The sequence below is a fragment of the Chenopodium album genome, chromosome 10, assembly GCF_948465745.1.
Source record: "Chenopodium album chromosome 10, dcCheAlbu1.1, whole genome shotgun sequence".
Classification (NCBI taxonomy): Eukaryota; Viridiplantae; Streptophyta; class Magnoliopsida; order Caryophyllales; family Amaranthaceae; genus Chenopodium; species Chenopodium album.
This window is the reverse complement of record NC_137843.1, coordinates 10,991,344-11,110,091: the sequence shown is the minus strand read 5'-3', so window position 1 is coordinate 11,110,091 and position 118,748 is coordinate 10,991,344. Positions and strand designations below refer to the sequence as shown.

The window sequence follows — 118,748 nt, the reverse complement described above, 5'->3', positions numbered from 1 at the left end:
AAGTACACGTATTAAGCTAAAATAAAAAGGTTAATTACTTAAATAACTATTATATTTAATTAGCTCGTAAAACAGTCAACATTTAACCAATGACCTTTACAACTATTTAATACAGATAACTAAAATTACAACATCATTAAACAAATCTAGTAAACCAGACAACACCCCGGCCGATAACTAAATAGTGCGTGCAGTACTCTATACCAAGCAAGCAAGGCCATTTGTATAACTAAAAGAAGAATACATTATATTGTTTGGAATGTGATGTAATAGAAGTGGTCCGGGAGCTAGCTAGTAAGAAATCTAAGAAGCCTTGTATTGTATTTCAATGATAGTTAATTAACAAGTGGAAAATGATGCTATTAAAATGAGAAATATGTAAGCGCCAAATATGGAAAATATGTAATTTACGGAATACGAAATCTATGACTCCATACTTCAGTCTAATACTCCTACTTGTAGTAGTAGGTGAAGTAAGAAGCAAGGGATTCTAATTATTAATAATAATAATAATAATAATAATAATAATAATAATAGAGGCCTTGATGTATGTGTTGACTTGACGGGATCTTCACCTTTGACACAATCGGGGTTGTCTGACTTCGTTCCTGGTCGTGTTGTGTCTACGGCGGCTCAGCGGAAGCGGGACAAGTATGGGGCGCGTTGCAGGGCTATTGGCTACGGTTTTCTTCCTTTCTCCTTTTCTTCGTTGGGGGAATTAGATAAGGATGCTATTGCGTTGCTGAAGCGAGTTCAGGTGTTTGCTAAGACTCAGAATATTGGTGCTCGTGCGGCAGCTCACATCTTCAGCAGGATCGGGTTCGCTATAGCTAGAGGGGTGGGGGCCCAGATTGTATCTCGGCTCCCCACTAATTTCTTGTAAATTGATTGACTTTGTAGGTTTTTTCTGATATAATAATAATAATAATAATAATAATAATAATAATAATAATAATTAACAAGGAAAGAGATAATAATAATAATAATAGTAATAAAATAATAATAATAATAATAATAACATTTTTCTCTCGCTTTTGGGCGATTAGGGCTGGGTAGGGCAGGGTTCCACGTCCATTTTCCGGCAGATTTTCCGGCGGAATTAGGTTCTCGATGGTCGTGCATTAAGGTCCGGCGATTTAAAGGCATTATTGGTGTTTCTTTTGGGCAAAATTCTGGTGGAAACAGGCTACTCTTGTTCTATTTTCGGGCGATTTTTTCAGGCGGTTTCCAGGCTTACTCCGACGACTTTCCGGCTACGGTTTCTCAAACCAGTTTGTCTTCATTCCAGGTGTTTAGGGTGTGTGATTTAGGTGGATATCACGACCATAATCTGGCTGAATACCGGCGCTTATTTAACTAGCGAAGTGCTCTGTTTTTCTGTCGTTATTTCAGTTGCTGTTGGGGGCGTTTTTCCGGCGTTATATATCATCTTTTAGAGCGTTATTTGCCGCGGTTTATGGTGTGCTTTGGGTGCAGTTTTCAAGCGCTTTTTGAAGGTATTTTCTGGTGTGTTTTGGGTGCAGTTGTGGTGTGTTTGGTGCTGCGATTTTCTGGTTCGGTATTGGTGCTTTTGGCAGTTGTTTTGGATTGTGTCATATACGTATTTATTGGTGTATTAAGGTGGTTTCTGCTGTAGTTTTTATTGGTGGCTGTGGGTAGCTATGTCGGCTGCCCGGGTGAAGTTTCATTGCCCCTTTGTAGGTCTTAAAGGATGTCAAGATGGAAGTGGCAACGACCTTACTAAAACTTCTCTTATTAAGCATCTTGGTGATCGTCATTTTTGTACTGGTGAGCGGGATATCACACGGCATTCTCTTACTTCTAATTTGGTTGTTTATACTGAGGCTGAAGTTACTTTTTCGCGTATGGGGATTTGGTTGTGTGGAGTTTGCTACAAAACGCATATGCATCGTACTAAGTGTCGTCATAGTCGGAGTGAGTTTGTGTCACCCCCGGATGATGGAGATGGTATTGTTCATTTTGTGCTTCATGGTTTCTCTAAGCCACAAGCTCCTTCTTCTCCGGCTCAGCTTGGACGCATGGGTGGTTTGGTGTCAGATCAACAGTGTGGTTTTGATGAGGCTCTTCTTGATTGTTTATTCTCCAAGGGGTTTTGTACGGTGAAGTTTATCCCTCCCAAGTGTCGTTTGGGGTTTTCTCGGGTTCTGAAAGGTGCTCTTGATAAGGTAATCTCTAAGCCTGATGACATTTCTAGTTGGGTCTCTTTGTTGGTGTTACCTCTTTGCATCCTTAAAACCTTTCGCCCGCGGAGCAGTTCTGAGTCTAGGTCTTCGGTAAAACGCCAACGTCAAGAAGAGAGTATTTCCCGTGCTATTTGTTCCAAGAGTGCACCAGGCGGTAATTTGCAGCTTGTGAGGGATATTTTAGCAGAGGATTCTCCTACTTTATTAGTGGTTGATGATGAGGACCTTGATTTAGAGGAGCGAAATATCAAGAAGTGTCGCAGGAAGATTTGTGATGACCATTACAATGTTGCGGTCGGGGTTTATTCTTCTTCAGGCATTGCTCCTTATAATGATGCCACTATCGCGGATTTACAGTCTAAACACCCTACTTCTCCGGCTCCATCCTTGCCTGATATACCTATTGATGGTTTTCATCTCGTTACTACTTCCGCTGTTGTTTTGGATCGGATTAAGAGTTTTTCACGTGGCACATCATGTGGTAGGGACGGTTTACGTGCTCAACACCTTATGGATTGCTTGAGTGGTGTTGTTGTGGTTGTATCAGATGAGTTAGTTGACTCTATTTCCGGGTTGGTTAATCTTTTTCTAGCTGGAAGATGTCCAATGGAACTAGGAGAGTATATTGCTAGTGCTCCTCTTACACCACTTGTCAAACCCGGTGGTGGTATTCGTCTTATAGCTATGGGTACTATTTAACGGCGTCTGGTTTCGAAGGTGGGTGTTGTTATGGTTGGACAGTCTTTAGGAAGTTACTTTGATGGTCTTCAATTTGGCATTGGGGTTTCTTTAGGTGGTGAGGCAATTCTTCATGCTGTGAATCGGTTGATTGAGGACTGTGGTTCTAACGTTGGTCTTTCTATGTTGTTGGTGGATTTTCAAAATGCCTTCAATCTTGTTGATCGTACGGTCATGTTGCGTGAAGTTCGTCGTCATTTCCCGGGCATTCGCGATGGGTTAAGTTCTATTTTAATCCAGCCAAATTGTATTATGGGGACCAATCTTTATGGTCGTGTCAGGGAGTGCAGCAGGGTGATCCCCTTGGTCCTCTACTTTTTGCTTTGGTTTTACAGCCCCTGGTTTGTAAAATCAGAGATGCTTTTGACTTATGTCTTCAGGCGTGGTATTTGGATGACGACACTATTATTGGTGACACTTTGGTGGTGGGGAAGGTTCTAGAGTTGATCATGGAGGAAGGGCCTCGTTTTGGGTTACATCTCAATGTGGAAAAAACTGAAGTTTTCTGGCCTTCAGAGGACCCTCGAAGTATGCTTGTAGGTGTCTTTCCGCCTAATATTGCTCGACCTTCACATGGTGTTAAGTTGCTTGGTGGTCCAGCTAGTTCCGATCTCGGTTTTGGAGGTGACCTTGTGATGCAGAGGGTGACCAAGACCATTGCTCTAATGGATAGGGTTGCTAAGCTTGATGATCCCCAATGTGAGTTGTTGTTGCTTAGGGCATGTACCGGAGTTTCAAAACTCTACTTTGCTTTGCGTACTTGTCCTCCGAGTACTTTTGAGGTGGCTCAGCGCACTTTTGACGAGGCTGTTCGTTCTTCCTTGGAGCGTATCGTTACTGCTTCGGGGCTTGGGTTTGGCGATTGGCAATGGAGACTTGCCACCTTACCATTTGCGTTTAGCGGACTTGGTGTTTATTCCGCTGGTGATGTTCGTCATTATGCTTTTCTTGCCTTTCGGTTATAGTCTGCTGGGTTGCAGACAAAGCTACTACGACATGCTGGCGTTATTGGCCTTGATCGAGCCTTTGCAGATGCGTTGAGTCTGTTTGATGGAACGGTTGAGTCTGACATTTTGAGTAATCCTTTTGAGGTCGCTGCCCCTAAACTCATGAAGAAATTGGCAGATATATACTTCACAAAGGTTACCGCTTCTGCAGAATCTACCTTCTCTTTATCTCCTCGATAATCAGCATTGTGGAAATCGCAACAGGGAGATCACACCTCCGCTTGGCTTCGGGCGGTTTCTATTTCAGGGTTGGGTTAGACGATGAACGCAAAGACTTACCGATGTGTATTATGCTACCGATTGGGTGTTCCATTTTTCTCTGTCTCGACGTCGTGCTCTACTTGTTCAAGGGTTTTCACAGGAGATATTTTCGGTGATCACGCGGTATCGTGTGCTGGTATGGTGGGTATTAAATATCGGCACAATATTGTTCGGGATACCCTTGTTGATATTTGCTATCGGTCAGGGATTTCTGCTAGAAAGGAGGTGGACATTGGGTTATCTGGAGGGAACGATGGGGCTCTCAGACCTGCAGATTTGTTACTTTATTCATGGGATCGTGGTCGCGATGTCTGTGTTGACTTGACAGGGTCTTCTCCATTGACACAGTTTGGGCTTTCTGACTTTGTTCGTGGACAGGTAGTGACTGATGCGGCTAATCGGAAGCGGGTCAAGTACGAATCTAGTTGTCGAGCAATTGGATATGGCTTCCTTCCTTTCTCTTTCTCTTCTCTTGGGGAGTTAGAAAATGAGGTTGTTGCATTGTTGAAGCGGATGTAGAAGTTCTCGAAGACTCAAGACATTGGGGCGCATGCTGCAGCTCATATCTTTACTAGGATCGGCTTTTCTATAGCTAGAGGAGTGGGGCCCAAATTGTATCTCGGCTTCCCACTAATTTTCTATAGGTTGTATAACTTTGTATGTTTTTGAGATATAATAATAATAATAATAATAATAATAATTGAAAAAAAAATAACAATAATAATAATAATAATAATAATAATAATAATAATAATAATAATAATAATAATAATAAGTTAATAACCATAAATAAATGGTGTATTATTAGACGTTGGACCATTTGCTGGGAATCACTATCACATTCACAGTGTGTAAATGGTATACCACAAGTCACAACGGAAGAATTCTCGTGGGACCCATTTTCTTTTATTTCTTTTTTAACGTATTAATAGAATAGGGTATTTTAACAAATTACAATATACTTTTTTCAAGATCTTTGTGTTGCAAATGTGGGAAGTAAATTTCAATAATCTGCATGATACTTTATGATTTCATAATTGTACTTTATTATTATACATATTTAATTTTGATTAAAAAAAATTAGAATAGTAAAAAATTAAAAAAAATAAAAAATAAATAAATAAATTAGAATAGTATGTGAATTTGAGAACCATTAAACTGAAGGATTTATGTCTTCATCAAGTGCAATTACTAGATATATAATGGATCAAATTAGGGAGATAATTAAGTTCGTTCTTTTGGATCGTCATTATCTGTTGCTAGATGTGATCAATGATCTTTGGGCTAGTCAAATAGTCTAAAGCCCAATAGAATGGATCATATAATGTCACACAAAAGGGTGCTGGATTGAACAAAATAAAGAAGCCCATTATTGGGCCTCATGGAAGGTGGCCGACCATGTGGGATAAAAGGGAGAGTATTGTGGGCTTGGTTTGGACTTTAATTATACATATGATGAATAAATAGAGGTCTTGCCTAGGGTTTGAAATAACACACTTGAGCAGTCAATTGAGAATAGACTTGCTAGCAACCAAACCCTAACGCCTCACTCTCCCCTCATGACCGCACACAACGATGGTGCGTGTGGTGCACGGTGGTGGTCGTGGTTGTTCGTGGCTCGGTTTCCTCCTCCCCTCTCCGTAGTTCAAAGTGTTCGTGCCCAACTACCTAGCAGTAGTGGAGGTTCAATCCTATCCCGTGGACTAAGTAAAGGAGCAACGCTTGGGGTTCTATTATCTCCCTAATTGTCAGTCAATCGCTTGTGGAAATCACGCAACAAAGGTATGTATTATGTGATTCTTTATGTGTTATGCTTGTAGATCCTGTTTAGGTGCGAACGAATATGGTTCGTGAAATTTCGCATTATAGTACCTAAAACCCTACATAAACACCATTTGTATTTATTCAATGGTTTTATAAGTTTTCAAATACGGAGTATAATTACTATTCAAAAAAAAAATACGAAGTATAATTAAATCTCAATAATTTACGTTATATTTTTTTTTCTCGAAAATGTTAACACCTTTTGTTAATCTATAGTAGACATTATGCTTGGATTATCACTAATTGTGCTATGCTCATCAAGTCATCATAGCCATGGAAAATGGAACCACTCTTCCATGCACCATCCATTAATGAGGACTAGCTTGGTAGGCCAATCTTCAACAAGCTAGCCAAACTATTTTCTTGGATATGAATTCCCTTTTTATAAAGTTAAAAGCCAAAGCAATTTGTTAAAGTTTCTACATCAAAACCTTCCTATTAGGGAGAAATTTCAAACTTATTTAAAGCATACTTTGTCTTTTTAATTGGATCATTCTAATTTAAAGGAGAAATTTCAATTTAACTAGCATATCTTGTCTTATAATGTTGTACTTTATTTATTTTTGGTTAGTTGTTCACTTGTCCAATTTTCGAAGGCATTTTCAAGGTATTCTTAATTATTTACTTCCAAAGAAGCAGAAAAAGTTCTCAAGACGAATTCGAATTACATAATACTAGTAACTGATACATGAAGGTATGTCAAACAAGGGCTTAGACACTCGTACAAAGCATTTAAACAATACAAAGAAAATCCACACAACTAGACTTTGTTATATACACACAGAGTCATTTGCTCATTCAATCAACAAATGAGCAAGTAATATTTTTACTCATTTGTTGATTGAATGAGCAAATGACCTCGGGTGTACATAATAGGCTCTCCCACACAACCACACAATTGTGCACACATACGCTCAAGCTCGCGCATGCAAGAGTGAATGCAATTGTCATGTTAAAATATGATAGCAATTATAAGAACTACTGCAGTTTATGCCAACGCTATCTATTCAAAAAGGAGCGTAATTATAAAGAAGCGAGGCTTAAATCATTACTCCAACAAGAACATAAGTACAGCTTAAAATAGACAAAAAGGTAGAATCAGGATTGCGAAAGCTCAAAGATTCTTAATGTCACAGCCAAATTCGTGCTTATTCTGACCTGTTTTTATAACTGCAACCATGTGAATACTCTCGTTGGGGCTGTGTATTCCTGTAAAGCTGAGAAACATTGCCTACTACTGGAGTTTTTGTAACGTTAGGGAACAATATTACAGTACTTTTGTGGGAATAAATATGTTTCGTAGAGATAACAGAAATATGCTGAACAAAAATGTCGACTGAACAAAATAATGTAGCAATGTTACAACAGTGTACAATCGACTTTTACCAAAATTTGGCTTCTCCAGAGCACCAAGTAAACTGATCCATAACGAGTGCAGCAGATGAAGCTCTGGAATGTCTTCTGAAGGATCGTTTCCAATATATGTTTGTATACTAAGTTCCCAGTTCACGGTTTAAATAATCCACAAACATCCTCTTTGCACTTTCTGCATCAGCAGGAGGAGGCCGACCACTTAAGCTAGTTTGCCCCGTCAATTTTATAAAAGTTCTACGAAGTCTACGTAATTCAGGTAATCCAACTACATTTTGAATGTTAATGGTTGGTAATCCCTGGCCAATGGTAATTCCATTAAGGGGTCCTCCAAGTGCCTGAGATTGAGCTGCTACGATGGCATTCATTATCTCTAGTGTTGCCCGGTCCATCTCATACAGGGAATTTGCCTCTGAAGTTCGCCCACTTTGCGTAGCAATTGTAGGCTGCAAAATTTTGACATCCCTAGTTTTTGAGTCCACCTTTTTTGTTAAGTACAAGACAGCATCCACAATGGCAGGCGATGATTTTTCTATCTGATCTTTGGACGGCTGTAGCTCGAACAAAGGAGAATCCCATCTATTTTTACTTTCTGGTTTCTCAAACCTTCTCACTAGATCTTCAAAGACATTCTCATCATATGCTGCTTCACCCTTTTCTTTGCGATCTTCATTCCATTTTCGACAATCAGTTTCTTCTACATCAGAGTATAATACACAATATCTTACTCCTGCTGCACGTGCCAAACACCATAACTCATATCGGTAACCTTTTATGCTATTCAAGGAGTCTACTATAATAATATTGTCTTTAGACACAGATCTATCAACTTCAGACCTCAGCACCCCTCTTATGTTCTTTTCAGCAGTCATATTGGCATAGCCTTGGTTGCGATCTAAGTGAAAGAAAGTTTCATCGATAATCCTGACATTTAGTGTGGACTCTGAGTTTCTAAGAGCTTCAGCTAGGCATGTTGCAGCAGTTGATTTTCCACTGCATGGCTTCCCACAGATCACCACCAAAGCCATTTTTTCAGAAAATGTTCTGTTAACAGCCGCTGAAGATGGTCATCCAATCACAACTCTCAGCTGCAGTGTAAAGAGGAAATATCAGCAAGACAAGCAGACAATAAATGGAATTCTAATTAATACAATCGACCCTAGAGTCATGGTCACATTAATGAGCAAACTTTAAGAAAAATCTTTCAGTTTATTGTCATAAGGCAACAAATTAGTCCAAACCTACCAGATTGGGACCTAGATAATGAAAATTCTGGACTGAGTAAACTAGGAAAGGATCAAATTGAGCTGGTACCATTAAAGTTGGTATCTTGACCTTTCACATACAACTTATTAACTTTTATTAAAACAAAAGGTGTACGGATAAAAGGGCTATGTATTGATCAAACTACATGGTTCAGGTAGCTCAGCTAGTTGGAGCAAAGGATTAAAAATCCTTGTGTCCGTGGTTCGAGTGCACTAAGCGAGTGAAGGAGGTTTATTATGGATGAGCAATTTGGTTCGAGTATTGATCGATTGGGTATATCTAATTATCTATATGCCTTTCAAAGCAACTAGAATGATTCAAGAGAAAAAGAAAATTAAAATTGTAACCAACACAAAAAAGTTTGGTTACCTCACAACGGGCAACACTTGATTTTTAACAGGCTCAAGCTTAAACAATACTTACCCAACAACAACAATACATCAACAGTTCACAAGTTTCATCAAGGTAAAATAACAAATTAAAACATAGAAAAAGCCATGCCTGAGATGGACAATACGACAGATTAAAATATAACATAGCCTAAAAGATCTAAGCTGGCAGTCAACTATGTCTAATTGCTTAAGGTGATTAACAAATAAGGGAGAGAGAGAGGGGGGGGGGGGGGGGGAGGATTCCCAACAAACTTATGGCATCCATGAAACTATTAAAGCAACATATGCTTTCTTAAACTATACACCGTAATCAATACAGAAAGCACTTTTCAAAAAGTTAAATTCATTCATGATCATGCAGCTGCATGTTTTTGTAGAGCATGATTTTAACAGAACTAGTACCCGGCAGCAATAGCTTCAGCAACCACTAAAGATTGAACAGATAATTCTCCATATTTTCAAAACAGCTCTTGGTACCAAACCCTAATATCTGAACTATTGGAAATTGATCTGATTGAATAATTGATCCGATGATAATTTTACGTATAAGTTATAAACACAGATAGAAATCCAAACTCAGAAAGTTTACATGTATAAATGTAATTTCCTTCACTCCTTTATGGAAGCAATAATTAACACTAATAATTGCATTGTAATGTAACAAAAAGCACCAAAATGAAACAGAACATTATTAGTGAATTCAATCAATAGTTAGAGGTTAAACAAAAATTTCAAACGAAAAAATCAGCTTCGCAGAAAAATATAGAAAAAATTTCAACTATCAAATCAGTGACTCTTTCTACATTACCCCAAATTTAGGAATTTCATCAAATGTTCAAAACAAACAAATTGATTGACATCAAATCCCTAATCAATTACTGTTGATTACTTGAATTTTGCAGCTATCTCTCTTAGATATAGGCTCCTATGTTTTTCAACCAAAACTTGTGCAGCCAAAAAATTACACCCAATTTTAGCACTCAACACTACCGGCATCCGCTCTCAATTTCAGTTCCCTCGACATATTATCGGTTCTACGACTCTTTTAGGCCTTGTATTACTATCAATTTGTAGACCCAGAAGTATGTGAATGTTGGTGGCACTGAATCATCATAGGCAAGTTGTCAAACACACAAGTTTCATTCCTCACAAACTAACAGACACACAAGTTTCATTCCTCACAAACTAACAGACACACAAATTCAGTTCTAGCACTCAACACTGCCAGCACCCTTCTTCCAATTTCGGTTCCCTCAACATATTATCGGTTCCAAGAACTCCTTAGGCCTTATAAAGTTGTATGGTATTACCAATTTGTAGAGCCAGCAGAGTGTTAAATTGTTGATGGCACTGATTCGTCGTAGGTAAGTTGTCAAACACACAAGTTTCATCCCCCACAAACTATCAGACACACAAGTTCAATTTTAGCACTCAACACTGCCAGCACCCGGCTCCCAATTTCGGTTCCGTCAACATATTATCGGTTCTACGAACCCTTTTAGGCCTTGTATCATTACCAATTTGTAGTGCCAGCAGTGTTTTAAATTGTTGATGGCACTGATTCATCATAGGTGAGTTGTCAAACACACAAGTTTCATTTCCCACAAATTAACAGACACACAATTATAATTTGCAAATTTTAAAATTAGATTGAAGCTACTAAATGGGCATTTCGCATTGCAGATTCAAAGAACAAATACCAATTCCACTTTAAAAATAAAAGATAAACAAATAAAAAATCAGATTCAAACTAGATGATGAAATTCAGATTATAAAACTAAACCCAATTCAATAAAATTCAAAACCCAACTAAATTCAGAGTCAAAACCTCAATATAATCCAATGAGAAAGATTCAACCCCGAACGAGACAATTGTAGCATCAATGTCAAAATTATCTTTCCAATTGAGAGAATTTAAATGGAAATTGAAGAATTAATATAAACAATTTAAATGTTGTTGCTAACCTTTGGAGAAGAAACCAACTTCCAACGCAGCAGAATAATGAAGAATAGAGAAGACGCTGCTAAATTGATCCAAGTTTTGTGGATGTTCTGTTTAGTTGTGCCTGTAAATCTGTAATAGCCGTGAAGAAAATTAGGGTTTTGTAAATTAGGTTTTGGTCACTTGTGAATTTTTGAGCTGAGAGGCTGAGAGTATGGCGTTACAATGAAGCAGATACTGAGATACCAGTCATACCACGACCATCTCCTCTCGTGCGGTCGTGCCTCCTCGTAAGAATAATTTGGTCAAGTTGGGGCAAGTAAAACTTATATGGAAAATTTGTAAAGAATTAGCCAACTTTTACGTGGTTAGTTCAAAATAAGCCAATCTTTCAATTAATTCAAAATATAATCTCGAAACGAGTCAAAATCTGTTAAATAAAAAGGTAATCGGTTATTAAGGTTAAATATGACACATGTCATTATATTATGTGGTTGATTTTGTTTTTAAAAAAATTAATTAAGATTTATTTTTTTATTAATTATTAAAAAAAATTCAATTAACAATTAAATAATTAAAATAAATAAAAAAATCTCAGCCCCACCCACTGCCAGCGGCGACCAACACTATGTGCGACACCACCACCCTCCCTTTCCCCCGACCCACTCAAGTGGTCGAGCCCATTCCCATTTCAAAAATCCAGTGAATTTTCCGTCTGTGGGCCCTACCTAACGCTTATTTGACCCTTTTAACTGATTTTTCCCCGATTTTTCTCTTTAAAAACGCTCTCCTAACTTCAATTCACATTTCCTTCACCAAATTCTACCAAATTTCACTATAATTGGGGTAAGTAGGTAGATTTGGCAATTAGGGTTCATGGAATCAAATCGAATTGGGGTTGAAATTGGGGCTTTGAATTCAAATCGAATTGGGGCTAAAATTGAAAGTTGTGATGGCTGCGATTCACTCTTAACGACGCTTAGCTGCTATAATTAGCTCTTTTTGTGGGCTGATGTTACGGTTGGAGGGGGATGCGAGTTGTTGCGCGGCTGCAGATGAAGTGGGGTCGGAGGTGGGTATTGGCTGGATTGAGTGGTTCGATGTTGCAGAGTTGTTAATGTGTTGAGTTGCTGTTGTAATGGTGGAAGATGTGGTGAGAACAAGGGTGATAAGTGCTGTAAATTGTTTGTGAGTGGAGCAGGGGAGATGTGATGTAGGAAATGGTGTGGAGTGATGAAGGATAAGTAGGGTACACCAACATGAGAAAATTGGGTGTTGAAGGAGATTCAAGAGATGGGTGTTGAGAAAAAGGGAGAAGATTGATGATTTTTCAACAATTTATTGAAGGTATTCAATGAAGGAAATGATAATATATCAGTGAGCTGATTAAATCGAGAGAAAAAATAGGTGGGAAGTTAGTTAGGTGGGGCCCACAGACGGAAAATCCACCGAATTTTTAAAATAGATGGTAATCTGAGCATTTATTTAATTTAAGGGGTGGTAATTTAAAATAAAAAATTAAACGGGTGGTTAGTTCGAAAGTGGTTATATTTTTGGGAGGTAATTTTAAAAATTTCCTAATTTTTTTCATTACGAAATTAAAGATATTTAACGATAAAAAAAACTGCACATAAAACGATAATTTGATCTGAACTTATTTTTTCTGATCTGAACTTATTTTTTCTGAAATAAGTAAATATAAGGTGAACTAAAGAAGGCCTATTCTTGACAAATTTTCCAACTTATAAAACGTACGACGCCTAGGACTGAGAAAATACACAAATGAGGTTTTGAGTATCATCCCTTAAAAGTTAAAACTTTAATTAAGTTGTGATTATCCACAGAAATTAGTCTCCAATAAGTTAACAGATATATTTTTTTCCGTTTCAATTTAGTAGACCTATTTCATATAAGCATGTTTGTCCATTAAAAAAATTTAGAGGAAGTATGTTATTTGGGATCAATCTACATATTCTAATTATTTAATTAGGTTAGATATGACTCATAAGTCATAACAAGCAAACACGCGCACAAAGCTTCAGCACGTTCGTGTAAAGGCATTGAAGAAGTGAAAGTCAGTCGTGTGCAAGGTAAGATGCAGGTCACATCCTGTAATTAGGACTCCTTTTTATTATTCTTTTTGTTCTTTCTCTACTAAAGGGAAGTGAAGCTTTCAAATCTCCCAACGTAAATTAAACACAAGTACACAACATCACCTATTTCCTAACAAATTAGCTTATTTAAGAGCTCAATTCGTGATGGGTAGTGCTCAAGTGCTTTGGTGCTGGCTAAGCGATAGGGTATCCAACACGACTTGAATCATGTGCCAAATTTAGTTTTATTTGGTGTGCTTGTCATGTATGCTTTGTTGAGCTTTTAATTTATAACATATGCTCCAAACATAGCTAATACCATAAACACATTAAACTCTCTGAGATATGATCTAATATAGGAGAAAACTTAAACAGTACATCCTATTATTTGAAATTTAACAAAAAAAAAAATCTCACTTAGGTTTAAACACAAAGGATTATTTGACTAAAATATTAACCTAATAAAATTTAATATATCATATCACTAATATATAAAGCTGGTCTCGCAGCTAGGCCATGAGATATCGACACTTGGTATTTTAGTTTTTCACCAAGTGTCAAGTGTCGAATCACGTAGCTGACAAATAGGTATTACTAGGTGTTAAGCCCGTGCGATGCACGGGTTCATTTAAAAAATTTTGAGTCAATTTTTATTTATTTTTTTATTTTCATACTTTATACTTTATAAAGTTCTCCTTTAGCTACTACCCTTTAATTTTTTAAAACTTTATTATGAAACGATTGAAGAGAGTAAAATTAACGATCAAATACTACTTAATAGTCAAATCTATTTAATTATCTTAAGTATAAATCTTTTTAAAAAATATTAAAAAAAAAGGAAGAAAGAAAGTAAAACTCTTACTCGTGGCTGCCTGACATTCACAAATATTCCAATATAGAGATGAGTTAGGATTTTATGACATACTTATACTATTATAATTATTATATTTTTGAAAAGTGTATTTCACTATTAAAATTATAAAGATTATTAAAATTTATCATTTCAATTAATCTAATATATATAAATAAAGTAGGCATTTTTGGAGAACATTCGGCGTGCCACATAAGCAAAGGTATATTTTTGACCAATTAAAAATTAGAATTCTATTTTATTTTAGAATTAAAAAAATTCACTTTCCACCTAAATAAAAGCGACGAATGAGATTTAAGAAATTTGCCACTTAGATAAAAACAACGAATAATGATTTATGAGGATTTAATTTATTTAAAAAACTAAAATTTATCTCTTGCAAAAATCATCTTAAGATAATCTTTATAGTGTTTATGATAAGAAATAAAAATTATTATTTAATTGTAATTAAATTAAAATTTGTGATCCCTACCACTACAAATTGACGCATTCTACGATACACATAAAATCCCATATCAATACAAAACCAAATCAAGTGAATTTTGTGTCCGTTTTAGGTCATCAATGGTTGCGTAATTCTTAATTAGTTTAATTTTTTAAATTCCATGTGTTAAATGTATATATTTGTGATTATTGCTTACATTGTGTTTATTTGGAAAACTTAATGATTATATGTTTATGTTTTGTTTATTGAATTTTATTTTTACATGTAGATCTAATTAAATCAGAGAATTAAATTCAATCAAAAATGATTGGAAAATCAAAGTACGAAGAGGTATCATATCTTTATAAATCGTTTACATTTTTTAAATTTTTTTATAGGCCTTTTTAGTTTTTATTAATTAATTTTATGATTAAAACAATTTTTGTGATTTTGGTAGCATAATCAAGCCTTCAAATTAACTTAATTATTATTTTTAATTACATTGCGTTCATGCCTCAATTAAAGCCAACTTTATACAATTTCGTCCAAAATAAATTGAAAGAAAAGTTTAGGCCATTAGATATTTTTGTCAATCGTTACAAATAAGAAGCAATATCGCACACATTGTTAGTGACAACAAAATAATGATTTAATTTTTTAAAATATTATTGTTCGGGCGATTGAGAATGATGATAAAATTCAATGTATAGATCTAGATTTGATTTTGTACAATTAAAATTTTTAGATCAATTTCACATCAATTTTTCACTTCTCGGTAGATATATATATTGATTTATTTTATAAGACTATAAAGATTAATTTTATATGAATTTTATTTTTGCTAACATGTTTTATTTATCCATTTTGATTATATGGAAGCGATATGGGTGTATCATATTTACAATTATTCATATTTTTAAATTCAGTAGTCATATAATTAACAACCACAATAAAAAACAAAACAACAAAAAAAAAGTCGAATTATAAATTACATTAAAAAAAAAAACTTTTGTAATAGGCAATAACACTTTTATTAAAATATTATGTGTTTTTTGTCTGAAATTATTCGATAGTAAAATAAATCAAATAATTAAAAAAAAAAATTAGAATCTATTCGAAAATATATTTTCTTGAAATTTATATTTATAAAAACCGTGCATCGCACGAGCTTTAATCTAGTTAATAATATAAATTTAGGTAACTCATGAAAACTCTATACGGTGCTAAGATTGCTTACATAGGTTTTTTTTTTTTTTTTTTTTTTTTTTTTTTTTTTTTTTTTTTTTTTTTTGGTGAAGCATACATAGGTATTTAAAATAGTGTTGTATACAAATTACTATATGTTTTCTTTATCACCACTATAATTAAACGTGAATACAATTACAAAGTACAGTGTATTCATTTTATATTTCATAGCTATCATTTTTTATGTCACCTTTTTTTTAATTTTTTTATATTTGTGTCACTCTAATTTTAAAACAATTATTGAATATTGCTTCAAAATTATTTTATTACCTTTTCCTATAATTGTTAGGTCAACAATGTTGAAAGAGTTTATTGATAATAATTATTTATTTAATAGTAATAGATTAGGTAATAATAATTAAAGAAATAGCTAAATAAATAACAACATAGTTTAAAAAGCTACAAATATGATTCCATACAAAAAATATGAAAAAAAAATCTTTACGAATAAATTATTGGCATAAATCTAAAATTTCTAATAACTATCTAATGAATTTAATTACTAAACTATGGATGATACTTATGAAGTTTAAATATCCTTTCGCCCCATTAAACTTATTTGATCTTTATATAAGAAGTTTTGATCGTGGAAATTAAGCCTGCAATATATATACATATATAAATGGTTAGTAAATTCAATAGTATTTTATTTTAAAAGTTAAATATCTAGCAACAAATATCTGAAAGAGTATATACCTTCACTTTTTTAAATGGGTTGTTGGTGGAATCGTTGTCATCTTCCTTATAATTATCAGTTTCATCATGAGAACGTTTTCCATCTTCCTTAGCTATATGACTTGTATGATTTTCTTTCATTGTTGCATCTTCCTTGTCCTTTCTAAAGAATAATAAAATAATTATATTTTTAAGAATTTTTTTTCAAAACTTTAAATGAAAAACATATGTTAAGAACACTTGTTTCAATAATTTTCATCAAAACTTACCTTAAGTACACTTGGTTCAATAATTTTCGTCACAATGAATGTTTGTCGTGAAACAGCTGAGAAACTCGTACTTTGATTTTCCAATTATTTTTGCTCGAATTTAATTCTCTGATGAAATTAAATCTGTAGGAAAAAAATAGCACATAAAATCATAAGCGAATAATCATAAAGTATTTCAAATAAAAATACGATGTAAGTAACAATTATATAATGTAAGTAACAATTATATAATGTAAGTAACAATTATGAATTACCCAACCATGTATGATTTAAATTTGACACAAATTACTAACACGAAATTGTTTGATGTCGATTGATTTTGCATTATACGCCAATTTATAATAGTAGGGTATTACCATAAGATTATGAAATATTTTTAATTTTTTATTATTAAAATCTATCTTTTAAGCTTATACAATAAATTTGTCATTATCTATTATCCTTTATACTATTATATTTTGATGATATAATAATTAAGAAAAATTATTAGATTAAAAAAAACGAAAACTTCAATAATAATCCAACTTGGTGAACCCAAAAAATGGGTATTAAAAAGACTAAGCTAGGAAAATAAAAATTAAAGAAAATTAAAGAAAAAGAAAATAAAAGAACTAACTTACTAAAAAGGAAAATATAAAGAAAATCAGAAAAAGGAAAATAAAAGGAAAAAGAAATTGAAAAAGAAAAGAAAAGGCAAAAGAAATAAAAAGAAAATAAAAAGAAAATTAAAATTAAAGAAAAAGATATAAAGATCCTCAAAGTCAGACCCCCTTTCTTCTTCACAGTTTCGTTGCTCCTCAATTGGGAAATAATCCCACGCATCTTATCAACAACCAATGATCATAGCTATCTTTACTTAAAATTAACTTCCTTAATATTTTTTCATATACATGTATTTTTAATTTTTATATAAAAAACCACGTAGTAATGATAAAGTAATTTTATTTTAATGAAGCAAAATTATCATTATCATATATTTCTTATGTTTATCGTACATAAGGTAGTTTTTTTTTTTTTTTTTTTTTTTTTTTTTTTTTTTTTTTTTTTTTTTTTTTTTTAAAGTAAAGCAATTTCACGTTCATACTTATTATGTTTATCATAAATAAGGTAATTTAATTTTAATTTTTTAATTCTAATTTTTGATAATGTATAATATATAATTAATTTAAACTTTAAAATTTCATTTGTCAATTTTTCCTATGTGGCATTTGAATTATTTAATTCTAAAAGAAAATTATTTGATTGGCTACAACAAAAATTTATAATCCTACGTGGCGCTCTAAGAAAATTAAATCCTACGTGGCTCTCTAAAAACTCGGGAAAAAACTCCCCTTTATATATATATATATATATTAGATTGTGACATATAGGATGCTAACTAAGTGAATTTTGGATAGATTTTTTTAAGATAAAAATGTTGTATAGTGTTTTATTATCGATATACTTCTAATATTTCATACATACAAAATTAATTATAACTTTTAATAAAAATCTTATGCCTCAGTACTATATTAATAATAAAATTCGTTCTAAAGATCCATTTATAATATATTTTAATTAAAATAGAAAATTAGTACAAATAAGTTTTAATCAGAACAAATAATTTTAGTTTGGTAAAAATACTTTCAGTTCATTAGAAATAATTTAAGTGCAATAAAAAAATATCAAGTTAATAATAACTTAGATATCTATTTATAAATTAAACTACAAAAACTACACTATTATATAAATAAGCGATATAATATCGTGTGTCTAAATATTTTACATTATCAAAAGGGGTTATGTGATCATATTTAACATTCAAGCTAAAAAGTTTAGGACAATCCAGGTATTGCCCGGACACAAAACTAGTATATATATAAAGGAGAGTTTTTTCCCGAGTTTTTAGAAAGCCATGTAGGATAAAATTTTCTTAACGTGCCATGTAAGATTATAAATTTTAGTGATAGCCAATCAAAAAAGAATTTTGTGAATTATTTTAGAATTAAATAATTCAAATGTCATATAAGCAAAATTGGCAAATAAGATTTTAAAATTTAAATGAATTAAATATAATATATTATCTTTTGAGATTAGGAATTTGATCTAAATATATAACGAATTAGAGAAAATTCACAATTTATTATTTTCAATTAAAAATATTAAAATGATATACTACGTACAATGAATAAATTAACAAATTTTATCACATAGATGCAAAAAATATTCGTTTAAAAAAATAGAAATAAATCGTGCATTGCACGGGCTTCATCTAGTATTTGTATATATGTGTATATATGTGCAATATATGTATAATATATTATATATTATACTGTTTATGAAATTTAAGTCATTATGAAAGTTTATATAAATGTTTTTATTAATAATTTAGGATAATAAATTTATCTACTTTTGGTTAAGAATTAGCTTAAATTGATTTGAACCCATTTCTTGAAAAGGTTGCTCCGCCACTGGCTCATTACTGCTTGTTTCGTCATGGTAATGATAAACAACAACCATGATATAGGTAAATTTATTCATGCATTTACGTTTATTTTTTCGTCGGCCATTCCGATTCCAGTAGTCTTTGGATCAAAGGGTGAATTATATAACCTAAACATACCTAGAGACTTCCACGAAGTTCCTGGAATTGTATTAGTTAAAATGATATGTAGTTTGGTTGGTGGTGTACTTAAGGGGTTCATAGTATATTACTGTCCACTCAACCTTCGCAATTTTAGAAAACCTGATTGAAGAAGCAACATATTAACAACCTACATTCAATCCATATTAGCAACCTACAATTTATAAAATTTAATCCAAGAAGCAACCTATAACAAAATATCTCTTCCACTAAGAAATTTGTAAGAAAAGAAATTCAGTTTTTAAAGCGTAAGAAAATCTCTCTTCTACATTTTATAATAGAGCTCACCATGGTAATGATAAACAAAGGTAAATTTATTCATGCGTTCATTTTTTCCATTCTGATTCCGGTAGTATTTGGATCAGAGAGTGAATTTTACAACATAAACATACTCGGAAACTTCCACGAAGTTCCGGTAATTGTATTAGTTAAATTGATATGTAGTTTGGTGGGTGGTGTTCTTATGGTGTTCATAGTATATTATATATATTTATTGTATTTACGTTATTTTAAACTAATTCGAGTTCATTCCGAAATCGAGTTGGTTTAACAATTGACATAATATAGTATTCCAGAGTAGTATTACAATCAATCAATAACTATGTACTAAAAGACGCACCATTAATGACACGTGTCATCTCCTGATATGACTTGAGTGTTTTTTATTTTTTTTGCTGAATAAAATTATATTTAAGAAACAAATCTTTTACAAAAATCTAATATATATCATATCATATCACTAATATATAAAGTCGGTCTCGCAGCTAGGCCAAGAGACAATGACACTTGACATTCAAGTTATTTGTCATGTGTCACGCCACGTAGGCAAAAACTAGGTTTTATTGTGACACATATGATGCTCAGTAAGCGAATTTTGGATAGATTTTCAAGATAAAATTGCTATATAGAGTTTTATTGTTACCATACTTCTAATATTTCATATATACAAAATTAATCATGATATTTAATAAATATCCTATAACTCGGTGTTATTTCCATCATAAAATTCGTTTTAAAAACTTCTTTAAAATAAGATCCATTTATAATATATTGATTTATTTTAAAAAATAATAGTGAATATTGGTAAAAAAAAAAATACTTTCAATAAAAATAGAGAATATATAAAAATAAGTTCTAATCAGTAAAGATAATTTTTAGTTTGCTAAAAATACTTTCATTTCAGTAAAACTATTTTAAGTTCAAAAAAAATAATTTCAAATCACTAATTATATAGATTTCTATTTACATACAAAACTACAAAAAGTACACTATTATATAAATCATCAAAAAGGATTACATGACCGTATATTTTTTTTTACGGGATATATGACCGTATTTAACATTCAAGTCGAAAAGCTTATCATAAACTTTTATCGGGCATCGCCCAGGCACAAAACTAGTCATGTAAAACTAATATATAAAGCTAAACTTTTAGCCAGGACACGAGATAGCAACACTTGGCGTTTCAACTTCTCGCTTTCTGCCAAGTGTCGCGCCACATATGCAACAATTAAGTATTAGTATGATGCGTATGATTTATTTAGATATATTTTTTATGAATAAAAAAATATTTTTTTTAATTTGATAAAAACTACTTCGTAGGATAGATTTTGTAGGATAAAAAGTTAGTTTAGATTTATAGGATAAAATTGTTGGTTTAGAGTTTTATTTACGATAATATACCTATTTTTGGAGCGAAGGATGTGATTCAAAACGTATAATATTTATTTATAATATATCATAATTGATTGAAATAAAATACTTCACAATCTAAAATGATTTTATTACTTTATGAATTGTTGATCAGGTTGGGTCACGAGTCATTTCATATCGAGTCACTTCAGGTCACAGGTTAAGAAATGTTCACACTAGACCAAAGTTTTGGGTTCAGGTCAACTTAACAAGAATTACAATTTTTTTTGTTTACTTTATTTTTGGCTAATTTTTAGAAATTTCTAATATTTCAAACTTAGTTTTTTTTATTATTTTTTTTTCTATAAATAATTTTCTAAATCAAACATTTTCACCAATATTATTATTAGTCATTATATGTCTATTACGTAATTTAAATCGTCATAAAATTACATCAATTTCTAACTAATTTTGTATCAATGGTATAATTTAAAACTTGGTATATAGATAAAAAGTTTATATTAAAATTCTATAAATAACTTGTACATTGCACGAGGCACCAACGTCCAAACTAGTATATATATAAAAAAGATTTTTTTTTCTGAGTTTTAGAGAGGCACGTAGGATTTAATTTTCTTAGCGCGCCACGTAGGATTATAAATTTTAGTGGTAGCAAATTAAATAAGAGATTATTAATTTTTTTAGAATTAAATAATTTAAATGGCACGTAAGCAAAATTAGCAAATGAGATTTTTAAGTTTAAATTAATCAAATACTCCCTCCGTTAAATGTTTTCTGCAACTTTGGAGGAGTTCGCGGTTCACGAAGCAAAATTTGGATGGCAAAGATTAGAGAAAGTTAAGGGGATTGATTGATTTTTAAGGAGAGAGAATGTAGGACCCCCCCACTTGCATTTTAGTGGGGAAATTTGTCATGAAAAGAGGGAATGGGTTTTCCCTCTCTAATTTTCACCGAAATTTTAAAAACTTTGAAAATTTTGGAGTTTCAAATTTCCCACTTGATTTTTAAAAAAAGGATAGCCTTTTCACTTGTTTCAACAACTAATATTCTTCATTTATGAGGCATATAAAAGCAACCTCCATTAACTACAAGCATTCAATGTTTACCCAAAAGTACAAGCCATGAGAATGTTCAAATCATAACAAAGTTTTCCAAAATTTAGCACTAAACACATTTAATAACCCCCTAAGTACCCAAAAAATTAGCCTAACTACAGTCAGTGCTGCACATCTTCACAGATCAGACGCTTCATTGGCTTGATACCTCCATCATCCATAGAACCCAACAGGACAGAGTCTTCTTCACAAAAAAAAAAAAAAAAAAAAAAAAAAAAAAAATAGCAGCCAGCCCTGTTTCATCAACCCTAAGCTGAAAAAATTCAAGTTAAGCACAACCATGGCAGAATTCGAAGAAGGTGTGTTTTTGGATGTTGATCAATTGTTAAGTGAGGAAGAACTGGCAGAGCTATACTACGACTATGAAGAACACATGCAAGATTATGGCTTGTATAATTATGAGTCTGATGATGACGAAATGGAAGAGGATGTATTTGCAGAACAAGGGCAGTAAGGAACACAAGAACAAGCTACCAACATCCAACAAAATGAAGCACACAATGAAGCTACAAGCAGAAAACAACTCAGTTTGCACAAGAAGAGAGAGATTGTTGATGCAATCTTACTCAAAATGCAAAATGGTAACTTACCAAGGGGTTACATGCAAGAATTAACAATCAAATTCAGTGTACACAAGTCAACAATCACAAGGGTATTCAAGGACATCAAAAAACAGTTGGAACAAGGTGATGTGATTGATGTCAGGTCCAAAAAGTTTGGCAGAACTGGTCCTAAACCAAGGGAATTTTTTGATGAATTCCTACAGTCAGTGCCTCTGCACCTTAGGCAGACAGAGAGAAGTTATGCAGCTGCTTTGAAGATTTCTCATGTTACTCTTCACAATTAAAAAAAAAAGGCAGGCTCAGAACACATACAAGCAGCAACAAGCCAACACTCACATCAGACCACAAAGTTGCAAGACTGAAATGGATTTTGTCACACATTAATCCAATCACAGGAAATGAAGACCCTACATTTGAAGATATGAACCATGAAATCCACATAGATGAGAAATGGTTCTATCTCAACCCAGATAAAAGGAGATTTTATCTCCTTCCAAGTGAAGAAGATCCACATAGGGTTCAACAATCAAGAAGATTCAAACTCAAGGCAATGTTTATGGCAGTAATTGGGAAGCCATTGTATGACAGAAATGGGGCATTGCTACATGATGGGAAATATGGCATGTTCCCTTTTACAGTGAAGGAGCAGGCTAAGAAATCAAGCAAAAACAGGCCTGCAAGAACATGGGTAACCAAGGCAGTCCAAAATGTGAATAGGGAGGTCATTAGGGAGATGTTGCTCACAAAAGTCATACCATCAATTATCTCAAAATGGACAGAAAGTTTACCAAAAAATGTCACAATACAGTGGGACAATGCAAGACCACACCAAATCCCAAGAGATGAAGAATTCATTGCAGCAACAACAGCAAATGGATTCAACATTCAACTAGTGTTCCAACCACCACAGTCACCAGATTTGAATGTGCTAGACTTAGGATTATTCAGGTCTATTCAGTCACTACAATATCAATCATTTCCTAGAAACCTAGACGAGCTAGCACAGAAGGTCATTGAGTCTTTTCAAGCATTCAAACCTGAGGTGAATAAGTACATTTGGATTATTTTGCAAAAGTGCATGATCAAGATACTGCAGGCAAAGGGGGGGAACAAGTACAAAATTCCTCACATGAATAAGAAGAAGTTGGAAATTTTGGGTATTTTGCCAGACAAGGTAGAGGTACAGAAGGATATAGTGTTCGGCAGTGTAGAGTACCTAAACACAATGTTTAGGCCAGCAACTCAAGGGACTCAAGAAGCAGCAGAGGATATGGAGGTTGATGCAGATTAGGGGACCCCAGTGAAGACAGCAAATGCACAAGAACAACATGGACTGCCACACATAACCACTTAACTCTTTTTTTTTTTCTTTTTTTTATGATGTTTATCTTAATGAATAGGTGGTTAGGTGTATTTTGTTGATTTATATTGAGCTAACATGTTAGGCAGTCAAATGTAAAGTCTTTTGATGATGTGCATGAACTTTTGTAATCACCCTATGAATGTAATGATAAGGAAAACTTATTGTTGGGTGTGAAAAAACTAGTCCATCAGAAGGTGTTAAATGGTATTGAATACTACACTTCACAGCATTGTTACCTCAACAACAATCTCACAAAAGAGACTGTTGGAGCAAAACTACAATGTGAAATGAAATTCATTGGAGTCCCTTCATCATATGGACCATTAAAGTGAATTTGGGTGGTATTTCATACAGGAAGGGGGACTCCATACTTTCACTGTTGCACATAACACAAGGGAGGGACTCTTTAATGCATTGCAATGTACATAAAAACAAACCCAAAGGCACGGACAGTGTTCTCTACACCAGATCCCAACAGCATCCAGGGTAATAAACCAGCAACAGAGTACAGGGGACTCAAAATATCACCAACATCCAACATCCAACAACATATGCATAACAATCCAACACCACATGCAGTATAATTCAACCACAAGCATGATAATCCAACAAATCTAGCACAGAACAACAAAATCCAACAGCATATGCGCAAAAGGACTCATATAATTCATCAATCAACAACAACATCCAATAATACACAAACTAGCAAGCCCAGAACAGAAGCATCAATTCAAATTCAAACAGTCAACAAAAATCAGGGACTCAAAAATTAAATGTAAAGAGGTTAAGGTTAGAAATCGTTACGAATGCAGTCACTCAGAGGGTTGAACCGAAGGGTTCATCCGCCTCACATAGCATTTGACAATAGGGACAGAAGAGCATCCAGATTCGGGCTTCTTAGAAGGAGTAGGTGAATCCTCCTCCATTTCCTCATCCTCATCAGAAGAAAGGACGATGTACTCATGGTCTGGAAGCCCACGCATCCTCCTAAGAGCAACACGCGCCGCCTTCCTGGATGATCGAACCTTGGGGGGTGGCCTTGGCCTCTTAGATGTGGCCTTTTTGGGAGCCACAACACTCCCCTCAGCAGATTCAGCCACCAAATCTACAGCAACATCAGCAAAATCACCCGATTTCTTGCCTCAGGACTCAACTTGACCCTCCTCCCTCTTCACTCGTTCCTCCTCCTCAATACTCTTAAGAACTTGACCCAAAGCTCTGTAGGTATACAAAGTACAGTATGGACCTGTTTCATCAGAGTCGTAGAATCAACGAGGGAAATCTGAACCAGTCTGAAAGGAATGGATGAAGTGCTGGATCAAGTTCTCCTCACCCTTATCATTTGTCGCCATGTAAGCGTCCTTCAAAGGATCGAGGTTAACCATTGTCGTAGGGGACTCTTTTGGTGAGAAATTAGAGTGGTGAAGAGTAGATCTGGAGAAAGGAAGAGGAAGAATCGAAGAAGAAGAGGAGAGAGAAAGTGAAAGGGGATGAACTAGGGTTCATCTTCTGAAGAACACTCCAGAAAATAAAGGGACCCCAACCATTAGAATTTAATTTTTGGTGGTTGGGGAAGTGAGTAAATGACGACAGAATGAGGGAGATAGGAATATAAAGGGAGGGAATCATTAGATTAGATGAATCTAATTAGTTTTAGATTAATTAGATTAGGATATAATAAGGGTAATGATTAAGAAAAAAAAATTAAGGGTAAAATAGTAATTTCCAGCATTTTTTTTAATAAAAATAGAAATAAAATGGAAAGTTGCACATAACCTCGATCATCCCGAAGGCAAAAGTTGCAGAAAACATTTAACGGAGGTAGTATAAAATATTTTCTTTAGATATTAGGAATTTTATCTTAAAGCCCGTTCACTTCACCTTATTTTTGCTGAAGTGAAATTATTTTTACTGAAACAAAATTATATTTGCTGAAGTTAAATTATTTTTACTGAACTTAAATTAATTTTACTGAACTGAAATTATTTTTACTGATTTTCTATTATAATTCTTCTTTAATAAAACCGAATTTTACTGAACTGAACTTATTTTTACTGAACTGAAATTAATTTTATTGAACTGAAATTTTAATTACTTAATATTATTTTTTTAAGGTGAAGTGAACAGGGCCTTAATATATAACAAACTAGATGTAAGCCCGTGCGATGCACGGTTCTAGTAAATCATTTTATTTAATTTAAAATTTTGTAAATTTATGAAGATCATTCATTAAATATATGGATAAAATTCCTAATATCATAAGATAATTTTTAAATTTTAACCCTAAAGTTATCTTTTGTTGTTTTATTTATTTTACGTGATACTTGAATTTAAAATCTCAAACCTTATTCACTAATTTTGCTTATGTGACAATTTAAATTTTTAATTCAAAAACGAAATGACAAATCTTGTTTTTTTTATTGATCAAAATAAGTCGATCTTTTGCCTATACGTTTATTTAATATACTCGTTCTGTTTAAAATGTTAGTCTCATTTATAATCGTTTAACTATTAAAATATATGGGGAATTAGTCATATGAGATATAGTTTTATTCGTCTTGATGAGTACATTATTAAAATCAAACTTTTTAAATATTTGTTAGGAAGAGATTAAAGATATTTGCGATAAAAAATTTGCATCCATATATGTAAAAAAAGATAATTATTACTCTTTTTTTTTTGAGAAGATAATTATTGGTTTTTAAAAATAATAATTTTAATTATTCTCTAGTCGTTGTTTTCACCTATGTGTCAAAATTCTTAAATCTTATTCGTCATTTTTGCTTAGGTTGCGAGTAAATTTTTTAATTCTAAAATAAATTATTAATCTAATTTTTCATTGGGCAAAATAATACATTTTCTTATGTGGCGTGCCAAATGCTCTCGAAAAATACCTACTTTATTTATATATATTAGATTAGATTTTAGCACATAAATAAAAATTAAAAAAAAAAGTTTTAAAAAATTTAAACAAATCGTGCATTACACGAGTTTCACGGTATACTCTATATTAAATAATAAGATTCCTAATGAAGTACAAAGTAATAGAAATCGACTAATGATTAATGTAAAACCATGTAATTGGCTAATTGCTACTACGTCACCTGTTCACATTGGTTTACACAGGTGCCTCATCCTGTAAAGCAAAAATCATAGGATCATTCAAATTTCAGACTAACATATCTTCAAAGTGTAAATTACGTTGATCCAACCCTCATATTTTCTGGAGTCTGGACCAACATAAGTAACTCACTCCTATTTGAGACAGATGTACAATAACTCAATTCTTGGCTAACTCCTCTATGATCTCCAATACCTCACTTCGCATATTGATCTCCGCAGAATCATCAACATGCTTCTCTATTACTGATATCACGTCCCTCTTGTTGTTTCCATGTGAACACCGTTGACAGATTGCCCTAGCAATGGCCAACACATAGAGACCACAATCATATCCATTTGATTGCTGAGGGGTCTTACACTCTACGAAAACAGCAGTTGTGGTAACAGCAACTGATTCAGGTTTTGCGGCTCCAAGAGGCTTGGATACGACTGCACACTTTTCTTCTTATTCCTCTGCTTCTTTAGTGAAGAGGATGAGGTTTGTGGCCTTGAAACTTCACCGCCTGGCCCCATGAATTCTTTAACAGCATCATACAACTTCATGGCATGAAAATTATTCACTCCCTCCATACTGTCGTAATGCAGAAACGAGTTTTTTGTCCTGTCATACACTAGGATGCTCCAATGACTTCCACCATAATCATCATTGTCATTTATGGCGAAAAGGACTAGTCTCTTGCTTGATAGCTTGGAAGACTGCGCGAACTCTTCAACAAACTTATCATCCTCGCAATTTGCAAGAAAGACAGATATAGAAGGTTTAACAAGCAGGATATCATCAGATTTGGTGCTAGAGAACAGATAGCTGAAGTAGAATGCAATGATGTGGTCATTGAGGAAGCAAGGTCCTCGTAAAGTGTCCAGATCTGAATCCCGCAGAACAACATCCATGTACTTCAACACCTCTTTGTCTCCCATGTCTGTCAGTAAAAATTGCTGAACACAAGAAAAATACCAGATTAACTTTCAGACTTAAACAAATTAGATACAACAATGTCTGTAAGTAATATTTGCAGAACACAAAAAAAATACCAGATTAACTTTTATACTTGAAACAAATTACATACAACAATGTCTGTAAGTAAAATTTGCAGAACACAAAGAATAATACCGGATTAACTTTCAGACTAAAAACAAATTAGATACAACAATGTCTGTAAGTAAAATTTGCAGATACAGGATTAACTTTCAGACTTAAAACAAATTAAATACAACAATGTCTGTAAGTAAAATTAGCATAACACAAGAAAAATACCGGATTAACTTTCAGACTTTAAACAAATTTGATACAACAATGTCTGTAAGTAAAATTTGCAGAACACAAGAAAAATATCGGATTAACTTTCAGACTTTAAACAAATTTGATACAACAATGTCTGTAAGTAAAATTAGCAGAACACAAGAAAAATACCGGATTAACTTTCAGACTTTAAACAAATTTGATAGAACAATGTCTGTAAGTAAAAATTGCAGAACAGAAAAACTCAGACTTAAAACAAATTTGATACAACAAAAATGTAGGATAAACTCTGATACAAACAGCAATATAGGATGAACAGATAAAAGATAATCAGGGACAAGGAAATGAAAAAGATACGAATTTCATATGATCAAAATTTGACGAGGAAAAAAATAAAACGGGAGAAAAACAACAAATTTGTTTCCGACTTCAACAAAATATATAATTAAATTAAGAGGGTTAACATCCAAAAAAGAATCATAAAGAAACCTTGAACAATTGGGTAGAAATGTAAAATCAAATAACAAAGTCTCAATGGAAGGAATTGACAGAAAATAGCAATTAAAAAGCAACGAAGGAATACATGGACAGGAAAAAGAGCAAGAAAAAGACCTGAGATGGAAAAGAAAAGCAGAGAACTGGAGACGCTTTTTTTTAAAGCTTCCCAATGTAGAAAATTTGACTTGTATTCATCGTAAGAGCAGAAATATATAGAGCACACAAATAATAAGGAAATCCTAGCTAGGAAAAACTAATTACCATAACTCTAACTTTCCATAATTATATCAAATTTTATCAAAATCTTACTCCGTAACATATACGGAGGACTTACGGAATATTTCGTATTAACAAAAGGTGTTGCTATTTATTCAAAAAAAAAAAAAAAAATTAAAAAAAAAAAAAAAAAAAAAACCCCAAAGGTGTTGTTGGGCACTAAATGGCTAAATGCACTTTATTTTTTTATTTTTTTTTTTTAATTTTTTTTTTGGAGCAAAATGGTCTGTAGCCTTAAAACCAGGAGAAAAACTCTAACCACTTAAATTATCCCTTACTTTCTATTTCTAACTTTTATCAATAAATAAAATTGAATGAATTATGTAAAATTCTGAACATTGCAATTTACAAATAAAACAAGAGAAATACTTCCTTTATATGAAAAAAAATCTCCATGCTTTGCAATTTTTTTAATTTTTTTTGGTATTGATATACTTTAAATGAAGTTTCTAAAAATCTAAAATAGCACTCACTCCGTTTCTAAGAATAGTCTGGTTTGATTTAATTTTTCTAAATAACAAATATAATTTAATTAAGCTAAAACTAAACATGGCCCAAGTAATGGGAAGATTGCATCTACTAATTATTTTAAACATTGTTATTACTCACCGAGTAATCTTTATAATACTAACGAAAGTAACCCTTATTAATACGAATCGAGTAACACCTATAACACTAACGAAGTAATCCACATAATGACCAGTCATACGGTGTATCCAGCCATATATAAGAATTTGTGTTTTATTTTATTTTTTTTTTTTTTTAATGTTATATATGAAGTAATAAAAATAAAAAAATAAATAGTGGAATGATTCATGATCTCTACCCATGCATGACTGTGACTTAGGAAAGTGGCATGTATCTTGGAACCTTTCTTTACCACAGCAAGCACCATAATGTTGATAGCTTAACTATTGAATTATATATATATATGGGCATGTGTAACTGTGTTTATGGAGAGTGAAGAAACAAAAATGGCAATTGTAGTAGATGATTCAATCAAGAAACCAGCAATCCCATTCAACTGGGAAATCCGACCCGGAGTTTCCAAGTTCCAACCACACCAAAGCCCCGAACCACCATCATTGTTATTATCATCTTCATCATCTAGGCTCGTCTCCTCTTCTTCTTCAACATCGCAGGAACTCCAAACGGGAAGTGTTCAGTCCATGAGCCTTTCTTCCAATAGCAAGAAATTTCCTTTATCTTCTTTGACCCGATTTGAGTTGGTTTCGAGTCAGAATGGTTGCCTCCCCATGAAGTCATGGTTAAGGTGGAGATGGGAAAAGAAAACCAAGGTGGCTAAACCCAAGTTGAAGTTAAAGTTGGAGTTGGACCCTGAATGTGTCAAGGATTATGCATTCTGCTTAGAGAAGTTGGCTCGGTGGTCCACAATGCCATCTTCTCGAAGGCTATCTTCTTCCTCTTTCTCATCGCGCCTGCAGAGATCATCTTCTCAATCCACTTCTAGAGATGTTGATGAAGTGGCTCCATCTAGGCTCTTCCACAACTTGGTTGGGTTTTTAAGAAGGCAAAAAATGATAGGAATGGAGGGGAATGGAAAAGAAAACAAAGATGTTAACATTTCTATTTATGTGGTTAAAAGTTAAAACCTAGGAATGTAAGGGAAATCACCCTCTATCTTCTTGTTATATGGTTGACTAAAAGAAAGGAAAAAATAACTCTTGTGCAGTACAACATATACAAGCATTACAGAATTGTTCTTCATGATCAGAAGCTATGGTGTCATGATTTTATTTAACATTTTATGTCTCATCACATAAAACCGTCTTATATTTCAAGTGACGAAGACCAACAAAGCTAAAAAAAAATTAGTACCTGTAGCTTCCTTGATCAGCCATTCATGCTTTGCGACAGATTCAAACAATAATCATACAATAAAGAAATCAAATTGCATTCACTTGTTCACATTGATTTACACATTAGGTACCTCATCCAGCCAATCAAGAATCTTAAGAACATTCGGACTTCAGAGTTGAGGATTATATTGATCCTTATATACTCTATTTATGTTGCATAGCTGTACACATACCTCGGTAAGCAACAATGTCAAATACAGCTTTACCCAAAGACTCCCTCTCGAAGCAAGAAGGCAAACGAGAAAAGAAAAAACAAGGTTCACTATAGAATCAAAACCATGACCTTTGTACTTTTGCTTAACGTGAGATACCTTACACAGAGCAAGATTTATCGGCCAGCCTAAAGTTTTCTTTTATTTTCAAAACATTACTTACAAAGATAAAGGTGTTCACCACTACTTTTTAAATCTTTGAAGAAGTTGATTAATACTTTCTTCGTTCCACAATATTGCAACAATTACCATTTTAAAAAGTTTCACAAAACATTGCAACATTTCTCTATTAGCACATGTTTTCTCTCTTTTTCTTTCTTCATCACATGGATCCCTAATCACATGGATCCCTATCTTAATTCATCTGTATCTCTCTTTTTCTTAAAATCCGTGTCCCATCACTATGTTGCAATATTTGGGAAACGGAGGAAGTACAAGATTACAAGGCCACTGTAGATAAGGATACTAATGATTTTTTTTTATTTACAAGGATGCATCATATGCATGATCAAATGATCCATTTCCGAAATTTTGGTCCAAGAGTTCTTTAAAAGCAGACGTTGAAAAGGTCAAAAATTCGTCAACAACAATTATCTCCCATAGACAATTAATGTACAACTCTGTGTTTTCCATGGTATTCAAAGCTACAGTACAACTGTATTGCAAAGGTTCATAGCAATACTCAACTACTCAAGGCTACATCAACCAAAATGAAGGCAGAGAACTAGTCAAGCAAGTATGAGCTCATATTGTAAAAGTATTTCTAGTCAACCTATTTAATATCAAATCATCCTCAACTGAGTAACCCTTGAAAACACAAATCTTAGCTGGTTACCTTGCAGGATTTAAAAGATTCAGCCAGAATTTCCTCATCTAAGCATTGACCTGAACATAAAACAGAAAACGGTGAGAAGAGGTTTGAAATACTAGAGATGTCTTGTATGATATGACTCTCCGTTACCGATAAATACAATTTTGTTCATTCGAGTTTCTTCTTTTTTCCATGCACGGGAAGGAACGATATCATATATTTCTCTCACAGCCTGCACGGCATTCAGCAGCACACAATTCTTAATGATCACCATAAAAGAAATTAAATGAGTCATATCCAAAGAAAATAATATGGAGTTAGTCACAAAGGAGATCAAGATCCTGGAATAAGAAGCCATAAACATGCATAAATGATGAGAAACAATTACCTGTAGGGTATGGAGTTCATCAGAATCTGAAATGTTTAAAACTCCTTTGCAGCGGTAGACATCGATACCATCTTTCTTGTCCCAAAGAATCTCTTCAAGCCATATGCGAACCTTAAATGTATAGAAATGAAAAGTGAGACTGGACCTATATCTAATCCAACACTAAATCAAAGTATAAAAGAAACATGCAGAACAAAAAAAGAGAGCATTCATGATTTTTTGGAATCGGAAAATCACAAGTTTTACAGTACAGCTGTACAGACTAAATCAGGAATTTGGTTATCGATGATAATAGCCGCATTACCATCACTCCTGCAAGGCCATATAACGTAACATTTCACGAGTTGGCAATGAAGTAAATATATATCCGAGTACTAAAATAGATGCACAGGCCTGGAGGGAGGGAGGGAGGAAGGGAGAATAGAAAAATCTTGCTAATATTCTTATCCTTCTCCCTTTCACTCTCTCTCACTCATACATAGCTTAATTTTACCATCTTGACATCAATCAAACTTCTCTACCAAAATATCAGAAGAGTTTCCCTTTATGCAGAATTCCATTTCATAGGCTAGTAGGAAAGTAGCACATCTCCTTTAGTCCATTCTCCACTCAACCAGTCAAACCTCTCTCTCTATAAGCTAAATCAAGCATCACAAGGTACAATGAGAATTATTTCAAAAGTCCAATCCATATGAAGCACCCAAACTAGATCAAATAATATAATATATCTTAGAAATAAGAACAAAAGGATCCAATTGGCTATATTGCAAACCCCAATAACAATTACTCCCTCCATTTCATAATCACCGCAACACAATGGTGTGCACAAAGTTTTAGGAAAATTATAGGGTAGGGACCAATAGAGGATTTTTTTATAATATAAAGTATAGCTAGAAGAGGTGAGAAATAATATAAACTAAAAAAGTAGTGTAAGTGGGGTTCGTAGAAAAGAAAAATAATAAAATATTTGTGAAAGAGGGGTTTGTGGGAGAGAGAAACAATATTATAATTAGTGGGTCCTTTTCAATTAAGGAAGTGTTGCAATTATTATGAATCGAATGTAAAAGGAAAGTGCTGCAATTATTGCGTAACGGAGGGAGTGCAATATCATATTCCTGATAGCCAACATCTCAAGAAAGTTAAGTACTACTTGTCTACTTCCTTTCTTCATTAGCTGACTTGACAATTCATCATCTACTAGACTATAATCGAATAATATTCACAAATATTACAAGTAAATTTTGAATGCCAATAGGCCCAATACTAAGCAACAAGTCTTTACTATGGCAACAAACCATCAAGTGCAATTAAATAATTTTCATGGATATGGAGTGAATCCAGAGATTGAATGTGAGAATCAAGCTTTAAGAAGGTGATGTGATTGATTATAAACTGAAATTACAGCAAAGTATTGACTATTCAAGCATTCAAGAAGCTTGACAACTAACTACCTAAATTCTCCCTCCCCTTAATATTGATGCATAGCAGAGTATCACCTTTATGACTTTATCACAGCCCACAAATTCTTATGAGTTATTCTGCCACAGTTTGCTAGCTTCATACTATTTTGTTTAACACTTATAATATATAGGGAAACAATAATTTATATAATCTTCATGTAGATTCATTAAAAAATAAAAATTTGTTCAGATGTTTCACTATTAAGCTGCCAACCCCCCCTCCCAACCCTCGCCCAAAAAAAAAAAATAAATAAAATAAAATAAAATAAAAGAAAGAAAGAAGCACCCTTCTTATATTCTTTGCCAAGTGCCAGCAATACTCAACGAAGATCCCATCCATGATAGTTTTGAAGTTAATCTCCTCTATCTCAAATAAATAGCAGCAGTAGCAATTGTTGGAAGGAAGAAACAAGTATGTGGTTTTAAGGCCACTAAGCCAGTTTTTGACAAAGATGTTGAGAAAATACAACAATATTACAATAGAACAGCACAAGTAGCATAAATGTCCATTTTAACACTCCAGCGGACATTAAAAGGTTCAATTTTGCATTTTGGTTTTTCCTGCTGAATAGTTGGTCAGATTTTATTTACACAAAGCTCTTTGTTTTGTTTATTTCCTTTTCAAACAACTTTTCTAAGGCCTTGTATAAAGAAATTTGTATAAATACTGAGATGGAAGAATTTGTTCAAAAAGCCTTCTGTAAAAACTGCAATTACAGGTAAGAAAAGTACCTTATCAAGAGACACCGATTGTGGCTCAGATATGCATAGGGTCCTGACACTAGCATCATGAAGATCCCCAGTAGATAAAGATTTGTTTTCTTCCAACAAGGCTTCCAAATGAGAGGCATGCTGAAATGATAAGCTAGAAAACATCACAAACCTATGCCATCACTATGAAATAGCCTACCAAGGTATGGAAAATCAGACACATGTAACTAACTGTAGCATCATAAGCATGGCAATCCAACATCTTAGACAAGTCAACTTGACAACGAACTGAATGGATGACATTAGCAAGAGAATTAATCTTATGTATCTCCTTCTCCAAGTCTTCCAGGGTACCTTCAGGTTGTTCTCGAGCTAACAAATCAACCTTATTCAGTATAATAATATCCTGCAACCACATAAAATAAATCTTTATAAACTTCCATCACTTTGTAAGGTCCAGGTTACCAGAGATTAAGTGAGTATGTTTTGCTTCCCTACTAAGAAGCCAGAAAGCAGAGAGCATGACTGTTACGGAACACCCAACCAGGGCAACCACACTAGAAAAATCCAGGCATAAAGAAACCAATGTGGGAAGAACTAAAATTACCGCAAAGGCTATTTGATAATAAGCTTCAGGAAAAGAAGATGAATCATAACGTTGCTTGAGCTGGTAAGGAAGATTTTTGGCATCAACAACCTAACGGAGAAAAGAAAGCAGATTGCTTATATTGACCAGAACTCTGGACAGTAAAATCTTTTGTGATATCAAAACATTTTCAAAAAACACAAATTGGAACTTACAGTGATGATCGAATCAAGCCTAACAGAAGACTCCAGCTGATCATCCAACCAAAGGACAGATGCAAGAGGAGCTGGGTTTGCCAAGCCTGTTGTCTCGAGTAATATATGATCAAGCCTATGAAAATCAAAAGGAGGTAAAGAAATAATTACTCAATTCATACTACTGTATTCAAGTAATACAACACATATACTTTATAAATCGAAAAATGGAAAGAAGAGATATGACAGCAACTTCCTACCAAATAGATCATGGTTAAGCTCTTATCTAACAAGGAAACAACAAGAACGTAACTTGTGAAAGCTAAGGTAACTAACAAATGAATGATTGTCCATTCTAACCTAACATACAATTCCCTAGCTATGAGTGTTCATGTCCTTTGTCCTTTGTTGTGCATGATTCTAGACCTTGCTATTCTTCCTAGACTCCATCAACAAACACTTTCCTATACATACATAACAAATACAACCGCGTCCATCAAATTACTTACGTTCAAACGAGGAAACATTATATCAAAATGCAAAGCAGAACAACTTGAAAGAAACATAAACACAAATATTTACATATAACTAGACAAATCAACAATACATGATTTACCCTGGCAGTCTATCAAATAACACCCGGCTAATCGACCTAACCCTACAACACTTCAAATTATACCCAACATCAAAACAATTCAATACAACATTTCCTAACAAAACCCAACCGGGTATAGTAATTACATTACTAGTTTAAATTATACCCAATATCAAAACAATTCAATACAAAATTACCTAACAATATCCAACCGCGTATAGTAATCACATTACAAGTTCAAATTACACGATCAACGTGACTATTAATCCCGAACAAACCTCGGGACAAGTAAAGTATATAACAAGAAGAAATATAAGATACCTTTCCTTACGCTGAACAAGCTGCTCCAAAGCTTGAACAAGACTATGTTTAACAGTACAACAAATACAACCATTAGCAAGCTCAACCCATTCTTCAACAAGAGCACCACCATCACCTTCATTAATCATAGCTCTTTCAACCCCTAATTCTTCCCCAAATTCATTCAATATCACTGCTATCTTCTTCCCATGTTCCGAATTTATTATATAATTCACCAACTACATTAAATTCCATCATTTTTACAATTAGTATTCATATTAACTTTAAATTCTTACTAAAAATGAAAAAAATAAATACCAGTAATAATAATTAGTTTGTCACTTACAGTGGATTTTCCGGCACCCAGGTAACCGGTGATAACGGTGACACCGACGACTGAAACGTCGTCGTTTTGGGGGATTAGGGATGAGATAGTTTCATCGATTTCAATGGCTACCGGTGGTTCTTCGTCGTCTTCCATTTTTGTTTTCAGTTTTTCTCTCTCTTCTTTCTTCTGCTTCTTTTTCTAGTTTTGATTTTTCGGGTCGGGTCGGATCGGGTTTTCGGCCTGCTTTTATTAACTGTTGCAGTACAAAGTGTATTGTTGTAATTCTTAAATATATAGCTCTCGTAGCTCAGTTGGTTAGAGCACCCGTTTAGTAAGCGGGAGGTCTTGAGTTCGACTCTCAACGAGAGCAATTACATGTTTTAATTTTTGAATAAATCTTCAAAGAAACAATTTTTTTTTTTGTGTGTGTGCAAGATTCAAATAAACTAATTTCATTTATCAAAATATTTACTGATTCTCAAAATAAATATTCTAATTTTACACACTCTTAAGTTTTTACTTAATATCCGTATAAAAAGCCAAACATAACTATAAAAAAGTGACAGAGGAGAGTATGTAGTGATCGAGTAAAGGCAATTGGCGACATGTTGTATAAAAAAAGCAATGCATGGTTCCCTGCAGGCGGATGCACGATCCGCATGATGCATCCAATCCCTTCCAAAAAAAAAGCGAAAAGAACATTGTATAGAAATGTAAAGAACATTTAGTTAAAGTGAAAAGAACATGTTATATAATTGTAAAGAACATTGTATAAAAATGTAAAGAACATTCAGTTAAAGTGAAAAGAACATTCAGTTAAAGTGAAAAGAACATGTTATAAAAAGTTAAATAATGTTCTTTATCTTCATGTTCTTTGAAATGTTCATCACATTAAATTATCATTATAGGTGATCAAAAATTCAGCTTGGGCCGAGTCTTAACATAATATCTCGTGCCCAAACCCGGAAAATATAGCAGGTTTTTCGGGCTTTTTTCGGGTCGGGTTTGGATTTTTAACTAAAAATGCAATTTTAGGCTTGCCCAAACCCGTCTTATTTTCGGGCCGGATTGGACCGGGTTGAAGTTAATCACCTCTAATTATCCTGTTCTTTATTAATATTACGGATGTTCTTTAGATTTATATAAAGAACATAAAGTTTGATGTTTTTTTTACAAAATAGCTATATGTTCTTTACAAAACAACTATATGTTCATTATAATATAACTATATGTGATGTTCTTTATAAAATAGCTAGATGTTCTTCATAAAATAACTGTATGTTCTTTACTGAACAACTAAATGTTTGTTCCGCCGTTTTGAAAAGAAAACGGATGCACGGAGCATTGTGCATCCGCCTCCATGGAAAAAATATATATAAAAAAAAAAAAGCATAGTTATGTAGAAATAATTGAAAAATTATATGGAACTTTTATATCCCTAATTCATGTAGAAGCAATTTCAATGATATAATTTTCATAATCGTGAAACTAGTTTGTGGCCCGGACAATATCCCGAACCATGTGAAATTAAAATCGTAGTTAAGTTTTAAATTATAAATGGATTGGAGCATATGGGTAGATATAATGACAGATATTGTGTCGGTGCACATAATTAATTACTCCATATTACTTTTTTTTTTTATTATTATTATCGAAGTTAACTCTTAAGGATAATGGTATGAACACAAAAATAATATATCTTTATGTGGAGTAGAAGTGATCATGATGGGTTAGGCCTGATTTTAGGCGGACTTTGTAAATAAAAATTCGGAACAAAATTATTTTTATTAAACTTGCCATAGAGAAGAATTTTATTACTTTTTAGTTAAATTTTTTTTTACCCGATCCGAATGTATGGGTTTTAGGTCAACCATTTCTAGGAATGGTCAAAAACCTTTGCCCGGCCCGACTTAGGCCATGTTCTCTTCACCTTAAAAAAATAATATTAAGTAAAAGTAATTTCAATTCAGTAAAAATAAGTTCAGTTCAATAAAATTAATTTCAGTTCAGTAAAAATAATTTCAGTTTAGTAAAAATAAGTTCAGTTCAGTAAAATTTAGTTTTCTTAAAGAAGAATTATAACAGAAAATCAGTAAAAATAATTTTAGTTCAGCAAAAATAATTTCATTTCAGTAAAATTAATTTAAGTTCAGTAAAAATAATTTAAGTTCAGCAAATATAATTTTGTTTCAGTAAAAATAATTCCAGTTCAGCAAAAATAAGGTGAAGAGAACGGGGCCTTAGTGGACTATTTTTTATCATTCGTTTGGAAATCATCATCCTGACATTACTGAGGTGTATTAAATAAATTGTAAATAAGGAATAGTTCGTTCATTAAACATAAAGCATCAAATTTTGATGAATAAATCTTATGCAATAATACTCATGGAAAATATATCACGGAAAACGAGAGACGACAGTCGAATACACACAGAGGATACAATAACGAGGAATGACAATCAAGTATCTTATTTTATTAATATGTAATTATAAAAATTTTAATTATGATATTGAATATATTTAGCGATAAAAAATCACACATATATAAAATGATAAAGCTAAAGTATTTCATAACTTATTTTTTCTAATTTGATCCTAAGGTGAACTAAACCTGACCTTAGTTATTGAAATGCTTGATTTTTGCACCTACACCACCCTTCAATCCTATCATATAATAGGAACTAGGAACTAATCTAGACCGTCATATCTAACACAAAAGGCGCGTGATCTAACGGCCCAGATTCATCTCGCAACTTTCTCACTCCAAATTCTCTCCTCTGGTCAATCTCTCTCCTCCATTGAAGCAAGTGCACTAAATAATTCTCCATTGATGCGGCTTCCAAGCTTTCCGTACTCCATCGACGCAGGTTCCGAGCTTTCTCTACTCCATTGAAGCAACTTCTGAGGTAAGAAGTTTTATTTATGTCTGTTTTGTAATCATTGAATTTCAATTTCATTATTTAGGGTTTATCGTTAATTCTTAAATCGAACTCTTTGAATTTCTTCATACGTTCAATTTTGATATCAAATTTACATTTAGTATTACTAGTTCTTCAATTAGAGAATGATTTTAGAGATTGATTTTGTTGCTAGATTTTACCTAATCAACTAGATGTGATTACACTGGCATCCAAATTTATGTGAATTTTGGTGAGTTTTCGAACAAATTTATGTGAATTAAGTGAACTCTTGTTATAAATTTATATTGATTGAATATATATGAATTTTTGGATGTTTTAGCTTACATTTTTAACTTTTTGTAGCTTTGATTTTAAACACTTGTTAGTTATTCTGCACTGAAGCTGAACCTATAGCTTAAATTACTTGTTACATATCGTCTTAAAATTAAACTATTAATGTTTCCTATTTTATTTTTATCAATTTTAAAAGTTGATAGAAACCAAGTTAAAGTAGACCAATTACATTTTAAAGTGAATAAAAAAAACTAACCTGTAATTTGTATAGTATATGAGCAATCACAGAAATGAATTTGGAATATTGACTTTTTCTTGTTCGTATTACAGTATTACTATGAATGAAAGCAAGTAAATCCTACATAACTAGGTTGGAGGAAGTCCTAAGGTAGGTACAAAATACTTAAAAGTAAATCGAAATATTCCAATAGTAATTTGCCACTCTAAATAGATGATGCATCAGATTTTTATAACTGTAATTTAAGTGAACCTTAATCTGCAGAGAATAGAATACCATTGTACACAGGTACTCTGTAATTTTCAGCCTTTAAAGTAAACTAGATTTCTCTTAAAAGTAAACTAGATATCTTGAAAAGTAGGCTAAATCGCTCTTAAAGTAGATTAACCCTTTAGTTTACAGTTTTACACCTAAGCTGGTATGCTTCTTGTTCGATTGTTGCCTGACAAGTCTAACTACTGCAACATAATTCGAGTCGTTCATAGGACTTCTGGTAATTTCCCTTGTATTCCGCATCTGGCTAACAAAAGCTAGGAACTCTGCCTCCTGACTTGCATTCCCCTTGTATCAGAGGGAGTGCAAAATTAGAGGTGTGAAAGCTAGTGTGGGAATTGAAGGTCCCGTAAAACTATTATATTATGTTGATTTTACATAATTGTTTGCTGCTTTTTTTGTGCAATTTAGACTGGATTTTGTTGCAATACGTTTGGAATTTTTTGATATTTTGTGTATCGCATGTTTTATGCTCCTATAGCTGCTACAGATTGCCTGAAACCTCCTAAACTTAGGGTGTACAAGTTGAATACCAATGCAGCCTGCTTTGAGGATATTTTAGTTGGTCTAGGCCTCTAGGGGGTGTTATTCGTGACACTACAGGTTATGTTCTGCTGGCTACTTGTTGCAGGGCAGATTTGCAATTAATAAAAGGATCAATTCTAATAGCTTCTCTACACTCGAAAACTACCTCTAGGAGCCTGCCAAGGGCTATCAAGACAACACTTTTATTGCTTTGATAAGTGGCTAGTTGGCTACAGTAGAATCAATTGCTGCGGCCTGATCATACAACACCAAAACTTTCTCATATTTATCCTGCTTATACTTGTCATTTCCTAAGGATTTTCCTCAGGATCCAATTCACTCAGTCAACTCTGAAGGCGTATATGATCACCTAACGACTGTGTCATTCCTGAATTATGTTACCTGAAGAAGAGGAAGAAGACGTGGAAATTATTGCAACATCAGAAAGTCTTCTACTTGATTATGATTATGTGAATCGGACACCTTAGACTTGCCACATTAGACTTTAAAGTTAGAGTAACTGATTTTTCTGTCACAACTTTTTCAGGTTTGCATTTAGCTGCTGTTGTAGCCTCAACTGGCTTGCCCTGATCTCTTTTCTCAGTCACATTTACTGTTCGTATAGCAAAGACTACGGCGTTGAAATAAGCTGCCTATGAAGTCGCAGCCACTGTTAGAAGACTCAACCATGTAAGTACTGATGGTTTTTCGGATGTAGTGGTTCTTGACATTTCAAGTCTTAATAAAATTTGCTTGTTTACTTTGTAAAAAAAAAATAAACAAACCTATTAGCTCAAGTGGTAGAGCACTATGCGGATGCATAGAGGTGTAGGTTCGATTCCTACATAGGTTACCTCTAAAAGTAAATACAAAGCATTTAAAGTTATAAAAACACCTCAAAAGTAAATCAAAATAAGTAAAAAGTAAAACAAATTAGCTCTAAGTTATAAGAAAAAAGCATATGGAGCTTATAGTAAAGGTTTTCAAATATAAAATAAATAAAACAATACCAAAAGTGAATTATAAAGAAAATCAAAAAATTTCAATTGTATATGTATAACGAAATAATTGAAAGTGAGAAATGAGCATAAAAACCAAGTCATATATCCTTTTATATCTCTCTAAAAATGAATAGTAATAAACCACGAGAAAAACATATGAGTTGAGGTTGAAGTAAAGGTTTTCAAACTAAAAGTAAATAAATAAGTGTAAAAAGTAAACAATTTTATTTTTTTAATTGGTAGAAAACGAATAAAACATCTATAGATTAATTTCAACTAATTAATAAATAAACCTACATGGGAATCGAACCCACATCCTTTGCTCGTTTGCACAATGCTCTACCAATTGAGCTAGTGGGTTAGTGTTATCAATCACTGTTACTCAAAAGTAAACCAAACGATCTCAAAGTAAATCTATGCCCACATTAGTTAATAATTCAGCCCACATTAGTTAAACCAATACTATGCCTTCCATCTCACTTTTATCATGCTGCTGTTGTGGGCTACTCATGGAGCAAGCCATGGCAGGGCAGCAGCTGTAGGCCATGTTAGAGCAGCAGTTCCAGCAGCAACCTTAGCAGGTGCTTCAGTAACCTTGGCAGGGCCTACAGGGTAACGACAACACCTTGGTAAGGCCTGTACAGCAGCATCATCCTTGCATTGGCAGAGCAGCAGCTGCAAGCTTGGCAGGGCCTCGAGGGCAGCAGCTGCAAGCTTGGCAGGGCCTCGAGGGCAGCAGCTGCAAGCTTGGCACGGCCTCCAGGGCATCAGCAGCTTTGGCAGGGCCTCTAGGGCAGCAGTTGCAGCCTTGGCAGGGTCTGCATGGCAGGGCAACAATAGTAAACTCGATCATTTTACTACCCTAATCTGAAATGCCTAATAGTTGCACGAACACACACACACAAGTGCACACATACACATACATTGAGCTAGTAAGATGATTTTATACAACTAGCAGCAATACAGCATGAGTGCATGACATATTGCAGAACTAAAAGGTATAATCAATCCGATACATCAATAAATTTCAACCAAAGTTAACATCAATAGTGATGAATATATATAGAGTAATCTAACCACAAAAATCAACCAAGAAACTAAAAAAACAAACTTGTAACTCCGGGGGCAACGACCCATGGAGTAGATAAATCACAACATCCATTATAAAACTAACCTTCCTCTAAGCTCCTAACTTGATCCTCCAACTTTTGCACCAACTTCTCTATATCCTCCTGACCTGTCATAAAGATCAATATATATTAAACACTCGAAGTATAAAAATTACTCAAAAGTAAAACATAAATCTATAAGCAATTAAATGGCACATTATCTAAGGTATTTGATAATATTATTAAACATGATAAGAGAAAAATATGCCTCAGAACAACTATTTTATCTAAGGTATATGATAATATTATTAAACATTCAAATTAAATAAAAAAATCTCAAAAGTAAATAAAAAATTCTCAAAAGTAACTTAGAACCAGGATGAATTTGAAATCTTAATAAAGAGAATTATGTACATAGTAAAATCAAAATACAATAATTCTAATCAAAGAAAATCAGAAATAAATTGAAATAAAGTACGTTTTCTAAACTGTACAACAAATTGTGAGAATATACAACCAAATAACAAATTCACAATCAAAATCAAATCTAGACAACAATTCCTGACAACACTCAACAAAATCGCTACAAAATTACAATCAAAATAAGCAAAATCGCACACTTATCAAGCTAAATATATCGAAAACCCTAATTTCGAACTTGAAGTAATGAAAACTCGAAAACACAAGCCCTAATTAAACAAAAAGAACAAAGAAAAAAAAACTTACTTGATCAGAATTAACAAGGCATTGAAGATCCGTGAACAAATTGAATGAATTTGATATACGTATGCGAAGAGATTTCGCAAGAAAAAAATTCGCATGAGAGAAATTTCTAAGGAAGAGAGAGAAAGTGTGAAGAAGAGAGAGAAAGAGAAAAAAGAAACAGCCAAAATTCTAGGTAGTCATTCAACATGCCGAAATGACTATTTCACCCTTAATGAAGCGGGTAAGATTACGACCGTCTGATGATGAGCGAAAAACGGTTGTGATGAGTTCCTAGTTCTCATTATTGAGCTTGGTTCTCACATGATCTCAATTATATATATATATATTTATATATATATATATATATTAAAAAAATTTAAGTTAATGCAAAATTAAAGATATTAATGGTTAAAGTACTTGAAGATTATGCTTCTTAAAAATTTCGTAAAATGAAGTATATTCAATATTATAGAATTGAGGGAATATAAATATATATAGAAAAAAAAACATGATAATGAAAACAAATGACATTAAACAAATACGAAAATTAAAAAAATCTAACAATAAAACAGAAACAAAAGAAATTTAGATACAACGTATAAAATATAATTTCGTCATTCTATTTTAGTTGAAACATTTTCTTCATTATATCGCGTTTGTCAATGCACAACTTTGACAATTAATATCACTAATTAGCTATAATTAAAAATTATAAAAAGTTTATATTAATAAAATATAATTCCTTTAATCAAATTATATGACACATTTGCCACTGCAAAATTTAATCGAAAATATTTAGAATTATACTATTGTAAAAAAAAAAAATATTAGTAATTGAATTTTAATTAAGTACCGATTGAAACAAATTTAACATGATCGACATGATCACTATGTGTAGACACCCAAAAGTGTCTCCCCAAAACCAAACCCAGTGATGAGTACCTTTCACGTCGAATCATAATCAAATGAAGTGAAAGTGTGGAAAGTCTAGTGTTGCGGTTAGTTTTTTATTCCTTTTCTCTCTCTCTGTTTTCGAAAACCTATTTTATGAAAAAAGCCAATCCTGTTTAGTTTGGTCCATGGAAAGGGTCCAATAATAGTATAGTTGGATTGGGCTCGAGAAGAGTTTTCCAACGATATATTATAAGCCCAATTCCGATGAATAATGAGGAAGTTATGGCCAAAATACTAAACTGGGCCCGGTTTGACCTTTATATGCGGCCCAATGATCTAGAGGAGGGCCCATTATAATTTATCATTCCTAATGCAATTAGGATTGATTACAGTCTTCTAGAATTTTCTAGGAGGTTCTTTTTGAATCCTAATGTGATTAGCATTGACAAATGAGTTTTATGAGTTTTATTTAGGATAAAAGAAGTGTTTTTAATGAAATCACAGTTTTACCCCTCGTACACTTAATTTTATCAAAATATGAAAACGTGTGGAAAAACTGTTTGCAGCGCCGCACCACAGGCTGTCGCCTGGCGACAGGGGCTATTGCGCAACAGCGTCGTGTTTTATTCCTTTCCGAACTCTGATTCCTTTTTTATCATATCCGGACTGTTTTCATTATAAATAGTGTCTTTAAACCTCCCTTTTTCAATCAACATCTCTCATCAAGAATTTCTTGATACTCTCTCTCTCTCTTTCTAAACCAACTTTTCACAAACAAAATTCCGCATTCACAAGATCTAGACACACCTAGCCAAGTTCGAAGTTGCCTTCGCCCTAGACGTGACAGGTTATAATTTCTGAGGTTTGGTCCCAAATCTCTATTTCAATTATTTAATTTAATTGTTTTATATTTTCCTTGAAGTTACTAACGCGTGTATTTTGTTATTAGAAAGAGGTACGAGGCATCCAAGTAAGTACTTTAATTGTTTAATTGATCTTTTGATATAGAAATCATGCTTAGGATGTTATTATTGCTTTCTAGTATCATGTTTAGGGTGCTTCCTATGCTTTCTAATATTATATCAATAGCATGTTAGTATCATGTTAGGGCTAAAACTTTGATTTTTATTACTTAGTGACATGCTAGGATTTGTTATTAATCTTGTTAGTATCATGCTTAGGATCTTGCTAATATTATTATGCTTTAGCATTGATATGATTATGGTTATGATTATGATTATTATTATGATAATTATTATCATGTTGCTTGATGCTTATTTATTTGTTGTTGCTTGATCACGCCTTTTATGCCTGTTTAAAGGGAATTGGTGCTTGTAATCACGCTTAATAAGATAATTAATAATCTTGTTTAGGGCTAATATGATTATAATTCAAGTGATCGCCAATAATAGTTTTGTTTGTGCATTAAATTCAACCAACATAGATAAACAGGTTTAGGGTTAACCTATTGATTGCATGTTAGTCAGAAAGCGCACATGAATACGAGTAGAATAAAGTAGAGGCCTATTTAGGGCAGGTTCTTTCTCTTTTAGATTGGATTTGTACCTTCATCCCCGAACACCAGTCATGGTTCCAGACCTATTGGAGTTGACGATCTCATGGATCGTTAAGGGGTGTAACCTTCACCCCGTGAACGGTTTACAAGTTCCTAAAACTTGTTGGCGAACTCTAGCTTCCTTCCCTTTGGACGCCACCATACTTAAGTGTATGATTACAGTGGGGTTCAAGTGTGGGATGGCTTGAAATATTCCCTACAGTTTTTGGCAACTCCGCTGGGGAGGATTTCTATTTTAATTCCTGAAATTTATTTTGGCAATGATTTAGAATGAGTGGATGAGACTCGAAAAGTTCTAAGTATTTCATGTGCGTAATTTTGATTAACATTATTGTCATATGCATAAAAAAAGGTTCTCATTGGAAAGACCATTCGTAATGAGTCAAAAACCTAGGATTTTTTACACGTAGGAAATTTGAGGAATATCTTTCACAATTAGAACCGAAATAATGCTGCGAAAAACTGGAAAATTTTACGAACACAGAAAGTTGCTGAGGCATATAGGAATTGGCGTCTAGAAAACAGAGTCTGTCGCCGAGCGACAATTCTGTCGCCGAGCGACAATTCTGTCGCCGAGCGACAATTCTGTCGCCAGGCGACAGGGCTATATCGCGGCGACAGCCTCTGTTGGCTGGCGCTGCGTTCTTCCAATACCGAGCCAGAAATATGAGTTCTAATTTCGACCAGTTCTAGCACTGTTGGCTCGATTCTACTTCCTGATTGAGTTTTTCTCACTTTTCTGAAACCCATATGTGTTCTACATATGGACATAACCCTCTGGGAATTCATGCTCCATCTACCCGATTGAACGCTCTGAGCAACAAAGGGTACATCCGAGAATGTTGAATTCACCAAACCATGGAAGCGAGTTTAACTCGCGGGGTCCCATCTACACGCGCCAACCCTTCCAAAGGTAAGGCTTCCGCGCGGTGCATCCGGACTCATAACCATGGACCCTCTTTGACTAACCCATATCCTGAACTTTAGAGAACTAGAGCCATGGTTAGGTTGCAAACTCATTGCATCATGTTGTGACTACTTGTGCATTATTTGCTTGTGCATACTTACGTGTGATTAAACTAACCGTTTGGTTTGACTTGTAATTATGAATATGCTTAAATAAACTAACCAAGGACTAAAAGAATTTTCTTAATTAATTAGTTAATTAATTTGGCTAATAAATATGGCTAAAATCGAGTCATAGTTCCTTTGAGTCAACCCGGATTTTTATTCCCGTATATTGCACAAACGTCAACTTGTTTTGGTCATAGCCGGAGTTCTAGGAAGAACTACGAGTTGTACAAACTATGGATCTGTAGCCCCGAGTTTTATATTTAATTTGGAGTTAGTTTCATTCCAATCAGAGTCACAGATCAAAAGTTATGACTAAAATACCACAACCTGTCCAGTTTAATGCATATATGTGAGGTCTTAACTTAGTCTTTGCTTGAGTCTAGTCACATCATCTAGCCACATGGTCATGACACAAGTCTTAACATGTCACCTACACTCACTAGTCTTAGCACACACTTTGTGAATATGTCACCATGACCATGTCTTAGGTTCATGCATGAGTCGTTTTCCGTCATTTGAGTGGGGGGGTCCAATCTATTCCCATTATCTTCCACATTCTCTTCCATGTTGAATAAAGATTGAGTCAAAATAAATAATAAAAAAAACTTATCCCTAATTTCCCTTTCCACAGTACTTGGTCAAGGAGAGAAGGGCGATTAATGAAGGACAACACCTTCGTTCAAGTTCAACTTTTTGATAAACCAGTCGGTCGAAAAAGAAAAGCTAAGAAGATAATGGCAAGTCAAGAAGAAGTCAATGAACTTAAGAAGCAAATGACTAATGTGATTGAGGTGTTGAAGGCTTTAACCCTTCAAATCAATGACCCTGTGAAACAACAACAAATGGAGCTCATGCAAGAAAGCTTGAGCAAAATACCCAATGACTATAGATTCCAGGGCATTAGCTCACAAGGGGTCTCAGTGGACAAAGAGCTTCTTCCGCAGAAGTTCAATGCCAATGACATCCCTAAGTTCCAGCCAAGGACAATCCTTACTTTCACTTAAGGGCCTTTGAAACTATAATGAACATTAAGGGGATTGATAAGAATATTTTTCACTCTTTATTCTCAATGTCTTTAGAAACCGTTTGTCAACATTGGTTCTTTTCTCTTGATAAAGAGAAAACCTCTACTTGGGATGGAATAAAAAATGCTTTCATTGACAGATATACACTACTAGAATACGGCCAAATTGCGACCGTCTCTGACGGTCGCAGATTATAGTAAAAACAGTCGCAATTAATAATTGCGACCGTCAACGGTCGTAAGGTGGTGGTCGTTATTCACGTGGTCGCAGAAAATCATTATTACGACCGTTTGACGGTCGCAGATTTTTTGCAACCGTTTGTATTATTTTGAACGACTGTTTAGAAAACGGTCGCAAAAATTGAAAATTGCGACTGGTTAAATCAGCGGTCGCAATTTTTGGAATTAGCGACCGCCATAAGCCGTCGCTAAAATTTTTAAAAAAAACAAAAAAAAAAGAAAAATCGCACTACTGTACTTCACATCTAGCCTCACCAACCACCGAAACCACCTTTACCCACCACCACTGCCAACCCAAACCACCTTTACCCACCACTTCTGCCCACCCTAACCACGTAAACCCATCGCCGCTCACCCGAAACCACCTAACCCACCACCACCGCCAACCTAAACCACCTTTACCCATAACTTCCCACCCAAACCCTCTTTACCCACCACCACTGGCCACCCTAAAACACCACTAGCCACCGCTCAGCCTTAACCACCTTTACCCACCACCACCACCACCCATATTCAACCCAAAAATTGTATAAATTTATCAAAAAAAATTAAACCCAAAAAATTAAACCCAAAAAAAAAAATACCCACAAAATTTCGAACAAAATTACACAAATCAAACCAAAAATTGAACAAAAATTAAATCAAAATTCGAACAAAATATAACCCACAAAAACTAATTAAAATTTGAACAAAAATCAAACAAAATCAAACCCACAAAAACTAACAAAAATCGAACAAAATCAAACCCACAAACTTAACAAAAAAAAAATTAAACCCGGCAAAATTGAAACCCACAACGAACAAAAATCACAAAAAATTTCGAACAAAATTCGAACCAATATTCGAAAAACAAATCAACAAAATTAAAAAAAACTTCGAACCAAAATTCAAACAGAAATTCGAACAAAAACTAAAATGAAATAACAAAAATCGAAAATAAAACAAATTTTTTAAAAAAAAAAATCAGAAAATCAACATACCTTTCCTAATATTTCTTCCTCATGGGGTTTATATGGTCAAATTCGACCATGAAAACTCCAGATCTGAAGTTTTCATGGTCGAATTTGACCATGAAAACCGAAATTCTTGAAAAGGATGGTGGCGGCGCGGCTCGTTCATTCATTGCTTGCTTGTGACGGTGGGGCTTGACGTGATGGCTTAATGAAGAAAGGAGATGAAGAGAAAGAAAGAGGAGATGAGAAAGAAAGAAAGAGGAGAAGAGAAAGAGGAGATGAAGAGAAAAGAGGTCGTGAGAAGGGAGAAGGAAGGAGGGCGTGAGAAGTGAGAAGGGAGAAGGAAGGAGAAGATGAGAAAATGAGGAGAGAGAAAATAATGAGAAGAAACGGCTGCTCCAACAAAAATAGGGTTAGGGTGGGTTGCGCAGCACTTTTATACTCCATTTTATTAAAAAAAATCATTACTTTATTACGACCGCTCTTAGCGGTCGCAAATGGTCGCAAATTGCGACCGTTTCTATAACGGTTGTAATGGTCGCAATTTGCGACCGGTTGTGGCGGTCGCAAATGGTCGAAATTGCGACCGTTTCTATAACGGTTGTAAATGTCGCAATTTGCGACCGTTTTTTACGGTCGCAATAGAATTGTTTTAATTTAGAATTATTTTTAACATGTATATTATTTTTAAGACATTTTTAAATACTTTTGCGACCGTTAAATAGCCTAAAACCGGTCGCAAATCTGCGACCGCCTTGAAAACAGTCGCAAATATTATATTTTGTGACCGTTTAAATGACGGTCGTAAAAAAACGGTCGTAATTTGACCGAATTTTAGTAGTGATAAGTGTAATATTCAAGTCGAAACCGACTATAGACAACTTGAGATGCAAAGACAAAAAGAGAATGAAGGCTTTACTTTTTTCTTTAATAAGTGGAGGGAAACTTTCGCTAAGATGATTGCGGTGCCCACCGAAAAAGAATTTGTAAAGATGTTTATCAAGAATCTCCAAGAGAAGTATTCGAAGCATTTAAAATATTAACATAATTTGAATACTTTCAAGGCCGTCTATGACATCGGTATCGAAATCGAAGATAACCTCGCAAAGCAAAAAGCTACTAACAATAGTAACCACAGTGGCTGGAAAGGAAAGAAGAACGATAATCCTTCTTCTTCCGAAAACGCCCACTCTAGTAACAACGTTAGTACCTTTGACCTCAGTGAAGTCTTAGCCATGGATAACCAAGGATCTAAGAAACAACTAAGGAAAGACTTCACTCTCATTGGGATGAACTACGATACTGCCTTCGATCGACTCCATACTAAGGGACTCATTACTCCCATTGGACCTATTCAAGATCCCGCACCTGAGAAAAGATTGCCTAGTTGGAATCCAGATGCACATTGCAAATACCATCAAGGCAAGGGTCATACCACTGAGAGCTGTTGGAAGCTAAAAGAGGCTATCCAACATTTGATTGATAAAAACAAGCTTCCCATACCTCCAGCTAGCAAGAAGAGCGAGTGGTGACACAAGGCGAGCTTCAACACAAGATTTCATGACCTCTTTTTCTGTTTCTTTTTCATTCTTCCCTTCCCCAATAATTCTAGCATAGACACTTTCTATTTTCCTTAGATTTACTTTGTAAGACTTTTCTTTTTTCCTTTTAATAAAATGAGCATTTATTCTTTTGCATATGATCATTGCATTAAAAAAAAAAAAAATCCATGTCAAACTAAGCACTAGGTATACCAATGATTTGAGGCACCTCTTGTAGCCATATCACATCATCTTTTACCCTTCAAATATGCAATCCTTTCTTGATAAACCACTTTGAGCCTCATCAAACGATTGACCTTTCTTTCTTCAATCCACATCTACCTAACCTTGGGATGGGATGGTGTGTAACTTATGCAATTTTCAAAGAACAAAAGCTTGAGTGATTCAAAAGATTAAAATAGAAAAATAAAAGTAATAAAAGTGTACAAAAGGGCAAGTGTTCCAATGTCATTGACATGAACATGTCTTTGATATGAACACATCTCAGATTGCGTCTCTTATCGAGTGCTCGGTACCGTGCCTGAGAAACATGAATGCCAAGTGAGTGATAGACCGCATGATCGGGATTGCCCACACTTATCAAAAAGGGTTCAAAATAAAAAATGCAAAAGCAAAAAAAAAAAAAAGGAGAGAGCAAAAATATAAAAGTGAATTCAAAAATGAGAAAACTCAAGCATAAAAATACAAGGATCCAAATGCAAGGTTGCACACCTTGGGGGCTTATCTAGGGTCTTGAGCCTTTATCCCTTTCTTCTATAACCTTTAGCCTAACCACATTACAACCCTCAAAAGACCTCTTTGAGGTATACATATACTTGTGCGAGGTTCGGCTAGAGCTACGTTTGGCCTGATTCCTAACGGATACGTAAGCAACCTCACATTGGGGTGCGGCCGTAGTAAAAATGCATTCATATTTACATTCATAATTGATCATATCAAGGAATTTCCAATGCTCATCCTTTTCCATTTAGAGCTAGACTTGGGGGCTTGATCCTTACATTATTAGCCTACCCAGTCTAAGAGTCACCACCATTTGACTCTTTTCAATATATTTTCCCACACACTTAGCCCTTGCGGCCTAACTTTAGTGTCACTATCACACACATCACAGATACATGACCAAATATACTTCCCTTAGGAACCCTTTGTCATGAAATCTTAACACAACGTTGAAGCATGCCCTGTCATATCAACATCACTCATTATCATAATCATCATTATATCGCGAAGTATGAAGTGCTTAGCCTCCGTGCCTAAGTTACCTAAATACTTTCATTATCGAGTCAAGTAGGATAGTCTAAGATGTTACAATCCTTGTACTATGAGATACAACGTGGACGCATACACTTGACTAAGCTCATTCAACATGCACCATCAAACACTTGCTTCTTCCTTTTTTGTGTCTTTCTTTTTCAAGAGAAAGTCGGTACCCTCCACAAAAAATGACGGAAACTTTTTGCTTTTTTGCATTTTTCGAGTCGCACAATCACATAAGAGTCACACACGTGTCAAAACACATTGAGTCAACCTCAAGTCAGTCAATCACCTTAGGTCTGAAGGAGTTATGTCTTCGATAAGTGCAATTACTGGATATATCAAGGATCACTATTATGGAGATAATAAGTTCGTTCTTTTGGGGCGTCATCCTCTATTGCTAGACTATGAGAGATGATCTTTGGACTAGTCAAATAGTCCAAAGCCCTTTAGAATGGATTCTATATTGGTCACACAACAAGGGTATTGGGTTAAGCAAGTAAGAGGCCCATTAATGGGCCTCATGAGCAATTAACTAATCATGAATTGGATTGGGCTAGCATAGTTAGATTGGAACTAGGTTTTGGGCTTTTGACATGGGCTCTTATTTAGAGATGAGATCTATAAATAAGATCCATGCCTAGGGTTTGCAGTAAGCAGTCATAATTCACACACAGTGAATTTTGACATCAAGGCAACCAATCCCAAAACCCTAATTCTCTCTCTAAATCACGGCTCTCCCTCTCCCCTCACGTATGTACGGCCACCCCATAGGTGGTGGTTCGTGGTGGTTATCGTGGTGGTTATTGGTTAGTTTGTCGCTCTTCTCCGTAGAAGGTCAATTGAAGGTTTCAATTGCAACTAACTAGCATTAGTAGAGGTCTTAACTTGTGCCCGTGGACCAAGTAGAGGAATCACGCTTGGGGTTCTTTATCTCCCTTTGTTCTTGCTCGATCACACGTGGAATCACGCTTCAAAGGTACAATTATTTGTTCTTTATGTGTTATGCATTAGATCCTTGGATTAGGTACTGTATGAATATGATTCATGTTTATTTCCGCTGCGTAGTACCTATAAACTCCTACAGTGGTATCAGTTAGCCTATTGCATTTACGCATATTGCCAATAATTCTTTGATAATCCACAATTTTAATTCAATTAGGAGGGAGAATAATTTAATTAGGGGTCAATTATTATATTAAATGTGATTTAACTCTTGGAATTGATTAAATGTGATTTAATTATGCTCAAATAGCCATGAAGAGGACCGAATTAAGCCCTAATATGTTCGAAAATTTCGAGCCCTAGAACCCTTATTTCGAATATTTTCGAAAATCCTAGCCCTAAAATATGATTTTTGTGCTCGATTTTGATTTAATTCGATTTGTTTTATGTTTCATAATTTTAATTGGGTTGATTTATGCATAAAAATGTTTTATGTATGATCATAGATTTAATTTTAAATGTTAGAATTAAATTGAAATTAATTTTATGATGAACCCTAATTTTTAAAATTGAATGTGATTTAATTTTAATCTTATGGACTAATTTAATTTAATTATGATAAATGTTGTTTTAATTAAATTAAAAAACACAAAAAAAAATTATTTAAGGTCGGCAACCGCGGCTGGGTGGCGCAGCCACGGTGGCTGCCGACCAGGCGGTGGTCCAAGAGGGAGGGGAAGGGAGGGCGGCGGTCTTGGTGGCTGGGGCAGCAGCTGTGCAAGCGTTGCACGCTGCTGCCGTGGCTGCCTCTGCTGCTGGTTGCTGCTGCCTTGCGGCAGTGGCTGCTGTGAAGCGGCCAGCCACCGTGGCTAACTCCGGCTAGCCAACCACGGTGGCCAGCAACCGTGCAGTCACGGTTTTTCAAAAAAAAAAAAAAACAGTTTTTGAAAATTTATTTCAAGATAATTATGAATTATTTTGGGATAAAATCAGTTTTATTTTGGATAAGTTAAAATATTTTGAAAATATGATCTTTTATTTTAAAAGATAAAATTGGTTTTATTTGGATAAAATCTTTTATTTTAGGATAAAATCAAATATTCAAAAGTTTTTATATTTGATATTATCTATATTTAAGTTGTTAAATTGGTAATTATCCTAAATTAAAGTGGTTAATTTTGGATAATATTTGTTAGGATATTCTGAGCATATTCCAAAAGGATAATAATTGATTTAAATAATGTGATTATCCCATTATTATTTTTGGATATAATTGATTTAAAATATTGTGATTGGCTAGTAATTAGGATAGAATTTTCTAACTTTGTTAGGATATCTTTGAGGATAAATATGATTTATCTTTTAAGATTAAAATAAGATTTGATTCTATCTCATGACTAATTTAGAATATATGATATTTTATTGATGATCATGAATAATATATGATATTATCTAATTACATTAATTAAAATATGAGATATTTAGGTGCCATGTTTCCTTAATTGTGAACATTCGATGTTGTAGTTTAGGAAAGCATGATGAGTGATTTATTATGTGGCAATTTTATAATATATGATGTTGTTTATTGCTATATAATGACTAGTATGGCCCAGTAGATTGCTAAATACGATCTGCGCATCGTGATGTATTTTTGTAATCTTAGTACGGTCTACGAACCGATAAAGTATTTTGTAATTTTATTTTATTTTATTTAAGTCGTAGATAGAATATAGTAGAATTACAGGTTGCAGTTAATCCAAGAAGCCCATGAAGTGAAGGCCCAAAGGAGCAAGGTGGATGAGATCCATGAAGATTCAAGTGGGAGCATTTACTTTATTAGTTTTCTTAGGATTAGGGGCCATGCTATGTCTTATTTGTGCATTCAGTATTTTATGCATGTTAGATTTTATTGATGTTTTGTGATGATGCGCTAGAGTTCACTATTTAATCACAGCATAATAAATCTAGATCCCAGTAATATTGATGCAGCTTTTCCAATTAAAAACCCGACGAAAACCTTGATCGTTTTGTGATGGGTCGGCCTCAGCAGAGCGTCATAATATATCTTGGGGAAGTGGGGGTAGATCACGTTCTACACTTTTAATTGGTTATATTCAACAAGGTTACCTAAACCGTTTAGAACCTTGAAGCTAAGAGTAATAATTAAACATGCGATGGTTAATTATTCAACCAAGAATTACAAGAGTTGTAATCAGTAAAGAGTTTACTCACCTTGAAAATGTAATGGTTGATTGCAGAGCCTCACTCTGGTTAATTATTGCACAAATAAAGGATCTTGGAATCACTTAATTCAAGATGGGATCACTTTAATTGAATAGAGTGTTTTAAAGTTACCAATTTAATTCGCTTATGGTACTTTAAATTTTAATAAACATAATTGAATTTTGCGTTTACTTGTAAGTAACATATCGTTCTAATTTTATTTTTATATATATAATCTCCTCGATTGAAAATAAAGTTGAGAAACGTTCTCAAAAAGTTTAAAAGATAATCCATAAACCTATATTCCAATTTTGCTAAGATTGTTTTAAAAGGCAAGTTTTAGAAATTCATGTCACATGTCTAAGGTTGGTTTTATTCAAAATGTTTGAGTAAAATACCAACACATCTTCATTTTGAAAAATGTTTCAAGGGATATAATGAGATGAGAGGTACAAACCCTCCAAAAGACAAGTGTAAAAGTCCAATAAAATCTCTTATCTTCAATATGATTGAATATAAGAAAGTGATTGGAAATCTCTATGATCAAAAGTTGATCAAATAACAGTATTCTTCATCTACTTTATATAGAGTTTAATACTTGATTAAACTCAAATATAAATAATGATATAATAGACTTAGCAGAATCATGAAAAGTGCTTAAAGTAGTTGAGCAAGGTATCATTTTGAACCTAAGAGAAATGTTCTAAGTGGCTCAAATGGAAAGGTTTAGGAATATATGAGGATTGCATTAAGATGTTATAGGCCTAGAAATGCAAACAAGTTGCTACTTCTCAAACCTAAAACTACTTACATGCTAAAAGTTGTTATGAACAACAAATGTTTCAAATTAAATGGACCAATTCCAATTGATTAGAAATTAACTCATATAGTTGGAAGGTAAAAGAATGGAAATGTTCCAATTTAAGAAGTATACTATAGAAATTGATTTAGCATATTGCTACTTCTTGGACATATGATGTCTTGTTTAGATCACTCATTGCACAATTTGGTTGAACTAAAGGAAGAAATTAGCTAAAGGAGGAATAATCTACAAGTTTAGAAGCAAATGTTGCTACTTCACAAGTAGAATCTACAAGTTTGGAAGCAAAAGTTGCAACTTTACAAATAGAACCAGTATTTCACCACTAATAATTGGCTAGAATTAAATAAATGTTATTCATTCTTGCCATTATCAAAACACCATTCAATGTTAGTAATGACTAAACATCGAAGATTCAAAAACGTAGAATAAATGTTATTCTATGCTTCTTTGAGTCATAATGTGTTTTGAATTGCTAAATAGGTTTAAAGTTCTATATGATAGAAATAGTTAAACCATTTCTATATATATATATATAAGTTGTCTCTAAAATGTCAATTAATTCGAATAAAAATGAAAATTGCATGCGGAAGATCCAAAGGGATGGACTTTCAATATCATTGAATTATGAATCCATTGATATATGTAAATATCATTCTAATTTGAAACTTTGACAAAGTCACCATTTAGAAAAATGATGATGCGAACTCAAGGTCGAATACATATCGATGTAAGAAAACCAAAGGTTCAAAGGCTAGAGACAGACAATGAAACTTCATTTGTGATACGATCACTATTTATGCATAGTTGAAGCATGGAAGTGAAAATTTTGAAAAGTTCAAAATGTTCAGTATGAAGTTCAGTATCAACTTGACAAGATAATGATTACGACACTACAATATGATTGTAATTGTGAAAATTTAAGTCGAGACATGTACTTGGCAACACATTCAAAGTATTGCGATATGATCGTAATAATGAGAATTTAAGCCAAGACCTTGATAAACATCCAAGAGTTGTGAAAACGTTTTACAACAAATTCCAAAAGCAAACCTTGTGAAGTGTTTATGGAGGAAGCTATCAATCTATATGAGATATATTTTGATAATGGATGTAAATTACCTATCTTCCAACCATTGTTCAAGGGATATACTTTTAAGAAAAGCTACAAAACTAAACAAACTACATACGTCAAATCAAATGTAGCAAAGGCTTCATATGTGATATGGATAAGAAAAGTTCTTATAAAGTCTTTCTACAAAATAAGGAATAAAAGTTGTATTAAAACGTTTAATGCACGTTCTATTCCTATATAGAGCACGGGGTACTACTACACAACCATACTTAGCAGAAACTGTTTGTTGCTCAAGTAGGTGCCCTTATGGAAAGTGTTCCAAAAGGTCAAGTGGGAGTAGTGTAAATCTCGAAAGAGTTCGAGAAAAGCAACAAACAAACATGGTTCAAAACCATGGTTGGTTCACCCTATGCTAAATATGCCTCCTCAAAAGGCAAGTGGGAGTATAAGAATCTCGAAAAGTTCGAGAGCCTTGAAAGAGTTCAAGAAAAGTGATTTCGAAAATCTCGAAGAAATTTGAGAAGTTATCGAATAACAGCAACAATATGAGCATGATTCACCTCATGTTACAAATGACAACGCGTGGTCTCATTAAGTGTAATGGGATTAATAACCATGTGTCGAAGGTAGTACATTCCAAGTGCACATCCTCTATTGCCGTTTCTCATTGAAAACTAAACAAAGTTGTTGTATGAGTTTCAATTGTTGCGTAAAACCCACAAGGATGACTAACATATGTAAAACTTAGTCAAAGAAATACGATTTCATATTGACTAAGAGTTCTAAAATATTTATTTTGGAACATGATGATTATGCAAGTAATAAAGATGATTTGACAAGTTATGACTCCAAGTGGTTTAAAAACCATGAATCTGAAATAGATCCTAAGTCTGTAAGCAAGTGTATGACACTTGAATAATTTGCCTAAATTGGGTGAAACCCATTGTAAGAAAAGCAGACAAGAAAGAAAAATGTTTTCTAACTAAAGCAAAGACTTGTTAAAGGATTCAACTAATTCATAGTATGACTATGATTACGATGAAACCTTTACATGTTTCAAAGATCTATTAAAGATATTTAGTGATTTCTACCTTATAAGATTTGGTAGATGGATTTCAAAACACTTTCTTGAAATTGTTCATGAAATAAGATTTGTATATGATACAATCAAAAGTTTGGAGATACAATAATCCTAGGGATGCATAAAAGATCCATAATGGATTGAAGTTAGCATCAGGGAGTTAATGTTCTTAATTTTGTGAGATAATCAAATCGTTTGATGTTCTCGTAAAATGAAGAAAAGGTCTTGTATGTACAAGATGTTTAGTGGGAGCTATGAAGTCTTCTTAGTCTAGTACAGAATGCAATTATTGAAGGATCAAGTAATGGTTAATGCATTTTGTATGAAAATCTTGAAGAAGAAGATGAGTACATTTGGGATTCAAGATCTATATACATAGGTCTCGAAGGATGTTTGAGTTTTGGTTAAGAAACTTATATTGATAAGATTCTTAAAAGGTTCAACATTATATTGAAAAGAGTCTCAATCCCATGTGACATGGCACGTTGCTTAATGATTCAATACCTTGAGAAAGGTTGATGAAATTAAGACTTTGAGTGATGACCCTTATGCAATTCGCAAAGGATGCATCATGCATGCCATGGACTTTACTCGTCTATTTGATTCACGTGCTCTAAGAACAAGTGATGATAGATTTCAATCGAAATCCAATGTGACGTTGGAATACAAATTAGAAATTCCTAAGTTCCTTGCGAAAGGGCGAAGGAAAATTCTTAGTGTATGGAGATGAAAATGATTATAAAGTTTAAAAATTGCAAAGTTCATGTTTATGAGAATGCCTCATGAACTCTACTTCTGAACCCCTTCCATGACCAAGGTATGAGAGTCATACTAAGGTTCTTGGATTGAAGCAAGTTATGTAATTTTAGTTGTGTATGTTTTGAAAAAGCATATTACAAAAGTAAATACATTAGCTTGAAGAATTATGTTTATCAATTGAAACAAAGTTTCAATCTTATTTAATCGTGGTTTCAAGATTAAATAAAATGTCCAAAATAATTATGAATTGATGGGCTCACTAGGTTGATGACCTTTAGAATGAAACCCCACAGGTGAACTAAATTCATATATTATTTAAGTTCCTAGTTCAGAATCATTAAACTGGACATAAATGATTTCCAATAATGGACTAGCATGTTAAGATTGATTGGATAGCGCAGTTTCATGGGCTATAGGAGCGTAGTGATGCTCGGTCAATCACATGGATATGCATGAATGATGCATGATCGAACTATAGACCTACTTTGAAGTTCAAGTATAGAGCTTCCGGATATATTAGTGGATTCCTTTGACATGAGTGGAACATTGATCTCATTCAATGATTGTTTTAACTGTGGTACATTCAAACGTCTGGCCGTAACTGGAGATTATAAAGGATGTTTCCCGGTTACTTCATGAGTTGAGTGGGAGCTTTGGTTGCCATAAGATTGGATTGAGTCTACCTATTTAATTAGGAATGTGTCTTGGCCCCTTGAAGAGGGAGAATTCAGAAAATGCATGGCCGTGCTCAAATGGATTACATTGTAACCATTTGTTTTGTAATTCTAACTCAGATTTCAAGAAAAGATTTGTAGATTAATATGATCACGACATAAGATGCAATCATATTATCAAATCGACACACATTGACTTAAGGAATTTGAATATTGCGCACTTGTCTCAGACAAGTGGGAGATTGAAGGAGTTATGTCTTCGATAAGTGCAATTACTAGATATATCAAGGATCACTATTATAGAGATAATAAGTTCGTTCTTTTGGGGCGTCATCCTCTATTGCTAGACTATGAGAGATGATCTTTGGACTAGTCAAATAGTTCAAAGCCCTTTAGAATGGATCCTATATTGGTCACACAACAAGGGTATTGGGTTAAGCAAGTAAGAGGCCCATTAATGGGCCTCATGAGCAATTAACTAATCATGAATTGGATTGGGCTAGCATAGTTAGATTGGAACTAGGTTTTGGGCTTTTGACATGGGCTCTTATTTAGAGATGAGATCTATAAATAAGATCCATGCCTAGGGTTTGCAGTAAGCAGTCATAATTCACACACAGTGAATTTTGACATCAAGGCAACCAATCCCAAAACCCTAATTCTCTCTCTAAATCACGGCTCTCCCTCTCCCCTCACGTATGTACGGCCGCCCCATAGGTGGTGGTTCGTGGTGGTTATCGTGGTGGTTATTGGTTAGTTTGTCGCTCTTCTCCGTAGAAGGTCAATTGAAGGTTTCAATTGCAACTAACTAGCATTAGTGGAGGTCTTAACTTGTGCCCGTGGACCAAGTAGAGGAATCACGCTTGGGGTTCTTTATCTCCCTTTGTTCTTGCTCGATCACACGTGGAATCACGCTTCAAAGGTACAATTATTTGTTCTTTATGTGTTATGCATTAGATCCTTGGATTAGGTACTGTATGAATATGATTCATGTTTATTTCCGCTGCGTAGTACCTATAAACTCCTACAGTGGTATCAGTTAGCCTATTGCATTTACGCATATTGCCAATAATTCTTTGATAATCCACAATTTTAATTCAATTAGGAGGGAGAATAATTTAATTAGGGGTCAATTATTATATTAAATGTGATTTAACTCTTGGAATTGATTAAATGTGATTTTAATATCAATGACGTGAAAGGTACTCATCACTGTGATTTAACCCAGTGATGAGTACCTTTCACGTCATTGATATTGAGTAAGGTGAAATGTTGAAGAGTCTCGTGATGCATCTGTTTTCTAAAATGTTTTAAGAAAAATAATTCTTTCTGTTTTCGAAAATATTTCTTTTCGTACTCTATTTATGGAAAATGTCCAGTCCAGTTTAGTTTGGTCCATGATAAGGGTCCAATAATAGTGTAGTTGGATTGGGCTAGAAAATAGCTTTCCAACGATATATTATAAGCCTAATTCCGATGAATAATGAGGAAGTTATGGCCAAAATACTAAATTGGGCCTGAAACGAGTTTTATATACGGCCCAATGATCAAGTGGAGGGCCCATTAATTATCATTCCTAAGGTCATTAGGATTGATTTTAATTTTCTAGAATAATCTAGAAGGTTATTTTAAGTTGTAGTGGGATTAGGATTAATAATTATATCTTTTGGAAAATAGAGAATTTTATTTGGAATAAAGCAAGTGCTAAATCTGATTTTAAAAGATAATTACGGACTTTGATTATTCTAATTAGATTGAGGATTTCGCACGGATTTTAGATAACGCGTTCTCCATCGCGAAACGACAGGACCCATCGCGTCACGATGGAGCATGTCGCGCCGCGATGGAAGCAGTTTTACTCCGAATCGAATTCGATTTTTTCTGATCGTTTCGAGACTTTTTTCCTTATAAATAGGGTCATATTTCTCCGTTTTCAATCATCAACAATCATCTAATTATCTTCTCTCTCTTAAGCAATAGCTTATTCTTTATCCCTCTTTCTAGCCTTCCCTCTTTCTAGCCTTCCCTTTTTACAAACACAATACCTCATTCACGAGTTCTAGACACACCTAGCCAAGTTCAAAGTTTTCTTCGCCCTAGACGTGAAAAGTTGATAATTTATGAGGGTTTGCTCCCAAATCTCTATTTCAATTATTTAAATTAATCATTTGATTTAATACTTTCCTTTAAGTTACTAACGTGTGTATTGTTTTGATAAAAAGGGATACTAGGCAACAAAGTAAGTTGTTTTATTGCTCTATATCTTTAGGAAGTATGTTTAGATTATTTTAATTCCTATCATGTTAGGATATTATTAGGTTGCTTAATCACGCCCTCTCTTGCAGGATTAAAGGGAATTTGTACTTGAAATCACACTTAATAAGATAATTAATAATTTTGCTTAGGCTAATGTGATTTTAATTCAAATGATCGCCAATAATAGATTTGTTTGTGCATTAATATTCAACCAACATAGATTAAATAGGTTTAAGGTTAACCTATTGATTGTATGTTAGTCAGAAAGCGCACATGAATATGAGAAGAATAAAGTAGAGGCCTATTTTTAGGGCAGATTCAATCTCTTTTAGGTTAGATTTGTACCTTCATCCCCAAATATCCAGTCATGGTTCAGGACTACTATGGAGTTAGCGATCTCTAGGATCGTAAAGGGGTGTAATAACCTTCACCCTGTGAACGGTTTACAAGTTCCTAAAACTTGTTGGCGACTCTTTTGCTCTAACTTCCTTCTCTTTGGACGCCACCATGCTTAAGTGTATGATCACAGTGGGGCTAAAGTGTGGGATGCTTGAAATATTCCCTACAATAATACAGGTTGTGTTTGGTAACTAGCTTATTTGAGCAAAATTAACATGTTTGACCAACATTATCTTATTGACTATTAAATAAGCTAATTCAAGGTGTTTGGTAGGAAGCTTATTTAAAGAGCTTATTCCACTAAATAAGCTCTTTTTCAAAAAGCTCCTTTTAGGAGGTTTTTCAATTAGCCTATTCAATTCTTATGGTGAAATTACACTTATACCCCCATTCAATTATAAATCTTATATGGACTACCTACCCTATAATTATCTTATTGGTCATTTCACATAATCAATCAGCTATTTACCAAACACTTTTTGACAATAAGCTAATAAAATAAGTTAGTCAAGTCAGTTAATACAATCAGGTACTTAAAATCAGCTAACACAATCGGTTTCAGCTTTCAGCTTTTCCCCAAACACGACCACAATCTATCAACTTCTCTAAAGTAATGTTTTTCCTTTTTCTTACCTTAAAAAAATAAAAAATAAATTCAACTTCTCTAAAGCAAGGAGAATTCTTAATCTCTTTATTTTTATTCTAGTAAATCTCACGATACTGGTCATCATCAAGTCGCTTTGGCCGAGTGGTTAAGGCGTGTGCCTGCTAAGTACATGGGGTTTCCCCGCGAGAGTTCGAATCTCTCAGGCGACGTTTTTAAATTTGACGAAGCAGATTTTCCACAATACCCTCCATGCATTGACAGTTTTTAGTTTTTACCGCAGCATTAGCTCAAAAAGATCTACGTCTAAAATGCAATGATCATTAAAAATACAGTGTAAGCAAAATTATTGCCTTTTCTAATAGACTAATAGCTAGTTATAGTTTTACCCTCTATATCACGGAGTATTATTATTATTGACAATAACGTTTTACGATTTTATCTTCTTTATCTAAATAATGAATCACGATAAGATGGAGAAAGTACATTTTGTAAACCTTTTTTTCTTCTTTTTTTTGTTTGTAATAGCAAGTTATGACAGATCTTGCATTCGCGGAGTTATCAACAAGACATCAACAACAAACTCGTAAGTAATCCTACACTCAACGAGTTGGTTACAATTACAAACCCATGTATGCTTTGCCTTGCATGGGTTGCCATAACTCTCAACAAAGCCGACACAACAAGAACATACACGTTGTTAGAGAATCTAACATTAAATTGAATTTCCCTCATTTATATGTGTATATAGTACATATACATTTATATTATTGATGCACAGATTACACAAGCAATCGAGTTGAACAATTTCCTTTCTTCCATACATCTCTTCAATATCTATCAAATTAATTGCTCAACTCTACATGTTTTTGCTTTTGTACAATGGTGATGTTTTTAACAACTTTAATTTAATTTACAAAAATAAAACATTACACGATGGAAGAAGGATGTACTTGTACTATAAATGAAACGTTATGTATATGATATACCCTTTATGACCCCATGCAATTATTTATTTGCTACTTTAAGGATGGAACTATCATTTTGACAAATCTTTTGGTTAGCTAATACGGAGTCAAAATACTAGTATGACATTTATATATATCAAAGGTTGAGACTTGCACGTACGATTTGTTCTTTTGCACATCTTAAAATAATGAAGTTCCTTTGTCAAAAAAAAAAAAAAAAAAAAAAAAAAAAAAAAAAAATTAAATGAAGTGTTTTTTTTTAACTTTGTCAACTTTGTTTCCCTATATCCCTCATTGAGATAATTTTTGTAAGCCAAAAGAAAAACTTATACTTTCTCTGTTTTTTTACACTTAACCCACTTTGACTTTATACTATTTACATCCTTTTCTTTGACCATTTAGTGAATATATATAAGAAAAAACATATTCATTTGGAATTTTATTAAAAACGTTTTAATAAATACTGTACTATCTTACTAAGTAATGTTTATAATTTTTACTTATTGAGAATAAAAGTAATTGATGACTTAATATGATATATATATATATATATATATATATACAACTAGAATGTTTGTAACCGCAACAAGATGCTTCAATTTTCATAATAAATAACCAGTGAGGTTGGGAATATGAAATGAATAGCAAGTAGCCTCCAAATTAAGGTAGACTACCTTTCATATAGCGCCATTAATTAGGGATTACAAGAAGTTTAAACAACTCATGCATAACAACAAAGAAAGAATCACAAGAGAAACCTAAACAAGGATTTTGAAACCATTAAGGCATTAATACAACAATCAGTTCCGCCTCAAGCTCAAAAACAATCTACTCCATATCAAATGCTTTTACTTAACCTCTACTGTAGAAAACAACTAACCATATATCATTCAATGTGCCTTAGGACCTTAGGTTAGCTATTTATTTTTAACTACTACTCGTATGTATCAATTTGTTGTTTATATATACACTGATATACGTATCAATTTTAATGCAATCTGCAATGATTATGTTGTAAGAAACTAAACTTATACTCCGAATAACATATAATCATTGTTACTTATTTTGTAAGCAGGTTTATAACGTGTTTAGCAATTAGTTTTCGGCCACCATTTTTTTGACCCAAATAACGATTGAGTGGTGCATAAGATGATCAAGGCAGATTAGTACTATTTATGACATATTTAATTATAGCCTAATTAAGTTGACAAAAGTCTACTTCCACTTGGATAGTTGGATATTTGCTATTGGATGATTTGGATCTCTAATTCTCCCTCAATGAGTCAAATTATGTATGATCAATAATTATACTACCTCTTTTAATTTTTATGTGCAACTTTGGAATATATATTATTAGTGAGATATAAAATATTCTAAAGTTGCACATAAAAATTAACAGAGGTAGTATTAATTAAAGACTAATAATGGTCCGACACCACAAATGAAACCAAGAGATGTATAAATTGAAGAAATTATCTCAATATATATAACAATAAACTCTATTGTTGTTATGAGATGAATCAGATAATCAGTATTGTCGAAAAATATACGCATGATGTTACATATTCGAAATCCCTTTCCCCGTTTCATTTATAATTTATAATGTTCTTGTGATTAAAAAGGAATTGGATATGTCTCCCGAAGACGCGAAGTATGTATAAGAGTAGCTAGAATGACAAAGCTAACAGCCATCATAATCTTTGTTTCCGTTATTCTTCGTTTCACACTGTAGAGGTAGCGGCTACTATGAAGTCCATGGACAATTGGACAGGCCAATTCCCACCTATAAGTGTAATTTGTCGTCCTACTTTATTCATATATTAATCTTTATTTTCTCAATTGTAAAGAAATAATATTCCCAAACAATACATGTAAGTGTCCCATATTAATATAATACGAAGTATATAAGAAGATAAAGTAGTTTAATACTTTATAGGAAAAATTAGAAATAATAATCCCAACTTTCATCAATTTTGATAGAATAATCCCAACTTTGGATTATACTGGAATAATCCGAATTTTAGGGGGTGTTCTTTTCTTCAATCCCAAATACCGATTACCGGTTGAATGGGTATTTTTTTTTTTGTTAAAGTGACACGTGTCACAAATTAATTGGTTAAAAAAAACAACAACAAAAAAAAAAACAGAAAATCCTTGAATCCGACCACCAACCATGGACGCCGGCCACCAACCATGAAATCCGGCCAGCCAAGAAACACAACCACCATCCACGAAATTCAGCCATCAACCACGAAATCCGGCCACCTCTCACGAAATCCGGCCAAACGTTAACCCCTTTTCATTTTCTCTTTCCTCTCTTTTTCCTAGCCACGAAAGCCGGTCGGCATACCGATCACGAAACTCACTTGACACCACTCCCTTAATCCCGAAATCACCTAAATCACCCTTGAATTTGCGAAACACCCTTGAATTTGCGATTTGGGGTATCGGTGGCTGCGATATAGGGGTTTCGGTGGCTGCGTTTTGGGGTTTCGATGGCTGCGAACTTGGGGTTTTGGTGGTTGCGTGGGGGAATAGGAAGGGGTTTCGGGAAGGGGGGAAACGACGACGCAAGGGTGGGGGATAGGCGGCGGTCCAGAGAGGGGAGAGGTGGCGGTCTGGCTTTGGTGGTGGGGGAAGGGGAAGGGGACGATGGGGGAGGGGGGTTGGCTGGGTTTTCTGATTTTTTGGTTTTTTTTTTGTTTTTTTGTTTTTTTTTTTAATTTTTGAACCAATCAGAGTTTGCCACATGTCAAGTGATCTAATATAGTAGGTTATTGACTTTTGTTGACCGATTTGAGATTGAAAAAAAAGAACACCCCCTAAAGTTCGGATTATTCTAGTATAATCCAAAGTTGGGATTATTCTACAAAAATTGATGAAAGTTTGGATTATTATTTCTAATTTTTCCTACTTTATAAGACTAAGACCCCGTTCACTTCACCTTATTTTTGCTGAATTGAAATTATTTTTACTAAAATAAAATTATATTTGCTGAACTTAAATTATTTTTATTGAACTTAAATTAATTTTACTGAAGTGAAATTAGTTTTACTGATTTTCTATTATAATTCTTCTTTAAGAAAACTAAATTTTACTGAACTAAACTTATTTTTACTGAACTGAAATTAATTTTACTGAACTTAAATTATTTTAACTTAATATTATTTTTTTAAGGTGATGTAAATAGGACCTAAGGGACTACTAAGAGATGAACAAAATTGAAAATTAGAGGTTATAATAAGTACTTTAGTAAAAATAAAATAAAATTAAATCGTTACAATGGCTACCACTTTTGAGTTGAATGCCGTAGGAAAACTTTCCCGTAATTGATCCCAACTAACTTGTCTTATGTATCAAGGATATTACTAAGCATGAAGATTTTGATAATCAAGAATAGATATCAAGGATATTACTAAGCATGAAGATTTTGATAATCAAGAATAGATATTTACCAATACTAGAAGGGGAAAATACCATTATCTTTGACTTGATACAATTGCAATATTAGCAGTAATAACTTTTTTTATTATCAAAATCTTCATGCTCAATAATATCCCTATTAATTTGAGAGTCTGTTTTACTCATTAATTTTTGCTTATTCAATAAATGAGCAGGATATTTTTGCTTATTTATTAAATGAGCAAAAATTAATGAGCAAATTACTTGGGTGTACCGTACATCCGGTCATCCGGGTGTATATAACAAATTCTATAATAATTTTAGTCCATGCAATGTACAAGTCCGTTGTACTCCGTATCATTAAACGGAAGATAGATGGTAGAATTAGATAGAGCCAATAGAGGGTAAAGAGAAGGAGAATTAAAAAAAAAAAAAAAAAAAAAAAAAAAAAAAAAAAAAGAGGCAACTCTATAAAAGGAGAAAAAAAAACAAATGGAAAGCTATATTGGTTTTCATTATTTTTATTCTTTATCTTGAAAAAAAGGAAAAATTAATAGAGTTGACATATAAATTAACCAAATGCAAACATGTTAATTAATACGGATCGGAGTACCATGTTATTTGGATGGTACATGGATTAAACAAAGCCAATGCAAAGTTGCAAATATGCCATATTATTTGGTTAGCACATGAATCAAACAAACCTTCACATTAAAAAAATCATACCCCTTTTGTTTCTAACTAAATTTACTCCGTATCAGTTTGTCTGACATACATGTCAATGTATAATTTTTACCTTTATTAATATCTTTAATTATTTAATAGTAAATTAAAATTTTAAAAAAGTTGATTTATAAGAATATACATCATGAGGCTTGACTAATTAATCTAGAAAAATGTTACACTATACAATTAGTCATCTGTATTATTAAAACTCCTTAGAATAAGTTCAATCATTAATTTAACCCATGATATTTGAAAGGGTTTTTAATTGGTAAATTTGCCGGTCAATTTAAGATAATAGTATTTATTTGACCTACAACGCCTTACAAGTTTAATAAGAAAATCAAACATCATTACTTAAACAGAAAAACTCAACATGACACGATGTTCAAATAATTGAATCACAAATTCTGAAATTCACAATCATATATTCATTTCGATACATTGAGTATACATTTGAACTAAAAACGAAAGTAGTAAAAGCTAAACTTGTAAAAACAAAAACACAGAAAACCCTTAAAACACAAAGTTGATATGCTTGTATAACATGTCTAACAAAATAAAATAGATAACGTGTAAACGTGATCATAGTATTCACACGCATAATCACCTTCATTCCTCAACCCTTTAATTTCTCTCACACTTATAAATTCTCCCACCACTCTTCTTTTCCGTTCCAACTTTTCTCATTTTCTCTCTCCTCTTACAAAATTAAACTCCATTTTAAACGGTTAGTTAAGCACTCACTAATATCATATCATAATCATAATCATAATCATTTCGTTTTTCAATTTTATTTCAACTTTCCAACCACAACTTCATTTACCTTTTATAATTAAATTAGTCAAATTATTCAATCATTTCTCCTTATCCTAGCCTTAATTAATTCCCAAAACCATATTATTAGTGTTACTATATAAGTATATAATATCCCATTATTATTCCATTCTCTTGTTTTATTTCCTCTCAATTTCAAGACTACATACATTCTTTGAATTTCATACAGAAATCATGGTTATGAATCATAAAAACAAGCTAATTATAAGCTTGATTTTTGCATTAATCGTGATTATTAAACCGATAAATTGTGATTGTTCTACAAATGTTAGTAGAAAGAGTTTTCCAAAGGGCTTTGTTTTTGGCACTGCATCTTCTGCCTATCAGGTAAGCTCTCTTTTTTTCCCTTTTTTTTTTTTTTTTTGTTTTTTTTTTCCCTCAAGAATATCGTCACAAGAAATGAAGGAAATTGCTGAATATAGCTAGTTTAGTCATGTGATACGTCTTTGTATGTTTGTAATCTTTTTTTAATACTTTCTTCAAATCTATTATCAACCTTTGTCCATGCAAAATTTCAACTGTTAATATGTTTGAATTTTGCATTGATAACTAAATATCGTAAAACATGATGGATTTGACGTGTCTAATAAAATCCCATGACCACTGAAAAAGTCACTAATATTCAGTGGCGGATCTTGACCAAAAACAATAAAAGGGCCGAAATTTAAATATTTAACGTCTTCCTCAAAAATTAATCACCATGTCCCAATATTTTATAAGTAAATATAGATTATTTTAGTTTATTAACTAATTAATTACAATAATGTACGAGGGTCAGGTCCCGAATGTCCCCGGTAGAAGGTCCCCTCTGCTAATATTACAACAAATTAAAAAAATAAAATAAAATAGGTCGTAGAAAGAAAATTTTTTTTTTTTTTTAAAAAAAAAAAGAAATATGTGGTAGAGAGAATGTAAGATGACAAAGAATAATTAGAGGAGGAAATTAGAAACAAAGGATAGAGGATAGAGGTGCGTGTTTCTTAATGAGACAAAAGCTTTAAAATATTAAAGGAGGAAGTCTTGCGAGTTTTATACCTTGCTTCTAGCTTATTCTAGTTGATGATATAACGGAGAATGCCAATTAAAAGAAACTAAAGCATAAAGCCAAAGGCAAAAAAGCGAATTTTTTAAAACAAATGACATTGATTATTAATTGATAATTATGGTATAATTAGTACGAATTAGTTTAGACTTTTTGTTAAAATATACTTGTATAAGCAGTGTGGAATCCAGAAATATATATATATATATATATATATATATATATATATATATTTTTTATGTATCAATTTTAAGTACTTTGTATGTAAGTGATTTTAATGAAACTTTAAAAAATATAAATTTGACTTAGGGCCTGTTCACTTCAGCTTAATTTCAATTCAGTTCAGATCCAATCAATTCAGTTCAGCTCCTAATTTCTTTCTCATAAAATATTCATTTCAACTCTATTCAGTTCAGTTCAATTCACTTCATTTCTGTTCAGCTCCAATCAGTTCAGTTTAGTTTAGTTCAGTTCCAATTAGTTCAGTTCAGCTCACCTCAGTAAACATGCCCTCATTTTTAAACAATGGAGATGTGGATGTGGATGTGGATGTTCACTTAGAGGGCAAAAAAGCAAAATGGGTCCGACCAAATAATGATAATTAAGTCTAAAATTGTGGTGTAATCTTAGCTTTGTTTAGAAGGAATTCCTTATATAGTCATAAATAGTTCCTTCAAGGCACAATAGCTAAGTTGGTGTATAAGACGTAACGCAGAAATTAGGGTAGTAAGTATTGCCTGAAATAGGTGGTGGAGTACTTGGGGATTATTCATACTACATATGACATATCATACTCTATACAAAATAACGAAGTTGAGTATGGTTTTAGTGTTTGAATGTCTATTACGAGTAATTATTACTCGTATGTTTTTTTAACGAGTATATAGAACGAACCTTGAATAATATATGAAGATTAAAGTCCTATACTTTATACATTTATGTTTAGTACTCCTGTACATTTCAGAATATAAATATTTTATGTTTTATTTCTATAAATATTTTTCAAGGAAAAAAAAAGTGAAGAATATTGCTTTAATCTATTGCACTAGTATAGTGGGGTTGGTAATGAGTTTGGATGGGAAAAAAAGAGGTGAAGAGATGTGAGAAGAAGTCGATGTGGAAGTATGGGCTTTAGCTAGGCCCGTTGTCCACTAACTAATCTCTGTTTCAATCAAAAGTGATAGAGTATAAAACATATTTCCGGATCTCAACCATCAACTTAAGCTTTTAGTTGAGTTGGTCTCCTAACATAGTATTAGAGTAAGTCATAGATTCAAACCTTTAATTTATTTTTTCCATATAACTCATTCGAATAAATAAATACAGTCTATATTGACTATTCTAATTTCTAAGATGCTGCTTTTAGCCATACTGTATTTGGCATTTGACACAAAGTGGATGATTTTAATGAAGTTTGAAATATTGGGTGCATATTAATTTTGCAGTACGAAGGAGCTGTAAAAGAGGACGGCAGGGGACCCTCTGTCTGGGATACATTTGCACACCAATTTGGTAATTTTTTTCGTTTTTTCATACTATATTCGTTACATATTAGTTGCAACTAATAATCTAATATTGGGTGCATATTTGTGAGATAAAAAATATTTCAAAGTTGTAACTAATAATCTAATATATAACAGAGGTAGGGCCTGTTCACATTTACTTAATTTCATTTCAGTTCAGTTCAGTTCAGCTCCAATCTGTTTAGTTTAGTTCAGTTCAGTTCAGCTTCAATCAGTTCAGTTCAGTTCAGCTCCAATCAGTTTAGTTCAGTTCAGCTCCTAATTTCCCTCTCTCATAATATATTCATTTCAGCTCAGCTCAGTTCAGTTCAGCTTTAATCAGTTCAGTTTAGTTCAGCTCCAATCAATTCAGTCAGCTCAATTCAGTAAATGTGAACAGGCCCGTAGTAGTAAAATACATACATATCACAGTATTTAGGCCATTTATTCATTTTTACATTGGCCTATAAAGTCATAATATATAATAATATTCTCTCTTTTAGTTACCTTTTACTAAAAAAAAAAAAAAAAATAAATAAATAAATAAAATGTGGCACTCACATTTTATAGGAGGAGTCGGTGATTTATTTAAGTCTCAAATTTCAAGAATCATGAAATATAAATGATGACTAATCTTAATTTGGGACGTTATTCTCGTATTAGTACCAACGTGACTTTCGTCTAACACACAAAGTCATAACTACATTTTGCAACACTTCTTAGGTTGTTAAGAACTTTGCATGTTCAAAGTTTTCATATCTCCGGGATTTGCTAAACAAGCCAACATGGTTACAAGAATATTGATGTTGTATGGTTGTGTCATTGGAGATACGTGTGGCCGCGTCTCAAATAATTATAGATACGTTTGTGGGGATATTTTGAATAGTTATGGTGATACTTTTTTCTCGTGTACTCAAGATAAATTGTGATAGTATATATATAATGGAGTAAATATATTTTCAGTACAATGCCAAGCTAAGTATCATATAGTCCCATTGAATGAGAGCCATTAGGCAGGCTAGTATTGAGCAATCGAGTCAAAAGACAAGTACAATGCCGTCTATTGAAGTTGTCTCGTACATAATTTAGTCTTTGAACAAGGATAGGCTATTCATAAGATAAGGGGTTTGAACATATAAGATTCAAATTCAATAGTCAATAATCAGGTTAATTAAATTTGTAACTTTTTGTGCAGGAAAAGTCATTGATTTTAGTAACGCTGATGTTGCAAATGATCATTATCATAAATACCTTGTAAGAACTACTCTCACTTTGATGTTCATTGCGTAAATTCAAAATTGTTGTTCTATGTTTTTATATGTAATTAAATTTTATGGACATAAACAGGAAGATGTAAAACTTATGAAGGACATGGGAGTCGATGCATACAGGTTTTCGATATCTTGGACTCGGATATTTCCAAGTAATTCATTGCTCTACTAATGAAACTTCCTTTTGATTAGCAAATATTAGTCCTGGAACCTTAGTGCTAAATCATGCAAAATGTGTTTTGATTAACAGATGGAACTGGCCAGATAAATCAAGCCGGAGTTGATCACTACAATAATCTAATCAATGCATTACTAGCTAATGGTACATTATTATTAATGGATTTTGATAGGATTATCATAGATATCGAATGCTATATATACTGAAAATGTGGTTTAATTATGTGTTATAGGAATTCAACCATATGTGACAATGTACCATTGGGACACTCCTCAAGCCTTGGAGGATGCCTACAAAAGTTGGCTTAGCCCTCAAATCATGTAATTTTCGATCATATATCAACTTGAAGTTCATACATGTTTATGTAAATTTTACAGTAGTCATTTAAAGTATGGTGAGTTTATGTTGATTCAGATCTTTATATGGTGATTTTCTTGGTACGTATATTTTGTTTTCAGAAATGATTTTGGAGTCTACGCGGAGACTCTATATCAGAAGTTTGGGGACAGGGTTAAGCGCTGGATAACACTAAATGAGCCCCATACAGTTGCATCTCAAGGCTATGACATAGGCATTTTCGCTCCAGGGCGATGCTCCATCCTCCTCCATTTGTTTTGCAGGGCAGGGAACTCTGCTACTGAGCCTTATATTGTTGCTCATCACCTGCTACTTGCTCATGCAAATGCAGTCGACATTTATAGGAGAAAGTACCAGGTAAATGTGTACTTCTATTGTGAATTATCTACTGTGTTCTGATGTAAAGATCAGCTTTTAGCAATTTCATGTCCATGTAAATGATGAGTTAACTTGATTCAAGTACTAATGATATGTTTACTACGTGACATTGGCAGCGAAAACAACGCGGATCAATTGGAGCAGCGTTAGATGTGATGTGGTATGAGCCTGAAACCAACACAACAGAAAATATTGAAGCAGCTCAAAGAGCACAGGATTTTCAGCTTGGCTGGTATGATTGATAATCTTTTGGAGTATTATATTTATTCTACCTATAAGTTTTGCTACATTTTCGAATAAAATGAGATAACTAAGTGGAATAAAACATTGTTAGGTTTCTTGATCCATTGATGTTTGGAGACTATCCGGCTTCAATGAGGCAGCGAGTAGGGGACCGTCTGCCAAAATTCACTGCAGCAGAGTCAGCTCTTCTCAAAGGGTCTCTAGATTTTGTTGGCATAAATCATTACACTACTTATTATGCAAGGAACAACAAGACTAGTATTATTGGGATTCTGCTCAATGATGCTCTTGCTGATTCTGGCACTGTGACTTCGCGTAAATCTTTCTTGAACTCTACTTAACCAATTTATGCTGCTACTTGATCTGACTATATTAGAATTTCAACCTTTTGTGTTTTTTTGTTCATTTTCAGCATTTGGTCATGACGGGAAACCTATTGGAGAGAGGGCTAATTCGATATGGCTGTACATTGTACCTCGAGGAATGAGAGAATTGATGAATTATATCAAGAACAAATATGGAAATCCCATGGTCATCATAACTGAAAATGGTATGTACATACTAAAACTAGCATTTTAAATCTGCTATTGTACTGTAACAAAATAGTTGGCCTCAATGTAAGCATACATACAATAATCTACTATATATGTGTTACAGTCCTCTGTAACATCGATCATACTATAACATGATGTAACTCTTATAAGATAGAGTGTGCGGGCTGCTCAAGTGGTTGGAGCTACCCTCGGACCCCTGAGATTGGCCAGGGAGTCAAGTACTCGCCGTTGTCAAATAACCAATATTTATCTCAGTGTATCAGAACATACTGCTACACCACTTAGAATTCTGAAATATAGTGCACTTAAAATCTGAATTGTTGCAGGGATGGATGATGGTAACAATATATTCAGATCCTTGAATGACTCGCTTAAAGACGAGAAAAGAATTCGATACTACACCGGCTATCTTGAAAATTTGGCTGCAGCTATCAAGTAAGTGACAATGATCCAAGGAAGTAGTACATACATGATGTTATTTATTAGCTAGTTCTTATATATACAATTCGGATCGAATCACTTACAAGGTTGATTGTTTGTCAAAAATGCAGGGAAGATGGGTGTAATGTGAAAGGATACTTTGCATGGTCATTTCTGGATAACTGGGAATGGGCAGCAGGATATACTTCTAGATTTGGTCTTTATTATGTGGATTACCAGAACAATCAAAAGAGATATGCTAAGAATTCTGTTCAATGGTTTAAGAACTTCTTAGCTTGTTGAACCATTCTTTGTACATATTAATTTGGACTGAAAAGTGAATTTGAAACTGTGAAATAATGAAATGAAATATTGAAAAGAAACAACAAAGGGTGTTTATGTGTAATGTATGATCTGTGCACCAGGGTGCACCATGCACATGGTGCACCCGTTTAATTAAAAAAAAAAAAAAAAAAAAAGGCAGAAAGAACATTCAATTGTTTGAAAAAGAATATTAAGGAGTTTGAAAAAGAACATGCTTATGTTTGACAAAGAACATGCATTACAAAATAACAGAAAGACATTACAAAAAGAACGTGATAAAAATTTCATTAAAATTTCATGCAAAATTACAAATTAACGGAAAAAACTTTACCAAAGATAATATTTCTCCAAAAATGGTTTTTTTTTTTCTCCAAAAATTCAACTTTCCATAATATTTTAGTTTTCTCTCTCTAAAATTATTTTCAACTAAAAATAATTCAAGATTTCATTTTTAAATTAAATTTCAAAATTCAAAATTCATATAAAATATGTCAAAAGAACATAAGTTATAATGTAAAGAACATATAATTCATGCACAAAGAATACACTGATCAAATTCAAAGAACATACAATAATAGAAAAACATAATTAAATATGATATATGATAACAAAAAAAAAAAAGGATTTGTCATGTGCATCACTCATTACCTCAAAGAATATACGAGCCAAATTGAAAGAACATACTTTATATCATTGAAACCCAAAAAATATGTTTAATCAACATATGTTAAAGTACATAAGAATAAAAAAACATATTATCAAACATATATATATATATATATATATATATATATATATATATATATATATATATATATATATATATATATATATATATATATATATATATATATATAGGTATGTTTTTTGTCAAACAATAGTATGTTCTTTCTGTCTTTCGGGTGCACCATGTGCATGGTTCACCTTGGTGTACTATCCTATTTTCAGTTTATGTGACTATATATTCTTCCAATTGTATTTGTACTGATAAAATCTGAATCTTACGGATTATTTGCACTCTATATTTACTTTCCAATCATGGTTTTTTTTTTTTTTTTTTTTTTTTTGGTGTAAAGAGAAGTGAAATGGATAAATGATGTAAATCGAATTTGATCAAAGGTTTTGGACACCACTTTTAAGACTTTAACTAACTAAGTTAGTTGACATATAGAACGACCCCATGTCCACACTCCATAGCACAACATACATCGGTAAAAGAGGGTTAAATATACATAACTAATTTTTACATACATCACATCAGCAGATCAAGCCTTAAAAGCCTTAAAAGTTTTTTGTTGCAATCAATACCATTTCATTAAGTTTTGCTTTCCATCACACATAATTACTGACTAACAAATACATACGGAGTAGTAAGAAACTTTGATTGCTAAATCAAAGACGTGAAAACTTGTCATACAATCCATTGTCTACATACTACAAATTAAAGATTCCAGCAGAATGTTTGAGGGGATTCACTAATCAATCCGTCATTTCAAAAGTGATTGACCATATTGTTTATTTATTATTTTTATTTAATTAAGAGTCAAGATTCATTGAAGTGATTCTAGATCCATACCTCATGAAATACATAAACCCAGTAACATAATTAAACTTTCTCATAACGCGGTTAATTTTGATTTATCTAGAGCTCGATCATACATATTAACTTCAAATTATACATCATCTAGAGCCCTCATACCTATTGCACATAATACATGTTAACCAAATTACAAGATGGTAATATAAATTACCTAATTAAATTGTCTTTTACAAACATAAGTTTGATTAAATTTCCATGTAGCAGGAGCCACATCATCAGCTTGCACCATTTCACCATCACTAGTAGTCACTTGAAACGACAAACTTTGTCCAACAAGTGTAGCATTAGTGTCCCAATTTTGTCCCCAATTCCTTCTCATTTGTAACCAACTAGTAGTGTTGGAACCCTTAACCTTAACATCCTTAACATCCCCTACACCACCCACATTATAAACGAGTACGACGATCCAATTCGGGTTTCCCTTAAACTCGAAATTAAGGCCTCCTTGTTTAACACAATTTACACGGCGATAAGCCACAGGGACAATGCCTGCCTCATACACCGCGATTTTTCTAAACATTGGTTGTGAAAGATCAAAGTGCTTCAAGGGAGGGTTGCACCAATTTTCGTTAGGCTTGGTGTAGTTAGGAGGGTAAAAGTTAGTGGCTGTTACATGGATTGATTGAGTACCATTAAGACACCATTTTGAGTCTTTACACATGATTTGGTAGCAAGCACCACATGTTAGACCGTCATTGAAGAGGGCCGTGCTTAATGCTGTCGTTTCGAGTCCATAGCCTTGTTGGGTGAGATTTCCATACCCACAAGCTCCTTCTGCAAGTGCACATAATATGATCACCAGGCCAATTTGTGTGAAAAAATACGGAGTAGCAAGTTTAATTTTTCTATGGTTTTTTAACATATTAGAACTTAGATTAGGGCAAATCTAAGCTATTACTTGAATCATATATAATCAAACAAACATTTAAAAAAAAAAGTATTAACTTTTTATTATCTAGAATGATGCATGCATGCATATAACGAACGTATGTAACAATAACATTGTTCTCTACAATCAATTTGTTGTTGTTTTCTTTTCTTTTTTTTTTTTAAAGAAATTTGCTGTTGTTTTATAATTAGAAACAATTCATGCATGTGTTAAAGCTTTAAGAAATTACATTTCTATATCTTTAAATTTTTTTTATTACATTAATGAATAATGGTTTAATCTAATCCTTGCTATAAATAGACAAAAAAAAAAAACTTGCCTCTCCATTCTTTTTGTTAAATCTGTTGGAATCTTTTTTTTGGGATCATAAAACTCAAAAAGTCATGCAATTGGAAAAAGTAATGAAAAGAATATAGGGATCGGATTATAATTAATGGAAAATGATATATATAGCCCTTAAGGCTACATATAAGTATTAAATTTACACTTGAAAATCGTAAAAAGTTAAGAAATTATAAAATATAAACACTAATTACACTGATTTATGCGTGTTTTGTCATAAATTCCTAATTTTATACAATTTCCAAGAGTGTATTTAATGCTTGTATATAGCCCTTAACGCTACATATAACATTACCCATAATTAATTAAGTGATGTATGTGATAAATATTTAAGAAAATAATTACTCCTACATTCAAATCTATTCTGCTCCATTAATTAGGTGTAAAAATAATATTAAAAAAATTAATATAAAAAAAAATAGGTGTAAAGATGACAAGGCCCGCCAATCTAATTATCTTTAGCTATATCTTTTGAGTGTTTTTTTTCCTTTTTTTTTTTTTTTTTTTTTTTTTTTTTTTTTTTTTTTTTTTTTTTGAGAACATATCTTTTGAGTGTTAATTCTACCATGCATCATATGTTTCCCCAAAGGTCCCGATCTAAAACTTTAAATGTAATTCAATTTTGAGACATAAGGAAATCTTGTTTATAAATGGTGATGTCTCCCTAATGCACCTAATAATTTGTATGGAACTTTTACACGCAGTCATAACATGTCAACATTACATTACTTATGAATGTTAAGTCAAATAAAATAAGGCTAGCAGGAACTTATTAAATAAAAAAAAATAAGGAATTGAGAAACTCACGCATGGTTTCACGTCCATCCATGCCACCGTAGTTGGTTGCATGGGCATCTTCCCAGTCATTTTCAATTTTAGCATCAATAGCAAATATGGCTGTAAGTAGCATAAGGACTAAAGTGATGTTTAACTTAGCACCCATTTTTTTTTTTTTTTTTACTTTATTTCTCTCCCTCTCTCTTTAGTTTTTATTTTTTTATTTGAAGTTTTCTATGTGTCATGTGTAGAAATGTCTCTAAGTAAACAAAGTATTTATAGACACATTGCTTTACAAGTTTGCTTACCTAGGTGGAAAATCAAAATTTTCTTGATACTCCAATTAATGTAAGGGAGAAAAAAAAATGAAATACATGTAGAAGTGTAGTTAGTTGATATGTTTCCTTTTTTTGTCACAATTTTAATTAACAAGTAACTGTACATGTTAAATTTTTGCTTTCAAAAGTTGAAGTCAACTAATAAATTGAATTATGTCTACATCATTTTTTGTGTGACTCTTTTGGGGGGAGGGGGGAGGATGGGAAAGTCCTATTTTAAAAAGTAAAAAATATGATTTGTATTCAGTTCAACGATCATTTTGTTTTTTTTTTTTTTTTAATTTGCTTTTGTTAATCGTTAAAAAATCTTTATTTTCGTGGCATAAAAATTATGAAAACTTCATATAAGGAAAGTACATATTACTATGATTCTAATACGAAGTATCTAATTAATTTAACAGATTTTTTTTATCTTGCTGATCAATGTATATGGTTATGAGTTTGGTGATGTGATAACCTGGATTCCTGATGGAGAATGATGAATGAAACACGAAAAATGTTAAAAAGATAAGTTAAAATTTAAACATAATTTAATTTTTAACTTCGTATAAGTTAGCACAATTACGTAGAAATAGATTATTTTTCGTAAAATATTTCTCTCGTGATTCTCAATTGCATTACAAGCTCTGATAATTTGATATTAGAATTATATTCAAGCTCAACACAAAACTAAAATATAGATTCATAAATTTCGAATTTCTATCAAATTCAAGTAGGTACAAATAAATTAGTTCAAACAAGGAAAGATTAAGGCAAAGCGAATAGAGTCTAGCATATAATATCACAAATCGAAGAAAAATAAAACAAGTTGATTGTCCTACGTTAAATACACATTACTTAATGGACTTTTTGTAAGAAACTACCTTTTAAAAGCAATTTTTTGTGGAAAACTACCTAATAAAAAAAAATATTGTGAAAAACTACCTATTAAAATAAAAATGTTGTAAGAAACTACCTATTAAAGCAAATAATATTGTAAAAAGCTATCATTCGTCGGATTTTCATCTTTGACTAATTTCTCTGGCGTTGACCATGCTCGGCCGGTCACATGATAGGTAGCATTGTTGGTGGGGCATGGAAAAATAAAGGTTTTAAGAGTTCACGTAATTGGCAAGTGGGTGGTCCAACGTCGGAAAAAACTAGTCAACGGTGAAAATCCGGTGAAAGGGTGACCTTTTACAACATTTTCATTTTAATAGGTAGTTTCTTACAATATTTTTTTTATTAGGTAGTTTCTCACAAAAATTGGCTTTTAATAGGTAGTTTCTAACAAAAAGCCCATACTTAATTAATGTGTTCTCAAGAAAAAAAAAAAATATATATATATATATATATATATATATATATGTAGGAGAAATAGCAACAAAGTTGTGACTTCACAGAATTCACTCATGAAATTGGTGGTTACTGGAACAGAAAGTCTTCTAATCAGTTAAAGCTTTAACTCATAACTATGTAACTTCATTTGGCTTCTTTTAAAATGAAGAAAAAAAAGGGGGTAAAAGTTGAAGATCAGTTGTAACAAATTATGAGTTTTTTTTTTTTTTTTTTTTTTTTTTTTTTTTTTTAAGGTTTGACTTTGCTGGCATAAGTTGTATACATAAAAGACAAGTTGATTTTTTATGTTAGTCATTTGTCTGTTCTACAATTAATTGAGTTCTTAGGGATATGTTTGCATCACTAATAACTAATAATCCTTATTTTTTGGCTTTTTTTAATGTATATTTATTGTAGAGTAAACTTATAGGTTAATACTTCCAAGATTACCAACTCTATACATCTAGCATACATTTTTGCAAGTTTGTAAGCCATCAATAATGTATTAATGTAATAACGAGGTTTTGATCTAATGGTTAGACTACGGTCTGGTTTACGATAGATCACATGTTTAAAAAGAATGAAGCATAGTGAAAGATAAGACATAAAATTAGATATGTTATGGAATGCAATTTTTTTTTTTTTATTAAATAGAAAAAATGTAAAGATAGAAATAATATAATATCACAAAAAGTGTTGAACAAGTAATTTAAGCAGAGAATAAAAATGATGAAGCTATTTTATGTTTTTTTTTTTAATTTGTAAGGCGCAATGCCAATTCCTCTCTACTGTAAATCTTATTCCTGGGTTGAGAAGATACTGTTTTAAAATATGCATGTAATTTACTAATGTTTATATATTACATTTTAGATGCTAAATTTAGCATCAAAGGTTCTATGGTGTAGTGGTTAGCACTCTGGACTTTGAATCCAGCGACCTGGGTTCGACTCCCGGTAGGACCTTTTTTTAATATTGCCCTTCAAAATTTATTTAGCCGTTTTGTAGTTGGCATATATAGTCGCATAAACAGCGTTTGCTTAAACATCGAAGATACAATTTCTTTTTTTCTTTTAGCTATTAACAATTTTTCCGGCCATCACCTTCAAGTAATACGGTGAATTGAAATCATCTTCAAGTATTACGCGTTTATGATTAGTGAAAAATGTATAGGCAAGCTTGAGATTGAAGTATTTACATGTACTCCGTACTTGGTAATTTATTATAGCTGATTCTGTCCTAACCGGCAGTAATGGTTAATAAACAGCATGAGTCTAGGGGTGCTAATTGAGTTGAGCAGCTCGCGAGCAACTCTTACTCGACTCGGTCAACGCTCGGTCAAAACTCGACTTGAGTTAGCTCGAATCGAATTCGACTCGACTCGAGATGTTAACGAGCACGAGTTGAGCAAGCTCTAACTCGACTCGATAAGCTCGTGAGCAACTCGATAAAATATTATTAATATAAAATTTGCAAACAAAGTTACTATCTTTAAACAAATTTGACACTAATTAAGCCTTAATTTATATCATCAAAAAAGAAAAAGTAAATTTTTATTAATATTTATATATAATAAGGATTACAATATAAATTGAACAAAAAATAAATAAAGACATATAATAATAGAAGTACCAAAATTTTAACGAGCAGATTGTGAGCTACTCGACTCGACTCGAAACTTTAACGAGCACGAGTCGAGCATGTTTTATTTGCTCGAAACTTTAGCGAGCACGAGTTGAGCACATGTAAAAAGTTTTCGAGTTGAGACGAGCACCCCTCAGCTCGTGATCGACTCGCTCGATAAGCACCCCTAAGCATGACTATGACTATCAGTTATCAGAGTAATAACATTATCACGTTTTTTTTTTTTTTTTGCTTTGGGGATCTCTGAGATTGATCACTTATTCTGTCACTCAGTGATGAGAGGAAGCTTCCTACCTATTTCCTTTATTCTGTTATTTCACTTTTGTCTTGTTGTGCGTGTTGTTCCAGCCTGCCATTTAGAATGGTGGGCTGTCCTTTTTGATTATTCCTTTTTTGTTTTCTAGCACTCTGTTACCGTTGAGCACCTCTGTATATATAATGTAAGCTGCTTTGCTGCACTCGGGGAATTAATGAGAATCAGTGCTTCCTCCTCTCCTCTCTACACCTCTCTGTGACCTTTGTCATCATGGTATCAGAGCCAAGTTGCCTGTAACTCGACTCTGAGAGCTGTAGACTGTAGGAAGCCGCACTGTATTCGAAGAAGAGTTGTTTGCAAATTTTTCGATTAAAATCCCCAAATTGATTTTGATTTGACCTAGATTTGCAGAACCTTCTTCCCTAATATCCAAAATGGCCGGAGAAGCAAGTTCTAATGTTTCTTTGGACTTCACAAATCCACTCTATCTTCATCCCTCTGATGGTACTCATACCATTGCTGTATCCAAGCTCACTGGATCTGGCAATTATCGGACCTGGAAAAGATCGATGGAAATTGCCCTATCCTCGAAGCGCAAACTCGGTTTTGTGACAGGAAGTGTAAGTCGCCCAACAGATGACTCTGTTAAGGCGGAATTGTGGGATACCTGCAATTCCACCGTCATAGGGTGGATTCATGCTTCGGTGTCTGACTCCATCAAAAGCTCGATACTTTTCTTAAGTACAGCAAGGATGATCTGGTCACACCTTGAGAAGCAATTTTCGCTTACAGATGGGTCGCGTAAATACAAGATCAGCAGAGATCTGTATGGATTGAAGCAGGGTGGAGCCCCTGTACATGAGTATTACACCAATATGCGTAGTCTCTGGCAAGAACTGGAAGTGATGAGTGCTCTGCCAACTATAACCACGACGGGTACAGATATTACAGCCTTCTTGCGTGCTATGGAGAGGCAACAGGAGGAGAGTCGCCTGTTCCAGTTCCTGAACGGGCTTGATGAAGACTATGGACCTCAGAGAAGCCAACTTCTGCTCATGGTACCTCTTCCGACTGTTGAAACGGCCTGCTCGGCCATACAACAAGAGGAATCACAGAGAGAAGTGCTTAAATCTGTCAAACCAGAGGTAGAAACTGCAGCAATGTTTAGCAAAACCTCTGAGTTAATCTGTAATGTGTGTGGTGGGAAAGGTCACTACGCAAAAAAATGCTTCGAGGTGGTAGGATACCCAAGGTGGCATCCAAAATCCAGAAGACAACAACAAACGAAGGGCAAACCTAGAACAGAAAACAAGGTTGCTGCTATGGGACAAGTGGACTCCGAAAGCTCCTCAGATGCTGGCTCTGTAACTTTCTCAGCTGCTCAATTCGATCAATTTCTAAAGAAATTTTCTGGTATGACTGCTAACTCATCTTCTGCTGTGATTGATAATGATGATGAGTTGGAACATATATTTGGTGGTATGGTGACTTGTTGTAATGCTTCTATTGATAAAAATGTCTGGATTATTGACTCGGGAGCATCCGACCATATGACCTATAGGATTGATACTATGAAAAATTCTGTTTTGGTTGATAATATTCCTAGTATCAATTTGCCAAATGGTGCTGTGTCCAAAATATCCCATATTGGTGATATAAATCTTGCTGATGGTTTGTTGCTAAAAGGTGTCTTGGGAGTTCCCACATTCAGACACAATCTTCTCTCTGTGAATAAGCTAAGTAGAGATAATGATTGTAATGTGACATTCCATTCTGGTTTTTGTGTGATAAGGAGTAATGGTGATCAAAAGATAGTGGGTCTGGGTAAACTTCATAATGGGTTGTATTACCTCATAGACCAATCTGCTGAAACTGTGAACCTGAATGCTTTGTGTACAGCCTTTGGGGGTAAAGCTACTACTGGTAAAAATCAAACCAGTGTAGAATCATTTACTCTTTGGCACAATAGGCTTGGCCATGCTCCTACACCTAAGCTGAGACTGATTCCAGCCTTGGCTAATCAAGTTGGATCATATGATTGCACTTGTATTACATGTCCCATGGCTAGATTTGTTAAGCAACCCTTCCAGTTGAGCAAGTCTGTAGCAAAATTCCCATTTGAGGTTATTCACATTGACATATGGGGTCCCTATAAAGTGAGCTTTAAGGGAAAATTCAGGTTTTTTCTGACTGTAGTAGATGATTACAATAGATACACATGGATATATTTGCTGCAAGAAAAATCTCAGGCTTTGAACATTCTGGAAACTTTTGTGAATTATGCAAAAACTCAGTTTGGAAGGAAGGTGAAGACAGTTAGGTCAGACAATGCTCTTGAGTTGGATGATACTAAGGCAAAACCTTTGTTTGCAACATATGGGATTGTGCATCAAACCTCATGTGTCGAGAGACCTCAACAAAATGGAAGAGCAGAAAGAAAGCATAAACATTTGCTTGAAATTACCAGGGCAATTAGATTCCAATCTGGACTACCCTTGGCTTTCTGGGGTGACTGTGTTCTTGTAGCTGCCTACATAATAAACAGACTTCCTACACCTATATTAGCCAACCAAACTCCTTTCCAAAAACTCCACAAAAAACCCCCAGCCTATGATGAAATGAGAGTGTTTGGATGCTTAGTGTTTGCATACAATCCCACACTGAAAACTGATAAACTCAATCCTAGGGGTGTGCCATGTATCTTCCTAGGATATCCACCTAATACCAAAGGGTTTGTTCTCATGAACCTTCTCAATCAAAAGAGATTTGTCTCAAGGGATGTAAAATTTCATGAGCATATCTTTCCCTACAACAATGCCACTCTCAAAAGCATTCTTCAACCTGTTCCTACAGATACACCACAAACACCCTCACCTTTGCAATATGATGATCTGTCACCTATCCACCTATCTGATGATGTCACTCAAGAAACTAATGCTGCACGTGGTACACCAGTGGCTGACTTGCCTGAATTATCTTCAGAACACAGGACAGAACATGAAGAGCAGCACACTCAGCAGCCTGAGATCAGAAAATCCACCAGACCAAGACAGGAACCTTTTTGGATGAAGGATTACAAGAAAATAGCATTTAATGCTGAACTTGAACCAGTGTGTGTGGCTAAGGAGAATAATGTTGGTGTAACCTCAGAGTTCTGGTGCTTTCTGGCAAGTGTAACCAAGGAAGTTGATCCTATCTCATTCAATGAAGCAAAAAATGACTCAACTTGGATATCTGCTATGAATGAGGAACTGATGGCTCTAGAAGCAAATGAAACTTGGGAACACACCACATTGCCCATGGGTAAGAAAGCCATAGGAAGCAAGTGGATTTTCAAGACCAAACTAAATCCAGATGGAACTGTGGAAAGAAAGAAAGCTAGATTGGTGATTTTGGGATGCAGACAAAGACCAGGGATTGATTTTAATCAAACCTTTGCTCCAGTTGCAAAGATGACTACTGTAAGGTCATTACTTGCTGTAGCAGCCATGAAAGGTTGGATTACAACCCAGATGGATGTGAAGAATGCATTTCTTCATGGAGAGTTGAGTGAGAATGTGTACATGAAGATTCCAAAAGGATATGTGAGACCAGGACTGCCTATTAATCCAAATCAAGAAGAGTTTCCAGCAAATCAAGTCTTGAAACTGAAGAAGTCCTTGTATGGACTCAAACAAGCACCTAGGCAATGGTTTGCCAAATTGACTGAAGCTCTGAAATCTTTTGGTTATACTCAGTCCAGGGCTGATTATTCTCTCTTCACCAGACAATCAGGCAGTAAATTTGTTGTTGTGCTCGTTTATGTGGATGATCTACTGATTGCAGGAAACAATCAGCAGGAAATAGACAATCTGAAAGTTCTTCTTTCCAAGAAATTTAAAATGAAAGATCTTGGAAATTTGAGATATTTCTTGGGTCTGGAAATTGAACACTCTCACTCAGGGATATTCATATCACAAAAGAAATATGCCTTGGATGTAATCAGAGAATTTGGAATGGAAAAGGCAAGACCAGTGAAGGTTCCCATGGACACTCACATCAAGCTCACACCTGACTTGGGAGATCTTTTACCTGATGCTGAAATCTATCAAAGATTGGTGGGTAAGTTGCTGTATCTTACAATCACAAGACCTGACATAAGCTTCTCTGTTCAAGTCTTAGCTCAGTTCCTGCAAGCTCCAACTACAGTGCACTTACAAGCAGCAAAGAGAGTTCTGAGATATCTCTTGAATTCTCCTGATAAAGGGATTTTGTTGGCAAGTGAGACAGCAGCAATTCTCACAGCATATTGTGACAGTGACTGGGCAGGCTGTCCTGTCACCAGAAAATCTACTACAGGGTATTGTATACTCTTGGGAAGTTCACCAGTGTCTTGGAAGGCTAAGAAGCAATCTTTGGTAGCTAGATCCTCAGCTGAAGCAGAGTATAGGGCAATGGCTCTTACAATTTGTGAAGTGACCTGGTTGAATTCTCTGCTCAAGGACTTAGGGATCAAAAACATTGGGCCAACTGTCTTGAGATGTGATAACAAAGCTGCTATATCTATAGCTGCAAATCCAGTACTGCATGAGAAGACCAAGCATGTTGAAATTGATCAGCACTTTGTGAGAGAAAGAGTTCAAGATGGGTCTGTGAAACCAGCATATGTTTGCAGCTCAGAACAAATTGCTGACATTTTGACAAAAATCCTGCCAGTGCAACAACACCAGTATTTGCTGAACAAACTTGGTGTTATTGATCAACCACACCAAGCTTGAGGGGGAGTGATGAGAGGAAGCTTCCTACCTATTTCCTTTATTCTGTTATTTCACTTTTGTCTTGTTGTGCGTGTTGTTCCAGCCTGCCATTTAGAATGGTGGGCTGTCCTTTTTGATTATTCCTTTTTTGTTTTCCAGCACTCTGTTACCGTTGAGCACCTCTGTATATATAATGTAAGCTGCTTTGCTGCACTCGGGGAATTAATGAGAATCAGTGCTTCCTCCTCTCCTCTCTACACCTCTCTGTGACCTTTGTCATCACTCAGGGTATCTAACTACTAGTATATATTCCGTACTATCTACTTTGTATAAGGTGCAAACAAAGCTATTTTAATTTTCTCATTTGATATATACTTTCGCTCATTCCAAAATTCTTTAATGACACAAAATTATCAAATACTCCGTACTATGAAGATGTACTAATCAAGGTTCAAAAATTCGTCTTTTTAGCAAGTATATGATGTGGTTAATACTTCTCAGTTACACATCCTGATTGGCAACAAAGTACTATCAGAAAGAGCTGGACTGCTATATGAAGGCTGCAGGAATTGAGAGATCAAAATGCTTTCTTAATTCGTACTAAAGACAATCCAATCAGTGTATGTATGCATTAATATAGGGTGTAAGATCAAAATAGACAGAACAAAATCGCGCCTTCTTTTTCGCATTTATTGAGGAGAAGCAAAAAAAAGAGAAATAAGGCAGTATCATTCCTCTTGACAGAAGTTTTAGTGAGATGTACAGAAATTTTAGAGCACAGAGCTCATAATCTACCAAAAAATAGTGTGTACTCATATCAGACAGTGTCAAAACACTGCAGTACATAAAAATGTTTCTCAAGCTTATTTATCTTGAAGCGGCTGTCAGTGATGACCAATTTTTCTCACCCAACCACGACGGTGTAACATATCTGATAAAATAATCACATACCATTAGACAGGAACAAATATTATATTTTGAACTTGACAAATATTGGATTCCTTACACTTTCAAATAACCAAAATGCACAATAAATCTAGTAACGTAGCCAGTATGTCCTGCGCCTGAACCAGTTGTAGTCGGGTAGTTTCTTGATTGGTCCCATAGCAGCAATTGCAATATCCTAAAGGGTAGTAAAAAATAATAATAATAATAATAATAAGTATACAAATATGGAAGACCTAACGATATTGAGAGCAAAACATTATGTGAAAATAATCTAGTATACTGCACATTTGCTCAAATCACTAGCAAGCTACAGAAGTCTGGCTTAAAGGCATATTAAGCATATCTACTCCCTCCATTACTTACACTTTGTTTGGATAGAAGGAAATAGAAGGAAAAGAAGAGAAGAGAAAATGGAGCTCACCTTCCCCTCCCTATCTCTTCCCTCCCCTTCCTCCTCTTTCCCTCCCCTTCCTTTCCTTCCTTCTTTACTATTCCAACAAAACGTTGATGTTTGCTCCATTTTTCCTTTCTAGTTTGTCCCTTGAAGAGTTGAAGCTTGCCCCCATACCACTTTTGGTTGTAGGGGACCAAACCTTTACTCTCACAACCACTACATGTATTCCTAGTTTCCTACCACTTTTCTCTCTCATCAATTCCTTTTAACCAAAAACTAAAAAATTTGCCCTTATGAAGCAGAAAAAAGGTGACGGAGGGAGTATAAACAACTAGGGATTCCAATAATTAATTTTACGGAATACAAGTTATTTATCACATAAAAAAGGCCATCATAGCATACAAGGGAAATTATCCATTCAGAAACCAATTCTGATGGATAGGATGAGGTGGCAAAGATACATTTGGGCCCCTAAAGCTCAATGAAGAAAATGCAGCTTAAAAACACTAGACTTACCTTATCAAATAAGAAACGATCAGCTGCACGTTTCACAGCACTGGCGTCCACTGCATCAATTCTTGCAAATAATTCAGCGAAGGGTATTCTTCTTCCATAGGTCAACAACTGCAATTAAAATAAGAAAAATTAAGATTGATCATGGGAGCCATACCTGCAAATTGCTATCAAGTACTAGCAGATTTCAGATATAGGATACTAAACTTAGAAATCCAGTTGGCAAATTTTAGTTCATATATATTCATACAAACCTCGTAAGAAATTCAGTGCAATATGGTCATACATCTCACAAATACAGTATTTTCAGAAGTTTAATTCTTTAAAAGGATTTATCAAGATTATTTCTCTAATTTTACCTTCATGACAAAAACTACTTTGAGGAATTAATAATTCAGATTGTCACAAATACAGTTCCCATAAGATGAATCAGGAAGCATAAAATTGAACCAAGTCATTTAACTGTTATTCCAATAGACATTAGTTGCACTTGCACACTAACTCGATCAAAGAAAGGAGTCATTCCTGGCACCTAACCATTTCATTGTAAATTAGTCAGAATCATAGCAAGAGGCCAAGATGCAAAATAGGGAGGAGGTAATCAGAGAGAAACAAAGTCCTTTCCCAAGTAGTGATTGTTTTTCATCAAAACTAAACAAAAGACCCCATTGGAGAGGGCAAAACCAAAGCAATTGACCCAATTCATGGAAATGTCCAGCAGGAGTGGCAGACCCTACATGTCAATTGAGTCGCACCTGCGGTCTGAGCTTTAATCCTCTACAGCTTTCCCATAAAGATGAACACGGAACAATGAAGAAAAGAAAACCAGTCTCATCAGAGAAAGCTGCCAAAAGACAGCAGCCACCAACCTCATGGCTATTGAGTAGCACCAACTTATTGAATCTCCACTTGATATATATATATCCCACAAGATTTAAGTTTCAATTCTTAACTTTGATCTCAAATTGAGAAAGTGCAAAGAATTTCTATTTATAAATTTTTGTTGAGGAATTTTCACTAAAAGATCATACCACTTTTTTATTTTAGAATCACCCAAAATAAGGGTGACATTTATCTGGGTCAGTAAGTTGGGAAAAAAAAAATTAAGTATGGCCACCTGTCTAAATTTTTTAAGAAAATAAAATCCAAATATCTGACCCATGGACACTCTACAGGCCTACAGAGTTCTTCAAATCATTGTCGTATGTTATAAACATGAAGAAAAAAAAAGTACAATTTGCATGCCAAATAACCCATCAAAAGGAGCATTCGGAAAGTTGGCAACTCTAATTTAGTTCATGAGATTATAGTAATTGAGGAGCAAGAAAAAACCATATAAGCTTAAACTCTTAAATCAAGAAAAGTCTTGCAGACTTAGAAACGGTAGCTTTTCTATGGTCTTGTTTAGTTAAGCATTTATCATATACAGCTTGCCAAACAGTCAATACAGCATTATGATGTAAATATGCACCAACATCCCATTCCCTACAAACATGTGAAAAAGGAGAAAAAGATGAGAAATATTACCTGCTGCCCAACATCTTCAGCAGCCCTGCTGATTCCATTACTTTTAGCAAGAAGAGAAGACTTCAGCTGCATATAAGCACATATGTTAGTTCACAATGGTATCTTGACAATGAATACAAGGTAGGGGGTTATAAACCTTCTTTGATTATCAAGAGCAATGACTTATCTCTTCAATAAAACAGTATAATTCAAATGAACGAGAAAAAGATGTCATATAGAAACAAGCATTGATAAAAAGTTTGATGACATGCATGAAAGTCACAAACTAAAAGGTAGGAGGAAACTGACTCCAAAAATTAAGAGTCCAATGATATATTAACAAATTTCTATCGCTGAAAAATATAAATAAAAGGAAGCTCAATCAGGCTTTTGCCACATTAACACACATATTAATGACAGGAAATTCATGTTTATGGACCACTAAAGAAAATTCCCTAATATTTAACTTTTTAATAGCATCCCGAATTCGCGACTTATGGAATTACTTTATGTATACATATATAATAAAAAGGAACATTCAGAGACCCTACTCAAGAGGAACAAATGGAGCTAAATAGAAAATCAAATAAATATTGCATGGCAACAGCAAGCAACAGCTGCAGAACTCTTTAGGCCCTAGGAGGGAGGGTGGGGATGGAAAATCTAAGAATATAATATAATTCAAGTACCTGATTACGTGCACGGATAACATCCTCCTCTGAAACTCGATAAGACAACTTGCTTATTACATGCATAATTGCATATGACAGATCATCCAAGCAGTCAGGCTGTCAGTGTAAGATAATGAAAACATGTAAATCTCATTTATAAAACATCAGCAAACACTTCAAAATCTCTACAATGATGGCAATAAGCTGTCTTTAAGGGGCTGTAAATACCGAATTCCCAAAGATAACACCAGAAGCTATAAGAAAAGGTATCACCTCATAAATTATCTTTGATTGTAAGCTACTAAGTGTATACACACCTGAGCTAGAGCATAGACACCAAAGAGACCCGTATCTTTGTAGTTGATATTGAATGTTTTGATGCTCTCAGCAATTTCATTAATGGAGGTCCTTTGAACAAGCTCTGACCTGTTCACACATTACCAAGCTAGTAAATAAGAAACTAAGTATCCAATTTCTTCATATTGAACTGCAATCACAATGTCATGGAAAATGGATAAACAGAAAATTTCACTCAGAGCTAATAACATGCTAAAGAGCTTTTGTATCATGATGGATATGCATACCCCACATGCTTTCCACCTTCTTCCATTTTGCTCCATGAACCCAGCATAGTCTGCACAACCATTAAAGCAATGGCATCTGGATCTTTGCAAGAAGCTCCTTCAAATGCAACCGCAAATCGTGCAAGGGGAAGATCATCATTAATCATGCGAACCTAAATTCATTGCTGGAAAGATTAAGAGAGAAGGCAGATGATAGGTCATCATGTGCTAAAAAAGCACATCGTAGGGAAAATAACTACATGCACAAACCTCTGATCCAGTGAAATTAACTGGGTCACTTGCAACTAGCTGAGAAGTTGTGATAGGATTAGCCGACAATTTAGTGAAGACCTTTTTCACTTGTTCCACAACCTCTTCATGCTTAACACCTCCTGAAGCAGAAATCACCTAACAAGAATATCAAATTGGAACCGTTTATAATTAATCTAGCATCCATCATACAGAATTTTTCACTTGTGGATCAACATTTATGACTGATTCCTCTAAAATAGACGAAATGAAATCAAAAAAGCAAAACATATCCAATAGACAAAACAAATTACCATTCTGTGGGCAGCACAGTGAGAGGACATATAGTCTTGAATATCGGCTTTAGTAATGGATTTTATAGTATCTACAGATCCCGAAACGGTTTTACCAAGTGGAGTATACTGGAATGCAGTAGCATGTAACTGGTCCATGATAACTTGGTCACCTTCTACACCCATCTGGAAGAAATGTGGAAACAGCAACTACATTAGACATCAAAGCGCCAACAACTGTAGAAGAACTAATTTTAATTACAATTAGAAAAAAACAGAAGAAAAAAAAATACATACTCCCACTAATCTATAGAATTCTCTAAAAATAGCACTTACAGATCAAGTATTTGTTGAATATTACATTGGTATTCAAAATGGACAAGCAATTACTTACTTCGATATTTTACAAATTTAAATACGAAGAACATACTCCGTGGATCAAGGTGGGAATTGGTGAACATTCAAAAGGGAGATGAGAAGCCACAGCACAAACATGGAAACAGAACATCAGGGGTTCCGAATTGACAACATAAAGCTGGCAACTACAAAGTACTTTTTATTGGTCCATATTATTTTTCATATTTTTTTTTTTTTTAAGGATATAATCAAGCAAATTATAAACAATTTTATGGCAAAATACAGTTATGGGACTCAGTTTATTTACCATTTCTTACAATTCAACCAATTGGAGACACAACAGTTATAGCTAAGCCGTGTCTTCTCACCAGTATCACCAGTTACCAAAAGGCATAGCTATTACATTAAAAATATGCTTAGAGTGGGGTAACAATACATTCATTCATATTAGTATATAATCAAACAAAGGTTTGGTATTGAAAGAGCTCCTACCTGATTGCTACACAAGCCATAGCTCTACACTAAACGGAGTAGAGCTACAGTTAAGGAAAGAGGGAGAAGAAGTAATATGTTTCGAAATGAAAGCAATTTTTCAATCTCTCCAAGGTTAATAGACTGCCTCCAAATGAGGGTAATAACTACCCCACGGCAATGTCTTCCTTCAAGCATCACCAATTTCATCTAACTAGCAAATCTAAGAATTACTTAAACAAAAGGAGGTAGCATAAACATACACCACATACATCAAAATCACAGGATGATAGCTAACACAAAACATTTGCAAACATAATGGAAATGTTGCTGAAAGTAAAACAATCAAAATATGTATAACAAATCCATCAAGTCAACTGCAATTCCTCTTCACGAGAATATTTGCAAACATAAGACATGTAAAAGACCATTTACCGCCAAAACCTCTTCCCCAACTCACAATTATCGTGTAAAAGTATTATGGTGATCACCTAACTGTCAGGGACATCTCCTCCTCCTCTTCCTTCCCAATCCTCACCATTCCAATCAAAATCGACTACAAACAGTTCGGACAATCACACCCTCAAAGAGTCAAAGCCCCATTTCTAACCAAGAGAACGATTTACAACATATGTGACACTTTTGCAGTTGCCTCACTTCCTGCCCCTATACTACAGCCACAGCTACAGAAACAAATTTTCCATAAATAAGACGAAATAGCTTCTCTTTCTATCCCAAAACAACAATCACATCATCTAAAAATTGCAATATATATCTAAAAAATCCAATCCTAATATACTAAAACACTTCCACAATAGCATAATGAACAATTCCAGAATCCATAACTTTGTTCAATCAAGATGAAAAATTTTAAAATAAAAATTAATAAAATAATAATGAATTTGAAAAATTACCAGCTCTTTTTCTCTGAGAATAGAATTCCGAACTTTCTCGATCTTCTCATCACTAAAATCCGAATTCTGCAACAACGACCCAAAAACCTCAACCAATTTCCCAGAATTCTGCCCCGCAACCTTCCCCAAAAACCCAGAAATCTCTCTCCCTGTAAACCCCTCCAATTCAGCCCCAATATTCGCCGCATCCTCATTCTCCGACGTCAAAACGACGCGTTCCAAAAAACTCCCAACCCCATTCTTTTCATCAGACTCAAATCGACTCCCAGAATCCAAATACATTCCAACAGAACCCGAGCCAGAAGCGAGTCTTGACTCAGTAACAACTCGAAGCCCATTAGGAAGAGTAGTGATCTGAGTAGCAGGAAACTGAAGGATCTGGGAATGATCGGCGGAAATTGGGTGTGGAGAGGTGTAGCGTAAGAATCGTGGGTCGGGATTTTGGAGAGTTTTGAGCTTAGATTTGACGGATTCTGCTAATCGATCGTAGATCATGGCGGTGGGAGGAGGAGGAGAGGGGGTTGATGGAGGTGGGGTCGCAGGGGTTGGAGAGAGAGTGGCATGGTGGCGGACGGTGGAGGGGCGGTGGTGGGTGCGGCGGAGAGAGTGGTGTATGAGTTTTCGAGTTGACATTTTTGGTCAGAGGAGAGAGAAAGTGGAAGAAATGGAAATGGAGTTTGTGATTGTTTGTGTGGGAAAAGGAGGAAGAAGAAGATGGTGAATTTTTTTGGGGAGGGTGTGGAAAGTTTCCACTATGTTCAATGATTTGTTGCCACGTGAAACTATGCTATTTGGCTGCTTTCATTTAGTTAAAGACTTATTTGTAATTTAAAACTCCAAAAACTCGTTTGATATTATTGTGGTTTTTCATTTTTTTCGTTTTTGTTTTTCAAATTCATATGATATATGTCGTGTAATAAATTAAATATAATCAAATTTATTAAAATTATGATAATTTTGAAAACTGATAATAAACAAGTGGAAACATTTTTTTCTTTTCTTATATACAGAAAACTGAAAACTAAACAAGCCCAAGTTTAGTTTCAGGAGTACTAACTTAGCTATTTGGAGAAAAAAAAATGGAAATTTGCTTTTGCCTGTCCAAGCTAATTAGCCCAACAAAATGATGAAAAATGCTACCCAGTTATTTTATTGACATGTGTGACACAATTAAATACGAAGTAATAAATTATTGCAATAGCTAACTAGGTGCAAATTAGCTAGAAAGTAAATTAGGTTAAAGTATCATGTAGCAATACAGGTTAATTTGACAATTAGCTTGTCAATAAAGATACTCTATACGGATTACATAAGTATTGAAGATACATAGTACTCACTCGTGCATTTGTAAATCAACTTGACATTTTGTAATGGATAGCTAAATAGGTACAAATCCCCCACGTATATGATATACTATCCATTAACACTCATGTTGGGTTGGGTCTTGAAAACCTGGTTTACCTCAAGTCTCAGATTGGTTTAATTAGTTGGGGACATATTTGTTTGGGTCACCATTTACTCGAGTTCAAATAAAGATGGGCAACGGGTCGTGCCGTGCCGCCGCGGGCCATGCCGCGGTGGTGGGCGTGCCGTGTCGGGTCGCGGGCCAGACCGTGCCACTTTTTTTTCTTTTTTTTTTTATTGATAAAAAATGTAAATAAAAAACGATATATATATATATATATATATATATATATATATATATATATATATATATATATATATATATATATATATATTAGTACAACTTAATTTTATATAAATAATGTTATTAATTTATGTTTATGTTTATGTTTATGTTTATGTTAATGTTAATATATTTTCTTTTGAACAACTTTATTTTAATTAAGGTTATATAAATTATTTATCTAATTATGTTAAGTTTATATAAATAATTCTATTAATTTAGCAACAAAACAACAATACATATAATAAAAAAAAAATTATGAGTGCCGTGCCGGCGTGCCGACCCACGGGCCGGCCACCGTGCCGCTCGTCGTGCCTCGTGCCGTGCCCGTGCCGATTCCCAGATTTTTGTTCACGGCACGGCCCACAGGTGGGCCACCGTGCCGTGTCGGAATCGTGCCGGCACGGCCCGTGCCCATCTTTAGGTTCAAACACGTTGGGTCATGATCGGATTAAGATAGATACAATCTAACACTTAGAAATGAGCAAATAGCTATAATTAGTCTAAGTAAGGAGTAGTATGTATGGTCTATTGAACTTCTCATAGTAACAAGTCGAGTTGAATTCGGGTCGGATTAGTTATAGTTCGGGTTGAATTCGATCGAGTTAGTATTAGGTCGGGTTAAACTCGAGTTTTGAGGGGTTAAAACAAGTTTGGGTCAATCTCGTTCAGGTCAATAATTTACGGGTTATATTCAGGTCGGGTCATCTCCATGTCGGGTCATGTTTGGGTTCGGGTCTCAAATTCTCAGGTTAACTCGTGTCTAGGGTTGGTTTGAGGTCAGGTCATATCGGTTTTTGGTCACCATTTTATCGGGTTTAAATAGGTAGTCATAATCGGGTTCAGGTAAATTTTTCAGTTCACGTCAGCGTTTGACAGCTCCAGTCATACATATGAAATTAATTTTACACACTCATAACGTACATATAACACTGGTTTTATACTCCTCTATTCTTGTATAATCACAATTAACATTGGAAATCTACAATATCGCGTTTTGTGATTTATACCTTAGGAAAAACATATAGTAATGTAAAATCTTCTGATTCATTTTGATATATACTTTTCAAATATAAATTTTACAATTTTCATTTAATCATAATAAAGATATGTATAATGGTGTAAATGTGCATTGAGAATCAAGCGTGAAACTAAAACTCCAACAATAGATTAAATAATCGAAAAAATTACTTCCTTCGTTCCCTATTAATTACTTACAAATAATAGCACTATAAGTCTAGTAGTCTATAACACGCATTTTAATCCTTCTCACAAGGAATAATAACGACCCTCACAAATCAAGCCTAACCTAGATTAATATTCTTGTATGTTATGGCTTATTTGAAATGTAATGAACTAACTTAAATGGCGATGGAGTATGAATGATGAATCTACTTAATGACCGTTGACCCACCAAATTATGTTACTTAGTCCTAAACATTTAATTATATTTGGTGCCTTGACTTAGCTCCTACTCAATTTCTGCCTCTTTGCATATGCCACAACCGCCATTTTACTTCGATCTTGATGCATGCTAACGTTATATTCCTGAATTCTCAAGTTTTCTTCTATTTCATTATATTTCTCAATTAAGTTTCATGAATAAATTTAGTATGTATGTATTATATATAATAAAGTAATAATGCAACGATATGAGAGGGTGCAACTATATATATAGTCTAAATTTGATGTAATATTTTGAAGTTTAAAATTAGTTTTTTTTTTTTTTTTCTTTCTTTATTTTATAGTGAATTCATACACTAAAACTAGAGGTGGAAGCCAAATATAGGAGATCAACCATCTTAGAGTTTGAGAAGTTTACTTGAACACCAAATAGTTTGGGAATGGCAAGCAAATCTTATTTCATATATAACCAAGATAACCAATAACTTAATACTAAAACAGACATCAAGAGTGACACGTGTTATATTATGGTGCTGTTTTTTCCCTCCAAAACTCCCCTTCCCTTTTTAGCTTTTTTTTTTTTTTTATTATTATATAATAATATCATTTCAAATCTTTTATATTATCTTTATGACAAATATATATTCTTTTTTGTTTTGTTCATAATTATTCTATATACATTTACCTAAATAATTATTTCAACTCCTTTTTAATTATCTTTTAAATGAAGTATTATTAGATTTTGCCAAAAAAGTAATAATAAATTGATTCATATAATAGATGTTATAGAAATTACTTTAAAACATCACTTAATTTATTTATTTTCAAATACCTCAGCAAGCTAATATTTTATTTCAATTTCAATTTAATATAATTATATATTTAAGCTAATTACAATTTTGTTTCTGAAATTTTACTACTATACATACATATTATCACAAATTAAGGATTTATATAGTATAGGTTAGGCGTATAGCTATAAAATAAAAGTTGTGTTTGACAAATGATTTTTAGATATAAAAAAGGGATATAGTATTTGTAATTTTGTGTATGTTTTGCACTTTTGCTAATAATTTTAGTGGAGATTTTAGTTTGATATTTGATTGATTTTTAATGTTTATTAAAAATGCATTTATTAATAAGTATTTACTAATATGGCCACTAGTCCTAATCAAACCAAGTCCTGCATGAAAAATTCTCGGGTTTAGGCAGCCTAAAAAAATCCATTTTAGATAATTTTTTGCTTTGCCTATTAATATAGATTATGACATTATAATTTCTATATATTTGATTGATATGTTTTATCAAATTTTATTTGTTGGATATAATTAATTTTCTTACAAAAATTAAACTTACCGTGCATGTCACGGGCCTTAAGCTAGTTGTAATTAAAGAAGAGGAGAACCTTTATTTTGGTATTGTAAAATTTTGACATAGTTTCACATAATAGGTAACTCTGTATTAAAGGAGAACCTTTATTTTAGTACTACGTAGTATGATGAATTTCACTCTATTGCCGGTTGACTAGTGTTAAATTCAGCAATTAAGAAAAATTAAATGGAGCAACTTATTCCAAATGAAAACTTACTTTGGTCATTTTACATATTAATTGCACCAATAACTCCCAACAACAAGTTTACCAAACAAATTTACAATGAATATGTTACGGAGTATCATTTATCAAATTGACTAGCTATATGCATGGTTAATAAAAACAACAATTGGCAAAGTTGGCAAAATGGTTCAAATTGTTGTATATAAGTTTCATAATAAGCTAATTGGCGTACTAAACATCTGGAATTAGTCCAAGTTGATATGACCAAATTATTATTCACAATAATACTTGTATGACATAACTAGGACCGTTATTAAATGCTCTAATTGTCACCAACTTATTATAATCATAAATTACAAAATTGCTACGGATATGAATTGTGTACACATTATTAACCACATACATGTGTAAACTTGTGCATTGGTGTATTGTTCGACACATGTTGGAGAATAAACTAACTTTATTAGTCAAAGGAGTTACTTATCTTTATTACTCCCTCCGTCTCTAAAAGTTCGATCCTTTTGGCCTAATTTTAGTCCCAAAATAATCGACCTATTTGCATTAAAATACCCACCAATTTACAACATATTTGTGCAAAGCTTTCCCATATAAAATTTTATTTTTTAATTACTTTTATTATTTTCTCTCTCTACTTTTTCACAAACCCCATGTAAATTTATCTTTCCAATACACTTTTACTTCTTTTTATTTAATTTTCTTAATACCCACGAAATCAGCCAAAAAAAATCGTTCTTTTGGGAACAGAGGAAGTGATAGTTATGTATTGAAGCTCAATTAACTTTGTGACTAATCATAAATTTCTTCATCCTTTAACCTTTATCCCCCAATTACATAATTAGTGCATTATATAGAGTTTTATGTAGAGTAGACTACAAAGGGAGCAGAGCGACGTGCCCAACTTCTTTAGATAAATTTTTTTTTTTAAAAAAGAGAAATTAATTTGAATTTTAAAAAATATGAAATATATATATATATATATATATATATATATATATATATATATATATATATATATATATATATATATATATATATATGGTTTTTCCTATTTATTCTTTCTAATTATACCTGGGTCTTGTTTGGCATCATTTTTTATTTTCAGTTTCCTGTTTTTTTGAAAACCAAAAACAAGAAAAAGGTATTTTCACTTTTCTGTTGTCAATTTTCAAAATTATCATGATTTTAATAAGTTTATATAATTTTTGATTCATTTTGAGACATATATCATATACTTTTAAAAAATAAAAAACCAAAAAAAGAAAATCACAGCAATGCCAAACGAACTCTAGCCCACTTTGCTTTCTCACATCTCAAAATAATTTGAATTAATAATCCAAAAATATATAAAGTAAAAAATATTTTATCAGTGAAATATGTATGAAATATGTCTTTGTTGTTTAGAGGCCCTTTGTTTAGTTTACAAGGCAACACTAGTTTTACACTTCTCCACGCGCGCGCGTATGTATGTATATATATATATATATATATATATATATATATATATATATATATATATATATATATATATATATATATATATATATATATATATATATATATACACACACGAGAACGCGTATGTATAAAATAGCTACAAATTAAGAGAGCTTAGCTCATTAATTGGGGTACATATTCGGTATTCCACCTTTTTTAGGGGAGGACTTGATTTTGAATCTAGGCAAGAACGGGTTGTGCTCTGTGGAGTTTCAAGATAAATTTTATCAACTTAAAAAATGAATAAATCAAATTTTGCTACGACTCTACTAGTAGTGATTAACTTATTTGTTAATGCAATTCTCAATAGTGGATGAACTTCTAAATCATAGTATTAGTCATCCTCGTGGCTTATTTTATTTGTTAATAGATCCACGCAACGAACCCATTCTTCACAAAAAAAATTAACTTAAAAATAAAAAAAATAAAAAAATAAAAAAAATCACGCGACACACGAGGACAAGCATAACTTCTCAACAAGTCATAACAAATCTCAAGTGCGTTATAGAGAAACGGCAAAGCATGGCTAATTTTCTTAATTGGCGGTCAATTAATTTAAGGGAAAATTACATACTTTTGAATCCTATGTCACCATCCAAAACCCATGTACCAAAAAACCAATGTAACCCCGTGAACGCAACAAAAGGGTGCCTTAAATAGTTAAATGATCGATGAGTGCACATTTGTTCCTGTGTTTGAAAATCCCTATTATAATTTGATCCTGTGTTATTTATCTGAAATCTATACTTTTATATTAAAAGGCATTTTTAAGAACGTTTATGTGCCACGTAAACCCCTTCATTTTGCTATGTTACTTACTCAACTCCTCAATATGCCACGTCATCCACCCAACCAACAATACTCCATGTTGTCTCAACTATATTGAGAAAAATATATGGATGAGAAGGTTTGAACACTTCACCTCTTAGAAGAAAAGTTATTGTATAACTATTTAGGCTAACTGTTAATTATGTTTTAACATTGCACAATAAATAATTTTATAATACAAAGTATTAAAGACACATACTACATACAAACTATTAGATGCTCTTATAAATTAGCAGTTGTACAACTGTAAAAGTAGTAACCCGGGCAACGCCCGAGCTAATCACTAGTTGTCTTAATTAAACACGCAATATTAATGTACAATTCATGTTATATAGACTTATCTAAACCTATTAGTTGTTTATCAATCTCAACTTTAAATCCAATGATTTTTTAATATAAGGAACTTTTTTTTAAATGTTTTTTAACTATATTAAAATTAACTTTGGCCACATTGTAAATTAACTTTGACTATAACTTTTGGAATATTTGACAATTACCATCTATAATTGTCGATATTTTAGGAATTACCACCTACATTTTTTTTTATTGAAATTTACCACCTACATTTAATGAAAACACTAAAACTTCCATCACTTTGACCAACCCCTTAAAGATGACATCATCCTTGCTATTTTTCTTCGTTTTCTTTCTTGTTCACTCGATTCTCAATTCACTTTTCTTCCACTTCCACCTAAATTGAGGCATAGCTTGAAATCGAATTGCTAGAAACCGTAATTTTGTAAGATTTGAAACAAGAACAATGATTTTTAATACCCTAATTTTTTATTTTAGCAATTTGATTTTAGTATTTGTGCAAAATTAAAAAGGAGATGAAGAAGAAAGACTGAGTATTGAAAGAGAAAGGAAGATAAATGAGGGAAAATGGGGGGAAGACTGTTTATAGGCCCACCATGACGTCATCTTTCAAAATGGTGGGAAGTTTTATCATTTTCATGAAATGTAGGTGGTAATTTCTAAAACAACAACAATTGTAGGTGACAATGTCAAAAAAAATTTATACTTTTTACTAGTAAATACAACAAATCAAAATATGCTATTTTATTGGATAAATCGATCTTGTTTTGTTTTTAAAATATCAACTTGTTATGATTTTGTTTATACATGGATTAACAATATTAAGATAGTCACATTGAAAGTATGAAATCGAAAAAAGATAATATCAAGAATTGCATGAAGTATGCATGGAATTATTGGTTATAATGAATACTTAATGTGTGTAAGAGCTGTTTCTTTTTTAATATGATGGTAAAAGAAAGGGTTACCAAGGGAAAAACAAAGGTGATGAAAACCTGGGAATTTCTAATGATGTTTATTTGAGTGAATATGTGAATATAACAAGAAAGAGATCAAAAGTAAACCACCACCACCATTACCAATCCACCATGTTCTCGTTGTACCACCACCACTAGCAACAAGCTAAGGATGTCAAAGAACTAAATACTCACCCTCTTTCGTGTGACAATGAGGAAATCATCTCCACCAACTTAGTTGATGACCAACATCTTTAATTCTACTATTTTTGTCTTACTCTAACCTAATTTGTGTGGGTGACTTATTAGGTAGATTTTTCTAAGAGGGTGGATGGTTTTTAAGGTAACGAGGTGGTTTTCATGATTGGTGGGTTGATTTTATTTGGAATGGGTGAGCGTGGAAGGGGGGGGGGGGGGGAGAGGATGGTGGTTTTAGGGGCGGTGTTCGAGTGGTTTTGAGGGGTTGAGTGGAATTTTAGTGGTGGATGGTGGCTTGTGGGTTAGGTGGGGCAACTCCAGTAATCGGAGAGGGATGGTGCTAGTGATGTGGGGGGGGGGGGGGTGAGGGTGCTAGTGGTTAGGATGTTGATGTGTGGTGTTAGCGTGAAAAAATGATTAAAGTGGTGGTTAAGGTTGATTGGTTGGATGTAGAGGAGTTTGGGGGTTAAGGGCGTGTTCGGCGCTAGCGTTTGAGTAGCTTTTAGTGGTTTGATTTGGTCAAACCACTACTTAACAAAAAATGCAAGTGTTTGGCAAAGTAGTGGTTAGGATAGCTTTTAGTGGTGAAGGTAGCTTTTATGAAAAGTTAGAAATATTAGCTTTTGAAATTAGAGGTATCTGTTGAAAATTTAATCTACAGTATTAAATATAAAATATTGATTTTTAAATGTAACAGCTTGTCAACCGCTACTGTACCGAACACTCATACCTAAATTATCTATCTTCACGGCTAACAACTTGTTGACAACTAAAAACTACCTTCACAGCTGACAGCTTCCTTCACAGCTATATTTTGCCGAACATGCCCTAAAATGATCTCTTGGGGGTGGGTAACCAAGGTAGAGGAAAGTGAGGGAAATAATGGGAGAAGTAAATAATTTAAATAAACGGCGTAATTAATAAACAATTAAAATAAAGATAGAGGGAATTCAGGAATTTGATTGCTTCTCCCTTTTTTGAACCCCCTAAACTCTCCCCTCTATGAACCTATTCTTCTTTTATTTTTTACGAGCACTAGCCCTATTAACTTAGGTCTGTTCTGATTTACTGAACTGAGTTGAATTGAGCTGGACTAAATAGAGCTGAAATAAATTGTTTATAAAAGAAGGAAATTATTAGGAACTAAACTAAACTGATTGGAGCTGAGCTGAACTAAACTGAAATTAAACTGAAGAGAACATTTCCTTATATGCGATGAGCTCATTTGAAATTAATACCCACAAACTTTACCTTTTTAAAATCGTTGTAGCTCATCATTTATTTTAAAAAAGATAAAATAAGAGTCTGTTCTCTTCAGCTTAATTTTAGTTTAGTTTAGTTTAGTTCACTTCAATTCAGTTCAGTTTCTAATTTCCATTTCTCATAAACAATTCAGTTCAGTAAATTAGAACATGTCTTATGTATAATGTATGTTATCCATTGTATACAATTCTTTAAAAAAAAAAATTAAATTAAAGGATTTATTTACTTTTACCACTAAAAAAAATCAAAAAAATTGTTTTTTACCACCAAAACTTCTAAAACTTTTATTTTACCACCAAAAAGATATCTAAAAATTATTTTTTACCACCTACTGTCAACAAAACCAATAAATCTAACGGTTTAAAAAAAAAATTCGATTTTCGTGTGCAAAACAAGTTCTTCATAGGTTTAGGGGGGCAATTTGACCTATGGGTGCAATTAGAGGTCAGAATTGACAAAAAATGGTCAGAGATGCATTGTTTTACGTGTTTAACGCAAATCAAGGTATTTTTAAGTACGTAAAACGAGATTTTTTCAATCATTTTTTGTCAATTCTGACCTCAAAGTGGACCCAAAGAATCAAAATGCCCCCCAAAACCCCTAAAGACCATGTGTTTGGCACAAGCGAAAAATTTAAGAAATTCCGTTAGGTTTTGACGGGAGGTGGTAAAAAAACAATTTTTAATTTTTTATTTGGTGGTAAAAAACAATTTTTTGATTTTTTTTTTTTTTTTTTTTTTGTGGTAAAAGTCAAAAAATCTTAAATTAAATTTAGAAATTTATGACAAAAACACACATCAATTGCTAATTAACTTTTTATTTCACTTATAATTTTTACTTTCAACTCCTAATACAACTATTAGGACTTTATACATCATTGTCCTAAAAGGAGAACAAAACCTAAATCTTACCAGTTAAATACAAGTATATAAGAGCAACTCTAATGGCAAGCTAATTGTCAAATTAGCTTGCCATGCCACATAAGCATTTAAGCTAATTGTCATTTTAACTTCAATGGCTAGCTTATAACTTACTATTTAAATGGACCACATCTCCTTAATTTATGTTGATAAATTTCATTTTATTTATTCTATTTGTTTTATTTTAGCAAGTTTTTTTCCAAGCAAATTTGACCAATCTAATTGCATTTTCTACCTCCAATGGTTAAACTAGTAGCTAGGGGTTATTTAATATTACAAGCAAGTCCCTACCTACAACCATTGGAGTTGCTCTAACATGCCATGCACTATGAATTGCTTTAGTAGAAGAATCTCATTTTAGTAGAACAATCTATTTTTGGACATAAACCATATAAGATATTTCTATAAAGGCTATTTCTTTTGTATGAAGGATGAATAAATACTAGTGAACAATCCTAATTATTTTGTTAATAGAAATAATTATTTATCTCCCATAGGACCATACCCCACCCATTTTATTATTCACGGTTCGTAACAAAATATTTATCATCTATAATAATACTAGGGAGTAATATTTATTTGAGGGACACATACATTAAGTAAAAATTTCACTACCAACACAATTTCATATAAACTAAAACCAACAACATATAACATTTTCTAAGCCAATTTTTTTCTAGGTGAGATATGATTAATTTTATTTTACAAATGAAGAAACAACAATTAATTATTGTTTAGACATGAAATCATTATATTAACATAAGGTGACGGTGGTTAACAAATAAAATAAAAACCCAATATTTTATGCAAAAAGAGTACTCTAGAGTCATAAAATGAAGCACCAAAACGTGTTAAATAAATAAGGGCCTTTGCTTATAATAGCAAAAAACTAAAACAAAACTTAAATTTTACGGACAATTATATATAAATACACCTCGCACTTGGCTTACTTCTCCTCATTCGTCGGCACAACTTCTAACTCTTCTCTCTCCCTTTTCTCTCCGTTTCTTCTCTGCTTCTTCTTCTCCTACCTCAGATCTAATTCTTTCTCTTCTTTTACCTTTGTTTTCCTCTTTGATTTCATCAGATTGTTACTCGGAATTCAAGGTAATCTTTTGTATCCACATTTTATACAGTTTTTTTTGATCTGTTTCATTTTTTTTTTGTGCTCATTTTGTTGAATTTTTTGTTTCAATTTCGTCGATTTACGTGATCAATTTTTGTGGGTGTTGCTTATTTTTGTTGATTGTTGTGTAAATTTTTCTGGGTGTCGGTTGTTTTTTCTGGCATTGTTGGAATTTTGGTGATTGATCTGTGTTCTTACAGTGAAAATGGCTGGTTATGCCGTGTTGTAATTTGTTTGGGATACCCAGATCTGGTATTTGTGTAATGTTTTGTTGATTGTTGTTGGTCAATTGTGTTTATGATTTCTTGATTTTTGTGATTATGTCTTTCTTGATTTTTGCTAGATCATGGTAAAAATTGCACCATGTTGTGAAAAAATTGATAATTTTTTTATTCTTGTCGTTTCACATTTAGATCGTTGGATCTGGAGTTATGATGAATCCATGACAATTCTATTGTTAGATCTGATTGATTTTGGTTATCCCATTTCACTTTACTTCAATAGTAAGAATTTACCCTTGTTGATCTCACATTGGGTGTAGAAAAAGTTTAGGGATTATGAACTTTTGTAGTTAAAAGCAAAAGAAATAAAGATTAATGTTGGCCATGTTGGGAGTTTACACGTGCCCTTTGATGTTGTAAATTCTAGGCAAATTCTATTAGTTCTTTTGATAATCTTTAGGCATATTCTGTACTAATTAGTGTACCACTTTGTTTTTCATATCAAACTTTGCATTTTTGCATTATTTTATGATAAAATGAATGTTATAATGAAAGATTTATAGTGTGATATGTAACTACAAAAGGTGCTTTCATATGAACAGTATTGGGTAAATTAATTAAAGTTAAACTTTTGACATGAACAAGGGTGTTCACTCCTATTGGAGAATGTTGTTTTGTTTACAATTATATTATTTTGGTTGTTGTGCATCTTAACTTGTGTTGTCTATAAAATGTGATCCTTGTTTCTTGAGTTTTTTTGCATCCGTTGTTGTTTTGGTTGTCTTTCGATATTTTGATTTTGCGAAGGACTTGTCCTGTAAACCTGTAATGGGTATGAAATGACATACAATGTGCTTATGTCTAAGAAAATCTGATATGCCTATGATTAAGAAAATATGTGATATGTCTATATGGATGTTGCTCCATTCATTCTTCCCAGCCCCACTTTCTTTCCCTGCTGATGAAGATATTTGTTTTCCCTTGGTAGTTTATATGTTGTATTTCACTTCCTCTGGCTATTATCAGTATTATATGATAAGCAGACTTTCATCTAACTAGTATTAGTATTATATGATAAGCAGGCTTACTTAAGCGATATATAAGATGGTGAAGATTTGCTGCATTGGTGCTGGCTATGTTGGTGGCCCAACAATGGCTGTCATTGCACTTAAGTGCCCTGAAATCGAAGTTGCTGTTGTGGACATCTCTGTCCCTCGTATCAATGCTTGGAACAGTGAACAGCTTCCCATCTACGAACCTGGTTTGGATGATGTAGTCAAGCAGTGCAGAGGGAGAAACCTCTTCTTTTCTACTGATGTGGAGAGGCATGTTTGCGAGGCTGATATCGTCTTTGTGTCAGTGAACACCCCTACCAAAACTCGGGGTCTTGGAGCTGGCAAAGCAGCAGACTTGACATACTGGGAGAGTGCTGCACGAATGATTGCTGATGTGTCCAAGTCAAGCAAGATTGTTGTTGAAAAGTCAACCGTGCCCGTTAAAACAGCTGAGGCCATCGAGAAGATCCTCTCACACAACAGCAAAGGCATCAATTTTCAGATCCTATCCAACCCAGAATTTCTTGCTGAGGGAACTGCCATTGAGGATCTTTTCAAGCCCGACAGGGTTCTTATTGGAGGACGGGAAACCCCTGAGGGTGCTAAGGCAGTCAAAACACTGAAAGATGTCTATGCTCATTGGGTTCCTGATGACCGAATCATCTGCACCAACCTCTGGTCAGCTGAGCTCTCTAAGCTTGCTGCTAATGCTTTCTTGGCTCAGAGGATTTCTTCTGTGAATGCCATGTCAGCACTTTGTGAGGCAACTGGAGCTGATGTGACTGAAGTTTCTCATGCTGTTGGTAAGGACACAAGAATTGGATCCAAGTTTCTGAATGCTAGTGTAGGTTTTGGCGGGTCTTGCTTCCAGAAAGATATTTTGAACTTGGTTTACATCTGTGAGTGCAATGGACTCCCTGATGTGGCTCACTACTGGAAGCAAGTTATCTTGATGAATGACTACCAGAAGACTCGTTTTGTTAACCGGGTTGTTGCTTCAATGTTTAACACTGTGGCCAATAAGAAGGTGGCTATCCTCGGCTTTGCATTCAAGAAAGACACCGGAGACACTAGGGAAACCCCAGCTATTGATGTTTGCAAGGGGCTATTGGGAGACAAAGCCCAGTTGAGCATATATGATCCTCAGGTCTCTGAAGATCAGATCAGGAAGGATCTTTCAATGAACAAGTTTGATTGGGACCACCCCGCTCATCTTCAGCCTTCAAGCCCTACTGCTATCAAGCAGCTTAGTGTTGTCTGGGATGCATATGAAGCCACCAAGGATGCTCATGCTGTTTGCATTCTCACAGAGTGGGATGAATTCAGAAATCTAGACTACCAGAAGATGTTTGACAACATGCAGAAGCCTGCTTTTGTCTTCGATGGGAGGAATGTTGTGGATGCAGAGAAGCTGAGGAACATTGGTTTTATTGTTTACTCCATCGGTAAGCCACTTGATGCTTGGCTTAAGGACATGCCTGCCGTAGCTTAAAACAATTCGAGCGAAGAACAATTCTTTATTGGCTTTCTCTGGTAGAGTCTTGCTATTGGGTCGTAGAGCAGAAAGATTTTGACGTTCTATATGTTTGGATTTTTGCCTGTTATAATTAGCTTCTCTGTCATGTTGGTGGGTTATTGTTAAATTTTAAAATGTACTCAGGATCACAGGATTGTATGTAGGTCAGAATCTTAAATTTGTTATTTAGTTATGCTAATGAAGTTTTAATAAATTTAAGCTTTACTTGAATTTATTATAATCAGGGTTTGACCTGGTTTTATTTTTAATTGTACTGCTTGATTCTATAAACTAGTTTTAAAATACAACTTGATAATCATTTGGTGTTAAATATGCGTATCAGGCGCTATCTGACCGATACAGGAATGTGCAGGATTCATTCTGTGTTTATAAAATTTCCCAATTGCTTGCTTGCGCTGCTGAATGCTGCTGCTTTGGTTTTCTTTTGTTATCAAAGTCTAGTCTTAAGATGAAAGTTGAATTGGTCAAAGATTTGGTAATTTACTTGTAATTGTTGCTTCACTTCCTTTGACTAGTTAGAAGCTTCTCTAGTCAATTTTTCCATTTAGGTTGAAAAGTAAGGTAGTGTCAAAAATCCAGTCACAAGTTTTCTACAATGTCAATTGCCGAACAAGGCTTAAGGCATGTTTAGCAAAATTAGATGTCGGAAACTTGTAGAAAGAAACTGTCATTGGGTATGCCGTATATGGTGTTCATGGCTTCATGCTCATTGATTAGTGCTAATCCCTCCGTCCCTTTATTAGAAGCCTATTTCTAATATTTATTGCTCACATAATAAAGAAAATAGGTTTCTAATAAAGGGACGGAGGGAGTGTCAAAGCCTAGGTTATATAGGGGGTATCTGAGAAGGGAAGTTCAGTCTTTGATTTTTTGAGGTACGTCAAAAGTTGAAAGTTTCATAAACGTGTAATTCTACTATTCTAGTCTAAATGGGCAGTCGAAAAGATGTTGATTTCTAAGAAGCAAGGAAGTAGGAATATACCACAAAAATACAAGTATTCTACTCGCAAACAAGTAAGATTTGTCTCCACCTTCCCACCTCCCAAGTTCCAAACCCAATTCAACTAAAATAAGAGAGGCAAAATATTATGATTGTAGCTTTTCATGGACTAATCAAACATTATGGCTCCTATAATTGTTTGCATCTTAGGGTAAATTACTTGTTTTTTTATTTATCTAAACTTAGTAAAACTTATGAATTGAACCTATTTTAGTTGTAAAATGATCTTAGTAACCGTTATTAACTGAACTTGTTTGAACTTATCTAGGCTTAATATCTTATAAGAAATATGAACTTGTTAACTCGAATATATATATATATATCGATATTAAGTCCTATTAATTTCAACTGAAATATTTAATACTATTCACCAACATAACCAAATTACTAAAGGAGTCAATTTTTTATTCTTCATCTATGGTGATGCGTCGGCCATAGTTAACAATTATTGGACTTCAATTATGGTAGCATTTTTAAGTAAACAGGGGAGAAATGACCACTAAGGAAGAACTAAAATCATGGTTGAGGGCCGACCGCAAAATTTGGCAAAAGGAGTTGGTTATTCCTTAATGTGGTGGTTGGAAATTGAATGACCAAGAAAAAAGATGCTAGTGTTCCTTCATGGGCTCCATTGAGCTCCTAACCTGCTTGCAATATATGTGAAAGGTGTAGCTACAAGCTTACCATTGGAGAGGACGGAAAAAAATGACCTCATTTGTATAGAAGAATGAAATAAAATAACACACGTAAGCTACACTTGCTGCACGCTCATAGTTAACCATCAGAAACATTTGTTGCTTAACAGTGTAAAGCAAGCTCATCATTGGAGATGATTTAATGTTGATTTCTCAAAAATTTCCATACACCCTAAATAGGCCACGGTAGTCATTCATTGTACACTTTAAATTTTAGTTATATTTCAATACTGTAATAAATATAATAATCCATACATTCGATGGTCAAGATTAAACATCTAATTTAAGGGTTCAAATTAAAATAATTACTATTTATTGTAGCTATAGTACCTTCAAAACGGTATGTATTAATTATGGAGTAATTCATTTCATGGACTAAGATAAACATATGTTTCATATTTTGATATTCAAGGTCTTAGACTCCTTAATGTCATACACTTACAAGTTCTGTTTTACTATAGAGACTCCACTTGTGAACATTCTCATTTTTTTTTTTTTTTTTTTGAACCTGTGAACATTCTCTTTTGTTTAGAAAATATTGTATTAATTCAATATTTACTCTATTTTTTTTTAAAATGCAACACACCGATTTTAATTTCAAGTTTATATAAAACAAGTGGAAACGTTTGAACTTTTCAAGTATGAAAACAACCCTTTAGCTAATTCATGCCTTTAGACTCGCTAGGATGAAATAAAGAGATGGTTGAGAAAAGTTCCGAGGTTACAAAATCCAGGAAACATGTGAAGATTATTCATAGGATAGCTAGTTACTACAAACTAACGATCCGTTAAAAATGAATTATTAAGAGAGGTCAGATTTGGATGGAACATACGTTGATTACGTAATTATTCAGTTACAAAGAGAAAATAAAGTTACATTAATTGGTTTATATTTTATTGGAATTTGAAAGTAATCTTCATAACAATTTGACATTGTCTTCATACGTCTTTGATACGATCCTTTGGGAAATTGAACTTTTGACAAAATTAAGTTAAGTTAGATGGATTGTAAAGTATATGCATGTTGAGTGTTAGTGTAGCATAGGAGTACTCTTTAATCATGAAAAAGAAAGCTATAAGCAAAGCTAACCTAAACTTTTGCCATATTTTTGGTAAATTATATTTCGCCTTATGATGAAATAGAACACATTAGTCCATTTTTTTAAAATGAGAAACTATTGTATGAGTTCGAAAAAACTAGGTGAGGTGGGTATGAGATATATTCTTATATATTAGACATTATATATACGGTAGTTTTTTAACATCTCGACTTTTAAAAATTAGATATAAATGTTGGACATATTAGCTACACAAAATATTGGGTGAGTTTAACTTGTTAAAAGATGATTGAATGAGGGAAGGAAAGATGAAAAAAGATGCTTAATTGCTCGTAGCAAAGTTACCAATTGTATGCAAATTGTCGTACATAATTAACCTTTAATAGAGTCCCTTTATAAAACACAAGGTATATGAGCTTTATTAAGAAACTAGTGTACCGTACTACCAAAGAATGCAACTCCATGCACCAAAAAAAGTAAACATAAATTTGCCGTACAACATATGCTATGGTATATTATAGAGTATTGGTATTAGCTTAAATGTGGAGTGCTTAAATTCTTAATCTTTAGGATACTTATACGATTATATTGTTACTAAGATATGGTCACATTCAATATATACCCGAAATTCTTGCATTTATCATAGGTAAAAATAAGTAATTACTACTGGGAACAGTTACAATTTTGTAGTAATTGCAACAATATCATTTCACAAAATAAGGCAAAACCAAGAAAATTTCCCCTCCATCAAGTGGGTCTAATTTCGGAAACAAATTAACGGATGGAGATTTGGCCCATTAAAAAAAATACTCCGTAAATAAAAAGTTGGGGCAAAGAAGAATATTACACTCATTTTTACGAAGAATATGGAGTGTTAATGTTTTATACTTCAAGTTTTCAAAGTCCTTATACAAGTAAATTATTTAGAAATATTATGAAGTTATGATAATATTATGAAGTAATGATAAAAAGTTTAAAACATAGCTCACTAGCTCATTCAGTCATTCGATGGTATAAATTGTTATAGTAATTTAATTTTGTATATTTTCTTGTAGGGTAGCTACTTTTACTAGTATACTATTCTTATTCACGTGTAACAATCTTTAGGACTACTGACTGCGTTTAACATCTGTAAGTAACTATTTTCTCATAGGCACATAATTATTTGTACAGTTGTTCCATTTTATTCACGTGTCACGACCTTCAGGATTACTGACTGCGTTTAACATCTGTGAGCAGTTATTTCCTCATAGACATGTAGTTACTTTTACGGTTGTACCATTTTATTCACATATCACAAACCTTCAAAAAGACTACTGACTGCATTTAACATGTGTAAGCAGTTATTTCCTCGTAGGCATGTAACTACTTTTACGGTTGTACCATTTTATTCAAGTGTCACAATCTTCATCAAGACTACTGATTGCACTTAGCATTTGTAAGCTGTTATTTCCTCGTAGGCATGTAGCTGCTTTAACAGTTGTACTGTATTATTCACGTGTCACAACCTTCAGGACTACTGATCGTGTTTAACATATGTAAGCAGTTATCAGCTTAAAATAATTGCTTCACTAACACAAAAAAAACATGAATTATCATTATAATTGTTGTTGTAATTGTTTTTGCTTGAGCTGAAAGTAAACAAGCAAAAGATGCAAACATAATTTATAAAAATCTTCTTGTTGTTTGCTTTTGGTAGAAAAAGCTAAGGTTGGTAGAAGATAGAGCTGAAATTGCAAGTGACATTTCAAATTTGTGCCTTTGTGGCTTCACCTAGTACAGCAGTATATTTTTCACTTAAAATTCTCATACTTTTTTGTTTTTTTTTTCTATGAATATAAATTTAAAAATTTTCAAAAAAATAATTAAATGTGACTGTTTTTGTAGTACAATTTCTCACAATCCTTGTGATCCCCTAAATATGGAAAAAAAAAATAATAAAAAAAAAGACTAAGAACTTAAAAAAAAAAAAAAAAAAAAAAAGCCCTTCAACTATAAATCGAAAGTCACTCACAATTTGCCACGTGGATATTTGTTTTTAAACTTTTCTGTTTGGTTTCTCTCTCCAATCTTTGCTTTCCTGCATGAAATTCTACTCTTGAGATTAATAGTGCTGCTTCTAGTTCCAATGGACCAATTCATCATACCATAATTTTAGCTCTTTACCCAAATATCACCCTTATCTCCAAATACCTTCCAATTTTCTCCTCCCCATTATTTCATTCATATGACATTCCTCTTTACTTTTGGAAATACCCATGTATAAAGATTGTGTAATTAAAACCATATAATTTCATATTGCGTAACAAATAAAATCACGCATCCATAAATGTTAATGCAATGCATAGTTCGTCAAATCAGTAAGGTCAAATTGGATTTAGAACAGATGATACTAATACTGATACTGAAACCATTTCTATTCGTATTGAATAATTAAATCGGATACAAATCATAACAAATAATATACCAGGATACAGATCACTTTGGATATTTTCAACATGATTCGAATATTTTAAATACCTACATACCTCTAGGGATACTATATAATGTTGTTTATAATATTAATGTATACTTGGTATATTTCAAGATTGTAATTGTAATTGTAATTCTCTAATAATAATACTCCCTCCGTTTCATAATATTAGCCCATGAACTATTTTAGGTGTTTTAAAAAAATCTACCCTATTGAATATGTTCCATTTTTAACTTAGTTTTTTTTTTTAAATTAATTGGTTGTGGATAAATGACAAGACTTTAAAGTAAGGAAATCTATACCTTGAATTATGCAATTATGATTTATACTTTTCCAAAAAAAATTAAAAAACTTAAATAAGGTAAATTAATTATGAATTATTTTATAGTTTAATATTAGATTCCAATATATATTTTTTTTTCTTATTTTATGTTATTGATTTTATATAATACTAACATTATAAAAAGGAGGTAGTAATAAAAAGCCTCTAAAGGAAGAGGAAATACTAGTGGTGACATTTTGAAGGGTCGGATGTTGTACTTTATGTATAAAACTGTCAACATCTCTGAAGTTTGATTCTCTCTTCCTCCTTTTTCTCACTCTTTCTCTCTCCTAATTCTCTCTCCTGGATCACCTGTCAATAAGCATGAAACTTCGTGATCCGTTCCACCCAGTTTTACCAGATTTGAGCTCCCTACAACTCTTTCTTTCATCTTTTTTTTTACTCTCTCTCCTCTGTTTTCACCAACCAAATAAAATGCACCATAAAAATCTCATCTTTATTATTCTAACAATAATAATAATAATTCCTTCCTTTTAAACTTCACTCATTTTTCATTTTTTTCTGCTTAATTTTCTGTTAAACCCCAGAAACAAGAACCAAAAATGGAGGAAAAGAGAGATCAAGAAGAAGAATTGAAGCATGTTTGCAAGCTCTGCAACAAAAGGTACCCAAGTGGTAAGTCTTTAGGTGGTCATATGAGGTCTCATGTAATTGCTAACAGAAACAATAACATTAATAATCATAATCATAAACCCATTTCAATCCCTTTCACCATTCCCAAGAAATCTGCAAACTTTGATTATGTTTCTGATGAAAATGATGATGATGAAAATGGTGGGAAGAATTCTGGTTATGGGTTGAGAGAAAATCCCAAGAAAAGTTGGAGATTGGTTGATTCAACTCTTGTTAACAAACACCTTCATCAGTTTCAGCAACCCCAGGAAAGGAAAAGGGAAAGGGAAAGGGAAAGGGAAAGGGTTTGCAGGCAATGTGGGAAAGGGTTTCATTCTCTGAAAGCATTATGTGGTCATATGAGCAGTCATTCTGAAAAAGACAGGAACTTTAAGGAAGATGATGAAGAAGAAGATGAAGAAGATGATAATTCATGGTCAAGTCATAGCAAAAATCACTTGATTTCAACAATGGAGTCTGACAATTCTGATAACAGCAACAAATTGTGTGATAAGCGTCGAACTCGATCTTCTTTGACAAGGTATAGCTCTCTTACTCCTTCTCCTCCTACTACTGATGGTTGTTATGGTGGCGGCTCGTCCTCAAATCATTCTGAGATTGATCAACATGAACAAGAGGAAGTTGCAATGTGTTTGATGATGCTTTCTAGGGACTCATCTGGTCATAAGAGTTGCTTCAATTTTACTGCTGAGTCTTCTGACAATAATTCTGTGATTTTGGAAGGAGGGTCTTCTACTAATCATGTTGGGATTTTGAGGATTAAGGATACTAGTAAGATGATTAAGCAAGTTGTTGTTGTTGCTAAGGAAGAAGAAGAGGAGGAGGGGATTAATGTGATTAATGATGATAATAATAATCATCATGATAGTATGGATAATTCAGATTCAGGGTATTTTGAGAATGGTGCTAAGGAGCTTGAATCAGATGATTCTGTTGATGGGTTTGTAAGGAATTATGGATTTAAGAAGCCTAAAGTTGAGTTTGGATCTTGCTTTTATGATGATGATAATGATGATTCTGGAAAAAGGAGGAGGATTAGAGGAGGATTAGTGGGTGATTACAGCAGATTTGATAATCCTGAATCAGACGAAAATTCGAGTAAGAAGATGAAGATTAAGAAGAAGAAGATGTTGATTAAGCAGGATTATTATGGTTGTATTAAGAAAGGGAGCAAATATGAGTGTTGGGTGTGTAACAAAACATTCAAAACACATCAAGCTTTAGGTGGTCATGTTATAAGTCATAGGAAAAATGGTGACAATAGTTTTGATACTAGTGTTACAAATAATACTAGGATTAATGACAATAATAATAATTTAGGTAAGCAGAATTTGGTTGGTGTTTCAAGTGGTAAGATTATGGGTACTAGTGCTACAACAAGCAGCAAATCAAAGAAAGTTAAGGGTCACAAATGTCCATATTGTACTAGAGTGTTCAAGTCAGGCCAAGCATTAGGGGGTCACAAGAGGTCCCATATGTTGGGAGCCGGCCGAGGGGTGGTGAAGTTGGAGGAGAAGCCGAGGATTGCTAGGCCGGTGGTGGTACCGCCAATGCCGGAACCCGAACACCAGCAGCATCAGCAGCAGCAGCCTTTGATTGATCTTAACCTTCCTGCACCAATGGAAGAAGAAGGAAATTCACAGTTTGTGGCATGGTAGGTTGGAAATTTCAATGGCATGAAAGTTTATTGCTTTGTGGGAAATGTGGAAACTTTGAGGGGTCCCCAAAAAAGTTAGAAAAAAATGAAAAGAAAAGGGATTATTCTTAAGGTGGGTCATATGGGTTCCATGAAAATGCAGATGAGTGTACAGAGTACAGACTACAGACAGTTTGGTTGGATTGGTGGAAGATTAAAACTTGAAAAAAATTTCATTTTTTTTTTCCTTGGTATAATATGCTGGAATTATTGTTAGTATTTTGTTAAGGACTAAGTCTTATTTTCTGTTTTTAAGGTAACTGTTTCATTGGCTGGCTGCTTCTAGGAAGCAAAAGAAAGCAGCAGATTTTTTTTTTTTTTTTTTTTTTTTTTTTTTTTTTTTTTGCACCTTGGTAGTTTTTTCTTCTTCACATGTTTTTCCATTCCTTTATTTACTTTATTCCAAAGATATATATAGATGTCTAATCTTAATTAGTTGTCGTAAACATAGAAAGCGCACTTGACCGGACTTGAAATAAAGACTAGACTATATGGGTTATTCTTTGGTGCTATTCTTTTATTGATTGAGCTTGATTATAATATTGGCCTGGTTTGAATAATTGAATTGGTAGCATGAATTCTTTTTTCTAATGAGATTTCTCTCATTTCATCCATAAGCTCTGACATTCATGTCCTGTCTTCTGAGACTTATTACTTAGATTTGGTGTCTTTGGTGCCAAAATATGATTAGATCCTTACATTTTTATATTATTTCAGCAAGTTATGTACTACTAATCACTTGACACATGCTTGGTTGAATGAACAAACAGATAAATTATTTAAAAACTGTTGCTTTTTTCTGGAACTTTGGGAATTTTTTAGTTGTCCTTTTTTATATGCTATTTTTCTATAATTATGGAAGCTGAATGTCTTATATTAAAACTTAGCTTCAAAAGGGCTCTAACTAGTCATTCTTTAGAAAATGCCTTGTGCATATACTACTGCATATATATATAAGCAAACAATAACATAGAGCATATATACTCTTTTGCATTTGGAATTCTGTGGTTTTTGTTAAATTAGTTTAGTAAGGAAGGTGATTAAGTTAACACTCCATCTGATAGCTTAATTACAAGAAAGAACCTTCCTAATTGGGCGAACAGGCCCCTTGATGATGGAAGATTACATAGTTGTTAGGCTAATTTTAAGTTTAATTATATTCTTGATTTGAAAGATGAATCAAATTAGGAATGATTGGGAAATGGAATCATTAGCAATCAAAGTTGACAAATCTATAAGCATTACTGTTGTGTCAAATTTGTGAAGCTCTATCTTAAAGGTATGGCCACCCACCACCATTTCACCTGACTGCCTTATTATCAAACATTTGTTTTCTTTGCTTCTAACTTCCCCTGTGTGGGACACCTTATATAAGGTGTCTCGCCCTCCTTTAAGTAGGGATATTTCTTCACCGAGTGTATAATAGAAATTTTATTCGAGTTCTAGACTCAAACTTAAACGAGATCAAGGTTTAACCCTAGATACTCCCTCCGTACGTTAAAGATTGCGCCTAAGAATGAATAGGAAAATAGGTGGGGATGGGAGGAGATACAAAAGAAAGACACATAAAGAGAGGGGGGGGGGGGGGAGTGGGGCAATTGAAGTGTCTTTATTCTTTGGCAATCTGATATTTACCTACATCATTCTTTTCCCTAGTTTTATAGTTGGAATTGGGACCACTTGGAATATGGTTCAAGTGTTCAAGCCAGTTGGCTAATAAGTTTGAAGATCAAGAATCAAGCAAAGGACAAACTAACTTTATTTGTAGATGGGATAAGAAGTTTGTTTGACATAACTTAGGTTTTTGACTTGTTTGATTCATTGCTCCCACCAAAAGTATGGTCAATGTGAAATGAGTATCTTCTGTTATTTTTTTGGTTACTTCTTCATTGTGGTGTATCAACTAATTACCTGATTTTGATAAATTTGTTTCATATCCACTTAACACAAATTTCAGCCGATGAAGAAATTTGTGCTCACCTTCTTAGACTCTTAGGTCACTTCATTTCATTTAATTGTCCCGAGTTAGAAAGGTTAAAGCGCATATAATGAAAGGAGTTCTTAATTTTTTTAATAGATAATAGTTTTATGTTGCGGGCTAGTAACTTAAACGACAAGTGATGCAGGTTCTCTTTTTGTAAGTGACTTACTCGTATAACTTATCTTCCCCAACTACTTTGCTAAAATATTATTCTCCTCTCAATTCTAATCCATTTTGGGTAAACACTATACCATCAAACTTGTAATCACATTTCTAATCAAGCATACATATGCTAACTTTTAGCTAATCATCTGACAAAAGAAGTTCCATTAATTTCACTTGAAACCCTCAATCAA

The 118,748-nt window shown here is 33.5% G+C and overlaps 5 protein-coding genes, 1 long non-coding RNA gene, 3 other non-coding genes and 3 pseudogenes across 11 annotated transcripts; 7 read left to right on the top strand and 5 right to left on the bottom strand.

Annotated features, from left to right (window-relative positions):
- Positions 1–7,164: 7,164 nt before the first annotated feature.
- LOC145563531 (protein KTI12 homolog pseudogene) lies at positions 7,165–11,296 on the bottom strand (annotated as a pseudogene). Its single transcript, XR_014094552.1, has 2 exons — positions 11,029–11,296; positions 7,165–8,493 (listed from the first exon to the last, which is right to left on the bottom strand). The product of XR_014094552.1 is annotated as a protein KTI12 homolog pseudogene (transcript).
- Positions 11,297–22,957: 11,661 nt separating this feature from the next.
- Positions 22,958–23,827, top strand: LOC145564805 (uncharacterized). Its single transcript, XM_081625001.1, has one exon. The coding sequence runs from the start codon at positions 22,958–22,960 to the stop codon at positions 23,825–23,827; it is 870 nt and encodes a 289-aa protein (XP_081481127.1).
- A 3,154-nt stretch (positions 23,828–26,981) lies between these two features.
- On the bottom strand, positions 26,982–36,713 carry LOC145563530 (uncharacterized; annotated as a pseudogene). The gene is made up of 10 exons (XR_014094551.1): positions 36,520–36,713; positions 36,195–36,412; positions 35,300–35,414; positions 35,106–35,195; positions 34,731–34,904; positions 34,520–34,639; positions 32,328–32,438; positions 32,090–32,171; positions 31,964–32,013; positions 26,982–27,958 (listed from the first exon to the last, which is right to left on the bottom strand). The product of XR_014094551.1 is annotated as an uncharacterized LOC145563530 (transcript).
- An 84-nt stretch (positions 36,714–36,797) lies between these two features.
- Positions 36,798–36,871, top strand: TRNAT-AGU (transfer RNA threonine (anticodon AGU)). The gene has a single exon. It is a non-coding gene; the product is annotated as a tRNA-Thr (tRNA).
- Positions 36,872–41,579: 4,708 nt separating this feature from the next.
- Positions 41,580–43,726, bottom strand: LOC145563529 (uncharacterized). The gene is made up of 3 exons (XR_014094550.1): positions 43,568–43,726; positions 42,907–42,969; positions 41,580–42,550 (listed from the first exon to the last, which is right to left on the bottom strand). It is a non-coding gene; the product is annotated as an uncharacterized LOC145563529 (long non-coding RNA).
- Positions 43,727–63,089: 19,363 nt separating this feature from the next.
- On the top strand, positions 63,090–63,171 carry TRNAS-GCU (transfer RNA serine (anticodon GCU)). Its single transcript has one exon. It is a non-coding gene; the product is annotated as a tRNA-Ser (tRNA).
- Positions 63,172–68,748: 5,577 nt separating this feature from the next.
- Positions 68,749–75,221, top strand: LOC145563528 (beta-glucosidase 6-like). Its single transcript, XM_081623975.1, has 12 exons — positions 68,749–69,216; positions 71,377–71,443; positions 72,629–72,687; positions 72,781–72,856; positions 72,955–73,026; positions 73,115–73,202; positions 73,341–73,596; positions 73,734–73,849; positions 73,952–74,175; positions 74,273–74,410; positions 74,741–74,849; positions 74,966–75,221. Exons 1-12 carry the CDS (start codon positions 69,064–69,066, stop codon positions 75,135–75,137), a joined length of 1,530 nt encoding a protein of 509 aa, XP_081480101.1. The 5' UTR covers positions 68,749–69,063; the 3' UTR covers positions 75,138–75,221.
- Positions 75,222–76,909: 1,688 nt separating this feature from the next.
- LOC145564804 (expansin-A25 pseudogene) lies at positions 76,910–78,915 on the bottom strand (annotated as a pseudogene).
- A 2,396-nt stretch (positions 78,916–81,311) lies between these two features.
- Positions 81,312–81,383, top strand: TRNAQ-UUG (transfer RNA glutamine (anticodon UUG)). Its single transcript has one exon. It is a non-coding gene; the product is annotated as a tRNA-Gln (tRNA).
- Positions 81,384–87,709: 6,326 nt separating this feature from the next.
- On the bottom strand, positions 87,710–94,680 carry LOC145563526 (putative mitochondrial-processing peptidase subunit beta, mitochondrial). The gene is made up of 10 exons (XM_081623974.1): positions 93,934–94,680; positions 92,213–92,377; positions 91,920–92,057; positions 91,671–91,822; positions 91,404–91,512; positions 91,105–91,203; positions 90,437–90,502; positions 88,913–89,020; positions 88,061–88,177; positions 87,710–87,985 (listed from the first exon to the last, which is right to left on the bottom strand). Exons 1-9 carry the CDS (start codon positions 94,564–94,566, stop codon positions 88,091–88,093), a joined length of 1,557 nt encoding a protein of 518 aa, XP_081480100.1. The 5' UTR covers positions 94,567–94,680; the 3' UTR covers positions 87,710–87,985; positions 88,061–88,090.
- A 10,844-nt stretch (positions 94,681–105,524) lies between these two features.
- LOC145562235 (UDP-glucose 6-dehydrogenase 4-like) lies at positions 105,525–108,761 on the top strand. Its single transcript, XM_081622445.1, has 2 exons — positions 105,525–105,681; positions 107,004–108,761. The coding sequence occupies exon 2, from the start codon at positions 107,026–107,028 to the stop codon at positions 108,466–108,468; it is 1,443 nt and encodes a 480-aa protein (XP_081478571.1). The 5' UTR covers positions 105,525–105,681; positions 107,004–107,025; the 3' UTR covers positions 108,469–108,761.
- A 5,863-nt stretch (positions 108,762–114,624) lies between these two features.
- On the top strand, positions 114,625–116,373 carry LOC145564803 (uncharacterized). The gene has a single exon (XM_081625000.1). It carries the CDS (start codon positions 114,625–114,627, stop codon positions 116,371–116,373), a length of 1,749 nt encoding a protein of 582 aa, XP_081481126.1.
- The last annotated feature ends 2,375 nt before the right edge of the window (positions 116,374–118,748 follow it).

Bases quoted from the DNA above. Each gene is read 5' to 3' on its own strand.
- LOC145564805 (XM_081625001.1), top strand. From the start codon at position 22,958: ATGAACCATGAAATCCACATAGATGAGAAATGGTTCTATCTCAACCCA.
- LOC145563528 (XM_081623975.1), top strand. From the start codon at position 69,064: ATGGTTATGAATCATAAAAACAAGCTAATTATAAGCTTGATTTTTGCA. The intron at 74,176-74,272 runs GTAAATCTTTCT...GTTCATTTTCAG, and splicing joins TTCTGGCACTGTGACTTCGC to CATTTGGTCATGACGGGAAA. The intron at 74,411-74,740 runs GTATGTACATAC...GAATTGTTGCAG, and splicing joins GGTCATCATAACTGAAAATG to GGATGGATGATGGTAACAAT.
- LOC145563526 (XM_081623974.1), bottom strand. From the start codon at position 94,566: ATGTCAACTCGAAAACTCATACACCACTCTCTCCGCCGCACCCACCAC. The intron at 92,058-92,212 runs GTAATTTGTTTT...TATTCTTGTTAG, and splicing joins ACTGTGCTGCCCACAGAATG to GTGATTTCTGCTTCAGGAGG. The intron at 91,823-91,919 runs GTTTGTGCATGT...CAATGAATTTAG, and splicing joins TTAATTTCACTGGATCAGAG to GTTCGCATGATTAATGATGA.
- LOC145562235 (XM_081622445.1), top strand. From the start codon at position 107,026: ATGGTGAAGATTTGCTGCATTGGTGCTGGCTATGTTGGTGGCCCAACA.
- LOC145564803 (XM_081625000.1), top strand. From the start codon at position 114,625: ATGGAGGAAAAGAGAGATCAAGAAGAAGAATTGAAGCATGTTTGCAAG.